This window comes from Danio rerio, chromosome 22 (genome assembly GCF_049306965.1).
Source record: "Danio rerio strain Tuebingen ecotype United States chromosome 22, GRCz12tu, whole genome shotgun sequence".
In the NCBI taxonomy this organism is placed as follows: Eukaryota; Metazoa; Chordata; class Actinopteri; order Cypriniformes; family Danionidae; genus Danio; species Danio rerio.
This window is the reverse complement of record NC_133197.1, coordinates 23,338,021-23,482,199: the sequence shown is the minus strand read 5'-3', so window position 1 is coordinate 23,482,199 and position 144,179 is coordinate 23,338,021. Positions and strand designations below refer to the sequence as shown.

General features: G+C 37.4%; 5 protein-coding genes and 1 pseudogene across 13 annotated transcripts in view; 5 read left to right on the top strand and 1 right to left on the bottom strand.

Annotated features, from left to right (window-relative positions):
- The window catches only part of cfh (complement factor H), a 26,536-nt gene extending 6,073 nt beyond the window's left edge, over window positions 1–20,463 (top strand). Inside the window, exons 14-18 of one of the 3 annotated variants that reach the window (XM_073936496.1) lie at window positions 5,731–5,898; window positions 6,120–6,296; window positions 6,396–6,578; window positions 14,363–14,407; window positions 20,207–20,463. In XM_073936496.1, coding sequence (XP_073792597.1) covers window positions 5,731–5,898; window positions 6,120–6,296; window positions 6,396–6,578; window positions 14,363–14,382 — 548 coding nt within the window. In that variant the 3' untranslated portion in view covers window positions 14,383–14,407; window positions 20,207–20,463. 3 annotated transcript variants of the gene reach the window in all.
- Window positions 20,464–37,046: 16,583 nt separating this feature from the next.
- cfhl4 (complement factor H like 4) lies at window positions 37,047–48,701 on the top strand. Its single transcript, NM_001199366.1, is given in 9 exon segments — window positions 37,047–37,352; window positions 37,428–37,607; window positions 37,692–37,797; window positions 40,254–40,330; window positions 40,448–40,639; window positions 44,080–44,271; window positions 44,371–44,568; window positions 45,412–45,597; window positions 48,462–48,701. Coding segments are annotated over 9 exon segments (1,416 nt in total). The 5' UTR covers window positions 37,047–37,258; the 3' UTR covers window positions 48,653–48,701.
- An 895-nt stretch (window positions 48,702–49,596) lies between these two features.
- cfhl5 (complement factor H like 5) lies at window positions 49,597–64,468 on the top strand. Its single transcript, NM_001386840.1, has 7 exons — window positions 49,597–49,626; window positions 49,822–49,895; window positions 51,546–51,737; window positions 54,734–54,925; window positions 55,027–55,221; window positions 56,012–56,197; window positions 64,189–64,468. Exons 2-7 carry the CDS (start codon window positions 49,829–49,831, stop codon window positions 64,377–64,379), a joined length of 1,023 nt encoding a protein of 340 aa, NP_001373769.1. The 5' UTR covers window positions 49,597–49,626; window positions 49,822–49,828; the 3' UTR covers window positions 64,380–64,468.
- A 1,235-nt stretch (window positions 64,469–65,703) lies between these two features.
- Window positions 65,704–69,386, top strand: LOC110439106 (complement factor H-related protein 2-like; annotated as a pseudogene).
- Window positions 69,387–80,002: 10,616 nt separating this feature from the next.
- Window positions 80,003–115,688, bottom strand: aspm (assembly factor for spindle microtubules). 2 transcript variants are annotated; one of them, XM_005161737.4, is made up of 30 exons: window positions 115,311–115,688; window positions 113,012–113,155; window positions 111,495–112,923; window positions 110,933–111,001; window positions 110,741–110,842; window positions 110,515–110,661; window positions 109,572–109,808; window positions 108,507–108,574; window positions 108,252–108,393; window positions 106,793–106,923; window positions 106,470–106,645; window positions 106,234–106,379; window positions 103,362–103,447; window positions 103,038–103,250; window positions 102,211–102,415; window positions 98,156–98,298; window positions 97,898–98,026; window positions 97,613–97,807; window positions 93,149–97,501; window positions 92,889–93,038; window positions 92,598–92,764; window positions 92,345–92,504; window positions 89,643–89,852; window positions 87,275–87,424; window positions 85,144–85,335; window positions 82,690–82,882; window positions 82,451–82,605; window positions 82,188–82,364; window positions 80,610–80,782; window positions 80,006–80,357 (listed from the first exon to the last, which is right to left on the bottom strand). In XM_005161737.4, exons 1-30 carry the CDS (start codon window positions 115,599–115,601, stop codon window positions 80,255–80,257), a joined length of 10,236 nt encoding a protein of 3,411 aa, XP_005161794.1. In that variant the 5' UTR covers window positions 115,602–115,688; the 3' UTR covers window positions 80,006–80,254. The 2 variants fall into 2 exon arrangements, with proteins under 2 accessions (NP_001116845.1, XP_005161794.1); NM_001123373.1 differs by lacking the exon at window positions 110,933–111,001 and having other exon boundaries at window positions 80,003–80,357; window positions 111,486–112,923; window positions 115,311–115,680.
- Window positions 115,689–117,299: 1,611 nt separating this feature from the next.
- The window catches only part of crb1 (crumbs cell polarity complex component 1), a 55,533-nt gene continuing 28,653 nt past the window's right edge, over window positions 117,300–144,179 (top strand). For 3 of the 6 annotated variants that reach the window (XR_012397417.1, XM_073936588.1, XM_073936589.1), the window contains exons 1-2: window positions 143,366–143,541; window positions 144,067–144,179. The exon at window positions 144,067–144,179 is cut by the window's right edge and continues 817 nt beyond it. Coding sequence is in view for 4 of the 6 variants with exons in the window: in XM_073936588.1 (XP_073792689.1) it covers window positions 143,496–143,541; window positions 144,067–144,179 (159 nt within the window). In the remaining 2 variants the exon portion in view is untranslated. 6 annotated transcript variants of the gene reach the window in all.

Below are 144,179 nucleotides of genomic sequence, written 5' to 3'. Positions count from 1 at the left end.
CAGGTGCGCCCGTAAATAGCCTTTAAAACGCGCACACGGCGATGGAGGCGCACTCAACTCACAAGGGAGAAAAGTGGGTGACATGATAGGAGCAGCTTAATTCATTACATGCTTTGGTTAACTAATTATTTAAACACAACTCTCTTGAGCTCTAAAAGGAAAAAACACATAAGAAACTTGCTGTTAAATTAATTTTAGCAGAGACGCAACTGCCAGTCATTTTTTAGTTCGGGAAGATGTAGCCTATAAAAATGTTTTAATAAAAACAAATAGCCTAGTTTACTGCACAGTCCCACAGTAGGCTACACTATAAATAATATTTTTATTTATTTATTAATATTATTATTAATATTATTACAATTAAACTAAAATTGACAACGCAGAACTCTCTGAATGTTTGCTTTCATTTTGCTAAAAAGCACAATTTTACAGTTGTGTAGAGAAATATCCCATTATGCAGCAGCTGTCAAGGTATAACACATAATAAATGCCTTTTGTGTTTATTAAGTCAAGTTTGCAGTGTTATGAATGGAATATAGTGCTTAAGTGGATTTATCGCGGATCAACCGAGAAACCTCTCACGTGCTGCAGGTAAGCAGAATGATAATCTTTTAAAAATGTCATTTATGCTATACTACTTTTTGCTCATGCAAAATTAAACAACATAAATTGTAGATCTATTTTAAGAGCTAAAATACAACATATTGAGTTTGTTTTGACTTGTAGCCCTAAAATGAAAATAACCTGAAAACAAGCTATTAAAAAAAGGCTTAATAAATAAAATAATTAATAAATAAAATGACGGGTAGGCCTAGTAACCTAATGGTTTATGATGGTTTACAATATCACGAAAAAAACACACTTATGATAGCCTAAGATAAATCTTTGTTTTTACATTTAAAATGATGAAAAAAAAGTTATATAGCATGTTGAGTTGTGTGTTATCCGTGCCAAAATTTAACCAATTTTAACGGTAATAACATGTGAATTTTGGTATCTTTTTTGGGGGTTTTTTTTTGGCTACACTAATGCATTAAAATGAAACTAAGTAATTGTTTTAAATGACATTAGATTGTAACATTTAGCTTTTCCCTAACACTGATGTTGGTTGGATAATATAGGCTACGTGAAGCGGGATGACTCGGTTAAGCTGATTTCACTATAGTTATTTACCGGTTAAATTAATAGTCTGATCGTGGGTCAGCTTGCATGCGTGGGCATAATTTGACGTCTTTACCTAAAACTTTAAAACATTCATAGGCCTGTTATTTAAAATAAAACGGATATAAGGAGAATAACATATGATTTAAAGCACTCGTTTGGCACTGAAGCTATGATCCGTCTGCATTAATAAGCGGTAAGCATTACCATCGTTAATAAAATTCGTAATAGCGAAACTGCATATTATTATTACTATTAAAACGTAGCCTATATTACTGCCTTAGGTCAGTAACTTAGGCAGTAATGCAAGGTAATAATAAATGTGAATAAATAGCCTAAATGAAAGAAACAAGAGACCAAAATCAGTCACCAGGTCTAGTGCCCCCCTATGGATTTAAAGTGCCCCCTCAGTTTTGACTTCCTGGTGCCGGGCCTGCCTTGGCGTTTTGCTTGTGATCTGAAAGAGCAGTTTTCTACAAAGAGTAGAATTGCCAAACAAAGAGAGTACATGGTCGTGCAGCAATTCTTTTTAAAGATGTCGTTTCAACCGTGCGTTTCTGGATGCGGTGGTTTCCTCGATCCGGATGACAGGCACGAGTATTGTGTCAAATAATTGGGGGTCCAACATGTTCTTGCCCGCATTGCGATGTCTTGACTGTTGCGCAAATGAGGTCGCGGCGAGCTCTTTTATAAGGGCAAGTCACCCCTGCTGCTCCCCCCCAAGCAATTAGCACTTGGGCAGGCCTAAGGGGTTACAGTGGGGGATAATCCGTCGCCTTCGAGCCTGCGGCCCCCTCGCTCTTCGCCAGTGCGTTCTGTTTCTGCTTCGAGTGGGAGCGCTGGTCCATCCTCCGGGCTGGTCATGGCTTGTCCCCCTTAACCGCGGCTGGACCGCTTAGACGGGTGCTACGTGGGGGTGAAGAAAAAGGCGTCGTCCCCTTCTTTCCGGAGGTACACAGAGAGCTTATGCAGGCATGGAGGGCACCTTTTTCTGCCCGGTAATCGTGCTCTCCCGCTCTCACCTCCCTCTATGATGGAGCGGCCAGGGGATATAAGGCGGTTCCCCAGGTGGAGCGTGCTAGCCGCTCTACTCTTGGAGATTCGCTCAAACTCCCTTCCAGGGCATGCAGGTTATCAGAGTTTCTCATGGCCAGAGCCTTCACTGCTGCAGGCCAGGCGCCCCTGCGCTGCCCGCTCCACCAGCCAATCGGCAACGCCGAGCCTCCCGCGGGACTGTGACGCCACCGCTCCAGGGCGCCGTTCCCAAGTTCGCCCTCCCAAGTTCACGGGTATCCCTTTCACGAGGGTAATCCCCGAGAGTGCCCCTGTCTTGCGAGAGGAGATTGCTGTCCTCTTGGCGAAGTATGCAATCAAGCAGGTACCTCCAGCCGAGATGACGTCCGGGATTCCGGCCCGTATTTCATCGTGCCCAAAAAAAGCTGGGGGGTTAAGGCCAATCCTAAATCTGCGCAGACTGAACTGTCATTTAAACAAAATGACTTTAGAATGCATCCGCATACTCAACTATCGTGACGATTAGCTCATTCTAGACTCGTTCCGCGATCAGCTGATTATGCACAGAGACAAAGTGCTTTGGCACCTCGACCAGTTGGGGTTTCAGGTCAACCGAGAGAAGAGCAAACTTTGCCCCGTGCAGAGGATCTCTTATCTCGGGCTGGAGCTGGATTTGGTCGCTATGGTTGCTCGCCTCTCTGAGGAGCGCGCCAGGCTTATGCTCTCCTGTGTAAACAAGCTCCACAGGAAGAAATTTTCAGAGGCTCCTGGGGCATATGGCATCCGCAGCCGCGGTCACGCCGCTCGGTTTGCTTCACATGAGACCACTTTGGCGTTGGCTTTGCGATCGAGTCCCCAGACGGGCACACGCTCGGGAAGCATGATCTAATTGTCCGATTCCTCAGAGGCGCGTGGCAGTTAAATCCGTCCCGCCCCCCTCTCATGCCCTCTTGGGCTCTCTCTCTATTCCTACAAAGACATCTGCAGAGAGATCCATTCGAGCCACTCGAGTCAGTATCTCTTAAAATTCTGTCATTAAAGACACCTCTGCTGATCGCATTGGCGTCATGCAAGAGAGTTGGGGATCTGGAGGCATTTTTGGTCAGCGAATCGTGCCTTGAATTCGGGCCCGGTTACTCTCACGTTGTCCTGAGACCCCGGCCTGGCTATTTGCCCAAGGTTCCTACCACCCCATTTAGAGATCAGGTAGTGAACCTGCAAGTGCTGCCTTCGGAGGAGGCAGGCTACACCCACTCGCTGCTTTGTCCCATTCGCGCTTTGCGCCTTTACGTGGAACAAATGCAAAATGTACGATCATGTGAACAGCTCTTCATCTGGTACGGTGGTCGGCAGAAGGGAAGTGCCGTATCAAAAAAGAGGTTGGTTAGTTGATGCCATCGCCCTCGCTTATCAATGCCAGGGCGAGCCAGGCCCTCCTAACGTGAGAGCGCACTCTACAAGAGGTGTTGCTTCCTCATCACGCGTCGCCTCTCTTACAGATATCTGCAGAGCTGCGGGTTGGGCGACACCTAACACATTCGTGAGGTTTTATAATCTTGGAGTGGAGCCCGTTTCCTCCCGGTTATTGGGTACCCCAATCAATCGGGGGGGAATTAAGCTGCGCCATGCTCCCTAACCCTGAAAAGCGTGCGCTTTATCCTACTCTGCTAGTAAATTTCCTTTCTCAGAGGAACCCTAGAGAGTTCCTCCGAGGCCCCCATCATCGACTCAGCGGAGGAGTCGAATGCATGGCTCAGTGTGCAGTGGGTACGCCCATTTGGTCTACACGCATATTGAGGATCGGTGCCAGCTATGTGCATCCCCATTTGGTGATGCCATATGCATTATTACCACGGTGTGTTCCCCCTTATCAGGCGGTCCCGTGTCTTCCCTAAACCGCTAACCAGCTTATCATATGTAGCACTCCCCCTCATTAGGGCTATTCTATATGCCTCCTTACCATCAGGTCTCCCTTTCTGGGTAGCAGGTGGTTTCCGCTGCGTCCTCCCCCTGCAGGGACTGACGTTTTCCCAATGTACTGTCATATTTCCAAAAATCCCTAGTCTATATTAGCTAGGTAAAAGCACACTTATGACCCCCGAATAACATTAAACATTTATTCCCATGTAATGGTAATATGTTGGGCCTAGGGGACGTTGGAAGGTTGCGTTCTTGGTTATGTCAGTGCGCTCACGCTTTGGCTTGGCAAACTAAACATCAGGAGCGTGACGGGCTTTCCATACAGACTGCCAAAGTCTGTTTATACAGACACACGTAGAAGTTCCCATATGAAGGGGAACTTCCAGGTTATGTACGTAACCCACGTTCCCCGAATAGAAAACGGAGACGTGTGTCTCAACTGCCACAGCACCAGCTGGTCACAGAGTCTCCAGCTGGGAGCTGAGCGATCGGCTCTTCAGCAGGCAAAATTCTATCGAGCTAACTCACACAGCCGACTGATATAGCCCTGATTGGCTCATCAGTTTCAGCTGTGGAGCTAAGCTCCTCCAATTCAATTGGCATTTCATTGGCCCTTTTTATATCTTCAGAAATGATTGGTCGTCTAAAGCACTCCCAAAGTCTGTTTATACAGACACACGTCTCCGTTCCCTATTCGGGGAACGTGGTTTACGTACATAACCTGGACGTTCTACAACAAGTAGCTTTGTTTCAAGAACTGCAATCTTTTGTAGACGTCTGTGGCATTTTGTGCAGCAGTGAGATTTTGGGTCAATCTATATCTATCGGTGGCTTTTCCACAGCCTTCTGTGTTTTTCCCTTTCAGGAATGTAAGCTGGTGGTAGCGGGAGGTTGTTCAGTTGAAAATTCCACTCTTGTTAGTAAAGATATATTCCAGAAAGTTTGTAGATTTGATATTGATCTTCAAGCTGTGTCATTTGGGCACTGTGCTGATAGGCTGAAGTTAAAATTAGTAAATAAAATATTAAAAGCAACAGTGCAATAAGCAAAGCGGTAGGCAAAGACGTCCGAACAGTAGCAAAGCAGGAAGTGAAGCATGATACAGATACAAAAGGGGGTTGAATTATTTGTCAAAACATGTGATGTTAAACCTCAATGAAATTGCAAAAAAAAAATAAGACATGCTATCAACATACATAAAGGATGATCGCAAAACACTACTAAATATGATGCGACCACTGGGTCGCTGGTTTGATCCTCGGCTCAGTTGGCATTTCTGTGTGGAGTTTGCATGTTCTCCCTGCGTTCGCGTGGGTTTCCTCCGGGTCCTCCTGTTTCCCCCACAGTCCAAAGACATGCGGTACAGGTGAATTGGGTAGGCTGAATTGTCCGTAGTGTATGAGTGTGTGTGTGTGTGTGTGTGTGTGTGTGTGTGTGTGTGTGTGTGGATGTTTCCCAGAGATGGGTTGCGGCTGGAAGGGCATCCGCTGTGTAAAAACTTGCTGGATAAGTTGGCGGTTCATTCCGCTGTGGCGACCCCGGATTAATAAAGTTTGGCCATATTATCATAGTCATTCTAAAATGCATTAACACCATTTATACATTTCCACATTTTGTATTTACTTCTCCCATTAGCAAAGTGTCCCAGGCCATTTGAGAATTTCATGGAGCTGGAAAAAGATAAAGATGAGTACGACAATAAAGAAACTCTGAAATACAAATGCTTGAAGCCATACAATAAAATTCCAGGAGGAGAGTGGATCTGTGAAAATGGAAAATGGACTGGAGACTTTGTCTGCACAAGTGAGTCACTTTAAATTTGATGAAAATAAACCATAAGATTTATAGTTGGTCACATCTGACTAGCTCTGCTGCAAATGTCAGCTGGGAATGATTGTGAATACTGTAAAAACATGTTTTATGAATATCATTAACAGCATACTAAATGGTCACAATGCTGAAGTGATGACTATTAAAAATACATAAAATGGATTCAAATGTGTCTGATGTGGTAATTTGTTTAGGTGACATCTGCCCACCACCTCCTTATATTGAAAATGGAAGTTATAATAGTAGGAATCCAGATGATAATATCCCTACTGAGGTATCCTATAAATGCAATTCTTACTATGTGTTAAGTGGGAGAAAGGAATATTACAGGTGTGAAAACGGGAGATGGGAAACCCCTCCGAAATGTCTGAGTGAGTCATTCTTCTCCAGATGATTCTCTTGGATCACTCTAATCATGAAGTGAATTTTGAACTTAATATTTCATCAGTTTTTATTTGTCTCTGTCACAGAGCCTTGTGTATTTTCACAAGATATTCTTGAAGCACACAACATGAAACTCGATCAGCGAACAACCTTCTTAATGCATAATCATTATGATTACTATGATTGCAAGGATGGATGGACTACCGCTAATAGAGGATACCACTATATGAAAGTGACATGTCTCGACGGGAAGTCGGACATTAAATCATGTGAGTAGATGTGTTTATGTATAATCAGACATACAGGAATTAGCTTTACTCATTTAATATTAAGTCTTATTTAATACAAAGTTCATACACATTTTTACTACTAAAATTCCATGACTTTTCCATGATTTTTCCAATTTTCTTTCAAGTAAATTTTCATGACCTAATGTTTCATGCAATGTTTACAAATGCATGGTAAAAGAAAAACAATGCATGTCCAAATTAACTACAGCATATCGTATAACACTTAGCAATCTATTTAGTTTCATTTATATTATATCTATGGGAAATTGATTGAGATAATGCTTACACTGCACTAATAATGTGAGAGTATGTAATTGGCCAAGGACAGAATAGAAGACAACTAACGTTCGAGGTTACAGAAGTAACCCCCTTTGTTCCCCGAGGAGGAGAACGGAAATGCTATAAGTGGATTTGATTTTTGGAAATGACTTCACCTTAACAACGCCTCCGATGAGAGGATAGTCAAGTAAGCGTGAACGTTCCTACATTATGAGAGGCGCGGTCCTCCAACGTGGTTCCTGGCCCTTACTTAACCCACTTCAACAAAAGTTTTACAGATTTAGATTTTGGGAAGTCGCAAGCATCTAGATAATTTTAGGAATAACGACAGTACATTGGGAAGCGTGCAGTCCCGATAGGGAGGACGCTGCGGAGGCCATCAGCTACCCAGTGGGGAGGTATGATGGCAAGAACATATGGACTAGCCCTAAGAAGGGGAGAACGCAAAATAAAAGGTGGTTAGCGGAGAGGGAAAACACGGGTCCGCCCGAGAGGGAGGACTGAACCGTGGCAGAATAAGCATATGGGATTGCCTAGTGGGTATTACGCATAGCGGGCACCTATACCCAGAACGCGGGCTGACCGGTGGGCATGCCAACGTAACAGGCCAACATCTGACTCCTCCGCTGAGTAAGATGCTGGGGACCTCGGAGGAACTCTGTAGGGTTCACCGAACGGGGAATGGAACTGACAAAGCTGAAGAAGCGCACGTACCTCCGTGTTAGGGAGAATGGCGCAGCAAGCGTGTTTCAACACCCCAACCAAATTGTTTCCGCAATAACCAAGGGTTACCTAATAACCTTTAGGAAACCGGCTTCATTCGCAGATTGCAGCTCTGCAAATGTCTGTCAAAGAGGCGCCGCGTGCTAACGCCCAAGAGGATGCAATGCTCCGTGTTGAGTGCGCTCTCACCCCTGGGGGACACGGCTCACCCTGGCTCAGAAGAGCGAGGGAGATGGCGTCCACTCTACAGGGGGCCAACCTCCGTTTAGATACGGCACTTCCCTTCTGCCGACCACCGTAACAGACAAAGAGCTGGTCAGAGGATCTAAAGCTCTGAGTGCGGTCCACATAGGCTCGCAAAGCGCGAACAGGACGCAGTTATGAAAGGGCTGGGTCTGCCTCCTCCGCGGGCAGCGCTTGCAGGCTCACTACCTAATCCTTAAACGGCGTGGTAAGAGCCTTGGGCACATAGCCAGGCCAGGGTCTCAGGACAACGTGAGAGTAGGCTGGCCCGAATTTTAGGCACGAGTCACTGACCGAAAATGCCTCCAGTTCCCCGACCCTCTTAACCGATGCCAACGCGACCACCAGAGCTGTCTTCAAGGACAGAAATCTCAAGGATACTGGATCAAGTGGCTTGATGGGCTTCTCACGTAGGCTTGTAGCACTACCGCGAGGTCCCAAGAGGGCGTGAGAGGGGGCAGGGTGGAACGTATGCCTCTCACCTCTGAGGTACTGGATGATGAGGTTATGCCTCCCCACGGTGCCGCCATCTACGCATCAAGATGAGCAGAAATAGCTGCCACGTATACCTTCAGTGTGGAGGGCGACAGCCTTCGCTTCAACCTGTCCTGAAGGAAAGAAAGCACAACACTGATCTGGCAAGATCGGGGGTCATCTCGGTGAGAAGCGCACCACTCAGTGAATAGACTCCACTTCAGGGCCTTTAGCCTGTGTGACGGTATTAACCACCGCCATCGGTAGGTTACCGAAGTCTTCCTGGCGTCTTTGGACCACACGTGGAGGTTCCACAGATCTGGGCGAGGGTACCCGATGGTACCCTGTCCATAAGAGAGTAGGTGCTCTCTCAAAGGGACCCTCCAGGGGGGGCCGTCGCGAGAAGGGAGAGTTCAAAAATTCAAGTCTGATTGGGCCAGAGAGGTGCAACTAACAAGACCTGCTCCTTGTCCTCCCTGGGTTTGCACAGTAACTGCGCGGCAGGCTCACTGGGGAAAACGCAAGTGAACAGACTCGGGGTGGAGTCACCATTCTCCCGGGGCAAGGAGCTGCCGTGAGAGCCAGTTGGCCGCACGGTTGGGCTCGCCCGGCATGTGAACAGCACGCAGCGACTTCAGCCACATGTGACTCCGGAGGAGCAGACGGCGAGCGAGCTGAGACATGTGGCAGAAGCGCACATCCCCTATACACTTGATATACGCTCCTGTCGCCGTTCTGTCCGTCCTGACCAGCACGTGTTGCCCCCTCAGCACCGGTAAAAAGCAGCACAAAGTGAGAAACACTGTCAACAGCTCTAGGCAGTTGGTAGGCCAATGCAGCTGGGTCCCCTTCTGCAGGTCCGCAGAAGCATGCCCGCAACACATGCCAACCCCCCCACCCCCCCCAACTCGTACTGGAAGCATCTGTCGAAACGACAACATGCCTGGACGCCTAACCCAGGGGCACTCTGGCCCGTAGAAAAGAGGAGTCCCTCCAGGGGGTGGGGGCGCGGTGAAACAGCGGAGTGGAGTCACTCGGTGTGTGCCCGCGTGCCATGCGGGTCTGGGGACCCGATCGTGAAGCCAATGCCGTTGTGGTCTCATATGGAGCAATCCGACTGGCGAGATCCCGGCCACGGATGCCATATGCCCCAGGAGCCTGTGAAAAGATTTCAGGGGGTGTTGCAAAGGGCTCTTTATTCACCCTACTTAAGAACTGTGGACTGTTGCTGGCCCCTTGTGGAAAGACTGAGTATGTTTAGAATGTTCCAGAAAGTTTACCATACGTGTGTCAGTCGGTAATAGTCTGCAGAGCATGGAGCACATGAGAAACGTCCTCCTTTTCTAGCGGTGTTATTTAATTGTGTGCGTGCATCTAAATGTAAGTTGCTTCGTTCTTTAATCATATTTATCATGTTGTTTCAGGGACCACATTTCTCTGTCGAAGTCTCTTAGACAGTCCAGCACTGGCTTGACGTGCTCTCGAGAGAGAGGCACGCCTTTATGGTGATCGAGTCCAGCTCCAACCTGAGAATGGAGGGGCTCTGCACGAGGGCGAGCCAGCTCTCTTCTCGGTTGATCTGAAACCCTAACAGGTGGAGGTGCCAGAGCCCTTAGTCTCTGAGCATAGTCAATTTTCCCCGAGAGTGGGCTAAAATCAGCCAATGTCGGGAGAATTGAACATGCGGACGCCCGTGGGCCGAGGGGCGCGCGGGCGTCCTCCGCGAGCTTGGTGAAACCCCACGGAGACAGATAGCCTGAAGGGGAGGAACTTTTACTGTCATGCTCGATCTTCAAACGCAGACCGCAGAAACTGCCGGTGGCATGGAAGTATGGAGACATGCAGATACGCGTCCTTCAGATCTATTGCTGCAAATCAATCCCGAGGACGAACGCATCGGTTGATGCGCTTCTGCGTAAGCATTTCGAAGCGCAGCCTGTGACGGCAGCGGTTCAAAATGCGCAGATCTAAGACTGGCCAAAACTTATCGCTCTTTTTGGGCATGATGAAGTACGGGCTTTAAACCCGCTCTCCATCTCGGCTGGAGGGGCCGGCTCGATTGCATCCTTCGCCTAGAACACATCAGAGAAGAAATACACGCCTGTGAACTTGGGAAGCCATTACGCGAACTGTATCGCATAGTTGAGTCTGATCGTACGGATGAGCCATTGCGATGGGCTGGCCCGCGCTAACCAGGCAGGCAGAGCCCTCGCAAGTGAACCCGCCTGCACGATCGCTGACATACCCGCGGTGAGGCAGCGTGGAGTGGGTGGGCTCGCCCAGGGAGCGCAGGGGTCCCGCGGAAAAGCGAGAGGGAGAGAAAGGAGACCGTTCTCTCACACTCTGTGAGCCATTGGCGAAATGCTCAGTGCAAAAGTGGAAAGCATAGCGTACAAAACTGGCAGTGTTCAGGCTGTCACATCCGAGGAAAGGGGAAAAAGTTCTTTGAAGATTTGATGGTGTCTTTTTTTTTTTTTTACGTCGTTAAATGAAGAGCCCCACCCTCCATTGGAGAAAGAGCAAATTCCCTCCTCTCCGGATGGCCCGTCTCGGGGATGCTTCGCGGTCCGTTTACCAGACTTAGCGGCACCCTGGGGCGGGGGGGCGCTGACTGCCTGCGAGATGCTCGGCGCAGCCGCTCGGCCGGAGGCACAGGCGGGGCGGCGGAGCAAAAAGCTACAGACGAGCACCCTCGGCGAAAAGCAGTGGATGTGGATGGCTCGGTGGGACAGAGCGGTCTTACGATCCCGCTAATAGATTATAACACATCGCCTCCGACTGCTCCATCACTGGCGTGAACTCCTGGGCGAGTTCACTGATGGTGTCGCCGAACAGGCCAGCCTGTGATATGGATGAGTTAAAAAAAACGAACTTTGTCAACATCACACACATCACCAGGTTTAGCCTGAGGGGGCGTTCCTGGCCACTAAAGTGGTAATCGTCCTTCCCAGGGTGCGAAGCTCATGCCCAGTCCTGGGTCGGAGCCATCCTTGCCGCAGCTGGGCCAGCGCCTGCGCTTGGTAGCGCTGGTAGGTGGCCATAGCATGCAAAGCGAGGGTAGAGACTGTGCGCATCCAGGAAGAAAGGATTTTACACCCCTCTAGTCGGTCCGGCCGTGGGGCTGGGGATAAACCATCACCATCATCTTTTGCAAGAGCGAGCCGCGATCTTAACTGCGCAGCAGACATGACATCAAAGAGACGGCATGCAATGCCCGCGAGCACAGAATTAACATGCTGGACCCCCAGACATGAAACGCAGTGCTCGTGCCCATCGTCCGGGTATAGGAACCACCGCATCCAGAAATGCACGGTCGGAGCAACGTCTTGAAAAAGACGCGCTGCAAAACCGTGTTGCTCTTTTAGAAAAACTTTTTCCCTATATACAAACCGCTCTTGGAGGACCAGACCCAAAGAACGCCAGGCAAGGGAGAAAACCCAGCTTGACTGTCTGCCACTGCGTATACGCGCTATGGACCAGGAGAAGCTGCTTCTCGATCTCTCTCTGTAGACACAGGTAGGAGAACACTCAAAGACTCTCTCAGAAGCTATTGACAGGCTCTGAAGAGAAAAGGATAGCGAATGCTTGCTCCACCTGTGCTTATATGCGGAGATAATTGGCAATGAAGCACACCTGCGCAAGCTTACACTGCCAATTCAATGGCATTCATTGGCCCGTTCCATACTCTTTCAGACAAGCGGCTTCTGAACCGAATCCTCCCATACGTGGATTTTCCTAAAATCAAATCCACTTATAGCATTTCCGTTCCCCACCCGAAGGGGAACCAATATTCAAGTATACAGATATTTGTTTTCCATGACTTTTGTTGGTTTTTTTATTTTTCCAAAACTTTTCCAGACCTGGAAAATACCATGTCAAAATTCCATGAATTTTACTGGTTTTTAATGACCATATTAAACATGTTAATAGGTCTTTTTTTATTCAGGTTTGAATTAATGCAGGGTCAGTTATTGACAGCATACAGATATTCTTTAAATCATCCTTGTCAGTTAAACATACATACTTAAATATTTATTTAAACATCAGTTCACTAAAGAATGCAACATTTCCCTTATCCAATTTTCATCCAGGATGTCAATGTATTTATTTATTTAGTCAATTTTTTTTATTTATTTATTTATTTATTTATTTTTTTTGAGGAACAAGAGTAAGCTTTTTGATTAAATCATTCCAGTATTTTTCCACTATATAGTGAATTTCACTAGGGACCTATGGGCTGAAGTTCCAAACTGAGTTTTATTGGAGCTTCAAAGGGATCTAAGCAGTCACTTTGACTCGCTGTATATTAGTCCTTACATTTGATCAAATATTTCTGTTAAATGAACTTTCACTTATTCTTTTCACAATCTTGCCATTATTTAATTTACACTAAAACCTTTTCTTTGCGCAAAGGTGTTTGCATTTTGAGTGTTTTTTGCATTAAGGTAAATCAATTTGTTCAACTAAATACTAGTGATTTCAGTATATCATTTAAATCAATCATCTAAATATTGATGATTGTTCATATAAACAACAATGGATTCTGGGATATTTTGGTAATTGACATGCCTAGATGTCATTCTTAATCAATTTAATGTGCCCTTGCTAAATAAAACATTACTGTGATCAAAATTACTGTTAAAATACACTTGTTTAAAGGGGTGGTCCACATTGTAGTTTTAAGGCTTGGTTGTGTTTATAAGATGCAAAGCAATGTTTACTCATGTTTCACTTGAAGGAAATCGCGCTATTTTTTCATGTAGCTCACTTTGATTATACACAGCTACTCAGCTAACATGAAAACGACTGTCAAATTTCCTAGTTCCTCTGAAAGGCCCGCCCTTAAGAGACTCTGATTGGTCATCGTTATAATGTGCTGCGATTAAGTTATTTTCTGTAATATATCGTGACAGAAGAATAAAGCAGAAGATGTGGGATACTACCTGTTTGAGCCTGGATTTATTTTTCTGCTGCTAGCACTTTATTTTTTAACTCAACGCGTAACATGACGGCTTTCACGTGTATCCGGAATATGCAGGTGTAAGTAATATGAATCATCCACATATCTTTTGCGACTTCATTATCTGAGATGTGTAACGCATGTAAAAGCTGCCTGAAGACAATCAGTGCAGCCAGTTGCGTGCGCGCACACACATAAGAGACACGAACGTGCTGGTGGAGTGTGTGTGTTTACAGCAGTTTGACAGATAAATATGAGTTTGTAGCTAAATCGTTTGCCCGCAAAGCAGCATTACCCATTGTTTACATCGTTGCTACAGCATACAGTTACACTGTACAAACTGATCAATTTTAACTAATAAAAAACACTTACTGGTTGTACCTGAAAGCTTCTGCTTTGAGGAGATTTCAGCCGAATTCAGCACTGAACTGGGAGAGATTCTGGAGCTGTTTTGTCAAATCATGCTTCCTGTGTATTTTATAATTCTCTGGAACATAATTAATATTGAACTGTAAGCACTTCTGTGTTTGTGTCGTGTCCTATGGAAGCCTAAATACAGAAACAGACGAAGCTCTGTGGAATAGCACCGTTTCAACGCATTTTTAGCTTCATCTCTGCTATAACATTATAGCGCCTCTGGCCACAGGCCTTACCTGCTCAGTTTGGATGCAGAGTAACGAACTTTTGTGATCTCACAGGGGGCAGAAGTATTTTTTGTAGTCCCCAAAATTCGTTAATTGTAGGCTTTGCTAAGCTAACTATGTAAAACCCAAGGTCTCCCTTTGCACTGAACTTTTTACAATCAGAGATGTTGTTTATGTTCACACAGCTACATTAAACATCAACTAAAGTTTAAAATATGATATCATAGTGGACCACCCCTTTAAAATACATTTTTAGACTTTTAGACTAGACATTTTTAGAAGCATGACATTGGTCACCAGATTAGTTTAAAATGAGCCAAGCAACATTTTAAATGCCACAAATAATTCAGTATTTTTTTTCTAACAAATGCTTAGTTACCAGCTGCTTGTGCTCAGGTTTTACTGATATTATTGAAATGTGTGATTTTGCATTTCTTCAGGTCAGAAAGACACAAACTGAGAAAGTCCTGGAGTAAAACACTGAGGTAAGACACTATAAAACATTTAGATGACATTGAGAATGGCATTTAAATCACAATAGTATATTTTCTTTTAAAATGTGAATTTTGGTAACGCTTTCTTTTACAACCCTTAGAGTACTGTGTAAGTACAGTGATATAACGGTGTACTTTTCTGTTCGTATAGTATTGTATAAGTATAAAGAAAGTTTAAATGTAGGTGCAGGCATTATAGACTTTGAAGTGAAGAGTCTTTGCTGTTCAGTATATACTTAAATTATGTGTTACTTAGTAAATTGTAAGTAAATTTTACATTTGGGTGAACTACCCCTAAGGTTAGTTTTTCATTAAGTACATGTCTTAACCCATCATTAGTCCTTAATAAAGTAAATAGATTACATAATCGTATGGATGATGGTATACTGTTATAGACCTTTTTCACATTTCCTGGTTTGTCAGCAGCGAGCACAGTAAATAGAAATGTACAACACATTTTTTTACAAACCTCTTTGCTCAAATAAAATAAAACTTCACGATGGTGTTATCTCGACATTTAGAAAAAAAAATAGTGTGTAAGTAAGTGCGAGTGGTTTGCTGGCTGAAATCGTTATTTGCATTGTAAAAATGGTCTTTATTGACAGTGCTATAGCACAAAAATAGTTCTATATATTCACAATAACGAAACAAATATGTATATAAAATAATCATTAAATCATCAATAATCATTAAAAGGTCATTGAAATGTAAAGGTCATATGATCAACTGGAAGCTCGCAGCATCTTGTTTCTCATAGGCATTCTGTGCTCTCGTGGTTCGAGTTCATTCTTCCAAGGTAACCTGCAAGACATACCGGTCACCACATGAATGCAAATCTGTGCACCGACACAGCCATGGCCTTAGCTTTATTTCCTGCCCCTCACCTGAGAGACAAGAAAAAGATAATTTTTAGCATTTTTAAGTGGCAATAAACATGATGTTAAAGACATAATCTAATAACACATTTATTGAAAACAGGCAATTTCACATGAATAAACTTTGTCTGAAATATTTAATCTTTGCCCCGGTTTTACTGACGAAACTTAAACTTAGTCTAAAACGCATTTTACTGAAATGAAATTTCACTGAAGTGTCTTTCACTGGCATATATTGCACACTGATCTTTTTTTTACTGAGACATGTTTAAGAGTTTTTTTCCTAATTGATGGAATCATAGTTTAATCTCTGAAACTTGCATCTCAAAAATCTCGACACAAATTAGAAAATAAGTCAAGGTAAGGAATAGGGGATAATAGATACTTGCTTATTTTTTTTCTTTAATTTTTGCATTTTATGTTAATTGCTTTTTTTTTGTTTTTAAAAAAAAAAGTGTATATATTATTACTCATGCATATATATGTATATATATATATATATGTGTGTGTGTATATACATATAATATATATATATATATATATATATATATATATATATATATATATATATATATTAAGGGTGGATCCGAACCCGAATACGGTATTCGGAAAGGCACGAATATCGTGTTTTTACGAATACTTATTTCAAACAAATACTTGAAAAATTATTTGTATTCGGGAGCAAGAAAAGCATTATATCAAAAAGCAGCGTTTCCTCCTGAGACCACAGTACGTGAGTAAGAGAGAGAGCGAGAGAGAGAGAGAGAGAGAGAGAGAGAGAGAGAGAGAGACGCTCAGTCGGAGGGCGGGGCGGAGGTAAAAGGTCTCTCTCTGGCACAAGCTTCTCCACAGCAGCAGACAGAGAAGGCTCGGCTGAGCGAAAAAAATACTTCTCTGCATCACTATTTTTGTTAAATAGATTTTTGTACCTTAATTGGGTTCCAGATGCAGTTTATAAACTTGTAGCCGAGTTTGTTCGGGATTTTCCATTACGCTGCATTTTTGAAGTTTGCAATCGGGTGCTCTCTGTTTACGCAACGTTAGCTCTGTTAGCGCGGTAATTTAGACAATAGACTGTTGACAGAGTAACGTTAACATTCGTTTATAAAGGTTAAAACGATGCTTTTGCAGTTGTGTCGAATAGTATGCACTTATGGGGGTGTTATGGTACGTCTAAATAACTCTTTTGCAGACAGCAAGATATATGCTATAGGCTAGTTAACCTTAGCATAGCTTCCCGTCACTTTTTATTAACTTGAAACTCCTCAAATACATTTGGGCACCATGAAAAAGAGTGAGAGTGCTGCTGAGCCATTTCTTGGTCCTCCACCAGTAAAAAAATAAAACTTCATGTTCTTTGTGGAAGCATCTTACAGTCAGTGCTGCTGCAGATAAAACAAAGTGACACTGTATAATGTGTGCAAAAGTGAAATCAGCAGAGGCACAGATATTAAACATCTGTTAACATCTTCTATGCATAATCATTAATTTTCTTTTCGGCTTAGTCCCTTTATCAATCTGGGGTTGCCACGGTGGAATGAACCACCAATTTATCCAGCATATGTTTTACGCAGTGGCTGCCCTTCCAGCTGCTATCCAGCACTGGGAAACATCCATACACTCTCTTTCACACACATACAATAGGGACAATTTAGCTTACCCAATTCACCTGTATTGCATGCGTTTAGACTGTGGGGGAAACCGGAGCACCCGGAGGAAACCCACGCCAACATGGGGAGAACCCAGTCGAGGCTCGAACAAGCAACCTTCTTGCTGTGAGGCGACAGTGCTACTCACTGTGCCACCGCGCAACCTTCTATGTAATGTATTATCACATGCACTAAAAGCATCCTCTCCTGATACTGTCTATGAACCCCCCAAAAGCATCAATCCCCTCAATCAGCACAGCTATGTTCTGCTAAATCCTCCACAAGCACCAAACCATCAACACAGCCACATTCTGCCCCAGCAAGTCAGTTTCAAACATAAAAAAGTAAAAAAAAAAAAAAAACTTTGTGTCTGTTTTGTGGCTGGCAGATGACAATAGCAGGGCTGTATCTTTTAGTATTATATAGAATACTTTTGTTCTGCCAGATCTCCCAGGCAGAGTTTTATTTAGATTTATTTAGCTAATTTTAGTTTTTGGAATTCTGTGCATTGGAAAGAAGTTCTTTCAGAAGAAGAACAGTTTTTTGAAGTATTATTTGTTTTTATTCTGTCTATTCAGTGTCCTTCAACAAGAACGGTGGTGGTGGGGTTCATAATATTCACAATGGTATTTTATTAGTTGTTGGTTTAACCATGGATGAGATAATGGCTTCTATGTTATTTTCTTTTCAATGACATTTCTTGTCACATGTTCAAAAACAACAACCAATATTGCATGTCTATAATTTATATAATGGGTATAATTAAACAATACTTTCACTATAACGTAAATTAGAAGTGTTAAAGAAAAAATATATATTTTTGCGCAATTTTGAATTTTACTCGAATACAAATACAAATACTTTTCCCCCCTCAACAAATACAAATACCGGCATCCCTAATATATATATATATATATATATATATATATATATATATATATATATATATATATATATATATATATATATATATATATTTATATTTATATATATATATATATATATATATATATATATATATATATATATATATATATATATATATATATATATATATATCAATGTTTTATTTATTGGCATTGATTGTTTTAAAGTTCAAATAGCAATAACATGCCTGTGTTTTATTTTCTGCAATAAATATGGCTGTCAAGCCAGGATTTGGACGGTTTATTGTGGGTATGTTGTTTACATGATGAAATATGTTACAAGTTAAACAAAAATTATAATAAAGAATTATATTTTGAATTTAAATAGTTGTTGTCTTGTGTTTACATTAATTTTACATTTGAATAGCCAAAATTACAAGTTTCAGTCTTTTTAATGAGATTAATCGTGATCAATTTTCAAAAAAGCGTGATAAATCAGTTAATTTTTTTAATCGATTGACACCACTAATATATATATATATATATATATATATATATATATATATATATATATATATATATATATATATATACACACACACATACACACACACACACACTGAAACCCCTAATAAGTTGACTGAACTAAATTAATTGAATTAGTAGTAAGTTTGGTGAACTGAACAGTTTAAGTAAAGTCTACAAAACCGGCAAGTTAAATAAACATAATATGCAAGTTTTGGGAGACTCCATTTCTCAATTAAATTGAGGCACTGAGTTTAGTCAATTAATTTAGTTCAGTTAACTTATTGGGGTTTTTAGAGCAAAATTATGCAGTCCTACTAGTATGCGACACTGACAACAAAGGTGCGGATCCACATGCAGGTTTATTAGGATGGTCAGGCAAGCAATAGTCAACACAGGGGCAAACAGATGTATAAGGGCAATCCAGAGTCGTAGTCAAAATAACAGGCAGATGGTCAAAAGGCAGGCGGCAGACAGGAATACACAGATAAACAAGGCAAGGATCAAACACGGCAAAACAAGACAAAGTTAAACATACTGTAGTGTCACTAAAACAGGAGACAAGGCTCAGATACAGTGTTTGTGTTTGTGCTCCTTATGTAGTGCACTATTCAGTCCTTGAGCAGCTTCAGCTGTGGGAGTGTAATCAGTCATGATCTGGAACCAGTCTGGAAACAGTGTGTGTGTGTGTGTGTGTGTGTGTGTGTGTGTGTGTGTGTGTGTGTGTGTGTGCGTGTGTGTGTGTGTGTGTGTGTGTGCGTATGTGTGTGTGTTGTATGACTGGGTGTTGTAGTCCATAACATGGCGGATTTTTAGATCCTATGAATGTAAGAGTGTGTACCAGCGATCTCAGGTAGTAGATTGCTGGTGTTCATGACAATATTTAAACTTTTTTCCCTCTGCGCTTTAATTATTAACAAGGGGGAACAAATACTCCATTTACCCTTTAACCACAGGGAACAAGGAGGGAAGAAGAATATTTGAACAGTAATAACAGAGAAAGCGTAAAGAAGCAGTTTTAATTAATTGAAGACCAAATTACTACATTTTTCTATAAAACATGAGCTAAACATTCACTGAAATGTAATCTCACCCACCCCCCCTCTCTCTCTTCAAATGGCAGTAAAGATGCTAGCCTGTTTTAATCCACATTGAACCCTGACGTTAGACCTATATCACGCAAATTTATTCGTTGATAGTTATGTTTAGACATTGACGGCTGTGGTGAGATCGACGAGTAAACATTCAAAAGGTAAGTAGTGTATGGAAATATATTTTATATTGAATTGCAGATTTAAAATACACACAGTATACAATAAGGGTTTATATTTTCACAGGTTGTAAACCTTTTATTCATTAAACACCCCATATAAAGCCCAAGCACTAAGGGTGCTATTATTAATGTACTTACGCAGGTGTTTCCAGGTTGATTTAGGTTGTCACCATTCTTGCATAATGTTTTATATGTATACAATACTTAAAGAAAAGTACATCATATATTCAATGTACTTACATGGTACTTTGCATGTTGAATATTTTATTGTTACCCCCTTATTACCCAAACATTATGGTTTGCTCCTTTGCAATTTATAGAAAAATACACCATAAATTCAAAATACTTATGCAATATTTTGCGTGTTGCATATCTGGTTGTTACCCCCTTATTACCCAAACATTACAGCTTGTTCCCTTATACCTATACATATGTTCTTACACTATACTTACAGAAAAGTCAACCATTATTTCACTGTGCTTACACAGTACTTTACAGGTTGTAAAAGAAAGCATTACCCGAATGTTAAATAGGATAAAAATCCTGTAATATTCATTATTAGTAAAGCAATCTTTGTAACTATGTTACTCTGTATTTATTAGTGCTCTGTATGAAGATCTGATGAGTCCTCAGATGAATGAAGATGGACAAACATCTCTCTCTCTCTCTCTCTCTCTCTCCATCTCTATCTATCTATCTATCTATCTATCTATCTATCTATCTATCTATCTATCTATCTATCTATCTATCTATCTATCTATCTATCTATCTCTTGCTTGATACTTCAATCTGCTGCATCAGTTAAAGTAATATGACATTGCATTAACAATGCTTGAGAATAAAGCTTATATTCAACCATTACAGTAAGTGTGGTCTCTTTTTACATTTAACTCCATTTCCTCATTTTATTTACACATTGGAGTGTTAGTAAATGAAAAGTGTGTGGTGAATAATAAAAAATAATTGCTTTCTAAACAAAATCACAAGATTGGTTGTAATTATTTTTGACAACCACATTATTTTAACTTTAAATAATGTAATAATTATAACTTTAAAAAAAATATGGCCTTGTTTTATGGCCTTGGAGATTAAAAGCCTGAAAAAAAAACACATTTAAAAAAATACTTGAAATTATACTTGTATTATAAGAAATTTACATTGACCTTTCTACCTGTTATGAGTGTTATGGAAAGGTTTGACATACAGTGGAGAAGGATGCAAGTGCAGCTTTACTGAACAACTTGCAGTCCAAGTAACAATGAGCAATGCATAATACTCAAGAAAATTAAAACTCAAAGCAAAACAAATTTACCTTGCGGTTTGCTCCAAAGAAAAAAAAAATGTATTTAATTTCTGAATATCTTTAAACAAAATTTGAATAAAAGTTGGAGCTAGTTGATATCTTTTCATCTGCTTTTTTAAACTAAGAAGCTACGACTCAGAATACTGAGCTAAAGCTTGACTACAAAATTAAATCGAAAATCAAATCAAAAACACAATATCTGTTTTAATAATTAAAAAATATGTTTAATAATAATAATCAAATTGCAATTAGATATTTTCTCAAATCTCACAGCCCTAAGACAGAAGTAACATAACTTGAATAAACAGAACCAAATGAGATAAAGACACACAGCTGAAATCAAAGCACAATTAAGAAAGCAAAGAAACATTGCAATTGAAGTCCAAAAGATACAAAAGTCTAGATGCAGTGCTCTAAAGGGTGCCTCATGGTCACTACAGTCTAAGGTTATGAAATTGGGTGCATAATCAGTAATAAATAGAGAAGCAAACCGAATATTATTTACTTTAGTTTTAAAAATCACAACAGATAAAAAAGGACAAGACTGTTGTATATTAACTCTCCAGATTAATTGCATCAGCTTATTAAAATTATTTTAAAGTATTGCAATATTACTGAACCTTTAAGGATTAAATCATTCTAAACAGTTTAGTTCGATTCAATATCAGCAACATCGTGCACACAGGCAAGCGTTCAGACAAAAGTTTCCTGATTATACTGTCCTTGTGGATCTAATCAATGAAAAGCAATGATATAGATTACAGGTTGAGCTATTTGTTGCAGGTTTTTTCAACTGCTAACAAGCATTGCGCAATACTGAAGACACAAGTTTAAAACTGTTCAGGCAATCAGAAGTCTAAATGGAGCAAATTGAGAATTATCTTTCGCTGCTTTCACACAAAATGCATGGAATAAACACATTTATTGCACAATTTCTAAAATGTTTCTTTTCATCAATACTATTTTAAACATCCTCACATTTTCCACATGCTAAACTCATTTTAAATCTGATAACAACAATGGTAAATATCATGCACTTTCTGCTGTATTTATTTAAAAATAAAATAGACAACATTACCAGGAAATTAAATCAAATAAAAAATGTCAGTTATAGCTAAAAACTGATTTTGTTAAGAAATATGGATCAAAGAAAAAAGGTTGGTAGAGAAAGAATGGTTATAGATGGTGATAGAATATTAATATAATGACAGTGGGACATTATGGAGGACAAACGAGAAGAAGACCAAGAGACCTGATCTCTGATGAGGCAAGATCCACTGTGTATCATGTAGTAAACAGGCTGTCACTGAGAGTACAAAATGTACAGTTTCTACATCAATAGTATGACAAAGCAGGTGAGAACAGCATCCTTTCATGATAATGGAACTTACTGTGCAATTTAAGTACAATACAATGTCTTAATTTCTACATCTACCACCACTTTAAACTAGAATTCACTACATGACAGAAACTGTTTTTTATTGGTTATTCCTAAGGTTGTCTCTCTAGCTTGCAGTTCAGCAAATGTTTTACATGTAAAGTACTACCTTTGCAACAAACTGAGAACTGTCAGTGGTTTAGGGACACAAGCTTTTTTTTGAGACGCATATTAAACGTTGTGCTGCTCTGGAAAAGGAAATCGTGAAGTTGTTTTAAGAAGGCAGACAAGATTATTCTTTTATTAGGAATTAAAGTTCCACTGGCATCAGTTAAAAGCTTTTTTATCTCTTTGCTGCAACAGGCTGATTTGGGAATTCATGCTTCAGCCTGCATTATTATGAAACAGCAGAAACAGATGCAATATGTTTGACTGCAGTTTCTAAGTAAGATGAACACTATGGAGAAATGTGATGCCAATGACTTTTGTTCCATTTCACACTCATGATATTAACGGGAATATATTATAGATGATAAAAGCATCTTTTTCATGCAGTTCTTCACACAACACCAAATAAATACCACAAGACACCTTAACAATGTCTACACTGGTCTACACTACACTACTAGTGGAAACTTAAACAAATTATTTTGACTTGTTGCAATTAAATAAACTAAGTTTGACAAACTTAATTTATAACAGTTTTCAGTAATAAATTAAGTTAGTTATTTTAGGTGTAACATGTTTTAGTAATTTATTTATGGCAAATATAAGCATGGTTTACGATCAATAATAATCAATACTTGTTTTTGCCACAAAACATAAAAGTATTATTTTTATATTAACATCAGAAGAGAATTATTTGTATGGTAATAAAAGTATTAACTATTATAATTACATGAACAATATTAAATTTAATGATTCGTACTGTACTCTATCTACTGTTTCATTCTTGTTTTCTTTAAAAAAAATTACTAAAACTTGTTACACCTAAAAGGATCAACTTAATTGTCACCGACTCGGTCCCAGTCATTCCCGTTGCTGGCCAGCAGAGGTCATCATCAGCGGACTATTGACATTACGTCATCCATTTACACTGATAGCCTACACACCTGACACGCATCCAGCAATCACTCTCCACACACATATAAGCAGCACACACACGCTGCTTCATACGCTTATTTCACGTGGACGCCATTTTAAAGAACCAAAGCGAGGCTGCGGTGGGAAGAAACCCGGAAGTATCGGACCAGCACTGTAAACATTGCAGCAACATGCTGTGTACTACAAACCTCCAGTTGTTGCCAAGATTTCAAAATGCAGAAATGGTGTAGCCATCACTTTAATATTATTCAGTAAGTTTATTTTAAACAATAAAAGCAATTTAGCATCAAACAAGATCACAATCTCTGTGATACGCTTAAGTGTCCTCCTAGGCTGCAGTTCATGGCACTAGTTAAACAACTTGAGGATGCTTTCCTGCTTCAGCCTATGTAACCCGGTTGGTGATAAAACACTGCAGCTCTGTAGCACACCCTCGTGTTATCTGTAATAGGGTTGTCCTGGTAATGAAGTTTTAAACCCGGCTGTATCTGTGTTTGGTTTGCGTTCAGTTTACCACTCTTCACCCAGTGCAAACACAGATACATGGACTGGAGCGCGAAGCAGCCGTCAAGATCAGTGGAGTCATCAAGCAGATCACTCGGCTCGTCTGTGTTTGTGCTCAGTATACAGCGGTGGGTGAACTGATGACCTTCTCAGCCAATCATCATTGCTGGTGAACACAATGGCAAATCAGCGCTGTTTTAAGAAAGCCATCAACATTGCCCCAAATGTTATTGCGAAATTGCCGGTTTTCTCTTAATTCAGTATCGTGACAAGTCTAAAATAGTAAAAGAATCAGTTTATTAACTCGAGTTTGATAAATGGCATCTAAAACGTGTGTTTCGGAAAGAAAACCTTAGCTAACTAGTGCCATTTCCCTTAACTTCGCTAAAAATTAGCTCTGAAATCCCTTTTTACATTCACCATTCATTCAGAACAGACCTTCGGGTCACCTGGAAGGCGGAGAAATTATAAATTTGTGTCAATATCTGATTAGATATATAGCCAGTTACAGAACATTCCTATGTGACTCCCAATGATACTTCTGGGTTGCTTCCCACCGCAGCCTCGATTTCGATTTTGAAAATGGCGACCGCGTGAAATCAGTCAATTGCGAAGTCTTGTTTTGCCCCGGCTAACACTACTGAGCGTTCTCATCCTTGCCTGCTTTCCCGTTGTTATCTTGCTTCGTTTACTGACCCAGTCCTGCCTGCCGCCTGCCTTGTACTTCAGCCTGAATCCCGACTTTGATCCTAGCCGCCTGCCTTTGAACTCTAGCCTGCTTACCGACTCTGACACTAGCCGCTTGCCTCTGACCCATGGCTGCATACTCATCCTGTGTTTACCTGCTACCAGACGTTGGAAGCATGCACTCTTGGTGATGTCAGTGCGCTCACAGCTTAGTTGCTTTGGCGCTTTCCATACAGACTCCCAAAGTCTGTTTATACAGACGCACATAGAAGTTTCCACATGAAGGGGAACGTCCAGGTTACGTACGTAACCCACGCTCCCCGAATAGGGAACGGAGACGTGTGTCTCCACTGCCACAGCACCTGAGTCTCCAGCTGGGAGCTGAGCAATCGGCTCTTCAGCAGGCAAAATTCTGCTGAGCTAACTCACACAGCCAACTAATATAGCCCTAATTGGCTCATCAGTAGCCGCATTTCCACTATCAGGCCAGTGCGAGCCAGGGCTTTTATCGGGCCAGGCTGGGCCAATCGCCCAGGAAGTTGAGCAGTGAGGCCGAAATCATGCCACGTTTCCACTGTCGGGCTAGTAGCTCGCTGCACGTCACGCAAACCACGCCCCTAGAACATCCCCTGAATCAAACGTCACACAACCCACCCACTTCAGCAGGTATCAGGCAGTTAAAGCACACCACATCATCACGAAACTATTAAAATTAGGACAACCAAAACAAACAAATGACACGTTACTGTACAGCAGTACATTATATGTCTATACACACATACCTGTGTGTTCTCATTTATCATATTTATTTACTCGCTGAACGACTGTTGGCATCGAAATCCAGTGGTCTTCCCACTAATGGAGGGACCCAGCACAGGGAGCGCACCAATCCATAATATAAAACCACATATATAAAACTCTGTTAAAAACTCGATATAAAATGTATTTTATAACATCCTCAGTTAGACAGACGCTGTCCAAGATTCATCCCAAATGCTCCGGAGAGAACTGAAACATGAATTTTTCCCTATAGGCTTTATGACACTTAATAGGAGATTCCCTTAATTTAAAGATGTTGCTTATTATATCTTAAGTAAAGGAAAGTGTTCAGTGTTTCAGCACATAAGAGCAGCACATAATAAAATATAGCCTATATTTTGTTGCGCTCAACATTTATGCATTAATAAAGCTCTTTATGTATTTAAAATTTCCTTTTTTGATTTTACCACGTTATATAAAAACATACAGACTTGTTTGAGGACACAGAACACATTTTGAATTTGCAGTTTTCCCCGATGCGTCTGTAAAATGCTGCACAGCTGCAGACAGAAAAAAAGGTCGGCTAGTTTCTGCTTTCACTCACCCTAAAAATGCTTTGTTTGCACAATTTGATTAATATCATCGTATCCAAATACTTTATGAATACAATTTAAAACCTTCTCTGGTGTTTATTGTTTTGAGCAAATATATAAAATCTTTTTTTAAAGGGCTTTTGAAAAATGAAGTTTAATATGGCTTTAAAACAGTTTGATATAGTACCTAATTGTTATAGCTATAGCTTTTGTTAGTTTTATATTAGTTTATTTATTGAATGTGATTTTATTATATCCGACATCTGTAATTCTTTAAATTAATTCAATATAGCTTAGGCTATTTTATCTGGATATGACACTATTGTTTAGAGCCTACAAAAGTGGACATGAAATTTGTAAAGTTTAATGTCTTTCTGCTGTATTCATATAGTGTATTATCTCCAAAATAAATAAAAACAATGCGGCTTCAACAGAGCTACAAAGGGAGCGCTCTTTTCCTTGTCCTCACATTCACATACAAGCATCTAAACGAGCACAAACACACCTTTTAAACTAGACAAAAACTCTCGAAAACCTTTACTGGCTGCTGTGTCTTTAATATGGTGAAAAGATTATTATGCGTTATTAAAACATCAAGGAGGACACAGCAAAGAATGTCACTTATAAATTAAAACTACTTTATTATTTTATGCAACAGCCTTACATTTAAAAAAGAAACATAAGGGTGATCGTACGCAAAAAGACCCCAGCCTATAATTTGTTCCAGATGTTTTCTTTCCCTTATTTATTTGTTTATGTGTTTGGCGCATGTACTCTGTGCAATCAGAAAACTGTGCCCGCCTCTCCTTTCACTCTGCCCCGAAGCCTCAGTTGGCCCTCTTTGGCCCAAGGTATTCGGCGGGCCGAAAAAGGCCGGCCGCTGGCCCCTGGCCCCAAGAAAGCCCCGATTTGGCCCGATTAGGCCCCAGAAGTGACAGTGGAAATGCGACTAGTCTTGGCTCGCCCTGGCTCAGTCACTTTAGGCGCGATAGTGGAAACGCGCTAGTTTCAGCTGTGAAGCTAAGCTCTGCCAATTTAATTGGCATTTCATTGGCCTGTTTTTATATCTTTAGAAAAAAGCACTAAAGCACTACCAAAGTCTGTTTATACAGACACACGTCTCCGTTCCCTATTCGGGGAACGTGGGTTACGTACGTAACCTGGACATTTCTGAAGACAATCACCTACTGCACCTTAAATGATTGTTTAAACAAATGAATTCTTGGATTTTCTTGGTAATTAACATGCCTAGATATTATAGTCACTTTTAATCAATTGAATGTGCCCTTGCTAAATAAAACATTATTGTCACCAAAACTACTGTTAAATTACACTTGTGTAAAATAAGTTTTTAGACTAAGAAACAAGACATTGGTCACCAGGTTAGTTTACAATAAACCAAGCATAATTTTAATTCCACGATAAATTCAGTATTTTGAGTCATAAAGTGTTTAGTTATTCGTTATTTGTGCTCAAGTTTTGTTGATGCTATTGAAATGTGTGGTTTTACATTTCTTCAGGTCAGAAATACACACAATGAGAACAATCCTAAGTGAAACACTGAGGTATGAAACTTTTACATACATGACATTGAGAACGTTCGAGGTTACAGAAGTAACCCTTCGTTCCCAGAGGAGGGGAATGGAAGTGCCATAGAGTGGATTGATTGAAATCCACGAATGGGAGGATTCGGATCAGAAGCCGCTTGTCTGGAGAGTATTGAACGGGCCAATGAATGAAAATGAATTGGCAGCGTAAGCTTGCGCAGGTGTGCTGCATCGCCAATTATCCCAGCATATAAGCACACCTGAAGCGAGCAAACGCCATCCTTTTAAGCTGAAGAGACTTTCAAACAGCTAAGGGACAGTCATTATGGCGACGGAGTATGGCACTTCCGTTCCCCTCCTCGGGAAACGAAGAGTTACTTCTGTAACCTCGAACGTTCCCCTTCGGTTGGGGAACTTCAGTGCCATAGAGTGGACTGATTGAAATCCACGAATGGGAGAAATATGGAAAGCGCCATAATGACTGCACCTTACCAACGCCCCCGATGAGGGGATAGTCAAGCAAGCGTGACGCACCCACATTATGAGAGGCGCGGTCCTCCAACGTGTCCCAAATGTGTTGGGTGTCACCCAGCCCGCAGCTCTACAGATGTCTGTTAGAGAGGCGCCGCGTGCACGCGCCCAAGAGGATGCAACGCTCCGAGTGGAATGTGCACGCACTACCTGGGGACACGGCTGACCTCTACTCGAATAAGCGAGTGAAATGGCATCCACAATCCAGTGGGATAATCTTTGTTTCGATACGGCACTTCCCTGCTGCCGGCCGCCATAACAGACAAAGAGCTGCTCAGATGATCTAAAATTCTGAGTACGGTCCACATAAATGTGCAGAGCGCGAACTGGACAAAGTAAAGAAAGGACTGGGTCTGCCTCCTCCGGGGGCAGCGCTTGCAGGTTCACTACCTGATCTCTAAAGGGGGTGGTAGGAACCTTGGGCACATAACTCGGGCGGGGTCTCAGGATGACGTGAGAGTAATCCCGCCCGAATTCCAGGCACGAGTCATTGACCGAAAATGCCTCCAGGTCCCCGACCCTCTTAATGGAGGCCAACGCAACCAGCAGAGCTGCCAACAGCTCTAGGCGATTGATATGCCAATGCAACTGGGCACCTTTCCACAGGCCCGCAGCTGCATGCCCGCGACACACTGCCCCCCAACCCGTGTTGGAAGCATCTGTTAAAACAACAACATGGCTGGACGCCTGTCTTAGAGGCATACCTGCCTGGGGTGCTTAGGCACACTACGCGAGTTTGGTGAAGACCCGCGGAGACAGAGAGAGCCCGAAGGGGAGGACCTTGTACTGCCACGCTTGACCCTCGAACGCAAACCGCCGAGATAGGCGGTCGAGTGGAAGAATGGAGACATGGAAATACGCATCATTCAGGTCTATAGCTGCAAACCAATCCCGAGGATGAACGCATTGGAGAATGCGCCTCTGCGTGAGCATTCTGAACGGCAGCTTGTGTAGACAGCGGTTCAAAACGCGCAGATCTAGGATTGGTTGTGACCCACCGCTCTTTTTGGGTACGATGAAGTAAGGGCTGTAAATCCCACTCTCCATCTGGGCTGGAGGAACTGGCTCGATTGCACCCTTCACCAGGAGGGCAGCAATCTCCTCTCGCAAGACAGGGGCGGACAGGGGGTTGACCCTGGAGAAATACACGCCTGTGAACTTGGGGGGCCGTTTCGCGAACTGAATTGCGTAACCGAGTCTGATTGTGCGTATGAGCCACCGCGAGGGGCTGGCCCGCGCTAACCAGGCAGGCAGAGCCCTTGCTAATGGAGTCATTGCTACAATCGCTGACGTACCAGCGGTGGGGCAGCGCGGAGTGGGTGTGCTGATCCGGGAAGCACTTAGGGAAGGGAGACCGTCCCCCCAGCGCTCGTGAGTCACTGGTGAAGCACGTAGAATCTGCGAGCCGGAAGGCAGCGCGTCCCGGATTGGCAGAATTCGTGCTGTCACATCCGGGGAAGGGGAAAAGTGCTCTTTGATTGATGTTTTGGTGGCACTGAAAAGTACCATTGTAATCGGGGCAAAGAGCAAGTTTCCATGAGACCAGTGTAGGTTCACACCTCAATTATTTTGACATTTTATTTCTTGAAACGAGACATGTTTTTTTACTTGTCTACAAAAAGCTTCTTGATTAAATTTTTTTTTTTTTTTTTTTTTGGACTAGAAAGAAGACAAAAACTCTAAGACAAGCACTTTTTGCAGAGTACTAATTCCTTGTCATGGTGATCAGCCGATACAGAGTACTGATTCTGATTCTTCAAGCTTTATATAACTTTAACATTGCATAGGCACAATTACCCTTTAAGTATGAGATCTTACTTTCCCTAAGAAAATAAATTAAGGATGTTGCATACATGTACAGTGCAAGTATTCATAGCACTTCACTTTTTCCACATAATTTTATTGCGACAGCCTTAATCCAAAATGGTTTAAATTCATTTATTTCCTCAAAATACACAAAATAATGACAATGTGAAAAGTGATTTTTCGACATTGTTGTATTCATTTTAAAAAATAGACAACATTACTAGAATACGAAATCAAATCAAAATGACTATCATAGCTTAGAACTAACTTTTTTAGAAATATGCAGTGCTCGAAAATGCGACCGTTTTGGTCGCATATGTGCCCGGAATTATCTATGCGGCCTCAAAAAATATTTGGGAGCATTTGTGCGGGTTCTTAACATTGATGTTGTGCAACCAGTTTTCACAGCAAAAAATTCACCACATGCGCGGATTAAGGAGGCATTCACGCATTAAGCATCTTTGTACCTAAGATGCTTCCCCTGGAGGAAAAAACTGGGACGCAGTTTTCAGGTAACAGTGTTTGCCACTAAATCTAAACATTTTAAGCACGAGATGTTCTAACATTATTTAATCCTTCATTTAATTGTCATGATGCGACACCGTGTTCCCCATTGCTAAAGAGCATGCATTCACTGAGATGAAACTAATATTGCAGCTTATGAAAAAACCCTTATTGCTTTTAAGATGACTTATGCAAATAATAAGTTATATGTCAATATCATCTGTGCAAAATCAGACAGCACCCGTGAGAACAGCACAGTTATTATAGTTAACTCAGTTTAACTCATTCACGTCAAGCAGTGTGTGCAGGGCCGGTGAGCGCAGCAAATTTTTGTGTATCTGTTAGTTTTGAGTAGGGTTGATTTAAAATGCAATAAATCTGTTATTATAAAACGTGTAGTAATCATCATTTTTGGTGGGTGCAACTAAATTTTAAGTCATGGAGCACCGGTGCTACCAAGAAAAAAGGTTAATTTCGAGCCCTGATATGGATCAAAGAATAGAAGTTGTTAGGGAAAGAAGGGAGAGATAGTGATAAAATGATCAATATAATGACAGTGGGACGTTATGGAGGACAAACTAGAAGATAAGGATGGCTGATCTCTGATGAAGCAAGATCCACTGTGTTCTTGACCATGTAGTAAACAACAGGCTGTCACTGAAAGCCAAATATGCACTGTTTCTACATTAATAGTATGATATGACTAAGCAGGTGAGATCAGCATCTTTTCATAATAACGGACCTGAGTGTGTAATTTACGTGAGTACAATATGATGTCTTAATTTACACATTTACCACCATTTTGAACTGGATACATGACAGACATAGATTTTTTTTTTTGGTTATTCTAACCTTATTATAAGGTTGCCCTTCTAGCTTGCAGTTTAACAAATGTTTCAATATGTACTGTAAAGTATTACATTTGCAACAAATTCAGGACTGTCTGTGGTTTAAAGTAGGGTTGGGCCGATAGACAATCCCATCGTCCATCACCGATGGCCGATAGACATCACGATGCTGAGCCGGCATGGCGATCCTCTGCCCCGCCCCCGTCACAAACCCACTTCCGAAAAATACACACTCAGGCCCCGTTTACACTAATACGTCTTAAATTTAAAATGCCATTTTAGAACGAAAACGATTCACGTCCACACTGGCGTTTCATCTAACATTTCTGAAAAGCCCCCCTTCCACTGCTGAAAACGAACATCACGTGACCACACACACACACACACACACAGACACACGCACTTAGACATGCACTGCAGCATACGCGCAAGTCTGCAGCCAGTCAGCAGCCGGTGCTCTGGGCACAAAACCCCAGAGAGCAGTGCATATTGGACAGTTTATCAAGGATGTACAGCTGGATCGCATCTAACTATAGTTGTTAAACGTGATAGTTATTTTATCTTGTCTATATCTAACGACTCTTCTGTCTTTTGAATCCATCACGTGTCACAGCGTCAGTACACTGCTTAAATCTTTTGCTTTCATGCTTGCACTTAGTAATTTAAGCAAAAACCTCAGATACTGTTGGTTGGTTCCTGTTGATTGTGCACCTTTTTTACCAACCAAGTTTGTCGAAGCTATTATTACAACACAGATCACCCTGCCTATTTATGCCAGAGTCTCACGTATAAAGTTATAGTCAGGTGGTAATTTGTGTGTAACTTGTCTTTATTTGTTTATGAACTGGTTATGGATAAAACAAAGACCATACAGGTCAGGTAGTTGAAATGGTGGGCTACAAATAATTAATTCATTATGAACTAATTAATTATTCTTGAATAATTAATTCACTGCCGCCTATGACAACGATGCCATCGACCCTCGTGATGTTTCGCATTAGACATCATATGATGACAAATTGGTCAACATTGCCCAGCCCTAGTTTAAAGACAAGCATATTTTGATACGTATATACGTATTATTTAAATTGTCGTGTTGCTGGCAGACAAGATTATTCTTTTTGAGGAATTAAAGTTCCACTGGCATCAGTAGAGAGCTTCTTTATCTCTTTGCTGCAACACAGGCTGATTGGAAATTGTAAGAGTCTAAAATATCATATGCATGGCAAAACATGTCTTTTTCACTAAAGAAGGTCCATACTGACTCCAAAGGCAGATACTAATAAGATCAGGGCCTTGTGTGTGGACCTTTGGGGTTTTACGATGTGGTCACATGTTGATCGTTCAGTTTAAATATCTCAGGATTTGGGCTTTGGTCACATGGTCAAGAAAGAGACAAAATAGCTAGTAAACTTTGCTTTGTCTCTATTTCTGCTCTGCTTCTCTCCTGTTATGGAGTCTATCTTCTCTGACTTTACTGCTCTTAGGCTTTCTTTGAGGCCTTCTTACTCTCTTTGTCTCTCCCTCCCCCTGTTTCTCCTTCTACCTCTGGTAACTTTATTTTTACATTTAAGCTGGGTACAATTATTATCAAATGCTTTTATCATTTCATGTTTTATCATTTTATACAGTTTTTTTGTAATTAATTCAGTTGTAACCATAGATAATTGTTGTTATTAAATAATTTCATTATCAAGTATTTGTGCATTACTTTTGATTTAACATCAACACTTAATTGTTCCATTTGCAATACAATACAATCACATAATATCGCTCCTTCATTTTAAGCTATTAATACTGCCCTTATTTCCGCTTTTGGTATAAGATTGCAGAAGAATAGTTTGACTAGAAATGTAAAGTTTTTACACTCTCAGAAATAAAGGTATGCAAGCTGTCACTGGTTGGACCTTTTCAAAAGGTACAAATTTGTACCTAAAAGGTCCATATTAATGCATCAAGGGTTAATATCATTACCTAAAAAGTTCCTCTTAAATTTGTAGGTATTAATATATACTTTTGAGGTACCAATATGGACCCTTCAAGTACAAATGTGTACCTTTTGAAAAGGTACCACCCCGGTGACAGCTCGTGTACCTTTATTTCTGAAAGTATACCCTTATGCTGATAACTTTTTGGTCAATGCGCATTCATTCATTCATTTTCTTGTCGGCTAAGTTCCTTTATTAATCTGTGGTTGCCACAGCGGAATGAACCGCCAACTTATCCAGCACATTTTTACACAGCCGATGCCCTTCCAGCCGCAACCCATCTCTGGGAAACATCCTATCACACACACATACACACACACACACACACACACATTCACACACACTCATAACCAACAGAAAATTAAGCCTACCCAATTCACCTGTACCGCATGTCTTTGGACTGTAGGGGTAACCGGAGCATCAGGAGGAAACCCACGCGAATGCAGAGAGAACATGCCAACTCCACACAGAAACGAAAACTGGGCCGGGTTCGAGCCAGCGACCTTGTTGCTGTGAGGCGACAACACTTCCTTCTGCACCACTGCGTCGCCCATCGGGGAATGTGATGGAATATATTGTAGATGACTAAAGCAAGATTTTCATGCAGTTTTTTTTTTAACACACCCAATAAGCACCACAAGACACTTTAACAATGTCTATGATTTGGAATCAATTATATTTGCCTGTTGAAAGTTATATTGGGTGGATAAGGGCAGTGGTTCGCTTTGATCTGTACAACAAGCCTACACTTAAAGGGTGTTTAACATTTTACGTTTACTCGCTTCATTCAAACGTCAAATTCACTTAATTCCTGCATGAAATTCTCTTCACAATAGATGTGGATTTGTGTCATGGACAGGGCATCTATTCACATCATTGCATTGACTTAAAGGTACAGTAGTGTCACCGTACCTTGTGTTCTCACTCTCTCCTCCAGTTCTATGTTACAGATTACCTTCAGTTACCTGCCTTTCAAGAAATCACAGGTCATCTGAGTTATTCGCTCCACCTGTTTCTCATCCTTTTTTTCCTATTTATAGCACGTCATTTCCCTTCATGTTTGTCGGTCTGTTGTCGGTGTGTGTGTATAACGATCTGTTACTCACCCATATTTGTGTCCAGGGCTGCCAGTGAACGAGTCTCCCGCTGTTTTTGGACTGTTTCCACGGCACTTCCCCGGCACTCACCCGACTGGGTTTTTTCTTTGCAAAGACTTTCTCCTAAATAAATTGTTTTCTGCACTTGAGTTCACTCCTTCTTCTACCCATGACAAGTAGGTGATCTGCCAAATGCTAACTGGTTAAAATAATATATTTAAAATGCACGATTTACACAACAATTTAAACAACAATTTAAGGAGCACGTCACAGGATTTCGTTGTTTAAAAAATTAACCAATGTGGATGTAAAACCCACTTCACCTTAGTAAAGCAGGCTAGGCAGAAAAGCGCTATTTGCTTATGTTTTATTGTTAAACTAAATAAAAAAAATCTACATTATTGATACTGTAAAGGTCCTTTATGAAACTGAAATTAGTTGCATCAATCTATCATTGGAAGATTTCGGTGGCTGAACAACATTTCTGTGCATACAACCCATTCATAACAACACGATATAACCGATTCATCTACATCAGCTTTCCATGACTAATAGAGTTTTAAAACAGAATATTACCTGTCTTAAAGTAATACTTCAGCCATGCTGTCATCCACCATGCAAAAGTAACTCCAATCTTGATTCAGAATTTTAACAAGTTTTGAATCAGCATTTGATTACCTCGTGTGCACATGAACGCAGATCTGCTTGAACAGAGAGGTGCAGTTGTATAAATCTACATTTGCTGACAGACAGTTTGGGCTACTTATCAGAAATGTGGGATATGTTGGCCAATATTTAATTGGATGAACATTTTTTAGTTCTATGCTTTACCCTGAAAATGAAAATGCATAAAATACATTTATATCATTTACATTTTTATTTGATTGTTTTTAGCAAAAAATGTAGGCCAATGTATGTATGTCCAATTGTCCTGAACTGTAACACCATGATTAACAAAATTTTCAGAAAGGCCAGGTCAATTATTAGTTTTAGAGAGATTAGCAATATATTAGCAATATATATAAATATGTTATGTGGAACCCAACATGTTTTACAGTTTACAGAAATATTTAGAAGATCTATTATTCCAACTGCTGTTAGGTTTTTATCAAAGTGGTGGTTCTTGTGTTTGTTGACTAATCATTTATTGTGTTGATAATATTGTACAATGGGGCCAAATTACTTATCCCCTACAGGGCTTAAGTTTCTATCTAACATGTTACAAGTAGTCTACAAATGTAGTAAAAACAGTAAAAATGTTTATAATTGCTATAACTAACTCAAACCTTCTTCTAACACTGTAGTAAGCAGATGTTGTTAGCTAGTATTACTAGAATACTAAAATAGTGTAAACTTGTTTATGTTACTTCACTGTTTCTTCTTACGCTCTATGCAACATAATAAATAGGAGACAAAAAAAATCAGTTATTTATAAACCTTTGGATTTAATCAGATCCCATTAATCAATAAATTGTGAAATTGTAGCTCTTACCTAAAAAAAAAAGAAAACAAAAAGTTGCCTCATTTGCTTTTAAGCCATCAATTCCGGGATATTTGTATTTGATCTTCACATACAAAGTGCACTTCGTGTTTACACAGAGTATTTGCTTTGCAGTGGTTCAGTTTGCTGAACCTCAGCTTGATCGATGTTTCAAAGCACATCTTACACAGGAGAGCAGCATGACAGAGCTCCTTCATGTGGTTGCTAATTGTAGTTTTCTTTTTTGACCTCAGAACATAATTTTATAATTAAATATATGAATAAACAAGATTTCTCAAACTTTAAAAAAAAAAATATTACAAAATAAAAGTTTATAAAATAAATTTTTTTATTTTCAGAAGTGAAGAAATTTTCTTATTTTTGTAAAAAAAAATATTGATGTTGTTAATTATAACACTAATAAAGAAATATTATGAAATAAACAGAATATAAAATGTATAAAATGACTAAATCCACTGGTTTGTAAAAGTATTTTTTTTTTTTACAATTTATCTAAGTGGTTGACAACTTAAATAAATTAGTTTAAAAATAAATTTAAATTTTGCTTGTCAATATAAACATTTACAAAGGTGATGTAGATTTTTTTTTTTAAACCTTGTGTGTTTTGAAAAAAAATTGTAAGTAACTATTGTTTCTAAAGGTGTTAAGACACCTTCAGAGATTTGATGAGATGACAGAGGCTGCACAATGGGGTATATGCACACAAACTTTTACTTTCAGTCAGCCAGCCCCAGAGTTTCTGGTTAATTGTCATCCCATACAAAATCACTGCGTTAAAGTTCTGATTTCTTAAAAAAAACAGCAATCTTTACTGCCTGGCTGAGACACAATATAAAGTGGGTATAAGACCAAACAAGAAGCACTGCATTAAATTTTATTTTTCCACGCCATGTCTTTAAAATATGGACATTAATTTTACCTCAGTATTTTCAGAGAAATTTCTGCGCTAGCCTACTGCTACTGCCTTTAAACAGTCTTTTGTCTCTTTTTAAGCTTTAACAGCTAAATGGATGCTTAAGTCTATTTAACTGATTATATTTGAATTGATGCTGCAAAATGAACCTTATAAAATTGAAAATAGACAAAGTTTTCACCAAAAGTTCATTATTGGCTGAAAAACACTGGCTGTGCATACAACCCATTAGATCAAATATTGATGACATCCATTTTTACGTAAACAAGAGAGAAGTACATTGCATCACCAAAAATGATTGAGGTCACACTCATGCATTTACGTCAATATACTGATTTAAACTTTTTAAAAATGAATAAATAAAGCAAATTGGTAGCATTTCCTCTAGTACACAGCCTTCTTACATATCTGTTAAATTCTGTTTTACTAGACACAATGACATGATCACACATAAATGCATCTTTGTAATCCAAACAACAACATACAGCATGAAAAGTCCTGCCCTGAACTGGCAAACATTAACTAAGCTAAAGACACTGTTTGTTGAGTTTCTTTATCTCCCAGTGTGAGCAAACTAACAGATCGAGGGAAATGGCATCAAGTGGGAAACTGTTGAAAATGAGATCAGGTCTTTTTATTTTGTTTGTCTGGACATCCCTCAGCGTTGATGCTTCTACACCCAATGGTAAGGCGTTTCCTTTTAAAAACAAATCCCTAAATTAACTGATGACAATAGTGCCATTTTCTAACTGTCTAACAGGCTGCTCAGGAATCCCAGATGAAGCGAATGCATTGGTTCCTGAAAGCTCCAAGAAAGACTCCTACAATCCGGGTGATACAATTGACTTCACTTGCCAACATGGCTTTACCTCTTCGAAAAAAATCACCTACGTTTGTGTGGAGAAAAAATGGGCTAAATTGCGTCATGGAGTATGTTCACGTGGGTATACAAGGCATACACAAAATTTAGAAATGTTGATCTATAGCTATGATACTTTAAACTTGGCTTCTGATTCACCTTCAGCCAAACGCTGTGAGTCGCCTTCAGACATTCTAAATGGTCACTACATTAGGCTGAATGGCGAAAACTTTGCTTTTGGAACAACTATCCGATACATCTGCAATGAAGGGTGAGTGTTTAGAGCAGTGGTCACCAACCGTCTTTAATCCAAGATCCCGAACCTCAGCCTGAAAGTCAAGATCTACGAGTCAAAACTGACAGATAATATAAAAGCTACATTTTTATTAGCATTTCCAGCTTGCCACCTTTAATTATTTTTAACTACATACAAATCACTAGTTTAACCTACTTTACATTTTATAACTGATACAAGCAAGAAAATCTATACCAGTGCATCTGGATGACATTTGGAGAGGTGAACATTTAGGTGAAAAGAGATAGCTAAAATGATATTAATGATACTACTGCAACATTAGCATTTTATAAATGAGGTCTAATAAAATTCTACCAATTATTTTTTACACAACAATAATAATAATAATGGCGTCACGGTGGTTCAGTGGGTAGCACAATCACCCCACAGCAAGAAGGTCACTGGTTCGAGCCTCGGCTGGGTCAGTTGGCCCAGGGTTTCTGCAGATATCATATTGTCAAATTTAAGACTTTTAATAACCTTTTTAAGACCATTAAGTATTACATTTAGGACCTATATCACAACATCAAAAACACACACATATACAGAGAAAATCATAAAATTAGTGGCAAAATAAATGTATTTAAATTGAACAGTGCTGAAGACAAGTTAGATGCACCATTGAACTACAGCAAAAAACATCTTAAGGCTGATTTATACTTTCACCTGGCACCACATCATGCACCTCTCCTGATTGTGCACACACCTCACGAAACGGACAAGGCTCTTTAAAATGACAGGGGGCGGTCAAAAGAAACCCACCCTAAAGTCAGATGGATAAACAGAAAGTAGAAAGTTTCCGGAACTGCATCATATCACTAATACGGTTTGATTTTTAAACTAATTATTTTTTATTATTATTTATTATAATGATTATACAGATTTTTATAACCGTTCAAGATTTTTAAATACAATTTTAAAGCATCACTTGCTTTTGTAGATGACAATAGACAAAGACAGTTCTACCTATTAGAGTTAAATATTAATGCCTCATCAACAATTGATACATTACTGTCTGGCTAGTTTCTGTCGTATACTAATGCTAAAAAGGCAATAATGCTCAAACATTCCTGACCATTATCACCAATAAAGCCTAGAAAAAAAGTGAATCAGTTTACTGTAAACCGATTAGTTCAAATATTACGCACCCAAAGTGAACCTCCGCAAACTCTGCAATAATGTCACATTCGCCACGTGCACTGAGTTCAATAACAGAAAGCTGATTGGCTATTGCATGTTGGTCTCATTTGTAGTTGTATAACCGAAAATTGCATTTGGACTAGTGAAATAAAGAACTACAACACCACGAAAACCAAGCAACAACAAAAAGGAATTTAAATAAGCATTAGATGTAGCATTACATAGACATCGGGAAAATAAGACCTAGAACAGCGAATTTAAGACTTTTTTTATGGCCTAAAATTATAATTTTCAAATTTTAGACTTTAAGACCCCGCGGAAACCCTGTGGAATTTCTGTGTGGACTTTGCATGTTCTCGCCACATTCGAGTGGGTTTCCTCCGGGTGCTCCAGTCTCCCCCACAAGACCAAAAACATGCGGTACAGGTGCATTGGGTTTGCTAAATTGTTCGTAGTATATTTGTGTAAATGAGAATGTATGGGTGTTTTCCAGTGATGGGTTGCAGATGAAAGAGCATCCGCTGCGTAAAAACATGTGCTGGATAAGTTGTCGGTTCATTCCGCTGTGGCGACCCCAGATTAATAAAGGTACAAAGCCGAAAAAGAAAATGAATGAATTATAACTATTATAACAATTAAAATATTATAAAAATATACTAAAACATCACAATATAATTCAGCAATTGTAACTGCAGTTTGAACCATATTTTAAATCAACAATTCACAATGTTAAAAGGCAGAAAATTGCACTTTGCAGCTGGATATTATTGTGGGAGGTTAGAGCCGAACGTGTTGTTTGGGGTGAGAGAGGCCTTTCTAAAGCTGTTTTATTTGCTGTGAGAGTTTGTGCACTACTTATATGCCTTGCATGTTTGTGGTTTAATTAAAAAAATGTAAGATGTTTTCATCTCGCTACGCTGTAGGCCCACATGGAAAACGTGAGGGTGTTGCACGTGTGCATCGATTTCTATTTGCATGTGCAAACCGTGCACCTTCATTTTAAATAGCAAATTGACCTTGCCAAAGACATAATATCTGAACATCGTCTTATTGCTTTGGGCCTCGCTGGATGCGAAATGTCCTTTGGAGAGCTTGACGTCGTGGCCGTTGACCATAATGAAAATTAAAGCAGCAGTTGGATCAGAGAGCAATACATCAATCATATATGGACTTATTCGTCTGTCATTTTTTGGGATCTACTGAGAGATAAGGGCGACGGGCTGGTAACCACTGGTGTAGGGTCATGTTTAAACAGATGTTTGAATAAAAAATTACAAGATATATTTCTACAGCTACCAGATGATGACTCAAACTGACACCAGAACATGCCGGGATGGTGGATGGGACAATCGATTACCTGTATGTGAAGGTACTTGAAGATTACTTAAAAGATGCAATTAGGGTTATTTTTTCCTCTTTAAAGATGCTTTAGGATTTTTGCCTCCTAAGCTCCTGAAACTAAGCTGCTTCTTTTTTTTTTCTTCAGAGATATCGTGCGGTCTAAACAGTACAGAGACAAACATCAAAGTGGAAGGACTGCCTTATGACGATGAGCTGATCAAGCATGGACACAGGCTGACATTTTCATGTGTTGGTGATGGACTAAAATTAGAAGGAGAGAGTGAAATCACCTGTCAGATAAATGGGGAATGGAGTAGTTCATTTCCTAAATGTGTAGGTAAGGACATATTGGGCCTATTCATTACTGAATTTGTTGTTATGAATGTATGCAAAATGCTAATATTTATTCCGTGTTGGCCTGATAACATGTTCTTAAATTTTCTTATAGGAATACAGTCATTTAAAGTATTTTATTTTTCCAGAAAATGACTATTGGTCAGATTTTGTATGTATTGTTAATGAAAATTCCAAAACACTGACTTTAAACTAAAAGTTAAAGCACTGGTATTGTGAATTACCAGAGGCGCAGTCTTCCAACATGTTCTCTGGCCCTCACTTGTAATACTTATAAAGAAGTTCTACAGATATGAATATATTTTTTAGAAGTCGTAAAATGCATTTAGATAATTCTATGAATATAAATACGACATTACCTTGGGAAAGCATGCAATCCCGATAGGGAGGGCACTGTGGAGGCCACCTGCTGCCCAAGTGGGGAGACCTGGTGGCGAGAAGACATATGGACTAGCCCTGAAAAGGGGGAATGCTCATATGAAAAAGAGAGATGGTTAGTGGGCAGGGAAAACATGAGCGACGTCCCCTTTCTTAACTAGCCTATATCGCAGGCTGGCCTATCAACATCATGCATATCTGCCAGGTTTAGCCAAAGGTGGCGCTCCAGGATCACTAATGTGCCCATCGTTCTCCCCAGTGCACACGCAGCGGACTTAGTGGTCCAAAGAGTATAGTCGGTTGCAATGCGGAGCTTGTGAAAAAAGCCTGGGTGGGAACTACCCTCGTGCAGCCTGGCCAGCGCCTGTGCTTGGTAGTGCTGGTATGTGGCCATAGCGTGCAGGGCGGAAGCAGCCGGGCCTGCTGCTCTGTAGGCTCTGGCTCCGAGGAAGGCAGATAACCTGAAGGCTGTGGACGGGAGGGAAGGTTGACCCCGACAGAAAGCGGCACCATGCGGACATAGGTTGACCGCAATTGCACACTTGACCTGTGGGATCATCTCATACCCCCTGACAGCTCCGGCCTCTAAGGTGGTGAGGGTGGAGGCGCATGTAGATCGGGCAGAAAAAGGTGCCCTCCAAGACTGCGTGAGCCAACTGTGCACCTCTGGGAAGAAGAGGGCGGGAGCCTTTAAAGGTTTGGCCTTCTTAGTATCCTCCACGTAACACCCATCTAGATGGTCTGGTCACAGGGCTGGGGGATAAACCATCTCCAACCCCACGGTCGAAGCAGCCCGGGAAAGCACGGCTAACATGTCCGCTTCAAGATCCTACGTGGTGGTGAGCGGGTCCGGATCTTCATCAGACAATAAAAGCCCACTTCCGTCGGCGCGGGTGGTGTAGTGGTTGGTGCGTCGACACGTGCGCTCTGGTGCTTGCGGCAACTCTGGTTCGGTTCCGCCTTGCGGTCCTGTGCCGATCCTTCCCCTCTCTCTGCTCCCCGTGCTTTCCTGTCGGTTCCCTCTTCTGTCCTATCAAAAATAGGGGTGAAAACCCCAAAAAAAAAAAAAAAAAAAGCCCACTTCCGATGCAGGAGGACATTTGATCCCCGGTGTCATTGAGCGAAAGGGCTATCATCTGGTTAGACGGATCGCTTCCTCCGTTCGAAGCTTGGATGGAATGCTTGGAGGAGCGGAAGCTCCGCGAGCCTGGGGGAGCATGATGGACCCCCAGACATAAAACAAGGTGTTCGTGCCCATCATCCGAGGACAGGAAACCACAGCACCCAAAAACACCAGGTTGGAGCAACATTTTGAAAAAGATGCGCTGCACAACCTTGTTGGTTTGTATTGTGCCAATACAAACCGGTCTGGAGGACCGGACTTAAAGAATGCCATGCAAGGGAGAGACCCAGCTTGACCATCTGCCGCCACATATTACACACTCTAGACCGGGAGACCACTCTCGTTCTCTCTCTTTCTGTAGACACAGCTGGAGGAACCCTCATCGAGAAGCTTCGTTGAAAGGATCTGAATCAAAAAGGATGCCTCAGCTTGGCTAGCGTTGCGTTTATATTTCCAAATTGATTGTAAGTAGTGCCAGCTGTGCATGCTGACGCTGCCAACTCATTGACATTTCATTGGCCCGTTTATATACTCTTTCAGATTATTGGATTCTGATGAAATCCCCATAGTGGAAGTTTCCACATAGCTTTGAAATTCCCCTCCCGAAGGGAACTAAATTTTTTAATGGTAGAGATGCTGTCTTACTTGACGCATCATCCACAGGTTAGGGATGAACTAAATGTTGCTATTCTATAAACCAATTTCAATTTGACAACATAAAGAACTAGAGACAAAAATGAACAGAGCTTGAGACTAAGATGCATTTCAAAATCAAGATAGAGTCAGCATAATTTGTTTGAGGTTCTTTACATGACTGAAAATCAAAAAATATTTGCACACATTTCTTTTGAGTAATTAACTTCAACAGCTACAACAATAAGATTTTTGAAAATTATGTTAGTTAAATCGCAACAGGATATATGTGCTGGGTGCTCACACATGAAATGTATGTACTTGAAAATATTCTGCATAACTTGTTACTGTTTGCATTTGCTCTCAGTCACATACTGGACAACATTTAATTCCGCAGCAAGGTTTCTGAATTTCTTCATCTTGAAAATTTGAAACTATATTTTTACAATCTGGATATCTGCATTCTAGAAACTCAGAACCAAAAAAAATCTAACAGTTTGAAAATACGTCTATAAGAAATTCAGCCTTAAAAAAATATGTTGTCTTAAATTTCAGATATTCAATTTATGAACATCTTTATGAATTTATATTCAAGTTATGAAATTCAACTTAAGAAATTTTATTCAAATTAAGAAATTCATTCATTCATTTTGGTTTAGTCCCTTGTCTTTATTAATCTGGGGTCGCCACAGCGGAATGAACCACCAACTAATCCAGCACATGTTTTACGCAGCGGATGCCCTTCCAGCCGCAACCCATCTCTGGGAAACTTCCATATACACTCATTCACACTCATAAACTACGGACAATTTAGCTTACCCAATTCCCCTATACTGCATGTCTTTGGACTGTGGGGCAAACCGCAGCACCCAGAGTCAACCTACGCAAATGCAGGGAGAACATGCAAACTCCACACAGAAACGGCAACTGACCCAGCCGAGGCTCAAACCAGCAACTTTCTTGCTATGAGGCACTACCTGCGCCACTTGAAATTTAAATTCAAAACAATTTTAACAGTATTTAAAAGTCAGATTTATTAAATTACAATTGTCAAATATAATTAAAAAATAATTCAAACTAACACAATTCAAATTCAGATTGTTTTGGCATATTATTAGTTCCATATGTAAACATAGTCAATATTGCAAAATCATATGACAAAAATGAGAATTGTTGAACAAATATCCACTTAAAGATCATGGCACATTTCCTCCAAAACACTGAGCAACATGACCTACAAATGCTTCTGAGTGAATAAATAGTGACCAATAATCTACCTTCTGCTTTAGAGGCAACGTGTCCTCTAAACACAACAATGGAAGACTTAAATATTGAGAGGGACCCTGATGTTGAGGGTCCGGTCAAATCTGGACATCGCATAACTTTTTCATGCATTGGAGATGGGCTGAAATTAAAAGGACAGAGAGAAATCACCTGTCAGTCAAATGGGCAATGGAGCAGCCCTTTTCCTAAATGTGAAGGTAAGGCCACAGAAAAGTAAAACCTTCTGACTGGACAAAAAGTGAGCTGTGGTTATTATGAAGGATGCTTAACTGACCGAGTCTTTCTATTATTTTTAGAGGTCACTTGTACTGCAAAACTCAAAGGGAACATGAAATCAAACATTAAAGAACAACCAGGACGTGAGATTTCAGTCAAACCTGGACAAACAGTAACTCTTCATTGTGTTAACAAAGAGTCTCAATTAAAAGGACAGGGACGAATCCAGTGTCAGCCAAGTGGAGAATGGAACCCCCCTTTTCCCGAATGTACAGGAGGTAATGCCACAGGTTTTACTAGTCAAGTTTTATTGGTAGTGCTTGCAAGCATCACTCTAACTCATAAGTATTTAGCCTCACTAGATTTATATTAGAAAACAATCACCTATTAAATGTGTCTGATTCAGACCTAGTCATTGTATTATGTTATATTATTTCATAATATATTATATACAGTAAATAATCATTCATGCATTAATTTTCAGCTCAGTCCCTTTATTAATCAGGGGTCACCACAGCGGAATGAACCGCCAACTTATCCAGCATATGTTTCACGCAGCGGATACCCTTCCAGCTGCAACCCATCACTGGGAAACATCCATACACACACATTTACTACTACAATTTAGCTTACTGAATTCCCCTTTATTGCATGTCTTTGGACTGGTGGGGGAAATTGGAGCGCACGGAGGAAACCCACGCCAACATGGGGAGAACACGCAAACTCCACACAGAAATGCCAACTGACCCAGCCGGGGCTCGAACCAGCGACATTCTTGCTGTGAAGCGATCATGCTACCCACTGTGCTACCGTGACGCCCTTAAATATATATATATATATATATATATACATATACACACACACACACACACACACATTATAACAAGATGTAGATCATCCTTTATTATATGATATTATATTATATTATATTTAGAGAACTCCAACCAAGATCTTTTCAAGACAAATCTTGCATATTAAACATATTAATCTTATAATTATGTGCATTATAATATATTCTATGGTTTAACAGCTTAAAAATGAAACATTGTTATCATTACTTTATATCAAAAGAGCTATTTCCCCGGTAATGACTGAAAAACATGTGTTTGCTTCATCCTAAGGGATTTGTGGACCACCACCATATGTGGAGAATGCAGATACAAAAGAAATGGCCAAAACAGAATATAAAGCATGGGAGAAGGTTGAATATAAGTGCTTTGATAAATACACGCTGGATGATCGTCCCACCTACTCCGGCTTCAAGACTTGTAAGAATGGTGAATGGACAGGAAATATTTATTGTTTAAGTAAGTATGATCAGACTACACCTAAGCATGTGTGCCACAACTTTCAGTGAAGATTAAATAAAATTCTACTGGTCTAACAAACTCTCAAAACAGAAAATAGGAAACTGTCTATATAAACAATACATTCAAAATAGCACAATATATTATAAGAAAAATTATATGAATCTGCCAATAAAAAAATTAACTAAATGTACAATTACACAAAGCTACAGTTATTTTTTTATATATTAATAATAGTAACAACAATAAATAGTTAACCTCTTTAGATCTCACTGTATAAATTTCTATATAACGAACACCTGCAAGGATGAATCTGTCACCTTTTAAAACCAAAAGTAATAAAATATGCATTTATATGTTAATCAATATAAAATCAGTTTCAAATTAACTGAGCCAATAGGCAGAGTGGGACCAGTGTCAACAAATACAAAATTTACACTTTTTTACACAGTTTTCAAATAAATGTTAGTCAATGCCAGTCAGTACAGCAGCCCTAAACAAGGCTGATGATGATTTATTTGTTACTATATTGAAATAGATATTGTTGTTGTCAAGTGTCAAGAAACATGTTGACAAGCCTATAAACAAGCTAGTTGTCGAATGCAAGTTTCTATAGAAGAAAATTGCAAGATTTACAAAATATGCCTTATCCTGCTCAACTTCCTGCAGGCTGTAAAAATATGGTTTGAAATGCAACATTAAAGGTGCAGTAGGTGATTGTCTTCAGAAACACTTTTTGTTGTGCTGGTTAAAAGTCTCTTCACATTCCAATAGTACTGATTAAAGTTAATGATCTGAATGTATTTATATGTATTTTTATATTCTGGATAGGGCATAAAACAAAAAAATGTTTATCCAATTAAATTTTGTCGGACCGTCAAGTAACTCAATAGGGTATATGCCGAAGCATGCTAATAGGACTTTTAATTTGCCATTAACCTGGGTTAAGTGCTTCCGGCGAAATTGAATGGCAATGCAAAATCCGGTGCGTTTAAGGTCTGTTTTTTTTAAAAATCAGCGATCTCCACTAGCTGAGTGATATTCGATTTAAAGTGGGTCTCAGATTGTACAAGAAGCAGTGCATTAAATTACATTTCCCCCCGCCATATCTTTATCATATGAGCATTTATTTTACCCCAGTATATTCAATGGTGCTTTTGCGTTAGCCTGCCGATTCTGACGAGCGCGTGCGAGTAAACGACTTTTTGTCTCGTTTTACGCTTGAGCAACTAAATAAATGCTAAACTTTATTTAACTGAATGTATTTTAATGACATTACAACATCGATGCTGTATAAGGAACCGTATAAAATGAGAAAAAGTTCACAATAACAGGTCACCGGAGGTGTATCAGCATGGGAACAGCACTAGCTCGGCATATACCCTATTACGAAAGGCATCTCAAATTGTCTGTCAACAAATTTAAATTCGAATTTCTGCGCAGACTCTTTAAGCAGACAGATACGTCACTCGCGCGCGTTCACGTGAAGCACACATCTACAGCTGACAGAGAGACTTCATCCTGCAAACTCTGCATCCACCTGAAATTCCTTCAGATCAACGTGGCCTATATGCATAAAAAGAAAGATTGTTTTTGAAAGGGCTTCTGCCAAAAATGCAGAATCAAAACTTCTAAACCCTGAATCAATATCGGAATTACTTTTGCACGCTGGAAGGCAATGACGTTATGCAGTTCAAAACAATGATCTAAAGGGTGACACCATGGCTGAAGTATTTTTTTTTAGACAGGTATGTTTTAGAACTATTTTAGCCACACAAAGATTATGTACTGTAGACTGTGTTCTTGTTTATAAATGGGTTTATATGTACAGAGGTGTTGTTCAGTCACTGAAAACGTCCAGCAAAAGTTTGGCAATTGTCAAGTTCATAGAGAACCTTTTACAGCATCGATAATATAGCCGGTTCAATAGACCTGAGCATTCGTTTAGTTGTTCAAGTGTAAAAAGAGCTGATAACAAGCAATGTAGGAGGATTAGCGAGCACAACTGAAAATGAAAAGTCACTTGTTGTCTTGGTAACGTAATCAAAAGTGTAACATAAAAAGATGACAGGATATTTCTGTTTTTAACAGATCTAACCTTTATTCGGATCTAACTTTTATTTAGTTTAATAACAAAACAAAAGTAAATGTGCCCTTCCGCCAAACCAGCTTTACTAAGGTGAAGTTTGCTTTATATTTAAACATTTGTTCATTTTTGAACAGTGACAGCCTGTGACACAGTTTTGGAGATACATAATTCTTGCAACCTATGGTCTCTCAACAACTACGGTTGATAAAGTGCGTGTCTCCATAGAGTTTTCTAACTGGTGAATGAGAGACACTGCTGGCTGCAGAGCCATTTGAGCAGAGCTGAGCTCCAGCGAAGGGGAGCATGAGCTCTCGCTCCTTCTCCTATAAGCTGTTTTAATGTGTACACCAACCCCACCCTTAACCCTACCCCCAGTGACATCACTCGTAGAAGAAGTGCAAGAAAGGAGAAGCGAGAGCTCAAACTCCCCCTCGCTGGAGCTCAGCTCTGCCCAAATGGCTCTGTAGTGAGCACCATTTGGTGAATGACATGATCTAGTGTTATATATAATCAGTGCAAGTTCACGTGTTCATGGCTTAAGGAGGCGTGGCTGCGGACAGCAGGGGAGGGTCGTGAAATTTCTGAGCTATTATGCTAATGCTAGTATTCTGTCAGATCACCTACTGCACCTTTAATGTGTCATTTATCTGAAAGAAGCCTTAGTAAAAAATATAAAGCAAATTACAAAATATATATTTACGTATGCATATAATATATATGATGAACCAATGGCTGTATGTTGTAACGGAGTGATTTAAATGTGTGTGTGTTTCAGATCCCTGTTCAGTGACATTGGATACAATGAATGAAAAAGGTATAAAGCTGAAATATGGTCCACCACGCAAGATATTCTCACCACACAAGGATCAAATCCAATTTGCATGTCTGAGGGAAAATGAACGTATGAAAGGCAACTCCAAACAAATATGCAGTAATGGAACGATGACTTTGCCTGAGTGTGTGTGACTGACTATGAATAAAACATTGTTGAAGTGTCTGCTGTTCCAGTAAGCAAAAACAAATGGAGGAAATCTAAATAAAATATTTCAAATCAGTTCCTTCGTTTTTGATTTTTTTCCAAGTAAAACTTAAGGAAATGTTTAAAATGTACATGTATGAATGTGACATTAACTCCTTCAGCTAATGGTTATCACTACACAATTTTAGAGTCTATTACCTGAAAGTGTCTTCAACAGATTGTAGACAAAAGCTAGAAATATAAAGCAAAACAGAGCCTGCTCACATAAATGCACAAAGCACATTTTAGGGACAAGAAGAAAGAAGTACAAGTGCATCACCAGCGCTTGAGACATATTAACAGGGCAAACATCTAGACATCTTCGTAATTCAGTTTTGTGTAATTTTCAGGTGGTCTTTATATCCTGAACCACTCCAATTTGTAGTTTTTTATTATATATATATATATATATATATATATATATATATATATATATATATATATATATATATATAGGATAAGGATGGACCTTACTATCATCTTGATTTTGAGGGATTACAGTTTTATACTAGAAATACATTCATATAGTTGTTGTTGTTTCTTCATGTAATGTGCTTCAGTGATGTGAAACAGGGAAAAAGTCATTAAACGGGACACTTTTTATACTTCTGTGCCAATTCATTCCAGAAACCACTATAAGACATATTGCAGTACAACTCATTATTCTAGGTCAGCAAGTTTAATTACAATGTGAATTTCTGTAGTGCATCTGTGCATTACTAAACTAACACATGTTGCTGTACTTAAGCTTAAATTAGGTTGCTATTGAGTTTTCAGTAAAATATCTGGGGATGGGGCTGAGTCCTGTTTGGTGGGGCGGAGTCAAGGGGGCGGATACTTTCAGCAACATTACTCAGAGTCTTCATAAACGCATAGCAAAACAAACAGCCTCAAACATTCACGAATATCTCTTGGAAAACAGGTAATTAGACTTTTCTTCCATACTAATTTATGTGTAATACCAAACACTTCTTTGCTTTGAGTTCAATTTGACAAGTTATATATATTCAGTGACAAGTATATATATTCAGTAGGTGATTCAGTCGATACTTTTTATTAGCAATGCAAATTTTTGCAATTTTAGCAAATTGTAAAAGCCATCTGTCATGTTTTACAGCTTGAACATGAAAAACTTCAAGATTTTTCTCTTTCTTCTATTAACGATTATGGATGTCCCAACAAATGCTGAAGGTAACCCAAACTAAAGAAAGCATAATTTAAACATCCATGTGTCGTTCAATACACTATGAAAAGTATTATAAAAGCTATCAAAGTGTTTGTTTGTAATGTTGCCTGAATTTATACGTATGTTTTTTCTTCTTTTCGTATTTTCTTTAATAAAAGTTCTAAAATTTACTTAATTCTGATTACATAATTATACATTTAATGTGTAGTTTGGCTGAACAATAAATTGTTTGAGCATCGATATCACAATGTGCATATTCGTCACATTGCAGGACTAGATTAAGATTACAGGACAAAATACATTATTAAATATTATGTTAAAATCAGTTATACAATGCTGACCATTTTATTTTATGTTTGATTGTTTAATTTCTGTACCTGAATACAGTTAAACACTCTTCGACTATCCAGTCTCAGACCATAAAGCACTGTTTATATCTTTATCTTTGCTCTGTTGTATTTATATATGCTTGTAATTTATTACAATTTATGCAAACACACTGCATATAAAAAATTTGATCATCCCAATCCATCTAAATTAATTAAATGTTTCCAAATAAAGCTGTTCAATTCATCTGGTGTGTATATTCATATCGCTATATATATATATATATATATATATATATATATATATATATATATATATATATATATATATATATATATATATATGTGTGTGTGTGTGTGTGTGTGTGTGTGTAAGGCTTGAAGCTTATGCTGCTATTCTGTACCAATAATAGGAAACAGAAAGCAGTTGAAGGATGGCGTGTTTTAGTCCATTATTTATCTGACTCCATCAAAGCTGTTATCATCATTAAAAAAGAGAAAGAATCTCTAAGTCTTAAAGCAGCCAAAGTTGTTTATTAAGTTACATGTTTAAATATACAGACGGTAGAATGAAACAAACTAGCATACTGTAAAAAGAAATTAGCTGTAACATATGCACTGCTGAGCAACAAAGGCAGTGAAACTGAGAAATATGAGGCTACGCACTGGTGTGCGGGAGATGCAGAGTAAAAGCCATTGTCCCAGATCAACAATTACCATTACTTATTATACCCTGAGCAAAGCATTGTCAAACATGAGTGAAAACCAACCCCTAAGACCAGCTGAACGTGAGAGCAAAGATGAAGAGATAAAGTGGGGGAGAAAAACATTAACATACTCTCCTCAGGCCATGACCCAACAATAGTAAATATGTTGTAGATTGAAATATAATCAATCAATGTCTCTATTGATTTCATCACTTCAACACTAAAGTCATCAACTGTCAAATGACACCAAACATGACAAAGTTATCTGAAGGAAGAACACAAGCAGATGAATTGTGTATGGTGAAGAGCACATGGTTATTGTAAGCAAATGGCAGAGATGTGTATTGAAGCTGTGAGGAACTCTGCCTCACCAGGAAGACCCATCCCATGCTTGGAATGTCTTAGTAGTCCTTTGTTATCATAGAAGGAAAAGTATATAATATTTTCTCAGCGTACAGATTTATATATAAAACAAAAAATAATCGCAATGTCAAATTTATTCAGTTTTGAATAAACTTGTCCAATTCATAGGATATTTTTTTCCCTCCTTTTCATGCAATTAGTTATTCCCAGCTGCTTTTTAACTTTTATGACTGAATTCAACTTATTTTTCAACAAACAGAAGTCACTTGTGATGAGCACCAACTCATCAATGTGTACATCTTAATGGGACATCCAGGAGTTTCTGCACCTTATAAACCTGGCCATATCTTAGTTTTTCGATGCACAGATGGGAACATGATGATGTACGGCCACCGATCAATTGAATGCCTGTCAAATGGAAAATGGGATAACCCTTATCCAAAATGTGGAGGTATGAAGACATGTTACTCTAATGTATTTGTTCTAAATATATGAGGATTGTTTTTACACATTATTGTTTTACCCAATGTCAAAAATTTAATTTAAACAACAACAAAAAGCCATTCTATATATATATATAATACAACTAACCCGGAACCGCTCAGAAATGATTGCAGGACCAAACAAGACTTTACACTGAACCAGAGTGACTAAATAGATTTCAGGTGCTGAATAATCCGCACCATGCACAGGGATATGTGATATGCGTAAAATCAATTCTCAAGAAAGGGGAACATCTGCTGGCAAGTAAGGGGAGTGTCTGGGACCAAAATGTTGACATTCATGAACCCTGATCAGTTCTGAAAATTTTCTAGCACTTGTGTTAGAAAAAAGTTCCAACCTTTTAGAGTTGGAGCTAACCTGTGTAGGACACCAGTCCTAAAGGACAGAGTTTGCCCACTCCTGTTCTAAACACTTAGTTTATGCTAGTTTAGTCCAGCAGCAAAGAAAAACAATTTCAGCCTTAAGAGTGGAGATTGCAATTGAAAAAATGTGCGCAATGTTAGTGTGACGTCCTGAATGAAGCAGTTACAGTATTGCAGTAACACGTTATAATAACTACACACTATGAATCATTTACCAAGCATTAGCATTTAGTGAATTCATTATTTGTTAAGCATTAACTCTACATGTATCAACGTTAGTAAGCAGTTTATAACTGCAGCTACAAATGCTCTATTCTTGACTTATAAGCACCTTTTTAATGAGTTTAATAATTATATTTTCATACTTTGCTAATGATTTGTTTTTCATTACTAAATTAAGTATCGCATTATTTACAAACCATTTGTATTTAAGAGTAATTGAGGGTTTTTAGGATAATTCAGAATAAGTTAGTAAATGATTAATAATCTATTGAAAACAACGTTTATATGTCTTATTATTCAGGTATATATTGATGGTTGACTAATATGTTAATAAATGCTTAATTAACTCAACTTCATCCAGTTTTGTGAGCTAATCTAAAGTGAGGACTATTTATGCTTTATAAATCCCTTATAAATTACAAGTAAAGGCTCAGAATCAAATGAACATTAATCTGTGGAACCTTATCTAAAAAGTAAAAATTACTGTAAAGTTTAAACATTGCTAAATAACAGGAGTGTCAAAGTACGACATAAAACTAGATAAAACATTCATTCATTCATTCATTCATTTTCTTGTCGGCTTAGTCACTTTATTAATCCGGGGTCACCACAGCGGAATGAACCGCCAACATATCCAGCACATTTTTACGCAGCGGATGCCCTTCCAGCCGCAACCCATCTATGGGAAACATCCACACACACACTCATACACTACGGACAATTTAGCCTACCCAATTCACCTGTACAGCATGTCTTTGGACTGTGGGGGAAACCGGAGCACCTACAGGAAACCCACACGAACGCAGGGAGAACATGCAAACTCAACACAGAAATGCCAACTGAGCCGAAGTTCGAACCAGCAACCCAGCGACCTTCTTGCTGTGAGGCGACAGCACTACCTACTGCGCCACCCCTCTAGATAAAACAAAAACAATGTCATAATTTAAAAATATAATAATATGCAATGTTTAAACTCTACAGTGATTTTATTTTAGATAAGGTTACAAATATTTATTTTTCATTTGAAGTACAGTTTCATTTGTGGATCTTTAAATGCATACCAATAAATAATGTAATTTTTCCTGTTTAGAATTTAACTAAGCCTTTATTTGTTATTTATAAGGGATTTATAAAGCATAAATAGTGCTCACTTTAGATTAGGTCACAAAAATAAATGAAGTTGAGTTAATAAAGCATGTATTAACATACAAAGTAACTATTGATATATGCCTGAATAATAAGTCATATAAATGTTGATTTCAATAGTTTATTAATCATTTACTAACTCATTCTGAATGATCCTAAAAACCCTCAACCCCTTTTAAATACAAATGCTTTGTAAACTATGCAATAGGGCCTACTTAATTTAGTAATAAAAATAAATCATTAACAAAGTTTGAAAGTACAAGTATTAAGCACATTTTAAATATGTTTATAAGTCAAGAATAGAGCATTTGTAGCCGCAGTTATAAACTGCTTACTAACGCTTATTAATGTAGAGTTAATGCTTAACAGATAATGAATTCACTATTTGCTAATGCTTAATAAATGATTTATAGTGTGTAGTTAAGTGTTACCGAATGAACAATATCATTTATAACATTATGATATATGATGCAATGGCAAATTCTAGCCCACAGCTTCATCTAATTATTTATTTGTTTAGTCTGGTGTATTCATTTACATAAGAGAACAACAGCAATAAAGCCTGGACATTCATGAGTAGGAAAAAACACTTAAATTTAATTGTGCATTGTCTCAAAGATCAGTTGTCAGGTGCTTATGCAACTCGAACTTTAACTTATTTCCACACAGTCAGACTTCGTCATTCATAGTCTTTTGTGCTTCCAATACCTCTACTAAATCAGCTTCTTATACACATTATGACTTTATTTATTATAACCACAAATTCAATGAGTGAGTGAGGGTGAAAGTCATTGCTGAGCATAAACACTGGCACTATATAGCGAGGAAATTTGACCCAGGCTAGTGCTTACAGGTATAAAAGTACAGCGCCGTTTTTTTTTTTTTTTGCCGTTTTTTGGCCGCATTTGGTTTCATCCAAGCAATTTTAACACCTAGGAACAGTAAATGAGACAATTTTTAGTAAAAGTTAAAGACAGTGTGGCTTCAATATTTTATTAAAGGTCTGTTATGTACATATGAAAAAAGCCCCAACTTACTTCATGGTGGTTCTACTGTTAACACATTACCACTCTTAATCTAACTCAAATGACTACATGTCAGTGAAACTAACAGATGAATGAAGGGAAGCAAAGACTGCTGCATTATTTGTTTTCTTGACAAAAAAAAAAAAGTTTCTAGTGGATAAATGTGTGACAATTTTTGATTTCTCTAGTGGCAATGTGTCCTATAAACACACCAGTGCAAAACTTAAAATTTGAGCGGTTCCCTGATATTGAGGGCCCCATCAAACCTGGACACTGGATGACTTTTTCATGTACAGAGCCATGGATGAAATTGAAAGGGCAAAATGAAATCACCTGCCTGGTGAATGGAGAATGGAGCAGTGCTTTTCCTAGATGTGAAGGTGCGGCCACTTAAAGTAAAACCCTCTAGCTGGACAAAGACATATCTGTGACTGACATGGAGGATGGATCATTGACTGACCGCATCTTTCTGTTCTTTTAGAGACCACATGTGCTGCAAACCTCACAGTGAACATGAGATCAGATGTTGAGGGGCAACCAGGGCGTGAGATTTCAGTCAAACCTGGACACACAGTAACTCTTTCATGTGTTCGGGGTGCTCAATTTCAAGGACAGAATAAAATCACCTGCCGGTCAAATGGAGAATGGGACGCCCCATTCCCTAAATGTGTAGGAGGTATGGTCATGGGTTTAAGTTGAGTTTTATTAACAGATCACAAGCATCACTACTTTTCATTTTAAAGTAAATAGTTATTAAAACTCCTTATTAAAATTAATTAAATTAATATAAGGATGTAAGGGAGTGGGGGATAGAGACGTTTTCAATAACAAATCACGTTTTCTGCATTAACAAATATAGTGATATAAACTCCAGGAAAAAATTTGGCTGATTAAACTCTTTTTATTTCAAACTAGCCTAAAAAATGTAAGAGTAGCAGTTTTATTAACATTCCTGGTGCAAAGTTTGTGTGCAGCACAAATTCCTAAACATTAAACCAACATCAGCAGATGTAGACATACAGTGTGCTGTCTGACAGATAATACAATAATTCTGATCTGAGCATTATACTGGATCGGCTGACTCATATCTTCTTTTTCATCCATGTTGACTCTACAGTCATCTTTTTTGCTTGTCTTTTTTTCAAACGTAATACCTGCTCATTATAATATTCGCAGAATTATTTTTAGAGCATGCACACAGTTATTGGACAGGGACGCGTACATCTACTTATGAAAACTCTCTCTGTCCATTTGCAGTGTCAAAAAAACATATATATTTTTTTAAATGGGGTCATAAATGGGATTTTGAAAACTGAGGGGCATGTATCCCCTGTCCCTGGTTAAAGTTATGCATCTGCCTTAATAACATAAAAGATTTTTGACTAATATTGAGATTTAAAATGTTTTTTTTTTTTTTGTTTTTTTTTTGGTTATGACAGTCAAAAAAATATGTGCTTTTCTCTCAGGGATTTGTGGACCACCACCAAATGTGGACAATGCAGATACAATATACATGCAAAAAACAGAATACAGCTCAGGGGAGAGGGTTGAATACAGGTGCTTTGATAAATACACTATGGATGATCGTCCCTCCTACTCCAGCTACATGACTTGCCAGGATGCAGAATGGACAGGGAAAATTTATTGTTTGAGTAAGTATGAACACACTACACCCAGGCATGAATGCCACAAAATAGTTACATTTAAAAGAAAATGAAAATATAAAACAAATCCCTGGAAGACAGTCTATTCAAAGAATGTTTGTCATTTGAAAGTATTTATGTTATTGCCTTGCATTATAAACACTAAATTATTACATGTTTAGCAATGTACATCTGCGTGTATGAATCTCTGAATTTGTTCTTTCGATTTGTTACCTGAAAAGTTAAGTAGTAAACATTGCGTAAGCCAGTTTAGACGTATGTATTAAAATCAACTCAATTAATGAGTAGTACGAAACCATTACAAACTCAAACTTATAAACAAAAGAACTGCTCACATAAAAGTTAAACAAAATAAGTTTGTAAATTTCTAAGTCAGCAACACAGCAACCGCAAAAACAGTGCTTCTCACACGTAGGCTTTACTTAGGCAGCCCCCCACCACAGGGATGTTGCTTTCGTTTTCTAAGCTGTTGTTAATTTTATGCGCACAGGCACGAGAGAGACATTAAATAATCAATTATGACTCAGGTAGGACTGAGAGCTATATTACATTTAAATCGCTGCAGAATATTTGTACACCATTAGAAATAGGTAATCAACTAATTTGTCATATTTAAATAATCTACGCGTTTTATTCTTGTAATTATTATAATTTTTAGAGATAATGTCTGTTTTATTCCTTTTTTCTGCCATTTATTTCTCATTTGCTGTATATTTTATTAACTTGATTATTTCAATATATTACATATTTTATACATCTAAAATGCTTTGGCAATATTGTGCAAAATGTCATACCAATAAAGCAACCTGAACTTGAATGAGAGATAGAAAAAGGGAGATTTTACCTGTCAGTGGGTGCACATGGCTCCTGAATAGCATAAAAGAGAAATAGTGGATTTTTTTCTAACTTTAACCAATTGAAAAAAAAAAGTTAAAAACAGATAATAATAAATATAGAACACAATGCAATATTTATTTATAAAGCACATTTAAAAACAACCAGGGTTGACTAAGGGTGCTTTCACACCTACACTTTTGTTTTGGAACCTGTCTCGTTTGCCCAGTTAGCGCGGTTCGTTTGGCATATGTGAAACCACCAATTGCTCTCTGATCCGCGCCAAATCAATCGCTCCAAGATGGCTAGAAAGAGGTGGTGTCAGCTTGATTGAAACGAACTCTGGAGTGGATCGATTGCAGTGAGAAAGCAAACGATCCAAGCGCAGTTATATCACTGTGTTTTATAGGCATGCGGCTAAATAAAGAGAGAATTATGAGTAGGGCGGGAAGTTTCACGAATCTCCGGATGCCCGCAAATGAGTAATAATCTCCCGGTAATCTCGCGTCTCCCTCCCGGACCTCAGATAGGTTACGTCGCGCACCCTTCTCACCCCTCCCCATCGCATCTCTCCTCACTCTTCAGACATGTCGCACCACCAAACCACCGCCCCTCCTGACAGCTAAGCGGGACTCTGCAAAATAAACCCTGACACTCTGACAAATGTGAGGAGAGTTTACTTACACATAACTTGTTTTAACTCTTTTGGTCCGATTAGAATTGTTGCCGTGTAAAAGCGAACCTCTCCAAGAGCAAAAAGCAACAATGTAACAATTTTTATTTCTGTTTCGGAACAACTGAATCGATTTACAGGTATGAAAGCACCCTAAAGTGCTGTACAAAGGAGTACTATAGAAAGAGAAGCAGAATATAAAAGAAACATTTAACAAATAAAAGCAATAAAACAGTGATCAAGAAGTATTAAAAGTGATAGAAAATAGATAGGTCTTTAAAACAGACTTAAACACAGAAATGGAGGGGGAAAGTCTAATGTGAATTGGTAGAGTGTTCCAGAGTTTAGGACCAGCAACAGCAAACGCTCGATCACCTCGTTTAAGGCATGTTCTGGGCACTGTGAGTAAATTGAGATCATAAGATTTCAATGATTGAGAGGGGGTATATGGACAAAGCAAGTCTGTAAGATACTGAGGAGCAAGATCATTGACAGCATTGTAAACAAATAATACAATTTTCAAATCAATTCTGTATTTAATGGGTAAGAGCAGTTAAAATCAGAATTTCCGACTCATACTTGTGGGTGCCAGAGAGTAGTCTAGCAGCCGCACTTTGTACCAGCTGCAGACGGGAGAGGGAAGACTAAGGCCCCGTTTACACTAGTGCGTTTTAGTTTTAAAACAGCGTTTGAAAACAATCCACGTCCACACCAGCGTTTCACCCAGCACTTCTGAAAAGCTCTACGTCCACACTAAAACACATCACGTGACCACACACACACTCTCGGGCAAGCGCTGCAGCCTGTCTACCCAGATGAGAGCTGTGCTGGTCGGACTGCTCATCAAGGATCTCCCGCTGGATCTAATCTCACTATATTTATTAAACGGGATATTTCATTCATCTTGTTGTCTTTATCTAACGACATATTCCCTGACTTTGGTCATTGGAATCTATTATTTGTTCTCAGGTAACATGTTTTGGCTAGGCACAAAGATAAGTTAATGATTAATGTAACCACGTAGCCTACATTCTGTATATTGACTGATCACTTGCCCTTATTTCCTATAATGTATAAACTTATTGTATGTTATACTTTTATAATGGCCATTATCGATTCTTAAAACTGATATTCAGCAAAAGAGAGGGTATGTTTCAAATTTTCACAAAAAATTGAAAGGAGGCAGTTGTTATAGGCTCCGTTTTGTTATAAATATCCACACAGTGAAGATGACGCTCATACATGCAGCACAACGCCTCAACATTTCTTCTGTCTTTTAAGTTGCTAATATCAAAATGAAAATAGGCAGTTCCTTATATCATGTTTATATTTTATTGTTGAGAAACTAAAACAACGTAGCCAGGGTGATGTGAATGAAATTATAAGTACACTGTTCCCTTTGAAGATTTACCCGTGTTCTCGGTAGTCTGTTTTCCATATCAAACTGAGGAGGGGGAGACTGCAGCCTTGATCAAACTTGTGAAGTCTGAACTTACAAGGAGAGGATGCAGGACTGAACTGTGTGTGTAGGCTTCTTAATATTGAGGAAAAGCCCCAATCAAATAGGCAAATGTCGGCAGCCCCGCCTCCGTTTTCAGATGTCTCTGTTTTCCTCATCCACTCTGAGACGGAGCAGCAGCGTTTTAGAATGAAAACGGCCTCTCCAGCATTTCCAAAACGCTCCGTTTTCGGCACTTAAAAACTCCGGCGTAGTGTGGACTGATGGCGTAAACATAGCAAAACTTATGCGTTTTCAAACTAAAACGCATTAGTGTATACGGGACTTTAGACAGTTGTCTGACGTGGTAAAAGCAGGATTTTACAACAGTACCGATCTGTTTGTCAAATTTTAAGTTTTATCAAACATAACATTGCAATTTCTTGCACACTGGGTAATTTGTGGGGCCAAAGATCCCACATTAACATTTAACAGTTAATTTTTTTTGTGCACAAATACAATAACTTCAGTTTAAATATAATCAGGATTTATTTTTACCTAATTATCCCAGCGACTCCCATATGAATCATTCAGCGGGCCTGGAGGGGCGGGCCCCATTTCCAACGGCACTTTTTACTGCTATGAAAACATTAATAAAAGAGCACTTTTCCACTTTCCCGGATGTGACAGCCCGAAATCTGCCAGTCTGAGACGCTATGCTTCTAGCTAGCAGGTTCGGTGCATTTCGCCAGTGGCTCATGAGCGATGGGAGGACGGTCTCCTTTCTCCCACCCCTCGAGCCCACTCTCCGGAGTTTGGGTGCGCAGTGAGAGCAAATCTCTTGCCTCCAGCTCTTCCGCGGGACCCTCACGCTTCCCGAATCAGCACACCCACTTTGCGCTGCCCCGCTGCTGGTACATCAGCGATTGTAGCAATGAGTCCATTAGCGAGAGCTCTGCCTGCCTGGTTAGCACGATTCAGTTTGCGAAACAGCCCCCCAAGTTCACGGGTGTGTTTTTCACCAGGTTCAGCCCCTGTCTGCCCCTGTCTTGCGAGAGGAGGTTGCTGTCCTCCTGGCGAAGGATGCAACGGAGCCGGTCCCTCCTACCGAGATGGAGAGCAGGTTTTACAGCCCCTACTTCATCGTGCCCAAAAAGAGCGGTGGGTCACAGCCAATCCTAGATCTGCACGTTTTGAACCGCTGTCTGCACAAGCTGCCGTTCAGAATGCTCACGCAAAAGCGCATCCTCCAGTGCGTTTGTTCTCAGGATTGGTTTGCAGCATTAGACCTGAAGGATGCGTATTTCCATGTCTTAATTTTTCCTTGCCACCGTCAGTTTCTGCAGTTCTGCGTTCGAAGGTCGAGCTTGGCAATACAAAGTCCTCCCCTTCGGGCTCTCTCTGTCTCTGCGGGTCTTCACCAAGCTCACGAAGGGTGCCTTAGCGCTCCTTCGGCTCGCGGGCATCTGCATACTCAATTATCTTGACGACTGGCTGATTTTAGCCCACTCTAGGGAGCAATTGATTATGCACAGAGACAAGGTGCTCCGGCACCTCCACATGTTGGGGTTTTAGGTCAACCGAGGAAAAAGCAAACTCGCCCCGTGCAGAGGATCTCTTTCCTTGGGCTGGAGCTGGACTCTGTCACCATGGCAGCGCGCCTCTCCGGAGAGCGTGCTCAGTTTATACTGAAAGTCTGAGAGAGCTCGACAGCAAAATAGTGGTCCCACTGAAATTATTACAGAGGCTCCTGGGGCATATGGCATCCGCAGCCGCTGTCACGCCGCTCGAATTACTCCATACGAGACCACTCCAGCACTGGCTCAACAATCGAGTCCCCAGACGCGCATGGCACACGCGCGCACACCGAGTCACTGTTACTGCGCTGTGTCGCCGCACCCTCAACCCTTGGAACAACCCCTTGTTTCTACAGGCCGGAGTGCCTCTAGGACAGACTTCCAGTCATGTTGTTGTTTCAACAGATGCTTTCAGCACAGGCTGGGGGCTGTGTGCTGCGGTCGTGCAGCTGCGTGCCTGTGGAAAGGAACCCAGTTGCATTGACATATCAATCGATTGGAGCTGTTGGCAGTGTTTCTCGCTCTCCACCGTTTTTTTCCGGTGCTGGAGCAGCAGCACATTCTGGTCAGGACAGAGAGCACGGCGGCAGTGGCGTATATCAACCGCATGGGGGTATTCGCTCTTCCCCCATGTCTCGGCTTGCCCGCCGTCTGCTCCTCTAGAGTCATACGTGGCTGAAATCGCTGTGCGCCATTCACATTCCAGGCAAGCTCAACCGTGCAGCCGACACGCTCTCATGGCAGCCTTTAGAGAATGAAGCCATCCCGGAGAATGGAGACTCCACCCCGAGTCTGTTCAGCTGATATGGGCGCGATTCGTGGAAGCCCAGCTCAATCTGTTACTTCTCCCGAAAACGCTCATTGCCAGTTGTTCTTTTCCCTGACCGAGGGCTCTCTCGGCACGGATGCACTGTCCCCTGCACAGATCTTTTTGAGAAAGGACCTACTCTCTCAGGGACAGGGCACCATCTGGCACCCTCGCCCTGCAGATTCCTCCGAGGCCCACAGCACTGACTCAGTGGAGGAGTCACTGACTGGCCCATTACATTGTAGGTCTGACCGCTTGTCAGCCCCCTTTTTGGGTATAGGTGCCCGCTATGCGTGATCCCCACTAGGCGATCCCATATGCTTATTCAGCAACGGTGCAGTCCGCCTTCATGAGCGGACCCGTGTCTTCCCTCTCCGCTAACCAACTTATTATATGCATACTCCCCCTTCTCAGGGCTAGTCCATATATCTGGCCATAATATCTGCCCATTGGGTAGTAGGTGGCCTCCGCAACATCCTCCCTATAGGGACTGCACGCTTTCCCAATGTTCCCAACCCTTTTCCCTTCGTATTTTCCTAGAATTATCTAGACGCTTGCGACTCCCAAAAAATATATCTAAAACCGTAAAACTTCTTTGAAGTGGGATAAGTAAGGACCAGGGATCACATTGGAAGACCGCGTCTTTCTTTCATGCAGGAGCGCTCACGCTATGCCTGACTATCCAATCATCAGAGGCGAAGGTAAGGTGCAGTCATAATGGCGTTTTCCAGACATTTTCCCATTCGTGGATTAAACATCCACTATAGCATTGAAGTTCCCCATCCGAAAGGGAACGCTCTGGTTACTAAAGTAACCCTCGTTCCCGAGGAGGGGAACGGAAATGCTATATAGCATCGCCATAATGATTGTTCCTTAGCTGCAAGTGTGAGTCTTTTCAGCTTAAAAGGATGGCGTTTCCTTGCTTTCCCTGTGCTTATATGCGGAGCTAATTGGCAATAAGGTACACGTGCGCAATCTTACGCTGCCAACTCATTTGGCATTTCATTGGCCCGTTATATACTCTTTCAGACAATTGGCTTTCTGAAATGAAATCCCCATTCGTGGATTAAACATCCACTATAGCATTTCCGTTCCCGAGAGTTACTTTTGTAACCAGAGAGTTATCTAGATTATTTAAACTGAACTCAGACTAGTTAGATCAAATAATCTTCAACTTGCTGTTATGGAACCAATTTAAGCGTGGACGTTTAGTTCAGCTCATTGAAGTCAGGCTTTTGACTTTAATCCCCGCTTTTCTTAACCACTTTTATGAAAATGCCCCCAGGTCAAAAGCAGAACCTAAATCTAATAAGACTAATGCCATAGATTTTGCAGTTTCTGTAAAAATGTCACTTAATACTCTTAAAAGTGCAGATTCAGTACTGTGTAATGCTTTAAAACCAGATTGAAATGTCTCAAGCATTGAATTTAAAATCAAATATGTTTGTAATTGAGTCAAAACAACTTTCTCAAGCATCTTTGAAATAAAAGGAAGATTAAAATAGGCAGAAAATTTTGAGAAAGAGGCTGGATCGAGGTTTGGTTTTCTAAGGTATGGTGTCACTACGCCAAATTTGAGATAGTTAGGGAAGGAACTAGTAAACAAACATTTGTTTATCACCAGTAGCAAACCAGGACCAAGGGCCTGTTTCAGAAAGGAGGTTAAGTGAAAACTCAAAGTATTTTTAAACTGAAATGAGAGAAACTCTGGGTTTTCCGTTTCAAAATGGCAGGTTAAACTCGAGAAAGCAGGGTAAGTCAAACCTGTTTCTGAACAAGAGGTAACTTTAACTCAGAGTCAGTTACCATGGTAACTTACTCTGTGAACCTAACCTGGTCAAGACCAGGGGGCTATTTCATAAAAGTGGTTAAGAAAAGCGGGGATTAAAGTCAAAAGCCTGACTTCAATAAATCATATGCTGTATAAGTTGTCTGTTCATTGCGCTGTGGTAACCCCAGATTAATAAAGGCACCAAGCCGAAGAAAAATAAATGTGTATATAGGCTATATATATATATATATATATATATATATATATATATATATATATATATATATATATATATATATATATATATATATATATATATATATATATATATATATATATATCGAGAGAAAGAGAGAGAGAGAGAGAGAGAGAGAGAGAGAGAGAGAGAGAGCTAAGAACCCCCCTCACAGATTTCTCTATTAAATTAATATTTTCTACAGGATGCTTTACAATAGTATATTTGTGCTTATTCATTAGATTATTCAGTACCAATGCAAAGTTTGGTGTGTATATATATATATATATATATATATATATATATATATATATATATATATATATATATATATATATAATATATATATATATATATATATATATATATATATATATATATATATATATATATATATATATATATACTGTGGGTAAAAGGTGTGATTCAATCCGGCTACCATCCCAAATATATTCCAAACCCGTGGGAAGCACTGAAATACATTTATGTTTCAACATGCACCTTGTGTATGAAATGCACACATAAAAAATTGTGTTAAATTGCACCAAAAAAAATAATAAATCAAAGTAATCTTAAAGTAGGATGTGTTGATAATTAAAAAAAAATTTTGTAACACAGTGATTTAAATGTGCGTTTGTTTCAGAGCCCTGTTCAGTGACATTGGATACAATGAATGAAAAAGGTATAAAGGTGAAATATGGTCCACCACGCAAGTTATTCTCACCACACAAAGATCAAATTCTTTTTGCATGTCTGAGGGAAAATGAACGTATGAAAGGCAACTCCAAACAAATATGCAATGATGGAACGATGACTTTGCCTGAGTGTGTGTGACTGACTATGAATAAAACATTGTTGAAGTGTCTGCTGTTCCAGTAAGCAAAAACAAATGGAGGAAATCTAAATAAAATATTTCAAATCAGTTCCTTCGTTTTTGATTTTTTTCCAAGTAAAACTTAAGGAAATGTTTAAAATGTACATGTATGAATGTGACATTAACTCCTTCAGCTAATGGTTATCACTACACAATTTTAGGGTCTATTACCTGAAAGTGTCTTCTACAGATTGAAGACAAAAGCTAGAAATATAAAGCAAAACAGAGCCTGCTCACATAAATGCACAAAGCACATTTTAGGGACAAGAAGAAAGAAGTACAAGTGCATCACCAGCGCTTGAGACATATTAACAGGGCAAACATCTAGACATCTCCGTAATACGGTTTTGTGTTATTTTAAGATGGTCTTTATATCCTCAACCACTCTAATTTGTAGTTTTCTATTTTTCCAAAAATAAAGTCTGCATTGTAATACTATCATCTTTATTTTAAGGGATTACAGTTTTATACTAGAAATACATTCACAAATCATCTTACATAGTCTCCTGCTTTTTTTATTGTGCATTTGTTTTGTTAAACGAGACAAGAGTCTTCAGAGATTCTTTAGTGAAAACAATGTTGTTGTTTCTTCATGTAATGTGCAAACTACAGCAACGTCATCATACAAAGTCATGTGGCGTCACAGAAACAGTGATGTGAAACAGGGAAAAAGTCATTAAACGGGACACTTTTTATACTTCTGTGCCAATTCATTCCAGAAACCACTATAAGACATATTGCAGTACAACTCATTATTCTAGGTCAGCAAGTTTAATTACAATGTGAATTGCTGTAGTGCATCTGTGCATTACTAAACTAACTCATGTTGCAGTACTTAAGCTTAGAATTAGGTTGCTATTGAGTTTTCAGTAAAATATCTGGGGATGGGACTGAGCCCTGTTTGGTGGGGCGGAGTCAAGGGGGCGGCTACTTTTAGCAACATTACTCAGAGTCTTCAAAAACGCATAGCAAAACAACCAGCCTCAAACATTCACGAATATCTCTTGGAATACAGGTAATTAGACTTTACTTCCATATTAATTTATGTGTAATACCAAACAATTCTTTGCTTTGTGAATATATATATATATATATATATATATATATATATATATATATATATATATATATATATATATATATATATATATATATATATATATATATTCAGTAGGTGATTCAGTCGATACGGATTATTAGCAATGCAAAGGCCATCTGTCATGTTTTACAGCTTGAACATGAAATACTTCAAGATTTTTCTCTTTCTTCTATTAACGATTATGGATGTCTCAACAAATGTTCAAGGTAACACAAACTAAAGAAAGCATAATTTAAACATCGTTGTCGTTCAATACACTATGAAAAGTACTATAACGGCTAACAAAGTGTTTGTTTATAATGTTGTCTCAAACATGAAGACTAAAGCCACCAACGATTAATATGTCTAGTTTGATGATGATGATAATCTTCACTAACCACTTAGCAATCTTGCCCAACCACTGCCTAAAAAAAATTTTTTTTTTTTTGCACAAACTACAGGGGTCGTCCCACTGAGGTGGGAACATTTAAATTACTAAAATAGATTACAGTACAGACAAGAATGAACAATATCATTTATAACATTATGATATATGATGCAATGACAAATTCTAGCCCACAGCTTCATCTAATTATTTATTTGCTTAGTCTTTTATATTAGTTTACATAAAAGAACGACAGCAATAAAGCCTGGACATTCATGAGAAGGAAAAAACTTTAACTAAAAAATTAATTGTGCATTGTCTCAGCCCCGTTTTTTATTTGGTTTCATCCAAGCAATTTTAACACCTAGGGACAGTAAATGAGACAATTTTTAGTAAAAGTTAAAGACAGGGTGGCTTCAATATTTTATTAAAGGTCTGTTATGTACATATGAAAAAAACAGTGACCCCAACTTACTTCATGGTGGTTCTACTGTTAACACATTACCACTCTTAATCTAACTCAATTGACTACACGTAAGTAAAACTAATGAAGTTGTGAAGCAAAGACTGCTGCATTAATTGTTTTCTTGACGAAAATCTGATTGTCAATAAAAGTTAAGTTTCTAGTTGATAAATGTGACACCATTTCTGATTTCTCTAGTGGCAATGTAAAAAAATCTTAAAATTTGAGCGGTTCCCTGATATTGAGGGCCCCATCAAACCTGGACACTGGATGACTTTTTCATGTACAGAGCCATGGATGAAATTGAAAGGGCAAAGAGAAATCACCTGCCTGGTGAATGGAGAATGGAGCAGTGCCTTTCCTAGATGTGAAGGTGCGGCCACTTAAAGTAAAACCTTCTAGCTGGACAAAGACATATCTGTGACTGACATGGAGGATGGATCATTGACTGACCACATCTTTCTGTTCTTTTAGAGGCCACATGTGCTGCAAACCTCACAGTGAACATGAGATCAGATGTTGAGGGGCAACCAGGGCGTGAGATTTCAGTCAAACCTGGACACACAGTAACTCTTTCATGTGTTCGGGGTGCTCAAATTCATGAACAGAACAAAATCACCTGCCGGTCAAATGGAGAATGGGACGCCCCATTCCCTAAATGAGTAGGAGGTATGGTCATGGGTTTAAGTTAAGTTTTATTAACAGATCACAAGCATCACTACTATTCATTTTAAAGTAAATAGTTATTAAAACTCATTAAAATGAATTAAATTAATATAAGGATGTAAGGGAGTGGGGAATAGGGACGTTTTCAATAATAAATCACATTTCCTGCATTAACACATTGACTCATGCAAACTCTCTCTGTCCATTCACAGTGTCAACTTACATTTTTTTTTTTTTAAATGGGGCAATAAATGGGATTTTGAAAACTGAGGGGCATGTATCCCCTGTGCCAAGTTAAAGTTATTTAATAACATAAAACGATTTTTGGCTAATATTGAGATTTAATAAGATTTTTTTCTTTTTGGTAATGACAGTCAAAAAAATTATGTGCTTTGCTCTCAGGGATTTGTGGACCACCACCAAATGTGGACAATGCAGATACAATATACATGCCAAAAACAGAATATGCAGCTCAGGGGAGAGGGTTGAATACAGGTGCTTTGATGGATGATCGTCCCTCCTACTCCAGCTACATGACTTGCCAGGATGCAGAATGGACAGGGAAAATTTATTGTTGAGTAAGTATGAACACACTACACCCAGGCATGAATGCCACAAAATACAGTTACATTTAAACAGAAATGGACAAATTTAACAAACCCCTGGAAGACAGTCTATTCAAATAATCCATCTAAAGTACCTTATTACATATTGTATTAATCATATGTCATGGAAAACTATTGATGTTATTACCCTGCATTATGATAACTGTAAATTATTACGTTTAGCAGTGTACAACTGCATAGATGAATCTCTGAATTTGTTAGATTTATTAATTTTAAGTTGAAAAGTTACATATTAAATATTGCGCAAGCTAGTTTAGACGTATGTATTAAAATCAACTCAATCAATGAGTAGTACAAAACCAAAAATTACAAATTCCAACTTAGAAACAGAAGAACTGCTCAAATAAAAGTTAAACAACATTAGATTGTAAATTTCTAATTCAGCATGTTTGTTAACACAGCAGCCACAAATACATTTATGTTTCATGCACCCTGTGTATTAAATATACACATGGAACAGCGCAAACAAGGACTGGGCTAAAAATGGTAATGATATTTATTGACCGAACACCATTGTCAATAATTATAAAAAAGATTCGGTTTGTAGTTTTGATATGAAGCGATATAGGTTTTTTTTTTTTATGTGGCTGGTGAGCGTGCACCTTGGATGCATTTAAAACACATTTTATCCGAGGCGCATGCTCAGCAGCCACATGTTTAAAAAAAAAACTATATCGATTCACATCGAAACTACATACCGAATGCCAATAAGCTTATGGTGTAAGTTTGTCATTTCCAATGGAGACATGTGACTTGCACTTGAAGGCGCACATGTGGCTGGCGCAGGTGCATTTTCCAGGTAAACCTAGTTGAAAACATCTCAACTTTTCAGAATGCCGAGTGTGCACTGCAGCTCATGTAAGTAGAACTAACCAATCTGCTTCACACTTAGTAGGGAATATACAAATTTCAGTAATAATTGCAGACTAATTACCCCAGACAAACACAGACACTGCAGCGGTTTTTACTTTTTCCCATAAACTTGTATCGGAGCAGAAGTAAAGGTTCGTTATTTTTTTGTGCATCCCAGCCACAAGCACCCCATATGAAAAAATCGTTTAGCATAGGGGTAATGTCTTTTAACTTCACATTTTTTGTTGCAGTATGTATTTGAATAATGATGATTGGTTCCTTTACTTAAAAGCTCAGGTTTGATTATCATAATTTGTACTGTTTACAGAACTTGAGGTATACTGCATCACTATTATTATTATTCACACCTTAAAGCCTTATGTTACCTTCTGTTGATCTACCTTAAAGTTTGCTTTGATTGTTCAGTATTTTCACTTTACGCTTGTTACTTTGTAACATTTTATATATCAAGTTTAAGAGTCTCTTTAACACTTATGTTTGTTTTATAATAAAGATAACATATATTTTGTTTAAATATTTGTTTGACCATTAAAACTATTTTCCTTAATAATGTTGGTAAATAAAAAAGTGGTTAAATAAAGAAAATCCTAATACTCCTAAATGTATTGTTAAAAATACTTAATAATTACCGATATCGAATAATATCAAACATGATATCATGATTTTTTTGCAATATCACCCAGGCCTAGCCCAAACTGTACAAAGATTCAATCAATGTAGTCCTAAAGTAGGTTGTGTTGATGAATTAATGTATGTACTTCGTAACGCTGAAAGTGATTTAAATGTTGGTGTGTTTCAGAGCCTTGTTCAGTGACAATGGATACAATGGACGAAAAAGGTATAAGGCTGAAATATGGTCCACCACGCAAGATATTCTCACCACACAAGGATGCAATCACATTTGCATGTCAGAGGGGTGAAATGATTGGTAACTCAATTTCAATATGCTATGATGGAGTGATGATTTTGCCTGTGTGTGAGTGAAAATATGAATAAAACATTTTTGAAGCATCTGCTTTTCCTGTAACAAATAGAGCAAATCAAATATTTTGCCCGACTGAGTTTATCTGTTTTGGATTTTTTGTCAAATAAAACTGAAGGCAACATTTAAAATGTGCATGCATTAATATGACTAACTTCTCCAGCTAACGGTTTACAATTTTATGACCCATTTCAATGAAAAATCAATGCTTGCTTGTGTGAATACAAAAGGCACATTTTTAAAAACAAGAAAGAAAAAAGCATCAAATCATCACCAGCGCTTGAGAAATATTGAGGAGACTAAACATCTAGATCTTCAGTCTTTAGCAGAAAATATGTTTTGATTGAAAATGACAGCATCAACCTACAGCCAACAGAAGTGCATGATACAAAGCAAGGTCATTTACAAGTGGTCTTATTTCCTCACCCACTCTCATTTGTAGACTTCTGTTTGTGTTACTTTTTATACAAACCTGCACTGCAAGAATGAATCTGACAGCATGGCTATGAAGTATTGTGTTTTTTAAACAAGATAATGAGTTGTCAGAGATTCTTCCATGTGATACGTGTGATTTTGTGGCCACTAGCAACAGCAACTTCATTATACCAAAACAGTCATGTGGTGTCAATGAAGTGAGGTGAAATCTTTGAAAATCATGTAGTGTGTAGTATGGGTAAAGAAAAGTTCATTTAAAGATGAGATTCTAAATTCACTTTGTGCCATTTAATAAGAGGGTATATGCAGGAATCCTATGGGAAATTTCTAAATCTTTTTAGACTTTTTAAAGACCTTCTCAGAATATTTTAAGACCTCATCACCACTGCAAGTTTTAATCAGTATCAAACCCTAAACATAATGAACAGCTGTTAATAAACAGTTGTAGTTAAAGAAATCAATGGAACACAACCATGCAACAGAACTCAGAAATAATACATCAATAATAAAAGCTTGAAATAATAAATCACGCTGTTGTTTTCAGGGACAGACTTCAGCCACTGTTTAAACTTGTCTTTCTCCAACCAGGGGAACGCAAACTTACATTTTCCCATTGTGTCATCTGTTTCACTCTATGGTTTCACTACATGTGGAGAGCGTCACATCACCTTTCCGTGTTTGTCCCAAATTACATGACATCACACAGATGGAGGAGCTTGGCAGGATGTGCCCCAGCCCGAACCAATCGCGAGGATCGAGCACGCCGTTGATAATATTAGGAGGAAAATAAATACATTTATGCTTTTTTGTTTGTTTTAAGACCTCGTACAAATGCAATTAGGAATTTCTAATAACTTTTAAGGGCCTTCTAATACTTTTTAAGACCCCACAGACATCCTGAATAAAGTTCTGTGATGGACAAAGTTGTACTTCTGTGCTAGTTCATTTCAGAAACCACTATAAGACATCTTAAAGTACAACTCAATATTCTAGGTCAGCAAGTTTGATTAAAATTTGAATCTGTGCATAGAAAACTAACATAAAAATTTCAGTTCTTAAGCTTACAAATAGGTCAGTATTGAGTTTTCAGAGAAATCACTGGGGGTGGGGCTGAGTCCTGTTTGGTGGGGCAGAGTCAAGGGGGCGGCTACTTTCAGTCTTTAAAAACTCATGGCATAACCAGCCTCAAAAATTCCTAAATATCTTTTGGAGAACAGGTAATCAAATGTTTTCTTCCATACTAATTTGTGTGTAATACCAAACAATCTTTGCTTTGTGTTAAATATAAATAGTGTAATTGATTTGGTGCCTATATAGTACTAAACCACGTGTCATGTTTTACAGCTTGAAAATGAAACACTGTATGACTTGTCACTGTCTTCTATTAATTATCATGGGTGTCTCAACAAATGCTCAAGGTAACACAATGGTAAATGTATATGGCAGATGTTTTAAACAGCCATTAAAATGCTAATAAATAACTAATATAACCATGCTTGTTTAAACGGTAACACTTTACAATAACAGTACATGAATAATGATGTATTAATATGTAAACTAAACATTAATTTATTATGAATTAATGATGAGTTAAGGTATGCACTAATCATGAATTAACTTTAAGTACAACATGAGTCACATGAGTTCATGTGTGAATAACGACTACCTTAATTACTTGTTAGTACATGTTGTTAATTAATGTATTAATTAACATTTACGTTTCGGCTAAATGTAACCAACATGAACTCATTAGCTGTTAATGTATAGTTATGTATTGACTTTACTTGGAGGGGCACATCACTATTAACTCATCCTTAACTACTTATGAACTCCTCTTCATGTTGATGTTGACAGAACACTTTTCTATTGTTATTTAGTGTAAACTCACTATTGGACGTGCATAAGGAGTTCATGAGTAGTTAAGAATTGGTTAATGATGATGTGCCCCTCCAAGTAAAGTCACAACATAATTATACATTAACATATCATGAGTTCATCATGGTTAAATTAAGCATAAACTAATGTGGTAATTAATACACTAATTAACAAACAATCATGAACTAACAAGTAATTAAGGTAGCCATAATTCACACATGAACTCATGTGAATCATGTTGTAAAGTTAATTCATGATTAGTGCATACCTTAACTCATTATTGATTCATAATAAAGTAATGTTTAGTTTACATATTAATACATCATTATTCATGTACTGTTATTGTAAAGTGTTACCGTTTAAACTAGTGTTTATAATACTTGCCTGAATTTATACACTGTTTTTCTTAACTTTGCAGTCTATATCTTACAATTTGATACAATTCAAATGTCAATCAAAAATTAAATGAACTATTATAAACTATAAATAAACATGAATAAACTATAAAACTGAAGTGAAGTTATATAAATATAAAATAAGCTTCATATGAAACTTTTTATTCACACTGCTGTAAAAAAAAAATTTATGTCTTGTTTACTCTTATTTTATGCCACTGGATAAAGTCAGCTACTATTAACTGTTCTTTATTCAAGTAACACTTTAAAAGACATTATGATTAATGATATTTTATTTTCATCAACAGAAGTTACTTGTAGTGCTGGGCATCTCATCAATGTTAAAATTTTATTTGGACATCCAAGTACCTTTTCACCGTATAAGCCTGGCCATATCTTACTTTTTCAATGTACAGATGGAAACATGACGATGTTCGGCCAACGGGCAATTGAATGCCTGTCAAATGGGTCATGGGATAACCCTTATCCAAAATGTGCCGGTAGGATTTACAAATTTGTTCTAATAATATAAGAACTGTTTTTACACATTTAACGGTTTTAATAACAGCAGAACAAAAACATATTTACAGTTGAAGTCAGAATTCTTTCCCCCAATTTCTGTTTAAGTAGAGAAGATTTTTTTCAACACATTTCTAAACATAATAGTTTTAATAACTCATCTCTAATAACTGATTTATTTTATCTTTGCCATGGTGACAGTAAATAATATTTGACTAGATATTTTTCAAGACACTTCTATACAGCTTAAAGTGACATAACCAGGTAAATTAGGTTAACTAGGCAGGTTAGGGTAATTAGGCAAGTTATTGTATAACAATAGTTTGTTCTGTAGACTATCAAAAAAATATATAGCTTAAAGGGACTAATAATTGACCTTAAAAGTTTGTTTTTTTTAATAACTAAACTGCTTTTATTCTAGTCAAAATAAAACAAATAAGACTTCCTCCAGAAGAAAAAATATTATCGACATACTGTGATTTCCTTGCAAATGTCCTTGCTCTGTTAAACATCATTTGGGAAAAATTAAAAAAAAAAAAATAAATTTAAAGTGTGGACTAATAATTTTGACTTCAACTGTATATATAAAAGAAACACTTTGTTTTAAACGTTATTCATTAAGTGAAGTTTTATTTTAAACTAATTTCGAGAGGAGCATGTGCTCATGATTGACCCAGCTGGTCTATATGAACTAATCATGATCCTCCAATCAGAGGATCCTAAGTCACTATATGTATATCCTCATTTCCTTTCTACAACTATCTTCTTCTGGAAGAAACCCCCCTCTATCCTGAATATGCGGCATGGTGGCTCAGTGACTAGCACTGTTGCCTCACAGCAAGAATACCAATGGCGTTGGGTCTTCGCTGGGCCATCTGGTATTTCTGTGCGGAGTTTGCATGTTTTCCCTGTGTCCTCGTGGGTTTCCCCCAGGTTCCCCGGTTTCCTCCCACCATCCAAATGTGCTCTATATTATAGATAAAATAAGCCTAAATCTGTCTTACTCTCAGAAAGTTCGCCTTGGCCTCAGCAGCGGGGGAGTTTGAGATCGACCTGAGCTCAATCTCCCCTCACCCTGCGAAAGGGGGGAGCTCTGGGCTCGAGGATCTCTTGAGTTCAGGGCTCTCTCCCGAGACAGCATGCCAAACAAGCTATATATAAATCATGAGCGAAGTGTGAACTCTTGAAAACATCTGTCACAAATACTTTTTAGCCACCTTAGCATTATGACATTTGAGTGCCGTGGAGGATCTTCAGATGGATAATTTTGTTTTTTATTTACTTTTATACTTATGAAGTTGTTAAACATCCAGTGGTTTCTGGGGCTTATAATGGCACGTACTTTCAGCGTAAACTCAAAATACCAACAAAGAAATTAGAACTGCCTACTGGAGTGTTACTAGCAGAGCAGGACAGACAGAAGGCAAAAATTTCGCGAACGCTCACGCTCAATCTGCCCAGTTGGTGGAATGAACTCCCTAACTGCATCAGAACAGCAGTCACTCGCTACTTTCAAGAAACGACTAAAAACTCACCTATTTAGTCTCCACTTCACTTCCTAATCTGCAATTGCCTCTGAATATCACACTAACTGTACCCAAAAAATAAAAAACTAATACTACTAATATTTCCCTTCTTAGACTTTACAGACCTGAAACTTGCCTATAGCACTTATTCATTGTTGCTCTTAGTTGTGTAAATTGCTTCCTTGTCCTCATTTGTAAGTCGCTTTGGATAAAAGCGTCTGCTAAATGACTAAATGTAAATGCTCACAACGGCATTAGCAACTTACAAGGTATTCAATGTGTGCTATGGCAATCACTCAACACAGAAGTATATCTGGTCTTTTAGTTTTTTAGAGGTCGCATGTGCTGCAAACCTCACAGTAAACATGAGGTCAGATGTTGAAGGACAACCAGGGCCTGAGATTTCAGTCGAACCTGGACACACATTAACTTTTTCATGTGCTGGAAGGGGATCTAAATTACTAGGGCTAAATAAAATCACCTACTTGTCAAATGAGGAATGGAATGCCCCGTTCCCTATCTGTGTAGGAGGTAACATTACAGGTTTAATTAACTGTGTTGTGTTACCACTATTTGCAAGAATCACCAAAGCTCATATAAAAGTAAATGCTCATAAAACTCAAGCACACAAATCTCTTATCTTGGACCAACATGCAATCCCTAAAGCAACAGTAGAGCTACAAACTAGTAAAGTTAAAAGAGGAAAAATCTATAGCACTTTATTTGACGCTAATTGTGTAAATACAATTCATATGGGTATAATTAACAAGCAAACTTTGGTCAATATTTATTTGTAAGGAAGTAGTAAAGATTTTATATTGAAAGGTTATTAACCCTCACCGGACATATTATTAGGTATATCTTACAGTGTGAACTTACACTGGCTCATGGTTGTGTTACAATTATCATGGCAGCAATGCGGTTCAATTCGATATCTAGGTGCACTGATGATGCTTTCCATACTGTTTTATATTTTCTTTACTGCAGCAATTTATGTATTAAAATGTATAAATACATTTATATTTATATATTATTTGTAATACACTTTTGTCCTTTAATACAGTCAGGTATATAAGCTGCACCTTTAAAAACTCAAGTACATGCACAGAACAATATGAGCATTTATAACAAATAAACATATACACATATACTTTCTGAGCCTTGTCTAGAGAGTTCTTTCCTACACCCCAATGATTGGTCAGATGCTAAACAGAAAGGGCTGTGATTGGCTCTTACGGCCTGGCGCTGTTTACGGCGGCAGCAATCACGACTAATCCATGATAGACGAGGAGGAGAAAACTCACTCTGCAGACACACTCATGTTTGTATCCAGAAGTATCCCTTTAACAGCCGAGATGAGAGGAAAAGTAACGCTAGCAAGTCAAATGGGACAGAGTGAGAAATGAAAGAGAGAAATTAAGTTTACTTTTATTTCGCAGTGAAATAGGGGCTTCTGCTTTAAGTGTCAATGAAAGACTTTTCAGCAAAAACACACTTAGTGAAATCGATGCCCTCGATGGTACTCTATTGGATTGATGTCTGGTGACTGTGGAGGCCATTTGAGTACAGTGAACTCACTGTCATGTTCAAGAAACCAGTCTGAGATAATTCACACTTTATGACATGGCATGTTATCCTGCTGGAAGTAGCCATCAGAAGATGGGTACACTGTGTCATAAAAAGATAAACATGGTCAGCAACAATACTCAGGTAGGCTGTGGTGTTGACACAATGCTCAATTGGTCCTAATGGGCCTGAAGTGTGCTGAGAAAATATCCACCACACCATTACACCACCAGCAGCAGCTTGAATTGTTGATACAAGACAGGATGGATCCATGTTTCCATGTTGTTGATGCCAAATTCTGACCCTACCATCTGAATGTCGCAGCAGAAGTCGAGACTCCTCAGACCAGGGAACGTTTTTCCAATCTTCTATCTTCTATTTTTGGTGAGCCTGTGCAAATTGTAGCCTCAGATTCCTGTTCTTAGCTGACAGGAGTGGCACCCGGTGTAGTCTTCTGCTGTTCAACGTGTTGTACAGGATGGGCCATTTATATGGATACACTTTAATAAACTTATTGGGGATTTCACAAGAAAAAACAATAGTGTGCTTGGTTTTAATGTAACTTTATTCTTTCATGAGTTATTTACAAGCCCCCTCACTTATACTAATGTGCCACAAACAGGACGTTAATAACACCAACCATTCCCGTTTTATTAAGGTTTATCCATATAAATGGCCCACCCTGTACATTCAGAGATGCACTAATGCATACTTTGGGTGTAAGGAGAAGTTATTTGAGTTACTGTTGCCTTTCCATCAGCTGGAACCAGTCTGGCCATTCTCCTCTGACATCAACAAGGCATTTGCACCCACAGAACTCTGTAAACCCTAGAGATGGCTGTGCGTGAAAATCCCAGTAGATCTGCAGTTTCTGAAATACTCAGACCAGCCTGTCTGTCACCAACAAACATGCCACATTCAAAGTCACTTTAATCACCTTCCTTCCCCATTCTGATTCTCGCTTTGAACTGCAGCAGATCGTCTTGAGCGTGTCTACATGCCTAAATGCATTGAGTTGCTGCCATGTGATTGGCTAATCAGAAATCTGGGATAACAAGCAGCTGGACAGGTGTACCTAATAAAGTGGCCAGTAAACTTTAACTCTCAACAAGAGGCAGCCAACAAATGCAATCAGCGGCACACTCATCTATATTAAGAAATATATATATACTACAAGATTTTCACAGCTGGAACTTTTAAACACAGAGTAATGTAGTTTTCTTGGTAATGACAGTGTAAAATAATGTCCGTTTCACCCTCAGGGAGATGTGGGCCACCACCCAATGTGACCAATGGAGACACAATAGAAATGACCAAAAAAGAATATTTTTCAAGTGAAAATGTTGAATACAGATGCTTCAGTAAATACGTGCTTGATGATAGTCCATCTTACTCCAGTCACATGACCTGCCAGTATGGCGAATGGATTGGGAAAATTAACTGTTTGAGTAAGTATGAACACACTACAGAGCAAGTAGTGGTTTTATCCTTTTTTGTAGGTTTGACTCCATCTTAAAAATGATGGTGGGTGAATGACTCAATGGATGTATACTGTTAGTGTCACTGACAGTTTTTTTTTTTTTTTGTGTGTGTGTGTGATGGAATTGTTTCAGAGCCCTGTATGGTGACAGTGGAGGAAATGGATGAAAAAGGTATAACATTGAGGTGGGGTCCAAAGCACAAGATATTCTCAGAACACAAGGAATACATTGCCTTTACATGTCAGAAAGGCAAAATGATTGGCAGCTCAAGACAAATGTGCAACGATGGTGTGATGACTTTGCCAATGTGCGTGTGACAGTAGGAACATTGCTAAAGAATCAGATGAGTTTCTTTGCAGTTCACCTTTAGAAATATTTAAATAAAAGAATGCTAAGAAAAACATTTAAAAACTGCATATATGATTGCATGTATGAAGAATATTTTTACTATCGAGCAATTACATAAGAAAAACAAAATAAGTGTAAATAAATATTTCTTTTTACTTTTACATTGTGCCATTTCACAAAATATTGTGCATTTTGTGTTATTTAATATTTTTAAATGACTTTTGTGACTCAACAAAAGTTTCACACCTGCTATTAAAGTCATGTGTTCTTGTTTCGGTTCAAATTTTTGTCACACAATTTTAATTTTTTAATTACCGCAAGGGACCTTTTACGATGAGTTCGGATTGACGACAATACAATTGAATATATTCCGTTCGAACTATAAAGAACCACCTTTACCTTCTGAGCTCCTTCATAAACACAGTGAACTACCAGTCAAAAGTTTGAGTTTTTTTTTTCATTACTTTAAGAAACTTACTCTGTTCATCATGGCGGCATTTATTAAAATGTAAAAAAAAATAATAATTTAATTGGTAAATAATTATAATTTTTTTATTGCTTTTAGAGCTATTACCATTAATAATAATAATAATAATAGTTAATATTAGAGTGATTTCTGAAGGATCATGTGACTCTGAAGACTGAAGTAATGAAGCTGAAAAAACCTCTTCAAAATCACTGAAATAAATTATTAAATGAAATTATACTACTTTTTAACAGTTATTTTATAGTGCAATAACATTTCACAATTGTAAAAATTGTACTGTATTATAAATTAAATACATGCAGCCTGTCTTTCCATGTGATGAGTTCCTGATCATTTGCATAATGATTGTATAGAAAAACACCGAATATAATTTATTTCGATGGGTATTGAGTTGATTGGAAATAAAGTATCTATATTTTTATTAGTTGATGCATAGAGTAGCCTTTTCAAAAAGTGAATTTAATTGATTTGGTAGTTTCAATACATTGTTCACTAGCAATATTAGATTAAAAAGTTCAGAGAAAGCCAATACCAATCCACAGACCCTCAGTCATAGAAGTGGCTGAAAGAGACATTAAATAAGGTGTGAACTGTAATGTTTACTTTGTTCACTTGTGATGAGAAAAACACAAACGCATCTTAATACCCGGTGTGAAGTGAACAGGGCCTAAGCAAACCGTAGCAGAAATAAATTTTGGTATAAAAAAACAAAAAAAAAAAAAAAAGTGAGGCAGATGAGAACAGCTGCCCAACACCACTTAATTCAGCAATTAAAATCTTTGTATTACAAATAAATAATTTTGTTAGCATATTTATGTCATATTAAGTGAACACAAAACATGATAAACTACAAAGCTGTTTATCATAAAACAAATACTGACAGGGCTGGGGCTCTCCTAATATCCTGAGGGAGTTCATTTAGCAATAAGGCAAAATAATATAATCAGTGACTTATAATTCCATAAAGATGACTGGAATTAGGAATTGATTTAGATTGGAATTAATTAATCAGCTTACCTGAAGAAAACAAGACGGCTATGTAAAAATCTGGTCACAGTGTCGGTTAGCCTACCTGGCTTCTTTTGTCTGAAATATTTAAAATACAGAGAAAACCAGTTCTCGCAAATAGTAACGTAACGTCAAATTATTTGAGCATTTAATAGTCTCAAAAGTTTTTAATTACTTTACCTCGGGTTTCGCCTTGCGGGATCAACAAAACATCCTGAACAGCTTTATAAAGGCAAGCTTCTTGATGGGATTCCGTTGGTAACGTTAGTTTTCATTTCAAACCTTTGCCTGGTAAAGTCTCGTTCGCATCATTTAAATGTCAAAACAATCGTATGGAAAATTCTAAACTATTTAGGGCTAATTCGACTAATTTTAGACTAAAAAAGCTCAAAAACAACCGAGAAACAAGAAATCCCTCTTTACGCCAAAACTAATAATACTTAGGTGGGCAACGGCGCTAGTGTGCTCACCACACACAGCTATAGATGGAGTGAAGAAACAATGATAGAGCCAATTCAATGGATGGTGATGATAGGGTGGTCATGATGGGTAAGGGCAGATGAAGGGAATTTGGCCAGGACACTGGGGTTACACCACAACTCTTTACAAGAAGTGCCATGGGATTTTTAATGACCACAGAGAGTCAAGACCTCGTTTAACGTCTCATCCGAGCATGGTTAACATTATCTGACATTAACTAAAATATCGTATGTTGTGTTTTTAACAGAACAAAAAAAAAAAAAAAACTCAAACTGGTCTGTGGTCAAGGGCGAGTAAATGACAGAATAAAAAAAAAAAAAATATATATATATATATATATATACAATATATATATATATACAAAATAATTTCAGACAAAACAGCAACTGCAAATGGGAAAAGCTGTGGTTTTTTTAATGTTCAATTAAAATGCGTAAAAAGCACTTGTATTTACAGCATATAAGAGCTAACATGAGCATCTCAGTACAGACCATAATATGCACAGATAGCATTCGTCCACAACATTTGAGTGATAATGTAATAAAAACATATACACAATGCAAAGAATGCACAATATTTACAAGCCTAACACACTTTTGAAAAACAATAAAACACATTGCCGTTTTTTTAGCTTCAATATTTTCAAGGCACAATAGCAAGAGCATTAGCCAGTATCTGAATAGCACGGAGAGGATCCACAATGTCCTTCATTTTGTCACGCCGTAAAACCCAGTCTGGAGCAAACCTGGGGAAATCAAATGTTTGGCAAAGTTAGTTTATTCCATACAGCCTTCTATGTATTTTGAAATACTTTATTTTAATGGTCCCCTAGCAGACATTTTACTGACTATTAAAGTATTTCATCATAACCTTCCAACGCTAATGTGAACTAGCTAGAAAAAAATGTCACTAAGAGTCAACAGAATGTCTAAATGGGACCAAATAAATAAAGTTTAACCAATGTTTTATTCTGTAGATATCAGAAAAAGCTGCATACCTGGCCACTGGTTTTGATTTACGAGGGGTGGCCTGGAGAAGAAAACTTCCATTGAGAGAAGTGTTCATTTTCTGCTTGACTTTGTTTCTCTCAGCATCCATCTTACATTTTCGAAGAGTGAGTCGGTAGATGCTGCGAATTCGATCCATAACCTTTGGAAGCCTTCGAATCTCCTGTATAAGCAAGACATCGAAAAAATGAAAACTGATAAAAGGTTCTATAAAAAGTGATCATGTCGAGTCTAACATTTACTGCGCACTAGAGCTGTGCAATGTGACTGTTCTGTCTGGTTCTTAAATCTGATTGGCTGATAGCCATGCAATATTCTGCAAATAACAGCACTCTTACCACCTCTTCACACTTCACCCTTGTGTAATACTTCACCCACATACAGCAACAAGCAGAGGACACTCTACAGTTTGAGAAATATTGCTGCTGTTGGACAACATCATGTACTTTTGAGGCTTTATTAGGCGAGAATGAAGTTGAGATTGCAACTATGCAGTTTATATTGACAAATATGCAGTTTATATTTCTACATTCATAACCAAATATTTACCCTGAAGTTCTAAATAAAGTGAAAAAAAAAGAGAATCACATATGAATGAGCACATTTGAGTATATACTTTAAATTGAAAAATAATAATGTGAATAATAGGAAGAAAATAATAAGAATCTCTATATTGTGATATACAGTAGTCAACTTTTGAAGTGGATCAAAAACTTTTCATCAAAGACATCCTAAAACTATTGAACTCCCATCCTTGTCCTAGAAAAAAAAAATTCATCTTTTTTTGACCCTCTTCAAAAACTACTGCATGTAGTTATCAATAGTTATATTTCCATCCAAATATGCAAATTAAATGTATGCGCATAACTGGAATATCACATGTAGGACATGCGAATAAAGCAGCGTTTTTTTTTATCCAATGAGTCAAAGAAAACAAAATTGTTACTTTTTGATTAAGTCGCCAAATATCAAATAGTATTTGCTGTGGTCGGAGAAGCTGCGGGAATCTTTTCTTTATTTAATAAATGACCTGCGCCTCAAAAGGCAGTATACCGACACGCAATGAATATGTGGTGGTGTTTGAAGACGTGAGACGCGGAGCACAGAGGCTCTCCACAATTCTAGAGGTAACTAATAATATAATAACACTAATACTGGTGTTTTAGAATGGCCAAAACGACATTTAAACTGTTTAACAATGTGCTCAGCCTGCTGGTTTGTCCATTCACACATATTTTTACCATCACATGACCTCTTATAACAAATCACATGACTATGCGTATACTAGAATTTGCTCAGTAAAAGTGTTATTGTAGTTTAGACGCATCTTTACTTGTCGAATTAAAAGTTCATCCTACTCAGTTATGCGCATGTTATTTATGCGCATTTTCAAAATGTTTGTGCACCTACACGTTTCCATCAACCAATTTTAAGCGCATATACAAAATGTGCAACAAAACAGGTGGACGGACACATAGCTAGTATATGAGATAAGATCTTGTGATGAGATATTTGTTATGTCGTCAAGCCCTACTAAAAATAGTTCTTTGAAAAAAACAACTACCCACCATTGCTCTTCTCTCATCCTGGACTAAAAGAACCAAAAGAAAGCAAGTCTTGGTGAAGATGCTGCCGCCTTTATCTGCAACCTTATCTCCAGCTTTCTCTCGGTAAATCTGCAGAAGATCCAGTAGGGTTTCTACAGAGTTGTCCACATCATAAACGGCATCAATGGTTCTGTGGTACTGAAAAAGAAATAAAACGAATATCAAAAACCTGCATATTTACACTAATTAATTAAACTTACTCCGAACTTAATCAGGCAACATACTTTTGATAAGTTGAGGAGGACTTGGATGGATAATGTGATGATCTCCATTGAAGGCACACTTCGGTTGCAGCTCCTTATCAAAGTAAAAATGGTGTGTGTTGCTCCACTTTCCACAAGACGTTCACAACACTCTGGAGAAAGCCTGGTGGCAGTTTCTACAGTAATGACAAAAATGATAATGTTAGTGTTAATTTTATAAGAGTGTCAAGCTCAGAATTTTAAAACTTTAAGTGTCTTACCCAAGTGTTTCAATGCTGCAAGTATGAAAGCATAATTCTGGAGTCCTAGCAGGTAAGTCAGCGCTGTTGTGGTCTTGTTACACAGCTTGTCCTCTTCCTTCACCCTTTGATTTACTTCTCTGAGACGCTGCCGCATGGAAATGACTTTGTTCGTATCATGAAGTTTTCTTGAACAATGACCCCTCCAGAGTGCCTTAAAACAATTAATCACATTAGAAAAAAGTTCAAATTAAAGCCCTATCCCAATTGTTTACCTCTACTCCTTGGCCCTTGAAACAGAGTGTAAATGTGGAAGAGCTTCAAATGTTACCGCTAAGAAATGGAACACATCTACAACACCCGCACAAGTCAACATGTCATCGTGATCTCTTACTTCATATGAAATCTGTGATGGCAACTGTAGTTATTCCAGTTGCGTTATTTTTGATATTTATTGTCAGGAAAGGTGAAGATAACAATTTTATGTTATCATAATGATATAATGTGGCAATAAGATTGAAACTATACTGTGCATTTATACAGTAGCCATAATCATCTAAACAACATTATATAATGTTAAACAACATTAACATTATAGTAGACACTGTAAAAAGCTCATTCCCAGCCACAAGACTTTTCTGACAGGGTATTTGAGTGTCATCAAGTGACAGACGTGAAAGTATGTTGTGGAACTGCAATGCAAGTTATTATTATGGATTATAATTAGCGAAATTTAGCACTTTTTTTAAGCAAGCATTTTAAAACACGAACGCTATGAATGCATTAAAACACATGCTTGTTTGTTGTAAAAACTCGTAATGATAATGGCAAAAAAAAAAAAAACTAATTTGTGCATCTCTATACTTTCTTGTGCAGCCATGTATTCTGGGAAATTTTCATACCCCATTGTTTCGAGTGTGGTCCAGACAAATCTCTGTTTTGAGGGCTATAGCCCTTTCCCTTAGCCCTACGCCAGCAGTTCCCAAACTGATGTGAGTGCACCCATAGGTCTGACCACCAGGGGTGCGCAAGAGAATGTTTGAAATGGCGGAAAAAAAAATATATATATATATTTTATGCATTTATCTTGGGTAAACTTCACATTTCATATTTTTGAGTAAAAATAGATTCACAGAGACAAAAAAAAAAAAAAAAAATCACAATACAAATTGTAATTTACAGCCTATACATAATCATGTCGCGATTTCACATCTGCATCACAATAGCCCCGCCCTTTCACATTAGGCACGCTAAGTGACAGTACATTTGAATTTTTTCCCGCTTACTATATTCATTAAAATGGACACCATGTTAAAAACTGGCACTTTAAAGAAGTCAAGTGACAGTATAAACCATCTACATTGGCCTCTTCTGTAGAGATGTGCAGCGGCCTTGAATGTATGGACTCGGAGGATAACGAATGAGTTGAAAAGGTGCAGGCGGGAACAGAGAAATCCAGCTGAGATGTACTGATTAAAAAAATTAGGCTTACGCTGGAGAGTGAGAAAATGTCAAGTAAGAAATGGTTTCGGGTTTACATGGACTGGAGGTGCAGAAAATCCATATCTGCAATGGGTAGCCTGTGGTGAGGTTTTAGCTAACAGCAGTCTTAAGCCTTCATGTATGGTCCGGCAATTACAAATATGTGTGTTAAGACAGGTTTAACTTATTAAAAAGGGGTGCACACAGCAAAAAGTTTGGGTGCCACTGCCCACCGCCTTCAAGCTAAGGAGAATTGTGACACCCCTACCCCTTTATGTGAACGAGCAAAATGAGGGGTATGGCAAAAGGGTAAAGGCTAGAATTGGGATTGGGCCTAACAGTTTGTTTTCATTTGGGTTTTTTAATGCCATATCAGCTTTTATATCCATATGCAAACTACATTTAATTCAATGTTATTCAAATTTTCTTTAATAGTGTTGACAGGGCAAAATAGCTTAAAAAACTCTAAATTTTGTTATCCTTTACTCACTTTTTTTTAAAACCTGCTTGTCTTTCTGTTGTCCGATGAACAAAAAATAATATATTTTGAAGAAAGCTAAAAACTTGTAACCACTGACTTCCATAGTAGGAAAAACAAACGCTGTGGAAGTCTGTGGTTACAGGTTTTCAGCTTTCTTCAAAATATGTCATGTTCTAAAGAAAAAAGTAACTTAAAGTTAACTATCATTTTAAAGCCAAGACAATACAATGAAAAAAATGCTTTGGCGACAAGCTATTGACAGAAAGAACATTCTAGTGGATGCTTTCCTGGTATTAAAAATGTGTATGCATTTTTGTGAGCTGTTCATACAAAATAAAATAATTGTATGGAAAAGGCCAAGATTGAAAATAAAAAAATAAGAGTTTGAGAAAACTTGCAAATTTAAATGAAAAATAATAAAGGATTTAACATGTCAAAGCATACAAATTTTTCCATATTAAATAGCACTTTCCATTTAGAATAATCAGTTTTTTTTTCCCCTTATGCCATACCTGTGCCCTTATTATACCACGTTGTAGCCTCTCCTTGCGACGTCTAAAAAGCAGCTTCCTGACTGCGTGCTGGATAATAGAGGCAGCCTGGTTGCGGCGATGTAACCAAGATCTCACTGCTCTCTGGGTCTTGATGATGTCTTCTCTGTCTTTTAGATATTTCTTTCTCTGCAGTTTTGCCCTAAAACATTGCTGGAAAGTTGGGGGAAAGAAAGATAAATGCACATTTACATTAAAAGTGTTCATCATGAGCAAAATTTAAAATAAGCTAATGCTCAATACTTCTGTTACGCATGCACAATGGTACCTTTGGCTAGCAAAGTCATTGCAATTATGTAGCAAAACTATGATGCAACTAAAACAACAATTAGATTGCTTAAAATGGTATTGTTTTTAAAACCAGTATCTGAGATTTTTTTTTTTTTAAGTTTTCATAAGTTAAAACCTTTTCAGACCCTATTTAGACCTGATTTTAGTGTCACCTGATTTTAGTGTAAATGATATTTACTTACATTAGCTTTATTAACATCCACCAATTTTTATGTAAAAAAAAGCTAAAGTCCTTAAATCACTTGTAAACAATCAATTATAAATAAATAAATAATATTATGTCAAAATTTCAATCAGGTTTCAGAAAGCAACACAGCACTATTACAGCGGTTTTAAAGGTATTAAATGATTTTATTGATTCTGTGGACACTCAAAAACATTGTGCAGCCCTGTTTGTTGACCTCTCCAAAGCTTTTGATACAGTGGATCATACTTTGTTGTTACAACGCCTCAAAAGTATTGGTTTATCTGATCATGCTATTGGTTGGTTCAATAACTATCTTACAAATCGAAATCAATGTGTGCAAGTGGATGGCCTTGTTTCTAGTACTTTGAATGTAACTAAAGGTGTTCCACAGGGTTCAGTATTGGGGCCTCTTCTTTTTACTATATATGTAAATAATATTGATCAAAATATCAAAAATGCCAATTTTCATTATTATGCGGATGATACAGTTATATACACGGCTGCATCTTCACCTAATCTGGCCCTTTCTCAACTGCAGATCGCTTTCAATGTACTTCATAAAAATCTATTTGAGTTAATATTAGTTTTAAATGCCAATATAACTAAACTTATGTTATTTTCAATTTCAAAACAAGCCAAGCAAAAACTAGGTCCTGTTACTACTACTCATAGTGCAGAGATTGAATTAGTGTCCCAGTACAAATATCTTGGAATTTTAATTGATGATACACTTTCTTTTAGTACTCGCATTCAGCAATTGGTGAAAAAATTAAAAGTGATTTTAGGCTTCTATTTTAGAATTAAGAACTGCCTTTCTTTTGGTGCTAAAAAGAAGCTAGTTGAGGCAACATTCATGTCGATATTGGACTACGGTGATGTAATCTATATGCATGCTTCGTCTCAATGTCTGAATGCATTGGATACTGTTTACCATGGTGCACTAAGATTTATAACTAATTTTAAATCCTTTACTCATCATTGTGTGCTGTATACTAGGGTAGGTTGGTCTGCTTTATCCATTCGTAGGCTCAAGCATTTTCATATTCTTGTTTACAAATCTATACTGGGTTTACTCCCATCATATCTCCAGAATTATATTTGTAAAAAGCCTGTTCTTAACTATGGTCTTCGCTCACAGGATATTTATTTACTCTCTGTCCCTAAAGTGCGGACTGAGATAGGAAAAAAGACTTAAGTACGCAGCACCTTTTGCTTGGAATAATCTGCAAACACAGTTGCAGTTCAAAGCCTTGATTTCACTACATGCTTTCAAAAAGACTATAAAAGTTTTAGAAGTTGAAACACAGGTTTGTAGATGTTTTGAATAGTTGTCAGTGTGATTCATGTTAACTGTAAATTGTTTTTTGTTTGTTGTCTGTTGGACTCATGTGACTTGTGTACTGCCTAATCTTGGCCAGGACGCTCTTGTTAAAGAGAATTTTAACTGTTTCTCTTCTGGTAAAATAAAGGTTATAATAATAATAATGTGTATTTTAATATATTGCATAAAATACTATTAAAAGCGACATCAGGATGGTCATACATTTTAAAAATAAATATTTTTTAAAAATCCATTGTGGTCAGTGTAATCAATATTTGTTTAAACAGGATTACCTGGATGTATAGGACAGATGAGATCTTCTTCTTGGCTGATTTAAGGGCCCAGTGTGCACGCACAGCTCTCTGGATCTTTATTGCGGACAGATGATGGTAAACAGCAGCTGTGAAACGAAGGCGTCTTGCGGCAAAAGCCATTTCTTTTACCTTTAAAGTGAATATGTTATCACACATTAGGATAGGATTAAAAAAAGTCATTTTTAGCATATACAGTTCCCTCAACTGAGTCAAAAGTATCAATAAAAAAAGTTATTAACTTTTACCAATCCATACTTAAAACAATACTGCCTACAATTATGTGTACACCTATTCATATCGCTGTCAACACTGCCAATTTTACATTGTCCTGTTTTTTTGGGAGTATGCTGTTGTATGTGGTTGTATTTGCACTGTCTGGAGCCAGTGGTGTAGCGGTGGGGGACAGCGAGATCGGGGGGCCCTGTGTCATCGCACCTAACCGATGAACCGATTGAAGTTAAAACTGCCTACAGAAATGAGTACAGTGAATGAGCCATGAGGAGCTTTCATGGTGTTTAGCTATAGGAACTTACTCTTTAAAAAGTTATTAGTTGAGTGGAAAAAAGTGAGTAAACCTGTTGCCTTACAATTATTATATAAACGAACTATAAACATTTTAGTTAAATCAGCTAAACAGTTCAACAGGTTTACTCACTTTTTGAAGCAATTGGAGGGAGCACCATTGGAGGGAACTAAATTGGCTCCTCCGTTATAGCACAGTCTAATTCAGCAGAATGGAAACTACAGTGACATACATATCCAGAAAGCCAGTATTAGTCGTATCCAGAAAGCCATATACAGTCGTATATGTGTCCCACACTGATAAAAACACTATAAGGACACCTATATTTCACTAAAAAGTGTAAATTGGTTGTTTTTGCGTTATTTTAAGCAAATTTGTACTTCCGGTTTGAAACTAATTTTTGAAGCTGCATCACGATCATGACATAATAGCGTGTATTCCAGCGTGTAGACTGGGCGTCTGTGCCAGAGTGAGTCTTATTACGTCTTACAGTGTGATGCATTAATGCATGAGTAAGGCTTGGTTCAAACCAATCAGCGCGCTCTATTGTGCAACTTCATTAATATTCATTAGTGTCACCGTGTTTACACGACAGAGACGCCACGTTGTGTTGGCAAAACAAGCGTGAAGTGTTGCTTTTATAGTCTGCTGCCGTTAAGTTTTGTTTTCATTTTCTCTCTGTGAGAGCTCAGCTGGAGTCACGTGTGGATTAAGTGTACGCAACGCTCGACAACAATAACTTACGTGTCTAAGGAGGAGCATTGTTTACCTGAGAGCTGTTCTCATTTGCAAACGCTGAGATCCGGATTCGCTTGTAGTTTTCTCTTCATAAAGACGCGGCTCTAGTTGCTGGTGATTGTCCTGTCTCTACAGATTTGGTAAGTGAGCGACCAGTGCTCTTTGTTTATTCAGTTTGTTCGTATCGAACTAAGTTAACTATTGCACCGAGTGTAAACATGTTAGCACCACAACCAAACTTTAACCTTGTGTAGGGTTTTTACCGCATTTTGTGACCGGAATAACACATGCGGCTTTCTGACGCTACCTGCCGTGTGCATCTAAGTTTCCGGGAAATGCGGAGGGTTTTTTTCTCTCATTCGACGTGCGGTATCAAACATTGCATGAAAAATACACGCTTAGAGCAGATCCTCGAATCAAATATCTTGTTTGTCGCGAGGGGCATGAATGAATTCCCTGAATCAAAGAGCCAAACTGCAGTTAAAGTCCAACATTTAATAATTTGGCAAATAATTCGACTACAGATGTCCATGTAGGTTAAACACCATCACTTTCTCCTGTGTGTGTATTTTGACTCCAAAACTCACGCGTGCCCAAATAGACACTCCCACACCCTCCCACTTTAGTTCCTCCGACACTCCCCCCTAAACAGAGCTGGACACGCCTACTTTCATGGCCTTTTAACTGTAGACTTTGTGTCTGCTGTCATTTTCTTCTCTCGTAAGATTGAACAAATGACATTGTTTTCTCTGATTTCATACATTCTTTCTGAAAACTCATGGCACCCTGTATACTCCAGTTGTCAATTATAATGAATACACCGCTTACAAATGTAACCAGATAAATGGTCCGAGGAAGAAATAAGTTCCTAGGGAACTGGACTTGAGGGCTGGTTCCCATCAATGACTTCTTATAACTATCTGGTATGAAAGCACCAATACACCTTGCATCACTAGTAATTTCCATTGTGCTGGGTTTGGGCTTTTGTTTCCCCAACAGGTGTTTCTAGAACTAAAATCTCTGTTCCTGCATTGCAACTGTGCCAAAAAACATGTTCTAGAAACTATGAAAATAATTTAAGCTTGCCTGCTGTCTTGCAAGCCAACCACGCCACAAAGCTTGAATATAAATGGCAGCATTGTGTCGTCGTCTTAGATTTTCTTCCTTCACTCTGGCAAGTCGCAGGACTCTGAAATGCCTCTGTAAGGTTATGGCAGCATTTCTCTGCTGATGATAGCGCCGCCTTTGAATAGAGCCTCTGAAAGCTGACTGTATCTTCACAGCAGCTGTTGCTTGCTATGAAAAAGAAAAAACTGAATGTTAGCGTTGCTTGAATGAGGTGATAAAGTCAATAAACAATATTTGTGTTAATATTAATCGTGAATAATAAGGTTGTTTCTTTAGCTTCACTGGGTCTTTGGAAGTTAAATAATTTTTTCCAAGCACTAGGGCAACAGGATAAATGACCCATGTCAAAAAATAAACAAATAACACCAAGGTCCAAGAGACTTAAACAAACGAACGGTAGCACGAGAAAATTAAACAGTATAATCTTAATATCAACAATCACTAAATGCCCGGACTTTGAAAACATTTTCCAGAAATGTGTATTTACTTTACTCAGACTGTTTGTATTTGAAAAGCAAACTTCATTACTGCAAGGTCTCTTTTAGTAGTAGTAGTAGGCAAGTTTTTTTATTGAATTTTTCAACAAAAACTGTTTAACAGTCATAACAAACTAAAGATCTTAACAGAGTAACTCAAACGTATACAAGAACAAAGTACATGAAAAAAGTAGACAATACAATGTGAAATAATAATAATAATAATAAATAAATGAACAGATAAATAATAAAATAAATAGATTTTGGGGTGGGTTGGCTGAGCTTACAATTCAAGTATTTGAAATAAATCTGTCCCAAAATATAACAGTAATGGCCTCTAAACTTTAAAGAATCTATTATTTGAGCCTTTGGTGCAATATTTAGGTTTTCTAGCTTTAGATATGCCATGACTAGACATGAGCCAGTTAAATTTTCCGATGGTATGATAACCTTGAATAAAAATATCACATTATAAAACAAAGATTTCTTTAAAATTTAAAGTGGCATCTGGATATCTTTTCTGCTGAAGATATTGTTGTCTTAAAAAATTACCTTAGGAATGGTATTGCAGAAAATTTTGACGGCTTTAAAACCTTGACTTTTCCAAACTGCGGAATACCTTGAAAATGGTTATCGTCCCATGCCTAGCCATGGCATTTTCTACCCATTTAGTGTGTTGGTGGTTTAGTTAACTTCCACTGCAGAAGTATAAGCCTTCGGGCCAAGGTCTCTTTTATAGAACTAGAAACTATGTGCAAATCTGAGAGGTTCACTCACATCACATTTAAACATTTTTTTAAACTATCAAAATGTTTTACTCAAAGCTCATGGTATGGGTGTACATAAGTTAAAAGCTCCAGTTTCACAAGTACCCTAATAAAAGCAGATTTACCCTACAAAACAAATGTGTGGATTTTTTTTACACCTTGGATTTTACAAGGCAGTTTTCCAGATATTTGTGGCATAAAATAAATAATTTTGATGCTGCTTTTTCCATTTACAGCCATTTTCATTGACATATGATCTTTAAATCATTTTATCTGTTGACTTTTGACAAATGCATGTGCCTTCACAGAGTTTTGATTAAAATTTTAAAACAAGTTAACAGAATATACATTTTTAATGCAAAAGAAACCAGTAAAAGACAATACAAAGTGCAGCAGCATTTATTTCTGCGATACACAGTGCATCCAAAAATTATTCTTAGTGCTTCACTTTTTTCACATTTATTTGTTACAGCCTTATTCTAAAATGGATTCAATTATTTTATTTATCCAAAATTTTACACACAATACCCCATAATGAGAATGTAAAAAAAGATTTTTTTTGAAATCGTTGCAAATTTATTAAAAATAAAAAATAAAAAATGAAAAATCACATATGCATAAGTATTAACAGCCTTTGCTTAATACTTTGTCGATGCAGCTTTGGCAGCAATTACCTGTCTTTGGGAATTTTTGCCAATTCCTCTTTGCAGTACCTCTCAAGCTCTATCAGGTTGGATGGAAAGCAAAAGTGTACAGACGTTTTCAGACCTCTCCAGAGTTGTTTAATAGGATTTAGGTCTGGGCCACTCAAGGACATTCACTGAGTTGTTTAATAGGATTTAGGTCTGGGCCACTCAAGGACATTCACTGAGTTGTTGTAAAGCCACTTCATTCATTTTTGGCGGTGTGCTTTGGGTCATTGTCCTGCTAGAAGATGAACCGTCACCCCAGTCTGAGGTCAAGAGCACTATAAAGCAGGTTTTCATTCAGGATATCTCTGTACATTGCAGCATTCATCTTACCCTCTATCAATACTTATGTACATGTGATTTTTAAGGTTTTTTATTTTTAATAAAATTACAACAAATAAAAAAAAAAATCACAATCTCATTATTGGGTATTGTGTGTAGAAATTTGAAAAAAATAATTTAATCAATTTTAGAATAAGGCTGTAACAAACAAATTGTGGAAAAAGTGAAACGGTATGAATACTTTCCGGATGCACTATATAACTGAAGAACCCCTATTCTGGAAGCGTTCAAAAGAAAAGCTCAACATGTTTCACACCCTCTATTTTAAAATTCAAGCATCAAAAACCCAGGTGCAAACAAGCTATAAAACAAAAGTGACTTCCCTTATAGACATCAGTCACCCATTTCCATCTAATAAATATTTATTCCCACAAAAAAACTATTACCTTTTGAATGGAATCCCTTAGTCTCCGACCTCTCCACAACGCCTGGATGTATATAACAGACTTTATCAACTTTAGGAACTCAGCATGCTGTTTTCTTGAGCTGAGAGTTTCCCTCCATCTTTGCTGAATCACTCGGACACTGTGCTGGACTGCTAGAAATCTTCAAATTTAAAAATCAAAATTGTCAGGTTGCGACTCCTTGTTACACAAAGCAAAAAAATGAATAAACAAAATAATATCTTTAATTTCTTACTTAGAGCGTTGGCGTCTCGCTTGGATACATCTTCGAATGGTGGCACTAGCGGCTTGTTTTAAGATGTAGTTGCGTCTAGCAAGGCGTCCTCTGAACCAAGCCTGAATTTTCAGTGCAGCCTGTGCTTTCATTGCATTTTGTCTTTTTTGATAAGCTCGATATGCTCTCTGAGATTACATAAAGACAACCCAAACATGAACATTCAATACATAGTTAAAGTTGTAATATCTCAAATAGGGTTATAAACAGAAAACTAAAAGTCTAAAGATAAAACAGATATCACAATCTTACTTGTATCACAACAGCAGATTGTCGCAGCTGAAGAAACTTTGAACGCTCTTTCTGGCAAAGAATGAAAGCTCTGTAATGCTTCTGTATAACCAATGCACACTCCTTGAGTTGGTGAAACCTGCGTCTCTCAATCATCCCTCGATAATTTGCCTGTTTGATAGCAAGGGGGAAAAAAGTTTGGCCTTCCCAATTGAGCTCAATCACGTCTTTTGAATTTCCAAAGAAAATCATGTTGACAAGAGAGAATGCATAGTGATTACCTGAATGGTGATGGCACATGTTCTCAATCTCTGAAATCGTTTGTACGCAATGTGTCCACGTACTCTGGCCTGAAGTTTTTTTATGTTTTGGAGAGTCTTCAGATAACTGCACCTCTGCTCCAATGTAGCCCTATGAGATCTGTAATGCTTTTGAAGAGTAACAGTTGCAGCCTGCAATCGACGGTATTTTCTTTGGGCCACTAACATTCTGTAATGAGCTTGAAACTTCAGGGCACTTGCACGGAGAGTTACATAGCGCTTGCGTTGTATGTGCATGCGCATCACAGACTGAATCTTTATTGCAGCCCTTCTTCTTTTTGCAAGCCTCCTCACCAGCATTCCCCTCAAGGCAGACTGCAAGGTAAGCGTAGCTTGTCTAACAGCAACAAATCTTTTCCGATCCTCCTGGACCAGTTTGCGTGATCTGTACCACTTCTGGATGAGCACTGTACCTGCTTGCATTCTAGTATACTGAGCTCTAGCAAAATGACCTCTGTAGGCAGATTGAATTGCAATGGCTGCAGCCTTTTCTTTCATGAAACGCTGTCGTTGGACAGACATTCTTAGGAAGGACTGGATAGTTCTTGCGGCCTTGCTTCGTCTAGCCAATTCTCTCCCCTTCATCCCTCTGAAATACCTCTGCAGACATACAGCAGCATTCCTCACCTGTTGGTATTGACACACATGCTCATCTCGAAGTTTTAAAGCTCTAAACCTCTGCTGGAGAACCCTGGCTGCCCAGCGCTGTTTCTTAAATGCTGACCTTTGCTGATACATGCGGAAGCTGGCCTGTATGATAACAGAAGCTTCTTGCTTTCTTGCTAAATGTCTCCTGAGAGAGTGTCCTCTAAAAGCAGCTTGAATGACTATGGCAGATTTTCTCAAATGTTGATAGTTCTTCCGATCTGCTCTAGCCTGGATGTATGACCTGAAATGGCTCTGGATAATGACAGCAGACAGCTTCATGGCCTGGTACTTAACCATCTCTTTGTGTCTTCTAAAATATGATTGAATCAAGACAGCGGCTTGGCACTGTAGTTGCAGGTTCCTCCTAACTTTACGACCTCTATAGCACGCTTGTAGAACAAGTGCACCTTGACGCACTTTAAGATAACTCTTTCTCTGCTGCTTTGCTGCATTTACAGCCCGATATCTTTGCTGAATATCAATGGCAGCACATTTCATTTCTAAATACCGCTTACGTCCACTATAAGCTCGGTAAGTTGCCTGTACAATGGTGGCAGCCTGGTGCATTTGTTTTAAAGTTTGTCTGGTCTTCATGCCACGATAGGCTGCTTGCAGAATCAAAGCTGCACTTTTCTTTTCCTGTAGTGCTGCCATCTCCTGCCTCATGATTCTGTTAGCTCTAAAACGTTGCTGAACAGTACAGACTGCCCAACGAAGTCGCTGGAAGCGCAAATTAAGGATCCGCATTCTCACATGGGACTGAATGATTGTTGCAGCTTGGTGCATTTGCTTCAACGTGTGCCTGGTCTTCATGCCACGATAGGCTGCTTGCAGAATTAAAGCTGCACTTTTCTTTTCCTGTAGTGCTGCCATCTCTTGCCTCATGATTTTGTTAGCTCTGAAATGTCGCTGAAGAGTACAGACTGCCCATCGAAGTCGCTGGAAGCGCAAGTTAAGGATCCGCATTCTCACATGGGACTGAATGATTGTTGCAGCTTGGTGCATTTGCTTCAAAGCCTGTCTGGTCTTCTTGCCACGATAGGCTGCTTGCAGAATCAAAGCTGCACTTTTCTTTTCCTGTAGTGCTGCCATCTCCTGCCTCATGATTCTGTTAGCTCTGAAACGCTCCTGAACAGTACAGACTGCCCATCGAAGTCGCTGGAAGCGCAAGTTAAGGATCCGCATTCTCACATGGGACTGAATGATTGTTGCAGCTTGGTGCATTTGCTTCAAAGCCTGTCTGGTCTTCTTGCCACGATAGGCTGCTTGCAGAATCAAAGCTGCACTTTTCTTTTCCTGTAGTGCTGCCATCTCTTGCCTCATGATTTTGTTAGCTCTGAAACGTTGCTGAACAGTACAGACTGCCCATCGAAGTCGCTGGAAGCGCAAGTTGAGGATGCGCATTCTCACATGGGACTGAATGATTGTTGCAGCTTTGTGCTCTCTTCGGATCTGGCGCCGGACATTCATCCCTCTGAAACTTGCCTGGATTGCTACCACAGCTCTGCGTTTAGTCAAATAATCTTTTCGGTCATGCCTTGTAAGCAAAATGGATCGATAGTGTTGTTGACAGAATATAACAGCAGCTTGAAGGGTCAAAAAACACTTCCTTTGTTTGTAGGCAAGGTACTTTCTTTGAATGATTGTGGCTGCAAAATGCCTTCTAGCAAGATCACGGCGTGCAAGTTTTCCTCTGTATATAGCTTGAATTGCTACTGCACTCTGCTTTAGTTTTAAGAAGTTCTCTCTTGCCTTTTTTCTCAGTAAATGGCACCTGTACTGCCTCTGTATTACCAATGAAGCCAGTTTCATGGCTTGGAAAGGTACTCTTGTTCTGTACATTTTGTAAGCAGCCTGAATCACAGTGGCTGCTTTTTGTCTTCTATTGATTTCTTTTCTTGCCCTCAACCCTCTGTAAGAAGACTGCAAAGTGATGGCAGCTGCTCGCAAGGAGCAATACCTTTGATGCTGTTGCCTTGCACTTACAACTGCTCTGTATTGTTGCTGAATACGAATTGTGGCATTCCTAAGAGCAAGGTAATCATGACGTTGTTTGTATGCTCTATACATCTTTTGGATAATTTTAGCACATTTTTGCTTTTCTGCGATCTGCTTTCTCGCCACCATTCCGCGGAAAGCAGACTGAATACATATTGTTGCAGTTTTTATGGCTGCATATTGCTTCATGACAGCATTTTTGGTCACCGTTGCTCTGAATCGTTGCTGTAAAACTGATGCGGCCCACTGTTGTCTCCGGTACTTTTTGAGTTGGGAATGTCCACGGAAATGTGCCTGAATCACTTTTGCAGCTTGGTGAGATTTTCGTAAGTAGTTGCGAACTTTCATCCCCCTGAAAGCTGACTGAATAACTACGGCCGCATTTTTCATTTGTAAATAAGTAGCTTGCACAGTTTTGCCAACCTTATAGGCTCTATAATGCTGCTGTATAAGGATAGCTGCACACTTTGCGGCAACAAAAGGAATGCGGACCTTATGCATTCGGAATTGGGCTTGAATGACAGTAGCAGCTTGATGTTCTCTTTTTAAATTCTGCCTCACTTTGGAACCCCGATATATGGCCTGCATGGTTATAGTTGCCTTTCTCAATCGCATATAGTGGCTTCTTTCCATTCGTCCAAATGTAAAAGCCCGAAACTGCTGCTGAATGACAATAGCAGCATGTTTTTGAGCTAAAAACTGCTGATGGCACATATGTGCTCTCATCACAGACTGAATCAAAGTCGCAGCTTTGTTTTTCCTCTGCAGTTCTTGTCTTATTCTCCTCCCACGATACGCACTCTGTAGTATAATGGCCGCTCTTTTGATTTTGGTGTATTCTGCATGCACTTTCTGTCCATCTCTGAAAGCTCTGTATTGTCTTTGAATAACTACAGCAGCCCGTTTCATTTGCAAAAACCTTGTCTGTTCCAGATGCCTCCGATAGTTTGACTGAATGATTTTGGCAAATCTGTGGAGTTGACTGATCTTCTTCCTCTCGGCTCGTCCTCGCCACATTGCTTGAATTCTCACTGAAGCGGATTTAAGAGCCATGTATTCTTTCCGGAACTTGCCTCCATGCACTTTAGCTCTGTATCTCTGTTGCAGAACTATGGCTGATCTTTTCAAGCACAAAAAATGCCTTTGTGCAGTAAACCTCCTAAAGGCAGTTTGAATTACTAGTGCAGATCGGTGGTGTTGAGCAACAGATTTACGGACCTTCCAACCACGGAAAGCTGCTTGCAGAACGAGAACAGCCGATTTAATCTCAAAATACCTCTTCTGTTCTGCTTTCCTTTGCACGCAGGCTCGAAACCACCTCTGAATCAAGACTGCATTTTGCTTCATTTTAGATAACTCTTTCCTGATGAGGTAGGCCCTGAATGCACTCTGAATGACAACTGAAGCATGATGTCTTTTCTTTAAATTCTGAAACTTGGATCTTTGAAGGTGCCCTCTAAACCATGCTTGAACGCAGACTGCTTTCCGTTTCATTTCCAAGTATTGTCTTTTACACAGCTGCATTCTGTACCATGCTTGAATGCGCAAAGCTGCAGTGTTTCTTTCCAGCATTTTCTTTGCATGCCATTTCCGGAAAGCTGCCTGAATCACAAAGGCGGAACGGTTCTTCTTTAGGAGATTCTTAACCCTCCAAGCTTTGTACGTTTTCTGGTGGAACACAAGAAAATTTTATATTAGCCATTTGAAATCACTATAACAACATTATCTATTAATGAAAGGAATTCATAACAAATCAATACAGAATAAACAAATGAGAACCTGGATTAAGGTTGCAGCAGCATTTTGAAGTGCATAATGTCTCTCTTTTTTCAGCACTCTCAGCTTTTCCCGTGCACTGTACCCTCTCCATAATGTTTGGATCTTAACAGCAGCCTTATTCTGTCGGATCAATCTTCTTTTCAGGATGAACTTCCGTGCAAGTGCTTGTATTTTAGTGGCAGCCAGGTTCTTTTCCTGTGTATGTAAAACATATTTAATGACAAAAAAGGCTAAGCAGAGGAAAATTCCAGGCTGCTCGACATTATATAAACACGATTGCCTTACATGCATAAGCGCAATGTCCTTCTGAAGCTTGTATCTCCGCCATGCACCCTGAATGACTCGAGCTGCTCTTGTTTCATTACGGAGATCCAAAAGACGTGCGCAAAGGAAGGAGAGGTAACAAGTGACAACCTGGGTGGGGAAAAAAATGTTTTCCAATCAGGTCAAAATAGTATCACACAGTACAAAAAACAAATCATCTATACAACCACAAATAACATTTGCCACTAATCTAAAGTAAAAGGGGATTCAAATATTCACCTTTTCGTTTGGAATAGTATTGGACATGTCCTCTGGATTTATCATAGCAGGCACGCCTCCAAGATAAGACACAGCAGTGTTCACCAACTGAAAGTTACTTTTCTCATTCTCAAGTAGCTCCCTGAAGTCCACTGTAACAGATTCTGAACCAAAACAAATCATATTTAGAAACACATATACAGTTATAGCCATCAATTTTTTAAATTAATATTCGTTTACATGCCAATTAATAAGACAATGAAAGTAAATCTGCTTAAATTAAAATTGTGATTATTATATTTATTAAATGTAATGTATCTGTTTCCAATTAAACAATTAGGGCCCTATCATACACCCAGCGCAATAAAGCGCAATATAAAATGTTTGCCACAATTTGTTGCTCTTTTCAGACAAACACAACCCTAATTTTTTTATGTTTTGAGCCACATTGTTTAAATAGCAAATCCCCATTGTGGACTCATGAGTGTGTTTTTTCATGACAATTTGCATTTTTTTATTATAATGTTGTTGCTATTATTAGGAGTATTATTTATTATATGCAATTTATATTACATATTATATTTGTTTTAATAAAAGCATGTTTAGATTTGTCCACCTGTCGGGTTTTGGAGATGTATGTAGCAACATATGGGGTATAAAAATAGGACATGTGTTTCGATATTACATACATACATACATACATACATACATACATACATACATACATATATATATATATATATATATATATATATATATATATATATATATATATATATATATATATAAACTCAGTTTTTTACCACATTTCGCTATTATTCATTTATACATTCGTTTGCTGGAAATTAGAACTGAATTTAGAAATATATTTGAAACACATCTTAACAAATTAAATTAAATATGTAGGCTAGTGGATGTCTTCAGTGGAGTGTGTACATCGTAACACTGTTTCCTTATTCACAAAAATAAAGGAGTAACGTAAAGAATAAAAAGAAAAAGCAAGTAAAGAGGCTGAATAGAGAAGCCTCATTCTTTATCCTCGCGCAGATGGTCTGTTTAACTGTTTTCTCGCTAGTAAAGCATTAAGTTTGTCTGTTCAGTTTTTTCAGTTACAAAGTCCGCCATGAAAATAGCAAATGTGCCATGGTGCAACAAAACTGACTCTTAAAGGGAATGGGAGATCTAATTGGTTTTTTCACAGATTTTTACCAAAATTCTCAGCAGAAATAGCAAAAAATGTCTGCAGATTTCGTCTGGCCCTGCCCATAACTCATTAGCCGCATTTCCACTATTGGGCCATATGAGCCAGGGCTTTAATCGGGCCAGGCCGGGCCAATAGCCCGGGAGGTTGAGTAATGAGGCTGAAATCATGTCGCGTTTCCACTGTCGGGCTGGTAGCAGCACGTCACGCAAACACCGCCCAAAGAACGTCCCCAAATCAAACGACACACAACCCGCCCACTTCAGCGGGAATGAGGCAGATAAAGCACACCATAAAATCATCACGAAACGAAACCATTAAAATGAAGACAACCGAAACAAACAAACGACACGTTACTGTACAGCAGTACATGAAATGTCAATACACACAGACCTGTGTATTTCCATTCATTACATTTGTTTACTCGCCGACCGACTGTTGGCATTGTGCATCGAGTGCTCTCGCCATTAACGGAGGGACCCATCACAGTGAGCGCTCACATCCATAATATAAAGCCACAGAAATTCTCCTTTATAACTCGAAATGGCATATTTTATAACATCCTCGTTTTGATAGACGTCGTGTTAAGTGTTTCAGCACAAGAGCGAGTAGCCTAATAAAATATAGCCATATTCGTTGCGCAGCTATTCACTAAAGCTCTTCATTTAAAGTTTCATTTATAAATTTAACCACATCATATAAAAAACATAAACACTTGTTTGAGGATATAGAACACATTTTGTGTTTGGACTTACCCCCAATGCGTTTAAAGCTACGCTGCGCAGGACTGGGTGACAGAAAAAAAGGTAGGCAAGATTCTGCTTTCACTCACCCAAATAATGCTCTGTTTGCGCGATTTGATTAATATCATCATTTCCAAATACTTTATAAATAATATTTCAAACCTCCTCCGGTGTTAATTATTGTTTTTAGAAAATATCTCAAATCTTTTTCTTTTTTTTTACAGATAGGTCTTTTGTAAAATGAAAGTTAGGCTATATGTGGCTTTAAAACGGTTTGATTTATGTATTGTATATAGGCTACCTACATTGTTATAGCTAGCTTTTGTTTATTTTATATTGGTTTATTTATTTAATGCGATTTTATATATATCGGATATTTGTAATTCTTTAAATTATATTTTAATATAGCTTAGGCTATTTTATCAAGATATGACACTATATTGTTTAAAGTCTCTCAAGTTTTATGTCTTTCTGTTGTATTTATATTGTGTATTATCTCCAAAATAAATAAAGATAAAAGCCGCTCGCAGCATCAACAGAGCTGTGAAGGAGCACTCTTGTCTGGCATTTAAACGAGCACAAACACACATTTTAAACTTGACAAAAACTCTCGAAAACCTTTATTGTCTGCTGTGTTTTTAATATGGTGTGATGATTATTATGCATTATTGAAACAAAGGAGGACGCAGCAAAGAATGTCACTAAAAAATAAAACTACTTTATTATTTTATACAGCAGCCTTACATTTAAAAGGGAAACATAAGGGTGATCATACGCAAAAAGACCCCAGACTATAAGGCTAGATGTTTTCTTTCCCTTATTTATTTATTTGTTTGGCGCATGTTCTCATGTGCAATCAGAAAACTGCCTGCCTCTCCTTTCACTACGCCCCAGCTGGCCCCACTTGGCCCAAAGTATTAGGCCCAAAGAAAGCCCCGCTTTGGCCCCGGAAGTGACATTGAAAACGCCACCGGCCTTGGCTCGCTCGCTTTAGGCACAATATTGGAAACGCGGCTTTTAAGAGAATAAGCACAACCCTGTTAGACCATGCGCTATGGCGCAGAACTTATTTTTCCATCCTTGAAATAGCAAAAGGGGATTCGGACAAGTCCTTAATGCTTTTGCGCCATGCACTTTAGACTTTGTGCCTATATGCAGCCCTTAAAGTTTACAAAAAATTGCACCATTACTCAAAAATCACATGAACTTGGCAGCATGATAAATTTTTTTGAAACAAAATGTGTCAAGATTTGGAAGCTTTCTGAGACAGTAGCTGTGTCTCATTTCAGAGACTGCATCCTCCGAAGGAGTCCTTCGAAGTCCACACAGGGTAAACCGAGCATTTTGAAATGAGACGATCCAGCCTACAGAGGAAGGATCTCATCACCAGGCAACCGTAACAGCTGCTGTTAATAAGCTCTGATATTTTCAAAGTGATTTAAAAACTTATTTTAAGCAATCAGAAGGCAAAACAAGGTTTACAGAAGCTGGAAATACATTTCCTTTGGTCCATACATGTACACATAAGAAATGTAAATCGCTATAAAATCACTCTTTAGTAAGACACGTCATACTCTTTTTGTTTTTTACATGTGTTAAGATATTCAAGTAAAATAAACTAAATTCATACATTTAAACAGGAGTTTTTGCGCAATGAATCTTGAGATGCTCAAGGCTGTGAAGGATTTGCAGCCTCTGAAAGGAGACACAGCTTGTATCTACAATAAATCTAAATAAATTTGAAAAAAAAGCATTTTCATCTAAAACACTCCAAAGTATTGTTTTTAATTGTTTAAAGTTGGTCATCCACACTAAAACTACATGAAAAAACATGCTTCGACCTGTGTCATTTCTGCCTGATGTTTTTGGGTTACTGGCTCTTTGAAACATTGTGGCAACATGTCAAGGAAAAACAGAGATTTTTTTAATGGACCAACAGTTGCTGCGAGTAACAAAGGAGAAGCTAGAAACGCTAGTATTACATACTGGGAGAAGTGCAAAAACTTAGATAAAGACATCACCAAAATAGTGAGAAACTTGTGTTTTTAAATGACTATGTATTAGTGTAGACATGGCCTGAAACAGTGCTTCAAAGAAGCCAACATAACTTTGGGCAACTCAACTCAACTTACCAGACTGCATTGTGGCCAAATTTTCAAAAGAGCAATCCGAGTCACTGGAGGAGTTATTGAGTTCAACTCTGCCACGATGACCACATTCAATGGTCTGTGTGGTTCTCTGTTGAATCTCCTCTGCATGGAGATGACCAGGATGATAATGATGGATGAGGTAGCAGAGGATACGACCATCTGAGAATGACACGGTGAAGTTTTCAGCCTGTTAAAAAAAAAAAAGAAAAGAGAAAGATGCTGTTTTAAAGAAAGATCCTATACAACCAGAAATATCTCTACACAACAAAACACAGGCTAATGTCGAAGGTGTTAAAGGTCAGTATGGATACACATCCTAATTTACCAATTTATCGACTACAAAGGATCTGATCTCCGTTTAATTCTAGGCAACTTGATATTTTAGCCTTGACCTCACTGTTAGATAGGTTTCATATACACTATTCGACCAGATCTTTAAGAAGCCTCCAACTTCCCAATAGTAGATAAAATATATATATTTTTTAATTTACTTTAAATCTTTTAACATCTTGGCTTCTGTTTAAAAGCTGCATCAGCCCTTTTTACTATTTATTCCGCAGATTTAGTCAAATTAATGATAATTTAGTCAAATTAATAATTCTGGACATGTGATTGGGATTGACAGATAATAAAAAGATTGTATAACATTTATTCAATGATTATTGTTAATTTATTTTTCCATGTTATTTTGTTGTTCATTTAAAAAAATAATAAGTAATCTGTAATAATCAGTTTTGTAATGGTGAGTGTTCTATTATAAAACGTTTGCACATAAAACTCAATACACAAGGAAACTTTTTCCTAATCACCTTCAAGCTGTAGAACTCACAAACAGCATTGACCCAGTCCATAAGAAGCGTCACTTTCTGACTGGGATGCTCAAATGCTCGTCTCGCCTTCATTCTCGACACCGTAACACTGTTGTTAGCCATTATTGAGGCCAGTTTCTGTTTTGTTCTCCAGGTTTTCCTGAGGAAACTGATTTCTTCTTTGAGCTGATTCTCATCAAGCAGCACTTCCACCTATGCAGACAGAAGTATAAAAACAGAACACAAGGTCTAGATTTAAGCACGTATAATAATCAAAATAATAAATGATCCAAATGAGGCTGGACTATATGGTATGGCGGATACCTGAAAGGCAAATATGATTTTCCACAGGAGGTTTAGGGTCTTTTCCCTATGTCCATCCACAATGTCTCTGGAGTCAATGTTTGCTCCTTCAAAATAGCAAAGACAACAAATGTAGAGCTTCCAAATACATAATATTTGATGAGTAACTGTTAGTTAGTTAGTAGTGATTGACCAAAACTTAAGCAACCTATAATATAATAGCCAAAATCACTGACCAGAACAGAAGAAAATAATTGATTTTAAGTTTATCAATATGTTGAATATATGCACTGTACATTATTTATCATTTTATACAGCATCATTTGTCAGTAACACTTTAAAATAATGGTCCTCTGAGCATCTACTAACATGAACTAAGCATGAACAATCTCATGCTGCATTTATTAATCATAGTTCAACCTTTATTGAGTTAATAAAATTCAAAGTTGTGCTTGTTAAGTTAGGGCTGTTGTAATGACTGAAAGACTGAAGGTTTTATTTTGCAAAAACAATCGTCCTGGATTAACTATTTTCTGCTTATTGCAAGGGTTCTTGCCACAAAACATAAAAATTAGACATTGTTCAGAGCTGAAATATTTAATCAAACGCAAAGCTGACAGAAATGAAAACAGTTGATGTAGTATATACTAACTTTTGCATTATTCAGTCACAAGATGGCGCCAAACTGTCAAAAACGCTGACAGAAACTAAACTGACTGAAGCATGTACAAAACTATTTATTATTTATTCACAAGACGGCACCAAACTTTCAAAAACCGCAACGTGACATACTTGCATAAACATTTACATGTGTCTGCTGGTCAATAAATTTGAAACGCATTCATTAATGGTCATGGTGATCCAAAGTTTTTGGATGAAATATTTAACACTAGCAGTATAACGCACCTTGAAATGTCACAACCAACCAATCAAAATTAAGTAACCCAGACAGCCGTTTATAACATTAGTTAATGCACTGAGAGTTAACGCTCCAACAACATTAGCTTGATTAACTAATATTAACTAAGATTAATAAACTGTTCATTGTTTTTCATGTTAGTAAATACATTAACTAACAAAACTTTATTTTAAAGCTTGACCTTTTTGTCTAGTTTTTGCAAGTCTGAATATACCTTTCATAAAAAAAAGCTATTAGGCAACAACCGCCTTTAAACTGTTTAGACTTCAACAACAATTTAGAAAAGATGCATAATTCTGTTATTAAAAGTTTACCTAAAAATGCCTTAAGAGCAATTTAAATGTTTGTACAACTTTTTTGTAGTTGATAAACTAACAAAAAAAAATGTTTTTTTTTAATCAGCCAAGTGCATTCCTGTTTCTGTTTTAGCAAAGAAATATATATTTCAGAACACCACTATTATCTCTGGAAATCTTTAGTGGTTATGCGTTAATATATTTTTCTTGTTTTCTCATGATCTTGACATATCAAAAGTTGTTACGCGCAGTATTTTATATCAAAATAGCTTCTGAGGGACTCACGTTTTTACATTAATAAAAAAATATGCATTAAATCAAAAGCACAATTATTCATCATAATCTAATTCACATATTCAGCAAACTTAGTGTGTCAGCAGGAACCAACACTATATAAAAACTGTGAGTGAATATTAAATGTAAATAATTCTATATACCATTAATCTAAAAATATACCATTAATCATGAATTTAAATCACATTTAATGATAATATCATATCACAAATATTTACATTAGATGCTGCCTATGCTGCTATTGTCTATTGTAAGGAATGCGTCAATAGAGCTGCCATTTTAGTACAGGGTAGTGTTCCTTTGAAATGAATTTGGGACCAAGGAGCAGGGGAGGACTGGCCACCCGGAGTCATAAATATATAGACATATACACATACGGTGGTCAGTATGCAAATATTTGTTTTAAATTACAAAATTATAATTTTACATTACGTTTCTATATCGAAGGATAAGTGATCGCCGACAAAGAGCGAGTGTTTGAGTGCATGGAAAGGTATTATCCTCCCTACCTGTTAAATTTCTAATCCATGTCTTGAAACACAGCCCCTGTCCAGCTTTCACTTCTAATTCTAACGGAGGGAGTGATTTGAGTAATGAACGATTCATGTGAACCATCAATATCCTTGCATCTCCACTTTTCTGATCTAAATGGTATATAACATTTGTAATATTCAATAATTTAGGGTGGACAGTATGCACATTGACGCACTGAGTTATGTTCTCTGGCATCATTAAAAGTTACTTCAAAAACTAGCCATTACTTCACTTAGCCGACAACAATACAAGTTTCTAGCACCGCCGCATCTTGTTGTCATATTTTATGTACATTGTTTGCTGATTTTATTGAACAAAACTAGCATAAACCTACAATTTAGTGCAAGTTGGTGCTACTTTGCCTTATGGTCAGTGCAGTAAATGACTGTATTATCATCAATATCGTTACTTGTTTAGCACAAAAGTTCATAACATACAAAAATGTTAAAAAACGAAATCTTAGCTATGAAATGTTCTGCCTTTAGGCTTTGTTTGCTCATTACTACACACATTCGCAGCACAAAAGTCCAGCATATTCAGACTGGCTTTAGACTTGACTAGTGCGATTAAATGACATTTGTCCTGGGAGCACTGTACAAATGTAGCGACAGCACTGACGCATGCTCAGAATATGTAGTGTATATGTCCATGATATCATATGATATTATTATATGGCTCTTCTGATTAAACGCCCCTATGTTTTGTCAAGATCACAAGTAATTTAAAGTCGTGATCAAGCAGAAACAAGGTTGTTATTTTGAGATAAGGAGAAAGAGAGAATATTTTAATACACGGCATATTAGAACCTTAATTATATTTCAGAAAAAAATACAACAATTGTATCGCTCACCATGTTCATCTCGAAGGTCAACACCTTTGTTTTTCAGAACCTGCAGTGCCAAATCAACATTATGAACTTTCTGCAGGCGGCTTATAGCAGGTATGCGCAGTTTCCGAGACAAAGTCCAGTCCAGAGTAAAGAGCTCCATGACCCGTCTGAAAATAAAAATATTTAATATCATCATTGGCCTGGGTCACAAAAGCCATATTTTTAGGACTCATGAACAAGAAACAAATCAAACATACACTAAACGGATGCCACATTTCAAGTCAACGGCGAGTTTTTTCACGGCAAAGTTGAACTCATCAAGGGGAGTTTGGACATGGGATACTGCGAGACCCAAGTGACTGAGGTGCCGAGACAGAATACCTTCACCACTGAGGAAGTCTCGTGAGAAAGCCAGCAGCAGATCTTTGCTTGACTAAATGACAAAAAAAAAAGATTATTTGCTAATGTGAATTTATTTTTTTACTTATATGATGCCCAAAGTAAAATAATAATAATAATAATAAATATAAATATATATTTAAAATACATACATTGTACACAAATAAGCAAATAAAATTACCTTAAATTCAGCATCCATGCAAAACAAACAAGGATCATGTTCAATCAGTCTGGATTCTTTAGCTTTGTCCAGAAAGCAGACCAACAGGATTAGTTTCTTCAGTGTAAAGCGAGACAGTGCCTCCTCATGGCCTGGTGAGAAAAAGCAACAAAAGTCAAATTGAATTAAATTTTTTAACCCTTTTCACATTTCTGGGTTTCTCAACAGCAGAAGACGTCATAGATAGGTAAACTTAGAGCGCAATGAATAGGAGAGTACAACAAATTATTTTTTTTCCAATCTTATTTGCTGAAAGACTTTCTGAAAAGGGAGGGGATTGTGTGAGAGTGATAGCAGCCAGAAGAGAGTCAAATTTGTCTAAGCCCCGTAGACACTGCATTAGAAACACCTCGCATAAGTGGTCATTTGTTTTTTTTGTAATTTGATGAAAAGATGATATAATTCTTACATAAATACATATAAATGTTCATAAAAATAAAAAAAATACAAAATATTAAAAACTTTCAAGGATTTAAGATGCAGATTACCATTAAACGTGTCATAACAGTCTTGTGAAAAGGGTCCATTATACAGTAATTAGAGCCACTAGCTAAAACAAATACATTAAAAACAACAATATAACAATGGCAGTAAATACAAATCAAATTACTTTAATACACTGTATACCAGACAGTAATGTTTATTTTTTTTATTGCAATAAATAAATAAAGACCCGCTGGTTTGGAAGTCACCTTTTTCAGAAATAATGCAAATGTCTAACAGGAATAGTCTAATAATGAAACATTTACAAATGTATTATAAACATGTATTTTAGTTTTGTTCACTCCAAACAAATCCTTTAAACTGAAAGTAAAAATGAAATCAAAACTAACCATATGAGTTTGTTAGCTCGCATTGCCTGTTTTGTCTTGAACAATTCATCTTTGCATGTCATCTGAAATCTGGAAATGCACATCCTACTTTTTTTTATTATTAAATTCTCAGATTACGTGATTTTGAGGTATTGATTGTGGCCCAACTATAACTGTCAGTTTTGACAACAAACCAAAATGGTGAGCAGGAGGTGTCTGTTAGGTTGTAATAACTATTGTAAACCCCATTTCTCATTTTTTTTTTTTTTTTATAAAATGCCTACTTTAGTACATCCAATCAGCTCGCAGCAGAAAGAACAAGCCACACCCACTGTTTTACATTTAATATTTCATTTTTCTAGAACCTGCATCATAAATCGAAAAATAAAAAGGTCGCAACATCTGATTCCTGTGTAATGAGCAATAAAAAAAAAATTTTTTTCAATTATTTTTATATTTATGAGGTATATAAGCTTTGTATTTTTTGGCTTTCTTTACATTAAATGAGGAATGCGTGTCACGTTGGAGTAAAGGTTGCTAAACATTTCTTGTGGGCAAAATTAAGAGTAAAATACAGTAGATATTGAAAATACAGTAAATTAAGTTACCATCTCTATACAAATGCGGCACTTTAGAGTGTCTGAACTCAGCGGCTAAATCTGGGTTCCACAGCAGACGCCCAAGAATAAACATGGCCAGTCCCATGACATCATTGTTGCTTTCCAGTGATATTAGCTCTCCATAAATTGTCTGAAACACAGAACGAGTTAGAGACGTGTCATGCATTGGATCAAAATGTGGCTGATTGAATTTTCAGCAAGTGATGAGACAAACAGTATGCTTTTACAATGAAAAGTAAATACCTCAAGTCCAATTCGCAGCCAAAGTGGATTGTACGATATGAGCCAGTTGAGAACTTTCTGGCGCTCACCTGAGAAATAAAAATTGAGAAAATAAGAAAAAGCAGTAGCTTAAGAAAATCTAATTCATTCATTAAAATGCTAAAAACTTAACATCCTCAGGCAAAAACCAGCTAGAAATGATATGAACAATAAAATAACATTGCTGATAATAAGAACTATAATTTGAATAGTATTATTCAAAAGGATCGTTGTGATTTTAACAATTATAATTCCAAATAAGGGCTGAACGATATTGGAAAAATCTAACAAATTTTGTTATTCATATTGTATACAAGCATAGATCAATAAAAAAGATACAATAGAAATACATTATATAAACAGTGTAAACAGTAATCCGATACAGTAATTAAACAATAAAAATAATTCAAGAAAATTAATCATGATTTAAGTTACAAACGGTACAATTTTTTATTCCTGAATGCTTTTAAAATCCTCATAGTCACAAGGCTCAAAACAAAATGCAAATTAAACACTAAAACCCAGACTCAACATTGTGCATCCTGCAATGTGATTATTGCAAATGATCATATTGAGATATCAATGCTGAAAAGATGTAATTGTCCAGCCCTAATTCCTAGAATTAAATTGACCAAAAGTGACATTGGCATTTATTATGTTTAAAATAAATACTTCTTAATTATTTATCATTTCTGAATCCTAAAACAAGCAAATCCTGCTTCTCAGAGAAATATTAAGCGGCACAGCAGATTTCAACAGTGATGATTAAAGCAGTTTTCTAGAGAATCAAGAAACACTGATGAGAATTTAGCTTAAAAACACAGGAATAAATTACATCTTAAAAATAAATTTAAACAGTCAACATGCATTTTTTTATTTTAATAATATTTCAGAAAAAAGACTGATTTTACTGGTTTTTAATCAAATAAATGCAGCCTTGGTGAACAGAACAGACTTTTTAAAAACATTACTTTTCCCCCCATTTTTAAACAAACCTATGCAAAAAAACAAACAAACACAATGTTAAAATACTTCAGCATCTCATACCTATGTCTTTCCAGAGATGTCTGTCTTTTCGCACAAGGAGTCTCTTGGCTTCTACTTCCAGTTCTAGCCTCTGGATAGCTTTCACCATGGCTTCTGATGTAAAAAGCTTGCAAGCTGCTCGCCTAAGGCGGTTGAGCCGTTGACGTGCTGTGTAGGTTCTAAAAGACATCTCTTCTTTTGTTGGTGCTTTTGGTATGTTGAATTTGTCGTTCCCCATAGTTAATGACAAGGCATTCACTAAGAGTCAACGAAATAGGTTATGAGACAGGAGCTCAAATTACTTCGTAATGTTCAACCTGAGTTGTCCAAACCCATAAAACTTTCATTCATCTTTGGAACACAACTAAGACTTTGATGAAATCGATAGCCAGAGAGATGTTGAACTTTATCAATAATGTCACAACTGTGGTTGAGACATTCAAACCATCTAAAAATTCAAAGTTTAGAAAGATACCAAGAACACTTTCAAAATGCTCCATGCGCATCAGCTAAAGACAAGAATCTGTTATTTTTTTGGTGAAGACAAAAGTTCTTGTAGCTTCATGAAATTAAGGTTGAACCACTGTGAAATACTTTGGCCCTATTCTATTTTGTGTACCCCTTGGTTTCGAGTTTGGTCTGGGAAAATCTCAGTTTAAAGGCTATCTAGCCCTTTCCCTTCACGTGATCATGCTAAACGAAAGGTAGGTAAGGGGAAGAGCTAAGGGGTAGAATTGGGATTGGACCTTTGACTCTTCTTGGTACCTTTCTGGACTTTAAAGGTCTTGGGACCCTTGTTGTTTATAAAAGGTAAGAGAGCTCTAGGGTTTCACCTGAAATATCTTCATTTGTGCTCCAAAGTTGAACAAAATAACTTACACGTTTGGAACAACATTAAAGTGAGATGAGAACTTTGTTGATATCCAATTACTTTAGGATACAATCACTCCAACTAAGTGCCTACCTTTGGTAACTTCAGTAGCAACTTTGAAGTCATCAGGAGTGAGAATGTAGTTCATCCACCAAGTAAAGCCTCGCTCTTGCTTTTCGATCCATCGCTCATCATAAAACATGTTTTTTGCCGCAAATGGCAATGGATGCCTTGGAATGGCTGTCAGGATTTTACAACATAAGTAACTATGCATCTTACAAATACATAAAATTGTATGAATAAAGCTGTAAAAGCATACCCGTCTGTGTCGGCTTCATAAAGGTCAGTCTGGCCTGTGCCACAGCTACTATCCTCGCAGTCTTTCGAGTTGAGCTATTGGCTGACTTCACAGACCGAGCATCTACATCAGTGAAACATGTTTTAAATCATATAGCTGACTGGTCATACTAATAGCAAGTGTATTTCAGGATATTCTTAAGAAGGATTGTACCTTTTTGAGCTGTTTTTGGAGAGATTTTCTTTGGTGGAAACCTTGTGAATTTTCTTGAGCTTGGGGGTGCTTTAAGAAAAAAAGTCTCAAATTAAACAACATCCAAACACCTCTTACAGTAAATCGCTCGAGAAATCTTGTGTAGATTCTGAGTTTTTCGCTATTCTCTCTTGAATTGATTCTGATAGCGTTGTATGCTTTACAATCAGCTTTATTCTGTTTGAAACTAATTCCTTACAAATACCACTCATACCTAAAAATATACTTAAAGCTTGAAATTGATTCAAGCGCATTAAGTGTTCAAAGTGAGTTGTTTTTACATTAATCTTATGACATAAAAGCCAACCTTCATGAATGCACAAGCACTCTTACTCGTAAGAATTTGAGCATACCATTAAAAACTAGCATAGAGTGCCATCTGGTGTTAAAACTAGCTTAGAGTGCCACCTGCTGTTCCCGAGGACTGGAATTGGGAAGCATTGGAATAATGCATTTTGAAAATCTCAGAATCAATGTCTCAAATGATTTTTTGCCACAGCTCTATTGCGCATACTTGACTCACCAACAGCTTTTCGTTGTGGTCCAGATGTAGACCTTGAAGTAAGTGTTCTTTCTTGACTTGGTTTCTCAGTTGCCTGCGCAGGAGCTCGGCATTTTTTTGCTTGGATGTTTGACTTGTCTTCTGAGTGACCTCTCAAAAACTCATCGCTTTTTCTTTTTTTACTTTGCACTAATGTCCTGCTTTGCACGGGAAACTGATTCTCCAAAAGATTTGGTTTTACTTTTTCAGAGAAATGACTGGCTGACAGCTCTAAGCTGCTTGACGGACTATTACTAACAGAGGGGAAAACTTGAGGTCGTATGGGAGAAATAGAGGACAAAAGTTGGTCATGAGGGGATAAATTTAAAGTTGGCTTCTTTTTTGCAACTGGACAAATTTTCGATTCCAGTGGCAGATCTGGACTTGAATCGGAGTTGATGACTGGTAGAGCAGAGAAGCTGTCAGGAGAACTTGTGTTGGATTCTGCATTACTAGGCTCTGAAAGCTCCAATGTCTTCTCCAAGAGTCTGCGCCTTGAGGTTTTCTTCTTACGCAGTCCTGGACTCTCAACAGAAGCATCTGCTTTGCTTTTGACCACTGTGGCAGAATTAACAGGAAACGTCTTGGGGTCATCTGGGACATGGGTGTCATCTACTTTAATTGACTTTGTCACTGTGGCGGTGCTAAAAGGTAAAGCCTTGAGCCTAAATTCATCTTGATTTGATGCAATGCCTATGGCTTTGTTGGGTTTCACACAGAAAGTCAACCTCGGGTCAGCAGTTTCAACTGGTGGTGAAATGACTCTTCTTGCTCTAAAGGACGCTCCTGGGTCCGGTTTGTCAGATTCCAGAGAATCAGAAAAATCGAAGCTTGAGCAAGCATTCGGTGGGCTTACTGTATGCGACAGATCTGATCCTATAACATCCAGAGCATCTTTTACAGACAGAGACAATTTCTCTGGCTCTCGACTTTTATCCTGCACAAATTGTCCAATCACAGGAAGTGGACTCTGAAAGCCTGACGACAATGGATTTCTAAACCTCTCTGGGGTGCTGGCAGGAGAGAGAGTTTTATTCAAAACTCTTGTGATTTCTCTGCACTCTATTTGACGTGAAGAAGGTGCATCCTTTTTACCTGGTGTATCAAGCAATCTTTCTGCTGGCACCAAGACAACCACTGGCGAGTCTTTTTGCAAATGTACATTATCAAAAGTTTCAGTTATAAAAGCAGGCTTTGGCATCTCAGGAGTAGATGATGGTGTGTTTACCCTTCTGGACCCATTTTGGTTTAATGGGGACAATGGGTTTGAAGTTCTGTCTTTTCTGTATTGTGACTGACGAGACACGTGAAACGTCTTATTTACAGATTTGATAGGCATTGTTGACACTTTCTTCTCTTTTGAAGGTGCAGGTACCCCCTTCTTGGATTTAATTGAATCCCACAAGGTTTTCTAAAAAATAAATATATATATATATTTGTAAGCACAAGTAATGATTTTTTTTTTAATAAATCAAATAATGAAGCCTATAACTGATTACCTTCTTCTTTTTTGTCGTCTCTGCTTTCCCAAGCAATATTGCTTGATGTTTGACAATGCCATTTGCAATAAAGCAGAGGAGTTCTCGAATCCCACCTTCTTCCACTGGTGTCCATGTAACAGTTAAAATGATACTGTCCTCAGGCTGGAAAATATAACGTGTGATATTAAGTTATTTATCCATATACATTCCAAACTTATACTTAGGGTTGGGAACCAAAATGTAACCGGTATGCACCGGACCAAATCAGCATATGATTTTCAGAGATTTTTCTGAATTTGCAACATTTTTCTAGAGACATCCACCATAATTTTATGGCTCAAAAGTATCCGTTCATGTACCGGTACCATTTTAACAGTATCAGTTTAGCACCGGTATCAAAAAATAACCCCAAACGATACCCAACCCTACTCATAGGGGCAATATGGCAAAAATCCAATTTCAATTAATTATTTTCCATATTGAACAATAACAATACAAATCAGTTGTTCATGCTTCCAGATTTAAAAGGAGTATCCCAACAATGACTGAAGCCACAAATTAGAGGGTCCTTTCAGTAGCATTACCTATTTTTGGTGGCCGATAATTTTTGGCAGCCTAAAATTCAATGCATCTCTAATATCAACACACTACTAGATTCCTATTGTTGCACATTTCTGCTGTGTGATTGGCTCTTATTTAGTAAAAAAAAATTAAAATTCCAGAGCTTATCATTGTTATCTAAATATAGTTTATTGTGATTGATATAATATTGTTTAGTGGCCCTGCCTTACTTATAAGACATCTAATGTCTGTGTTCAACACCATAAATCATCATATACTCCTAGTCCCTCAACAAAACACTAATACTCAAGTAAAGGCATTATAATTGTTCATATCCTATCCGTTAGATCATAACTATTCTCTAATGGGAAAGGATCTAATTCCAGGATCTCCTGGAGTTTTTATTCATTCAATTTGTTTTATCTAAATGAATGGTGGTAAAGCAGTGTGCATTTTAAGGTTCTGCTTGTTTCAGTGTACATGCTGGCAGAGGTATACATTCACAGAAGCTACAGAATTAGTTTTCATTGCACTTTCTAAATTTTGCAAGATAACAGAGAGTGGATTATTGATATAAGACCCGTCATTTTCTGTTAAAATTATGATAAGACAGACAAAAGTTGGCGTTAAGCCTAAATTCAAATGTGGGAAAACTTTTTATAACTTTGTTATATTTGCTTGTCGGGGAAAGTGTTACCAGCAGTTTAAACTGACAGATATTGAAATACAATAGAGTAGAAGGACCAGTAAAGCAGCTACATCTCTGCAGTGCACAGTTAAAAAAAAAGTGGCTGATTACCTCAGAAATATAGGCTATATGACATATATGGCATAATATTTACATCATTTTTGATAAATTTTTTAATGTGTGTAGCATGTACATGAAATATTTCATTCCTCCGCGTACCACTAGAAGGAAGCAAGCCTGTGTGCCACTAGTGGTACAAGTACCACAGTTTGAGAACCACTGTTCTTAGTGCAAAAAAGCAACAAAGGTTTACAACAAAGTTATCTGCAGAATTTAGCTCTTTAATGAAATTAAGACTTTTTGTTGTTCTTGTTATTTATGGCAAAATGATGACATAACTTTAGAAGGCTTACATAATAGTGACAAACTGATGCAAAAATGGTTATGGTAATTTTTCAGATTATGGTTTTGACAAATTCAGTCTAATGAACTGCCAAACATCTGTGTGTGTTTCACAGAATAAAGAAATGTTAACAGATTTGGATAAATAAATGACAAATTTAATTTCTTGCTAAACTACTAATAGCTTTGTGCATCAAGCATGACCACATGTGAAAAATAATGTTGCAATTAATAGTTTTATACTGCATTGTATTTACAACATTTAGTCAATGTGAATACTTCAGCATGATGTAGGCAGTATTAGCTACAGTGAACTGGCATAACGTTACTGCAATAACTACTGTGGTATACACCACAATTTACTATAGTAAAACTCAATTAAAGTGGTATAACATGCCTAGTTGTAAAAAGCTTGGTATTGGTGACGTTACATAAAATAGGTTACTATAGTTATTGTTTTAGTTACCTCATAAACTGAAGTCCTTCACTTTAATCTACTGTAGTAGTTATACTGTAGTTACTAAAAATTAATTTTTTTCTATGCAGTTGTGAACATTCACTGTGTATATACGTGGCTACAAATGGACATTTAAATTTGTTTAATATGCTTTCTATTAACATATTTACACATTTATGACACATAATCATTTGTATATTTGCTATTACCTGTATTGTGAACGACATTTGATCCACCGAAAAGCCCTTGGATGCTGAGATTTTATCCACAATGACTGTAGCTGTGGCATCATCAGTGGGATTTTCAATTCGTAAAGGTAAAGATTTCGAAGATCCCAACTTGATCGTCCCGAACGACACGAAAGGAGCTCTGGAAAACTGAAGTAAACTCAGCACAGGAATCGAACTGCTGTTTTCCTTACCGGATTTATCGCGACTACAGTGAGAATCAAGCGGTGGACTGAAGTCCAAACACTCCGATTTCGCTACTTTAAACGACATGTTTATGTTTATGGCTCATCTAAGCGAACAACGAAGTTGGTAAATCCATGTGTCAGTGCTGCTGAGCTGAACTACAAATACCGTTTCAAAACAGAGCACGCATTCGTACGTTTGAATTTTGCGTGCAGGCCAGGCGGCCAATCAGCTCTTTGCTGCTCATAGAATTGTCCAATCACTGCATAGAAGCGTAAAATCGAGCCAATCGCAGCTCTAGGATTTCTTTAAAAATCCGCAGTCACGCCCGCAATGCAGGAAACTGTTGCATTTATTTTAGTGTTGTACAGTGAATGCGAATATGCATTTTATTACGTATTTAGACCATATGATAAATCCTCAAAATTAATTACGTAACTAAAATACAAAGCTTAACTGAAGCAGTTCACAAATTGGGTCTGTTTACATTTTGTTTTACACATCACGTGTCTAATTTCAAACATTAGCAATTTTATCATGGTAAACAAAATAACTTTTTTATTTTTATTACAGTATTTGCCTTTTGTTATTATTTATTAATATGTACAAACTGGTAATACGTTTTTATATTTACAATTTATGCAGGTATTTTGTTATATTTCCACCTAAAAATAGTATAGTAACTTATAGCAAATACTATAGTGTTTTAAACCATACTAAAGTGAAGTACTATGGTAAGTTGCTATGCTAACACAATATTTATAGTCAACAAATTTAGTTTTCAATAGAAAATAGTAAAATTCAATACACCACAGTTTACCTTAGTAAAATTAAGGTATACTACAGTATTTATTGCAGTTTATCAGTTCACTATGCTACACTACAGTTTGCTGTATGATTATTCATTAAAAAGTGTTGTAATTACTAAAATAGGCTAAAGTACTTTAGTATGGTTCAAAACACTATAGTATTTATTAAATATTATTATATTTGTTCATGTGGTTTTTGAAGTTTATATTAATGGATTGTATAGAAATTGCCTATTAATGTTTTCTTCTTCTGTTTGTTACAATCCAAAATAGGTAAAAAAAAAAAAAATCTCGATATAAGTTTGCAATTTTTTATTTAAGTTCAAAACTAAATTACATTATAAAGTGTCGTATTTATGAAAAAAATCTTTTGAACAAAATAATAATACATTTTACCTTGATTTCCACAGGACATTCATTATTACAATAGTTATGTATCATATTTTCATAAAGTTATTTAAAGCACAACAGTAAAGGTAAATTTTTTTTTTTGTAATTTCAATTTTATGCATCTTGTATTAGACCTATGTTCAAAAAATATAATAAATAATTAAATGAACAAACAAAATTAATTAAATTACCCATTCGGCTTGGTGCTCAGCAAGGTGTTTCAACTAAACGAAAAGCTGTGCACATTTTACCCATGAATCCTGGCAGATGGCACGAGCCATCTCTTTTGCATCAAATTAACTTTAAGAGCTATTTGACAAAAGTCATCAGTCTGTAGTGGATGGAAGGCCGTGATTACAAGTGGGTGAAAAGTACTGCTTGCTAGCATTTTATCCCTCATTTAAAATCCAACGTAATCATCACCCGCTAATTATTATTCAGACAGCATGCCTGATGGCCTCGCTCCCTGTTCAAGTCTTCACCAATCCCCAGAGGCCTCTTTGTATTGAGGATACAGAGAGTTGCGGCTCATTGGTGCGTATGTCAATGAGAGCGTGCTAAGACTCAGAGCCACAGACAGAGACACACACACACACACACTGGAGGAGTACACACACCGTCATCATGTCAGCTTGCCAACTATCACAATGACATCTAACTATGGATATGGATCTAGCGGTTTGGGGTTCAGTGTGGCTCAGATTGGTGGCTTGTGTCTTGTTTGTTCTGCTGCAATGGACAGAAAGTAAGTGGACCAGCCTGTTGCTTTTATGCAGTGTGATGTAATTGTTAGTCCACTTGTTGAATTATATAGTGTAGAGATTTCATTTTTATTAATTACTGTATTTATTATTATTTTACTTTTAGAGTTTAAGTAAATTTGGTTTTTATTTGAACAATTTTTTATGTTTTTAACACTTTATGATGATATATACTACTTGTGTGTGAGTGTGTATATTTATGAAATGCAAATGTAGTTCTTTTATGGATGAAAAGGACTACCGGATAGTTGATATTATTCCTTTTTGCTTTGAAATGGTTGTGTGTGTGTGTGTGTGGTCAGAGGTATCATAACCCATGGACGCATCATCCGCAGTGGCACTTAAGAACATAAAAGGCTTTGCATCAAAGACACTTGGAAACAGAGCTGCTCTTTTCATTCTCTAGACTCGGACACATTTAAAAGGATTGCTTTGCTTTCATCACAAGCGGCCCGGGCTGTTATATCTGTGCATTTTTGGTGTTGCATTGCATTTGAGTTGGATATTGTGTGTATCTGCAGAGAGCTGTTAATATGAACATATGGTTGGACGTCCAGTAATTGTGTTTTTGGGATAATTTGCACGGAGTCATGCTGAGAATTGGTCTAGACTGGTCCTGTAAGCTGATCTTACAGAATCCCCCCCAAAAGTGCACAAGTTTGATCCTAAAAACCAAATGGCAAACAGGCTGACATGCATTAGATGTTTGATTTAGGGTTAGTTCACTCAAAAATGAAATTAAGTTCTCACCTTGATGTCATTCCAATCCTCCTGAGATATTTGTTCAGCTGTGAAACACAAATGAGAATATGAAATCCGGGAGCTCTCTCATCCTCAGCAATGGATCTGTCTTGTTCAAAGTCCAGAAAAGGAAATAAAAAACATTCAGGGACTTTAGTGAAAAATTGCTTTATTTTTTACTTTTATTATTTATTCTCTTTAATGACAGGTCAGAATTGCTACAGGTAATACAATGTATTGCCATTATGGTCTGTTTCCACAGAGTGGTACGGTTCGGTTTGGTACGGTTCATAAGGCGTACCGAACCAAACCGAACCGATCGTACCGTACCACTTTTTCGCCACCCTTTCGAAAGGGTACCAAACACGAGAAAAGGTACAAAAAGGTGGAGCTAGACCCACAGCTGAACGCTATTGGTTTACAGAGATACATCATTCGCTTGCGCAACAAGCCAGAATGAAAACAAAATGCCTGCCATGTTTGAAATACACAGCCAGAGATTACAGCGGAATTATATATACATATAATAACGAGTCATGGTCGACCCAGGCTCACACAAACCTTGTCATCGTGTTGATGAACAGCCACAAAGTCATGGAGTAGAGCAGAATCTACCCTGTGCCTTAGAGTCAGTAGCATGGCCGGTATAAGCTTCTGACGATATGATAACCATGGATAAAAATATCACAGTTTGACAGTGTTGTGATTACTACTCTAAAATATATCATTTTAAATGTCTGGGTAAAAACAAAAACTTTTTCCCCTTTGATCATAATATATTTTATTTTGAGGAACATTTAAAATATTTTGTAACAGTTACCATGGCGGGCTGAATAATTCAAGGGAATTATTGATTTCTGCTGCCTTCATCAGTGTCAAAAACACAGATTTCTTTACAATTTAAAACAACATCATTGGATATCTTTTCTGCTGAAGATACTGTTGTCCTAAAAAAATTAATTAAATTAATGAAAATCGTACACATCCAGTGCCTTAGGATCGGTGTAGCAGCAAATTTGGATAGTTTTAAAACCTTGACTTTTCCAAATCGTGGTTGAAAACGGTTATTGCCCCATGCCTAAGCACAACAAACACTGTCAGTACTAAATACAATGCCTGTACTAAATACACGCTCCAATCTGAAGATATAGTCAAACATCGTTTTTTTAAAGTCTTTTGGGACAAAAAAGGTGTTTTTAAAGATCTAAATGATTACAGTTGAAACATTAAAGACACATGGAATGATTTTACAATGTTTTTTAGTTTATTTTCTGCACCATTGCTGTTTATGGAGGATGAGAGAGCTCCAGGATTTCATCCAAAACATAATAGTGGACTAAAATATAAAAACTATTATAATATCTTAATTAGTAGTTAAAGATGAACGAAGATCTCAGGGGTTTGGAACAACTTGAGGGTAAGCAATTAATAACATACCTTTTTTCTTTTTTGGGTGCACTAACCCTTTAAAAGTAGAAGAAATTCTATGCTCAAAAATTAAAGGTTTAGTTCCCCCAGAAAAGAAAATTTGCCATCCAAAATGTGCAACAATTTATTTATGTTTAAATGGCTTTAGCTTGGGGTGGCACGGTGGCTCAGTGGTTACACTTCCCCCTCATAGCACAAAGGTTGCTTGTTCGAGTCCAGGCCGGGCCAGTTTACATTTCTGTATAGAGTTTGCATATTTTCCCCATGTTGGTTTCCTCTGGGTGCTCCGGTTTCCCCCACAGTCCAAAGACATGTGGCACAGATGAATTTGGGTAAACAAGAATTGGCCGTAGTGTATGTGAGTGTGTGTGAATTTGAGAGTGTGTGGGTGTTTCCCAGTACTGGGTTGTGGCTGGAAGGGCATCCGCTGTGTAAAACATATGCCAGAATAGGTGGTGGTTCATTCTACAGTGGTGACCCCTGATAAATAAGAGACGAAGCTTACAGATTTAATTTATTAATGTCTTTAGCTCAAACTGTGGTCCTTGGAGATTCATAATGTACAAGTTAGCAGCTACTAAAGTGTTAAAAGTCAAACGTACAGCCAACATGAAGTTAATACTTGTGTAGGTCTTATGAAGCTAAACTAGCAACAGTTTGGAACATGAGCTTCTCGTCACTTGATGATGTATGCATGAGAGAAAGCTCTTTGTTTACAATCGAGAAGGTGGATGTGTGTGGTACTGCTCATCTAATTTACTTATATGGGCTTGTAATGGTTTCTGTAATCCAGTGTTTCTTAACCCTCTTATGAAGACACACAAACAGTACTCATTTTCAATCTCTTTCTATTCAAACCCTCCTGAATCTACTCATCAGGACATTAAAAGAGACTCCAAAATCTTAAATGAGTACATCAGATAAGGGAGACATCCAAAATATGTACAGTTGGTGTGCCTTCATGAACAGAGTTGGGAAACTCTGCTGTGTTCTATAAAAACGTTTTAAATAAAGTGTCAGGTTAATTCTTGTGCACACCTTGACAGTTTTAGCTTGCGCTTGTCATCAGAATTTTTTTTTGTCATTTTTGGTATCCTCACTTAATCAATGTTCACTGGTATTGAGCAGAGTAAATGTACCTAAATCACTGACTATAGATATGGCACCTATTAAAAAAAAAATTCACCGGTACACAAGGTGATGCTGCACAATTTTATGCTTCTGACACACATATTTTTTTACAGAAGTAGTAGTCACCCTCACGCTTTTTTCCCTTATTTGTCGCATAAGCTTTTCCACTTTTTACCTCCTGCACATACAACTCACAAACACACGGTCAAAAGTTTGTAGGGAAAAGTTACAAACCATAAAAGAAAATGAAATTCACCATTGAATCCAATTTGATCTGCAATCAAATTCACAAAAAGTGAACAAAAGCATTAATCTCAATCATAAAACTAAAAAAAAAATTAAAATATTAATGACACTTAGGGCTGGGCGGTTTGGCCTTAAAACATAAATCTCGATTAATTGAACTTTTAAACTCAATTACGATTAATAAACTATTCTTTTGTTTATTTAATTAATGTTATGCCCTCATAGTTTACTGACAGGTTTTGTACAGTAATTATGCTCACATATTACAAGTGACAGATTTTTTAATGAAGAGTGTTTTGCTTGATTTTAATATAATTAATTAAAACACCATTTAATTTTTAAAAAATAAATGTAATAAATTCAACACACACTATCTACGCTATCTATCTGTGAGTATTTATTGAACATCAACATTGAAAAACTGAAATTAAAAAACACATTGCCTAAAAAGAACTGACCTGGAAAAGCTATCAATTATAGATAATGAATGTCGTTTTTCGATTAATCGCCCAGCCCTAATGATGCTTTTACATCTGCATTTGTTAAGTCAAAGCTTTAAACATTGATGATAAATGTCAATAAAATCATCAAATTGTGCATAGGTCTTTACTTGTAAGTTTGGCAAGAAGACTTGACAAGAAGCTTAAACTCCAGACTAACAGTTTCAATACAGGTTGACTGTTTTGACTCAATACAACTCTGTGTATTGTCAGGAGCCAGGATTTCATGCAAGAATACAAATGCACTCACCATTGACTTGACTTGAAGAATGTTTGTAACCAAAAAGTTGAAGGTCAACACTGGCTTCCATAATAGGTATTATATGGAAGTCAGGTGGATGTGATTTTGCCAAGTAGGACACAATCCTGGATTAACATCTATGTGTGGATACTAGAACATCATTTTTGTTTGAAAATGTAATCCATACCTATCCCTACCCCCAAACCCAAACATAACTGTAAATTATTTCAAAATCAGAGGGGAATAAAAGTTGGATAACAATAAGAAGCACAAAATGGCCAATCGGAATGTTCATTCAATAGATAACGCAGTGGCACAGTAGGTAGTGCTGTCGTCTCACAGCAAGAAGGTCCTCGGCTGGGTCAGTTGGCATTTCTGTGTGGAGTTTGCATGTACTCCCTGCATTCGTGCGAGTTTTCCCCGCAGTCCAAAGTCCATGCAGTATAGGTGAATTGGGTAGGCTAAATTGCCCTGTAAATGAGGGTGTGTGGATGTTTCACAGAGATGGGTAAAAACGTGCTGGATAAGTTGGCGGTTCATTCTGCTGTGGTGTCCCTGCATTAAGAAAGGGATTAAGCTGAAAAAGAATGTATGAATGAATGAATGTTCATTCAGGAACATGCCCTTGGTGAAATCACACTAACCATAGGAGTCAACAGGGACCAAAAACCTTACCAATATTCTTCTAAGTATCTTCTTTTATGTTCATCTGAAGAAACATATGAAGAGTTCAGACGCAAAAACCACTAAATGCCATCTGAAATGTTTTCCTAACATGACTATTTTTTTTTATCAGCCTCCTATGTTTATGTTCAGTTATTTCACTTTAAAGACGATGTAAATAACTTATTAGACACTATAAAAGCTAAATTACTAAGCCTACACTCTGGAGGCTGAGAAAAATGCTAATTTTAGAAGAAAATATTAGATAGCCTTTAGAGGTTTTGGCATCTAAACTCATCATATATACACTGTAAAACCCAATTTGTCAATTTTGAGTGGTAACACTTTACAATAAGGTTCATTATTTAATGCATTTACTATCATGAACTAATCATGAGCAACACATTTATTAATCATAATTGAACATTTACTAAAGCATTATTAACATCCAAGTCCATGCTTGTTGACATTAGTTAATGCACCGTGAGTTAACATGAACTAACAATGAACAACTGTAATTTCATTAACTAATGTTAAATAACATGAACAAATACCGTAGTAAATGTATTGTTCATTGTTTGTTCATGTTAGTAAATGCATTAAATAACATTATCTAATGAGCCTTATTGTAAAATGTGACCTTTTGAGTTAACTACTATCATTTCATTTAATAAAGTTGGGATTTACAGTGTAGAATTACCGTGAAATTAGCTGTTGACTATTCGTTTTTTTTTTCAATGCTTGAATTTGATATTTGACTTTCAAAGTGCCAGTAGCTATTGACTTGCATTAGGCTATATGAATTAAATGACACCAATATCTTACCACTTTGATGGTCTGAAAATCAGTACATTAACAGCATGTTTTAATTTTTGGGTGAACTATCCCTTTAAAGACTTTTGAATTCAACAAACAAGCTCATTAGCCAATATACGTAGAAGCATTTTCTCTCTATCGACACTGAATTTAAACAGGGCCAATCCTGCCAAATCAAGCTCGTGATTGCCTGCGCTATCAGCCTTTGTTTCAATGCGTAGTCTGTAATAAAAAGACATTGCAGGCTGGCGGGGTTGAATAGGGCTTCTAGACACCCCCTTAATGACTGACTTATGTCTATTGCCGGTTACCATAGCAATCTCTGCCAAAGGCAAGCTGGAAGTGTGGAATTGGTTGCTATGGGGACATAATTTGATGCTTTGTTGAGACTCCAAAGTTTGCAAACGTCCTTGCGCAGCGAGCAGCGTGAATAGGGCTGTCACAGAGGTTAAGCCATTTTTTTGGATAGATAACAGAGCATTGTTTCCTCTGGCATTTCCAAGAATGACCTGCTGAATACAGGAAGGGGGCTTTGATACATGTGCTTTATCTAAAGCTGTGCAGGCCATGCGCTCTGTAGATGTGACCAGTCAGGTATGTGCAAAAACTGACACTTTAATCTAAAATGTGTAGGTCTGAGGATTAGTTTACCCAAAATTAAAACAGGCCCTCTCAGTTACTTACTGGACAATACTCGCTGTCAAGACTTCAGTTCACAATGAGAGATTTCTGTCTTTCCAATCGGGAAGTCCATTCACCAAAATACATCTCCTATGATAAACATGTCTTAAAGTTACAGTTCAACCCAAAAAATCATTCACTTACCTCTTTACTTGTTCAAAACCTATTTGAGGTTGAGCACAAAAAAATTATTTAGTAAAATGCTGGTAGCTTGCACCTATTGACTTCAATAGTATTTTTTCTTACTATAAAAGTCAAAGGGTCCCAGCAACCAGCATTCTTCAGAATATCTTTTTTGTATTCAATTGAAAAAAAAGAAGCTAAAGGTTTAAAGCAACGGACCACTTTTTTTTTTTGGAAAAGGCTAATTTTACAAGTCACTTAGAATTACACAGTTGGGTTTTACCATTTTTTAAATTCATTCAATGGGTCTGGGTCTGGCTGAAGCAGCTTAGATTAGCATAAATAATTAATTTAGTGTAGACCAAAGGGCTGTTCCATAAACCAAGCTTAGAGAATAAGCTAGGCTTATTTGGGCCAGTCAGGTTTATTAATGGCGGATTCACTTTCATAAATCAAATTTACGATAGTTTAAACTCAGTTACAATAGAAACTTATGCTGGAAAACTAGCCTGGTCCGAGGCAGGTTAACTCTCAAGTCAAATTCAAATTGTTAATATTCAACTGCTGTAATTTGATGCCATTTTATTTAACTAAACCTCTTAATAATGATTAAAACTTTAGTCACTTATTAGTAAATAGATATACACCAAACATCTGTAAGAATAGATCAATATATACTTTTTATTCAAATAAGTTATTGCAAACAAAACATACAAACTACAACATTTTGAATCATTTTTAAACGTTTATGATGTTTTTTTTTCTTCTTTTTATTGATTTTTTACTTGATATTTTCCGCCAACATATTCATTTAGGTGTACTAATTGTGGGATTGAGATCTTCAGTTTATTTGTTTTGTTAGATTAGTTCCAAATTTTGCTTTGGCACTGCCTAATCTAATGTATATGCACAAACATATTATTATAAAGCATTGTGTAGAAAATAAGAATTTAAAATATTGATCTGTGAGGGGTGTACTTTGCTATTTGTAGTATATGAATTACAAAATTTTATAACCAAAATATATAAGCATAAGAAATCACTGACTGATATAAAGACGTAATACATTTCTTAAAGAATGACTTTAAAGCTGCTAACCTTGAGTGGAATAATCAGGTGATAGATCCGGGCCAAGCAGTAGCCTCACTAGGCACGGGAAAAACACTTGTTAAAGGGAAAGAAACATTCTGCAGCCGGTGTTGGCAGCAAATTAAAAATTCCACCGCTTGTGCGTGGACGGCTCTTGCCATTTTAACTTTAATGTGCTGAAGTTAAGCACATTTTGTAGGTTGCAGTGAGCCTGCAATGCAGTAAAACTACTCCTTGCAAGCAACAATTGGCAGTAAGTGGGCATTCCCTCTAGCCCTCTCTCTAGCATGTGCGCGCCGTCAAGCACAATTTCATGTATTGCGACAAATAGTTAATTAAACGTTAATGGGCCTAGATAATGGTCTATTTTTTAATTAAGACGATGTGCAATTTCATGTCAGCTTCTCTCTTGCTTTATTGTTAGCCATAGTTTTTGATTATTATGTTTAAATTATTAAATGTTTAAAGCAAACGCGGTCTCATTTCAAAGCTCTTTTATTTCTCGAATTTGCCATGGTAGCACACAACATAATCGATGCATCTATGCTCAACCTTCAGGGACAGTAACATGCATGAGCAGTTCTAGATTATTTAAACTGAACTCAGATTAGTTAGATCAAATGATCTTCAACTTGCTGTTATGAAGCCAGTTCGGCTCATTGAAGTCAGGTTTTTGACTTTAATCCCCTCTTTCTTAACCATTTTTATGAGACAGCCAGGGGTGCTCAAATTCAGTCGTGGAGGGCCAGTGTCCTGCAAAGTTTAGTTCCAACCCTAAATGTACCTGGTCTAGCTAATCAAGCTTAAGCTATGGTCACAGTGCACTTTTCTCCCCATAGATTTCCACTGCATCAGACCGGAAACGCAAGCTCATGTGATAAGTTTCGCAGTTCGCTGCGATGGAAAGTTGAAGCTTGGTGAACTCTGACCTGCGAAATTGCATCACATGACTGTGTGAGACCAACCGAAGATCAAAACATGACCTCTTTGGACAGAAATTTAAAACATGGACCAATTGCTTGGTTTTTTAAATGTCTAATTATATAGTTTAATTCGCCCATTTCTCAGTGCCAACAGAATTTCACCTGCACAAACTCTAGTGTGAACACAGCATTAAGTTTTGAAATATCAATGCAGGTGTTTTGAGGCAAGTTGAAGCTAAAATCTGCAGGACACCAGCTCTCCAAGACCTATTCCTATTTAGGTAAGAGTTACCTAAGAGTTCCTATTTAATCTTGACTGCAGTTACATCCTGTACTAAGACAATCGAAAATGGAAAATTACTATTGGCTGTATAGGGCCGGTTTCACATTCCTGGAGGGCTGCAGTTTAGCTTTAACCCTAATTAAACACACCAGATCAAACTAATTGAGTCTTTCAGGCTTGTTTGAATCCTACAAGTATGTGTCTTGAAGCAGGGTTGAAACTAAACTCAGGAACCGAGTATGACACCCTGCTGTATAGTGATGCCTGCAGCAGGTGCATTGATTTTTATGTAGTGTCTAAAACAATCACCAGCTAGTTAACAGTCCTGCATAATATCATTGTGCCTGGTACAACCACAATACATCAATGATCCTTTATCAATATGAGTGTAAAGTTAGTAGTCATATCGACATGGAAAATAGCCACTTTTCATTTTCTGTAGTGCACAATGTAACTATAGAAGAGTCAAACTTTAAATAGGAAAATTATTGAAAACTTTTAATTTTTTTAATTACATGCTAATGATCTAATCTGATTCAATGATATATGCTAAGTTAAGCTAAAATGACTCCTGTCAAAGATCAAGTGAATGGATTCAAAAATGGTAAAACTCAGCTGTTTAACTTTAAGGGGAATTGTAAAATTAGCCCGTTTCAAAACTAAAAAGTGGAGTGTTTATTTAAAAACACATAATCCCTTTAAAGTGCAATGTTACTCACTTTGGAGAAAAGCTTCTGTAAATGTCAATCTATAACAATTATTTAACCAATGATGACGTAATCAATCTGATTGTTTTGTCAATGTAGTGTTGAACAAAGGCTCCAGTTGAGCAAGTATATTCATCACCCTGTGTCTACAGAAAAGTGAAAAAAAAAAAGTATGGATGAGCATTTCTCAAGGCAATGAAATTTACCAAGTGACATTATACATAAAAACAGATGCTATAAAGTGCTATAAAACAACGATTACGAATGCAAAGTGCCAAAATATGGGTGAAATAATAATCATAAAGTGTAACAGTCTGATTCATGTGGAAACAAAACAACATATTTTGACCTATATTACTTCATTTCAACATATACAGTAGAGAACAATCTAAAGGTTTAAAAGATAGCAACTTCACTTAAAGCAGTGGTTCTCAATCTGTGGTACGTGTACCACTAGTGGTACGCGGGCTTCCTTCTAGTGGTATACAGAGGAATGAAATATGTCATGTACATGCTACATATATTTTAAAATTTATTATATAATATGCCATATAGCCTATATTTAAGGCTAATCTGCCACGGTTTTTTTTAATGTGCAGAGTTGTAGCTGCTTCACTGGGCCTACTACGCTACTGTATTTCAATACTTCTCATTTTGGTGGTACTTGGAGAGACAATTTTTTTCTGAGGTGGTACTTGATGAAAAACGTTTGAGAACCACTGTCTTAAATGGACAGTTCACCCAAATAGGAAAATTCTGCCATTATTTACTCACCACCCACCACTTGTTCCAAACCTCTTTGAGCTTCATCTCTCTGTTGAACACAAAAGAAGATACTTTGAAGAATGTTGAATACTGGTAGCCATTGACATTGCATGTGTTTTTCCAATGTCAGTGGTTACCAGTTTCCAAAAGTTGTCAACATATCTTCTTTTGTGTTCAACAGAAAAAAAAGGAAACTCAAAAAGGTCTTTTTGTGTTGACAAATGATCCTTGAACTAAATATGCCTGGTAAAAGTGTTTTTGCTCATAAACTGGATGTCATTTTAGTGTATGGCTTTTGTACAAACGTATGGTAGTGATCATTGCTGTGCTCTCATTAAAGGGGTCTAGCAAACAAAGCTATGCTTAGTAGATAAGACTAATGGGTTAATCCCATGCAGTCACATAAACCCCATGATCTGATTATGGGTGCTCAAAGCTCATATTCCCCATAGCAATATACACAACGCAGCACAAGATCATAATAGCTTCTAAAATAGCTGCAAAGAAATTACATTTACATTTAATAAAGTGTACCTTCATGTGCAACAGCCCAGAATGGATAACTATGATTGTATGTGGGATTTGATTTTCAAATCTTTGCGCAAATCCCACAATGACACCAATACACCAATAGAAGTATCACTGCTTGTTCTTAGAAGCTATTTTAGGACAATACAGGCCCAAGCCTCCATGACCTGATGTTTGACTTGCTCTGAAGTCCATTTGGCTCATTAGCTGATTCATCTAAAGCTCAGTAGCCTTTTGTTCTGACTTTTTGAAGGGCATTTTACAATGACAGTGAGGCACAACATATGTGACTACTGATGAGCTGTAATGTAATTTTTTCTATTGAATGTAGTGGGTTAAAAACAACCACTTAATGACAAAATTGTATGATAAAAATGTTGTATTATGTGAAAGGAAATCTCGAAAGAGGAAGTACCCCTTTACATTATATATGTATACAAGTTGAATTCAGAATTTTTAGACCCCTTTGAATTTTTTTCAAATGATGTTTAATAGAACAAGGGAATTTTCACAGTATGTCTGATAATAATTTTTCTTCTGAAGAAATTCTTACTTGTTTTATTTTGCTAGAATTAAAATTTTTTTTTAATCATTTTAAGGTCAAAATTATTAGCCCCTTTAAGCTCTACAATAACTTTCCTAACTACCCTAACCTGCCTAGATAACCTAATTGACCTAGTTAAGTTATATATATATATATATATATATATATATATATATATATATATATATATATATATATATATATATATATATATATATATATATATATATATATATAGTATTATATAAAGCTTTTTTTACATAATAAATAAAAAAACTATACAAAGAAAACCAAATTGTATAAATAAATAACTCCAATACATTAATTCATTCATTTTCTTGTTGTCTTAGTCTCTTTATTAATCCGGGGTTGCCACAGCGGAATGAACTGCCAACTTATCCAGGAAGTTTTTACGCAACGGATGCCCTTCCAGCCGCAACCCATCTCTGGGAAACATCCACACACACTTTCTCACACACACTCAAACGCTAGGGACAATTTAGTCTACCCAATTCACCTGTACCGCATGTCTTTTGACTGTGGGGGAAACCCGGAGGAAACCCATGTGAAGGCAGGCAGACTCCACACAGAAACACCAACTGAGCCAAGGTTCGAACTAGCGACCTTCTTGCTGTGAGGCGACAGCACTACCTACTGCGCCACTGCCTCGACATAACTCCAATAATAAAACTGAAAATAAAAGAGTAAATAAAATAAAGCAAATAAATAACAAATAGGGTTATGGGGTCTAGGCAATCATTTCAACTTTGATCAGAGTATGTTCAGTTGTTACAGTTGAAGAGTTAACAAAACATTAATCAGTTCTGATGAAAAAGGTTGGCATACAGTTTGGAACTGGTGTGGAGCATATCCTCCAGAGTTGACATGACTTGAAATAATTCAGCATAAGTCAATTTGTTACCTTTTTTTTATTTTGCAAGAGTTAATGCCATCATAAGAAAGTGTTGCGTAAAGAACCTTTAACATGGATAAAAAAAAAAACTTTTGTTTAGTAAAAATAATTTCTTGAGATTATTAAAATGTTTTTAACACTAAAAGGGGTTCTTTCAAGAACTGTTCATGGAAAGTTTGGAGAACCCAGAATTGATTGTCTATGGTATTACTTTTAAAGCCTTTTAAATGTCCCATAAAATGCTTCAAAATATGTGTTTTATTCCATATTTGATGTAATCTAAACCACAACACAAATAGAGGGCGGGACATGTTGTAGCCCCTCTCCTTAAAAAAAAAAACAAACAAAAAAAAACAGCAATAGCATTTTCTTTAATCACCGCTTAGAGTGGTTGAGCTCAAGAGCTCTCATCTTGAAGGGAGTGGGGTATGTCAGACACTAGAGAGCATTTGATTGGTCATGATTTGAAGAGAATCTGTAGTAAGAGGTGATGTAAATAATACCATTTAGGTGGAAGTAACAAAATAAAGGCTTTACATATATGTTTTATATCTCCTAAACACAAATTTTGTCTCTGTTCTAGAACAGTGGTTCTCAAAGTGGGGGTCAGAGGACAATGACAAGGGGTCACTTGGTGATTTCCAAAACTAAAATAAATGTTATTAAACTATTTAAAGTACCATTTTTTTTCATAACCCACAGAAGATAGTTAATCGTTGCGATAAAGAAACAACAACATACAAATAAAAATCAGCCATCAGCCTTTAATTTTTAGATTAAAATGTAATTAAATTATAAATTACTATAAAAAAAACAATATATGGTTATAGACTGTTGCAGTTTTTGTTGTCAGTATGCTCATGTTTATATATGCCTATAGATGTGTCTGCAACATTAATATATTTACAGTATAACCACCTTGAAAAATGGGGGTCGCGAGTCACTGACATTGCTATTTCGGGGGTCGCAGGCTGAAAAGCTTGGGAACCCCTGTTCTAGAGCACACTCGCTTATACAGTAGATATTCTAGTAATACTGATACTACCATCTACAAATGTTATTTTAATTTCATGGGACCTTTAAAGGGATAGATAATTCTGACATTATTTAATAACCCTCCCCTTTTTCAAACCTGTTTGAGTTTCTTTCTTGTTTAAAAAAAAAAAAAAGACATTATGAAGAATGTTGGAAAGCATTTTAGCATTCTTCAGCATATTTTCTTTCATGCTTAACACTTTATATCTAACTGAGTGCGAATAAATGGTAAGAATGTTCATTTTTGGGTGAACTTTCCCTTTAAGAGTATAACTATGCTGCATGCTCTTCCTTTTTATGGGAGCAGAATGTTAAACAAATGTCTAAATGTCCATGTTTTTATCCTTGTAGGTGTAACACTACTCAAGACCTCAACACTCTGCCTGGACAACCCTTGCCAACACCAGTCAGAGTGCAGGGAAGCCCTGTCTGATTTCCTGTGCCAGTGTCAGACGACTGTGCCAGTCTTTCCCAGCACGCGTTGTGATTCTTCCAGTACGTTCTGCCAACTGTCCATCTGCCAGGGCAATGTGACATGTCAACCCACCGGCGCCCACCCAGGGGAACTAGTTTGCCAGTGTGACTCCGGCTTGCTGGGGCAGGACTGTCTTTCCAGTGCCCAGCTCTGCGCTCAGGGGCATTGTGGGGACAGTGCCCACTGTCTGGCAGTGCGAGACCAGAGCCCAGGGTACGCATGCATCTGTCAGGAGGGTTACACTGGAAGATCTTGCGAAAAAGAGGTGGACCACTGCTCTCCTAACCCCTGCAGAAACCGCGCCATCTGCCGCAGCAGAAGGAATGGGCCCACTTGCTTCTGCGTGCCAGGATTCCAGGGCCAGCTCTGCGAGATTGAGGTGAATGAATGTGTGTCGAGGCCCTGTAGAAACGGAGCCACCTGTGTGGACAAGATCGGGCACTACATCTGTCTCTGCAGGCCTGGATACATGGGTAGGTGAAGTGAGGGAGAGAGAGAAAAGGGGGGTCTCATGCTTTGCTGCCAAGTGCCACTCACCTGTTTGACCAGACGTGTCAAACTGCACTGCTGAGTTTGGGCCACAGTCCAACAGAGTTTAGTTCCAACCCTTCTCCAACATGTACACATTTTCAAATAAGTCTGAAGGTCTTTATTAGGTGGATCGGGTGCTTCAACTTTTTTGGAAATAGATTCGTTAGTTGCCTCTGATTATTGCCAAATTTTAATCCATTCAGTGATTTAAAATATTTGTTTATGCATTCACCCATTCATTGTACACTTATGTTAATAAAGTTCCTGAAATAGGAGACAGAGTTATCAAATGCCATTAAAAGTACAGCTGGTTTTGCGGGGTGGGGGGTGGGGGGTCAATGTTTGGTCCTGAAGAGAATTTTGATATAAAAGAAAACTAAACCTCATCTTACGGCAGCTTTAAAATTAGGTTTAATTTAGTCCAGAGCCGAATCATCCTCCATCCCTCCATTTTCCACACTTCTGGTTTAACAAGTGACATATTTCTTTTTAACTGATTATAAAATTGTTTAATTAAAGTGTATATGCTATTTTCCATAACAGTTCAAGAAATGCTAATCGTTACTGGAGCTGCCATTTTGCATGGTTTTAGATGCTGTTGTTATTAATCAGTACGCACAAGCTTTGCAAAAGTGCTCTTAGTGTCTAAATTCACTCACTATAGTTTTCATTCTCTCTATTAAGTGGACTCTATTTGCAAACTTTTGCAGGGAATTCTGAAAAAGGTTATGTGCGGGATTTCCAACACAGCCTGCCTGCCATCTGAATCGTCTCAACCACTGGCTAATGTAGCCGCTGCCATCTTGTGGCTGAAGGATGATTTTACATATAGGGAAAAAGCCAGCATTGTTTGATCAAAGACTTCTGACATTTATTGTTGGAAACGTAAAGATGCAGTTTTAATAGATAATTAGAGTTCAAATTCCTGTCTTATGTTGGACGGATGTATTTTGTCAATAGCCAAAAATATATTGTATTCTTTTATGCCAAAATCATTAGGATATTAAGACCATGTTTCATGAGTAGACAACTTTAAGGGTGATTATTCATATTCCAGGTCATCAAATAGTTGTATCTCAGATTTACACTAATGACTGGTTTTGTGGTCTATGGTCACAATTTATTTTTCAGCAGTTTAATTTGATAAAGATTGATAAATAGACAGACTGTCTGATATATATATATATATATATATATATATATATATATATATATATATATATATATATATATATATATATATATATATATATATATATATATATAAGCAGGCCCATAGCCAGGGGGGTTTGGTGGTTCAAAAGACCCACCCCTCACTAACAAAGGTCCACTCCAGAATCACATACTTGAGCTCATTTGTCCTATTTGGACTGCTATTTCATAATAAACTGTGAAAATAACCTTCGGAGAAGGCTTTAAGATCAAGCAGAATCTTCTTTTAGCTGTTGCTTCAGTGACTGAGGACAGAATGTGCTGGCCAGTTTGTGTTTATCTAATAAATGACAGTAGTCTAGTTTTTAATTTAAAGCTTGAACAGCATTCTTATTTCTAATAGTCATTCATTCATTTACTCTTCGGCTTAGTCTTTTTATTAATCTGGGTTCGCTACAGCGGAATAAACTGCCAATTTAACAGCATATGTTTTACGCTGCGGATGCCCTTCCAGCTGCAACCCATCTCAGGAAAACATCCATACACACTCATTCACACTCATATACGGACAATTTAGCTACCCCAATTCACCTGTACCACGTCTTTGGACTGTGGGGAAAACAGGAGAACCTGGAGGAAACACACGCGAATACAGGGAGAACATGCAGACTCCACACAGAAACACCAACTGACCCAGCCGAGGCCCAAACCAGAGACCTAATTGCATTGAGGCGACAGCATACCTACTGCACCACTGCGTCGCCCTCTAATGATACATGATCTAATACATTTGTATTTGAAATATAAGCGTTATTCTCATATTTTTTTCTTCTAAATCTTTAGGAAATGTTTTGGGACATCAAAAAATGTGGTTAATGACCATCTGAAGGTAATCCAGCAAAAACTAATTCTTAAAAGGTATTTAAACCTCAAAATTAAACAGAAAATGTGGCAAAAAAAAATAAAAACTGCAAAAAGGCCCACATTTTAAGAAAAAAGACCCACCCTTACACCAGGCTAGCAACAGGCCTGTAAAGGATGATGAAAAATAACTAATTCAGAAAAGCAGTTGTCGCGTTTATTTAATAGTTTTACTTTTTAAATGAGACTAATTATTTCATCGTTATTTCAAAGGGAGATCTTTTTATAAGAGGGGGTTATATTTATTTCTAGCCTACAAGTTAAATAACCTGATGGCGACTGTCATGTGAATCGTCTCAACTAGTGGCCAATGTAGCCACTGCCATCGTGTGGCTGAAAGATGATATTACAATTTTGGAGAAAAACCCAGCACGCCAACAACCCTAGAGCTCTGACATTTGCTGTTGGAAACGTAAAGATGTGGTTTAAATAGCCAATTAGAGTTTTCATTTGTGACCACAAAATTTACAAATTCTTAAAAATCTTAATAATTTAACATCTTTGAAGAGTCTTAAAAATACGTTGTATGAGCCAAATGATAGATTTTTATGCCAAAAATCCATAACCTTTTTAAAAAAAATTTACCTACCCCACCAAAAAAAATGTTTGGATTGCATTTCTTAACACTTAATGTCACTAGTTAACACCCACAATGCATTTTTGTTTAACACATCCCATAATTTCTAAAATATCAACCTCTACCAAATGGTAGATATGTCGGTTTATGGTAAAAGTACTGGAATTAAATCATATGACGTGTAAGACCAATTTATTTAAAAGCATACCTAAAATACCTAAAATAAAATAACATTTTTGAATACTAAAGCTTTATTTTTTGAAGTATTTCATAAAATTTTTCAGATTCTCTTGTTTTCTTGTTTTTGTTTTTTTGTTTTTCATTAAAATCCAAATTTAGTGTAGAAGCAATCATGTTTGCTGTGTGTGTAAACCATTATTTAAAACAGTCATTCTTTACATTATTTTAACAGTAATTATTTAAAACAGTAAAAGTATGGTCAATCATTGGTAGAGGGGCAGTCAAAGGGTTAAGATTAAATAAAGATCAGGTTCCAGAAGAGGAAAAAAAAAACACTATTAATGTTCTCAGCAGTGCAACACTAAACAGATATTTACCTCAGGTTCAAAGTTAACAAATCGTTGGATCTCCAAGCCAAATATTGTTATATTCTAACAAACCAATAAACCCTTCAAATGTGCACGTAGGACATGGTTTTGTGGTCTATAAACACATTTTATGTAATAGTTCAAGGTTTTTTTTTTTAAGTCAAGTTCTGTTAAGATTCATGCTACTGAAGATTTCATCATTATTTCCCAAACATTTTTTGAGATAAAGATTAGTCCCCTTTGATTTTTTTTTTCTTTTTTATATACATATTTCTTAAATGATGTTTAACAAAGCAAGGAAATTTTCACATCATGTCTGATAATATTTTTTTCTTCTGGAGAAAGTCTTACTTTATTTCGGCTAGAATGAAAGCTGTTTTTGATAAAAAAAATAATAATAATAAAAATAAAAACATTTAAAGGTCTAAATTATTAGCCCCTTCAAGCTATATATATATTCGAGAGTCTACAGATTAAACCATCGTTATACAATACCTTGCCTAATTACCCTAACGTTTCTAGTTAACCTAATTAACCTAGTTGAGCCTTTAAATGTCACTTTCAGCTGTATAGAAGTGTCTTAAAAAATATCTAGTCAAATGTTATTTACTGTCATCATGGCAAAAATAAAATAAATTAGTTTTTGAAATGAGTTATTAAAAATATTTTGTTTAGAAATGTGCTGAAGAAATCTCTCAGTTAAACAGAAATTGGGAAAAAAATAAACAGGGGGGCTGGTAATTCTGACTTCAACTGTACAGTATATGCAGTAAGTTGTTGATATACACTTCGTGTTTATAGACACACTGTTTGAGAAGCTTATGTTACACCAGAATTAGTACTCAAATCTAGAGATATAGTTTTAGTAAGTGTAAAAAACAACAACAACAAAACAAGATATCAATCTTTTAGCTGAAAGAATCCACACACAAAAAAGATTTTAAAGTACTAATTCACCCAAAATGAAAATTCTGTCATTAGTTACTCATCCTCCACTGCTTTAAAACCTAAGTTTAAATAGGTGAGTTTTTTTATCCCTGAAGAATGTTAGAAGACACAGCTATTGACTTCCATAGCTTATACCATGAATGTCAGGGGCTGATTTTTTCCAACAATCTCCAGAATCTCTTGTTTTAATCAGAAGAAAGAAATTCATAAACGTTTGTGTAAATGTTAAGGAAGAATTCATCTCTTTAATCTAGGTGTTTGCGACCAACTGCACTATAAAGCAAAACCGTGTGTAATGGAACTTCTGAACTTCCTCATGTAACAACAAAACACTGTTAACACACACACACGATGTGTTCAAATCTGCTTTAAAAACACTGCTGATCAAGTGCAGGAAAGGCTGTGGGCAGCATATCAATAACCCTAAAGGCTGACTGCGAGCTTCCAGTTTGAGTCTGTTTGATCCGGGATGAGGTCTGTCCAGATGGCATGTGTAATAAGCCATGCCGAGATCTCGGATTGGCATGTTTTGCGCTCAGCACCGCTGTCTGTGATGTTGCAGGTAGCAGCTGTGAGCTGGAGATTGATGAGTGTCAGTCACAGCCCTGTCTCCACGGCGCCAGTTGCCATGACCACATCAATGGCTTCACGTGCACATGCCTGGCGGGTTTCCAGGGCGAGAGCTGTGAAATCAACATCGACGAGTGCCGTGACCAGCCATGCCAAAACGGGGCTCTGTGTGTGGATGAAATCAATAGGTAGGATATATTTCCATGCTGCCATTTTATTTTCGCTCAAGGTTTACTTAGTGGAAATGAAAAATTCAATTAATTTCTACTGTTCTTTTGTTTCATTTAGTTCATCTTAGGTCAGACAAATATATATATATATATATATATATATATATATATATATATATATATATATATATATATATATATATATATATATACATATAACAAAACCATAAAACCACACTCTAAAGTATCAGGAAAACACAATTATACACTAATTAGGCACATGAAAAATAAGAAAACATATCACATACATACACAAATGTATACATAGGCATGGGATGAGAACCTGTTTCAAGGTTTACAGCGGTTCGGACAAAGTCAAGGTTTTAAAACCGCTAAAATGTTCTGTTATAACGTTCCTAAGGTGTTTTGTTATGTGTTGTAAAGAAAACCGTGCTTTCGAAGTTGAAGATAGCAGAAGTCAATGATTTATTTTAATTATTTACTGTTCCAAAATATTATGAATGTTTTCTAAAATGAAATATGTTGCTATACAGTTAAAGTCAGAAATATTAAACCCCCTGAATTATTAGCCCTCATTTCTAATTACTGATTTATTTTATCTTTGCCATGATGACAGTACATAATATTTGACTAGATATTTTTCAAGACACTTCTTAAAGTGACATTTAAAGGCTTAACTAGGTTAATTAGATTAACTAGGTAGGATAGTGTAATTAGGCAAGTTATTGTATAACGGTGGTTTATTCTGTAGACTATGTATAACGGTGGTTTATTCTGTAGACTATCGAAAAAAATATATAGCTTAAAGGGGCTAATAATATTGACCTTAAAATGGTTTTTAAAAAATTAAGAACTGCTTTTATTTCAGCCAAAATAAAACAAATAAGAAGAAAAAATATTTTCTGACATACTGTGAAAATTTCCTTGCTCTATTAAACACAATTCAGAAATTATTTGTAAAAGAAAAACACTTTCAAAGGGGGGGTGGGGGACTAATAAATCTGACTTTAACTGTATATTGTTAAATGTGATAAAAAAAAATAAAAAAAGAACAAAAGAATTTCAAGCAGCAAGAGTTTATATATAGTTCTGTCTGATTCTCGAATTATTATTAAGACCTATCACGCTGCTATCAGCCAATCAGATTCGAGAATCAGACAGAACTATATATAAACTCTTGCTGCTTGAAATTTTTTTTGTTCGTTCATCTTTTCATCTCTCAACTCTGTCAAACTGAATAAAAATATTAGGTTAAACTTTGTATGACTAAAAAAAAAAAAAAACAAGTTGAAACCCAATTCATTTAATAAAATAAGTTAAAGTAACATAAAAATGTTGTCATTCTTTGGTCATATAATTTGGTAGAGGTATATTTGTAAATATGTCCTTGTTCATGACAGCTTTTTAAAATGTAAACAAATATAATTAAATCATAAAATATGCTGTATACCATACTGTAATAATTGATTTACTGTATATGTTTATTAAATATTTCCAAAGTGTTATAATGGAGAGAAGATATTTCAACACAATTTTTAAAAACACAAGTTTTAATAACTCATCTCTGATAACTAATTTCTTTAGTCTTTACCATAATAATAGTACATAATATATTTCTAATAATTTTGCAAGGTACTAGTTTTCAGCTTAGTGCCGTTTTAAGGCCTTAACTAGGTTAACTACAAGTTAGATCAGTTAGTCACTGTTCAGTAGCCAACCAGTGCTTAACACACTGCTTAAATAAACTGCAGTAACCATCTTAATGATTCTAAAATAGGTTAATTCATATAGTGTTTTTCATTGCTGGAATGTGTTCTCATTAGCTTCACCTATTGTAATATAATAACACAGCAAATGTAAGATAATTTTGGTAGTGAAATATGCATGCATGTATAAATAGTATAGCCTATATGTTGTAGCTACCGCTGTGACTGCTCACAGACTGCTAACTTCACTGGTGTTGACTGTGAGATCCCGCCTCCGCCCTGCTGGTCTCAACCCTGCCTCAACAGCGCCCTCTGTGAGAATCAACAGGAGAACTACACCTGCAACTGCTGGCCAGGTGACTCGCAGAATGACTTGTATATCAAGTTAAAGTATGATTTTGCATTAAACGGAATTGATGGATTGGATTTGGAAATGTATCTGGTAACATCTGATTAAAAATGTTTATGTAGGCTAATATCCTCCTGAGACCCATTTTTTTCTGTGATTCCCTACATCCTTTGGCTTAAAAAAAGTTTTATTTAGAGTTTTTACATTTTGTTTTTATTTTTAATTTTACAGCATGCCCACTGTAGTGGACCACGGGACCATTTTAGTTTGAAACGACCGCCAAACTCAGACAACAAAGCTGTCCAGGATGTGGCTGTAAAGGGATATTAATCCAATATTAATGTAACAAAAATTAAACAAAAGCCATTTTTTCCTTTTATTTTTAATTTCCTGAAACAGCTTAGTCTGAGAGAGCCAAAAAAAAAGAAGAAGTGATGTTAATTCAAAATAAATTTAAAATAAAAGTGATTTAAAACTGATTGTCATTCACTAATTGTCTCTAATTCTCTGATTGTCAAACTTTGTCAGAGTCCCCCTCAACTATCTTATCATCTCTGCTTCAGTTCTGCCTCCTACAACATGCAGTCACTAATTACATTAAGATGTTCCTGTTGTCCACTATAGTGGACATTTTAAAAAGGATGATATTTTGAAACACAAACAAGTTAACTGCTTTGAAAGCTAAATATATTGTTCCTGACACTTTAATAAACATATATATCTAATAATAATAGTAAAAAAAAAACTTTTAAAAAGTTAAAGTTTACATACTTCTCTCCTCTTCATGAAATGTGCTTTTTTTATGTCGGCCATTTTGGATGAAGTGTAAGAAGTGGTTCCTAGCATGCCAGCCAATCAAATGACATATCACCAGAAAGCCCGGGATGTCCTCTGAACAGTACAACAGGACTTGACAGAGTAGCTCAAAAAATTCTAAAAAAATTCATGAAAACACAATGTCCACTACAGAGGACACAAGTCAATGGGTGGGGTCTCTCAATCTTTAATTTCAGAAATCCCCTTAAAGTTACAAATCATTCAAAAAAGTAAAGGGTTACTCATGCTCCACTTGGGAGATTATTTCTTCTGTAGAACACAAAGAAATCTTGGGGGGAGACTACCATTGACTCCCATAGTATTTTCTTTGTTTTATTCCAACTACAGATGTCAGTTCTTACGTTTTATTTTTGAACAACTTAATTGTTTTATGTTCAATCCACTTACATTTATAAAAATAATTAAGGTAACTTAATCGATTTTATTGGTACAACATGAAAGAATTAAATTAACTTATTAGTTTTTACAAATTTTAGTCAATTACACATAAAACAATTAAGTTGTCCCCAAAAAAACTTAAGAACTGTGTTGTTTCAGCTCATTTAAAATGAGTAGTTTGAACAAACATCCTTTTTAGTGTGTAGAAGGAATACTGCTCTGGCTCAAAGTTAACAAGAATTATTTATATTATACATTAAATGATTCATTACATTGTGTTTTATTAACATCTATACCCCTAGCCTAAACCTATCTTCACATTAATGTAAAAACAGTAATCATTGTTGTAGTGTCACAAAAATTGTGTATATTGATGTGCGTATACCACAGCATCATGAGGCTTTCTGTCATATTTGTGTTGTTCCAGGGTTTGAAGGGCGTAACTGTGAGGTAGACGTCAGTGAATGTGAAAGCAATCCCTGTGTGAATGAAGGCATTTGCATGGAGCTTTCTTGGAAAACACTTTACGGTACTGAGCCCCTGTTTACAGCTAGATACAATCCCAGACTTGCTTCCGGGTTCATCTGCAAGTGTCCGCCAGGATTCTCAGGTACCTGCAGACTTACAAACTCATTTATTTACACATACATTAACAAAAGCATTCTAAATAAAGCAGGATGGGTATCATTGTAAAACTTTGTGGACAAACTCTAGTGGAAACATTTATGTTCACTCTATATTGCAATTTCATTTAATAAAAGACCAAGCTCCTTCTGCAGAAAACATCACTCAAATCTTGTCTCTTCACGTCCATGTTTTAATTCTTTACCTAGTTTGGGTTAAGTTTTTTCTTTGTTTGAGGACAAAAATTATGTTTTCCTGTCGGACCCAATTAAATTAAACTTTCTGTTTTTTGTCCGCGCAACATGCTCCTTTCAAGACTTTCTGCTGATGAAAGGTGGTCACTGTAGGGTTTCAGTCTAAATACTAAAAAATGTTTGGACACTGGCTAGGTTTTCATCCAAAGACGTGAATTCGATTTATGCACAAAACCAGAATATTGCACAAAGCATTCGCAAATAAAGCACCCTTTCCATCCAGCAAGTCAAATAAAACAAAATCATCCATTCTAATAAACTAGCAGCCATAGAAGCCACTGTGAGCCTTTTTAAGTGTAAATTAAATTCTATTTAATAAACTTTACTGTCTATATCCCCACATGGGGTTAGAAAACGGTCTCTAGACAGAGGCTCACACACTCAAAACCTATTACACTTTCATTATTCATTTAAGACCCTATTTAAAAAACCAATGGCAGTGGAAATAAACGTCGTCTTGTAATTTTTTGCTAAGAGGACTATATACTGTCTGCAAAATGGAAGTAACTCAGGGCGTACTCACACTATGCTATCCGAACCGTGCCCAGGCCCCTTTCCCGAATTATTTAAGAAGTGTGAGTGCTCTGAATTGGGCTCAGGCATGGTTCACTTGGCCAGCCCTTGCCCGGTTGGAAGACGTTTGCCAGAGCGCGGTTCACTTGGGTTTTGGCGTGGTACTCTTGTAGTGTGAGTGCAAAGCGAGCCTGAGCCTGAAACTGACGACGAGATGTGACTTTTAAGGGACTGTTTGATATGGATTAATTAATCATTCTTACTGTTTAATGAACGCAAACTATCGTAGATTATTAAAGACGCAAACCCCTCATTGCACAACAGCTGCACCTTCAGAAACCCTCCTAATTGCTGCACCACGAGGACTTTATGATTGTTTATGAGCGTCAACAGTGGCTGATCTGCTCGGTGAAATATTTGACAGCGTGTCACAACATATCAAACCACTAAAACAATATTACTAAAGAAATCTCCACTGTGCTGAGCGAAAGTGCTTACTGAACAGCGCATCATTGATGATGTAAGCATGCTCAGGCCCGTATGCAATATGAGGATGGGCCGTCAAGGAGGACGGGAGGGGCAACAAGCATGCTTTGGCATGTACGCCCTTAACGGCACCATGTAACGGATGGAAAGAGTCTTCCACAAAAGTGAAAATAAATGTTTCCATTGTAGTTTATTGTAGAATAAAACATTTGACCGACTCATTTGTTTTTTATTCGCAGTAATTATTATGAATTAGCCTCTGAACTGACAAAACAAAAAAATGCTTATGTTTTCTTGGGAGATCAGGCTGGATACACTGAAAGTATAAATTTGGATCTTTGTTCATTTAAAAAAAATTTAAAATTTTTAATACTTCACTTCAGAATAAATGTAACACATGAAATATATTTAAAAGCTGCAATGTCCTCAAAACATGGAAAACTGTAGGTTATTTTCTTAACTTTTGTTTACTTTTTAATTCAAATTAATTTAAAGCATACATGTTGTGCCTACATTGTGTGTGCTGTTGGGAAATTTGGGCTACATGTCGACTGTACCAAATTTAAGATTAGCATCACATCACGCATACTATAAAAAATACAATAGTAATTTATAGTAAATATTGATAATATAATAAACAAATCTGTTGTGGTAATTCTATAGTTGCTGCTATAGTTAATACTACATTATGCTGCACCATTCATTAACAAAGAGTTGTAAATAATGTAATAGACAGTATAATATGAAGCGCCTCATAGCAAGAAGGTCGCTGGTTCGAGCCCTGACTGGGTCAGTTGGCATTTCTGGAGTTTCCATGTGTTCGCGTGGGTTTCCCGGTGTATGGGTGTTTCCCAGTGTTGGGTTGCTGCTGGAAGGGCATCCGCTATGTAAATCATATGCTGGATAAGTTTGCGGCTCATTCTGCTGTGGCGAGCCCTGATTAATAAAGGACTAAGCCGAAAAGAAAATGAATGAATAAATGAACAGTATAACATATTACTGTAGTATGGTTCAAAGCACTACAGTAGTATAGTAGTATTATTTACTTCAGTTTTTTTTTTTTTCATGTGGAATATTCAGGCAAACCTGATGGCACATTTGAAGTCTCAACATGAGCTTGTATGTCATTTATGTGATTTGCATATATTGCCATATATGAGATTTGTATATTTGGATACAATGAACATCATCACAATATTAGATTTCAAACTGAAACAAAACCAAAGCAGCCATTACACCACACATCTTACAGCAAAAATTCACTCTACTGGTTTTCTGAGAAACCCCAGAGATGTAGTTTAACCTTATAGATTGTACAAAAAGAAAAAAACTGTCTTTCCTTCTGAACACAAGTTTATCAGCTCAGGATATGGCAGAGAGGCGGAGGCTATAAATGGGCTTCGCCATTGTAAGGTGCTCAGGTTGCATTAAGCTAATCCCCCAGGAGCTGACTTTCATGCAGGCCTAGTGCTTCAGTACACAGTTTGTCTTGAAGGAGGGAATGTACATTGACGGCAGGGTGTTAGGATGGCCTTTGCAATTGACGGACCCATCAAAAAGTGACTGAGCAGATTTGTGACCACTGAATAGGAACTACTAATGCCATGGAAGTTGTAGTTGGGATTTGGAGTGTACTGTTACTCATTTCAGGTACATTTTTATTGTCTTTTCAAGTTTACACAGGTTATAATTCAATTATGGTGGTCGATTAAATTACGTTGGAGAAAACTTTGTTTGAACCTACAATGAACTTGCAATGACTTAAGATAACCAGGTTTTGTAGTTAATGCTCTTTACTTTATGAATTTCCATGGGATGTAATATTAACAGTTACATCTCTATTTCAGGAACTTGTTGCTAGAAATAAAAAATACTCGGTTGGCAGTCATCTTAGCATAGAGTTACATCAGTGTTATGCAACCAACTTTGTATATTTGTTTACCCATGGGATTATTGACTAAAATGTCCCTACATTACCTTGGCATGAGCTACTCTTTTGTTACAAACTCTTCTCTGACATTGGCACAGATGCAACAAATAGTTGTAAGGATAAACTCTTGCAGAACCTGGCTTACAATTTCAGTAAGAACAGTTTATCCTAAGGCAACAATCCTTGCTAAGTGCGTATTTGTCAGGACCTTTGACTGAACTCTACTCTTGTTTTTCCTCTTCCAGGTGCCTTGTGCGAGCAAAACACAACTGCCTGTACCACCAGCCCATGTCATAATGGAGCCACATGTGAAGACTTCCTAGGCAGCTACAAGTGCATCTGCCCTTCTGAAAGCCAA

What these genes read in the sequence shown, in the direction of transcription:
- cfhl5 (NM_001386840.1), top strand. Translation starts at nt 49,829, where the DNA reads ATGAAAAACTTCAAGATTTTTCTCTTTCTTCTATTAACGATTATGGAT. An exon ending in CCCTTATCCAAAATGTGGAG is followed by an intron (nt 51,738 to 54,733) that starts GTATGAAGACAT and finishes TGATTTCTCTAG; the next exon opens with TGGCAATGTGTCCTATAAAC. An exon ending in ATTCCCTAAATGTGTAGGAG is followed by an intron (nt 55,222 to 56,011) that starts GTATGGTCATGG and finishes CTTTTCTCTCAG; the next exon opens with GGATTTGTGGACCACCACCA.
- aspm (XM_005161737.4), bottom strand. Translation starts at nt 115,601, where the DNA reads ATGTCGTTTAAAGTAGCGAAATCGGAGTGTTTGGACTTCAGTCCACCG. An exon ending in ACATCTCTGGAAAGACATAG is followed by an intron (nt 108,575 to 109,571) that starts GTATGAGATGCT and finishes TTTATTTCTCAG; the next exon opens with GTGAGCGCCAGAAAGTTCTC. An exon ending in TTTGGCCACAATGCAGTCTG is followed by an intron (nt 98,299 to 102,210) that starts GTAAGTTGAGTT and finishes GTTTTGGTTCAG; the next exon opens with AATCTGTTACAGTGGACTTC.